We start from the raw sequence: 144,179 nt of genomic DNA, 5'->3' as shown, positions 1-144,179 counted from the left end.
CGGTGGGGCGGAGTTAGGAAATTTTCATGAGAGGCATTGGGGATGGAGGGAATAAATATGGATGATCATAGGGGGTCAACCCATTGAGGTGGGGAGTGGGGAAGGGGAAATTTACATGGAATATTAGGGATTTTTGGGCCAAAGGGGGGTTATGGCTAAAAGTGTAAAACGGGCTGTGTTGTGCCATCCTACGTGTGCTAGTGTCACCCTCTCTAGGGATAATTTAGGGGTTGGTTCGACAAGTCCCATTGCCTAAGCCCGTATGGACCTATGCCGTGCCATGTCGTGTTGTGGGCCTGGGTTGGGTGGGCGCCTAGGCCGTGTCAGGCTGGGCCACAGGCCGAGCCTTGGGCATGGGCCAAATCGGGATAGATTAATTTTTTTTTTATATATTTTTTATTTTTTTTTCTTTACCAAGTAAAACTAAAATATTTAACTTTCATTTGGGAACTATTTGAAAAAAAATAAGAAATCTAATAAAGAAATAAGAAAAAATATTTAACTAAATAAGAAGTCAAAGAAGAAAGACTCAAAGTGAATAACAAATTGAAAGAAAAATAGGAATTTTATTTCATTTAAATTTGAATGATACAAAGCATACAATGGTTGGAAGAATGAAATACGAAAATTGGAAAATGGAACAAATTAATAAAATATAAAAAATACAATATAACTACAAATTGAAAATAAAAATTTACGTTATTAAAAAACCAAATAAATTATATAAAATTAAAAAAATACAATAATTTAAAAATGTTATACAACTATTGAGTATACGAAAAATATTGACTTCATCATTTTTTTCTGTTGTTCTTGACCTTGATCATCTGCTTCAGATGAAATATCAGGTGTAGTGTCATGCCCTCCTTTGTCTTGTAATCTATCTTCAGCATCCAACCAATCATTAAAACAAATGCACATCTCTAAACTTTCATCATTCATACAGCTTTTCTTGTCGTCCAACACCTACACTAAAACAAGACTCTAGTGGAACTGTAGACACCGGAGGGGTTACTAGATCACATGCCATGGCGGTGAGAACTTGATAATTTTTTGCATGTTCAATCTACCATGCTAAAATATCAAAATTATTTGTTCCCTCTAAGGTGAAGGAAGAACCACCTAAAGTAGAAAAATTTGCTTGCAAATAAAAATTAAGTTCAATAAATGTACTTGTTGTTGAGGTAGTGGATTTCTGCCTCTTACTTATTAAATTAAATTTTTTTCTATTCAACTACTAAACTCAAGTTCAGAAGTGGAAGATGCAATTGTACAAGTTGTAAAATTTTTATTATTCCCTGTTACTTCAGATTCATATAAACTATATATTTCAAATAATAAACTATTAATTTCTTTTTTTTCATTCTCAATTTCAATATTCATATTTTCACAATATTTTTCAAGTAAAATATATAAAGAATCTTTCCTAATCCTAGGATCTAATGTTGTAGCTAAGCAATAAAGAGGAGAAATATTCTCCCCATATTTTTTATATTTATTTTCTATTATTTCAATAATACTATTAAATTATGGATTATTTCTATATTTTGCAAAACAATCACTAATTATCATTAATTGATAAGTTAAATTACAACTAGTTGGATAATAAATGCTCGATAATTCATTAGTTGCATCCTAAAAATTTTTTAAAAAATCCCTAATACAAGTTGTCATTTCCCATTCTTCCTCAAATATAATATTAGTAGGCATTTTTGCATTATAAAAATCACTAAGAATTTGTTTATGAGAAATACAACTTTCTAACATAGTATAGGTAGAATTTCATCTATATTTAATATCTAATATAAAATATTTATATTTTAAACCATAATTTTGACATAAATATTTAAATTCTTGTTTCTCTTGCTCTAGAACTTTTAATATATATAATACAATTTCTAATTTTAGAAATACGAGTAAATATAATATTTAAAGCATCCTAAATACATAAATGTAAGATATGCATAATTTACCATTTAAGCATGGTTTTAACTGAGATTTTAAATATTTATTGTTGATATTACTAGCATTATCAAAACTAGTAGAAAATAATTTATTATCAATTTCATAAGCATGTAAAGTATTTAAAATACTTGTAACAATAGTTGGGCGAGTATGTGGCCATTCAAGACTAGTAAAACTTAAAATTCTGTCATTTAAAAACAAATTTCATCAATAAAATGATTGGTAACACAAATATAACTTATGTTAAATTAAAAGTCCAAATATCAAAAGTAATTGCAACTTTAGAATTAAGGTTTGATAACATATAAATTAATTTTTTTTTATATGAATAAAAAATTTTTAAAGCATCTAATCTAATAGTATTCTTAGAAACTTTTTTAAATTGTGGATTTATAGAATTATGTAACCATTTTTTAAATTTAGTATCTTCAGCTAACAAAAATGGTTGTTCAACATGTACAATGTATTTGCTAATTCTTGCCTCATTTTTTCTTGAGAATATTTAAAAGTACCAAAACCCTCCTGCCCAATTTGTGTTTGTGTTGTTTCTCTCCCTTCTTCTTCTTCTTCTTCTTCTTCTTCTTCTTCTCATGGATGAGCAAATGTCTTCCCAAATGGCCAGTACCACCATTGCTACAATAGCTAAAGTCTTTCCTACATTTTTGACAAATATCTCTTTTTCCCTTCTCTTGAACCTCCTATACTTGAAATATTTTTTCAAACTAGGGTAATCAACTTAGTGGCCTTCTTTTTTCCCCCTAGTATCAGTACTAAGAGTGGAAGTTCCGTCAATATCAATAGCATCCATATCGGTGCTAATACTACCATGTTGCGACTGAATATTATCAACATTGAACATGTTGGGGAATTGGTTTCGGGAGGAGTTGACCATTTTTTTAATTCTAAAAAAATAAAAATCAATTTAATTGCACTTACTCAGATTGTCAGTTTGGAATCCCACTTGATTTCAACGGTTGAAGACTTTCAACTCCAAGAGTCCAAGCCTTCCAAATTGCTAATTTGAGATAATTGAGTTGTTGAGCAAGCGTTCTTGTTGAAACTCTAATAAAGTTGAGAATTGGAGAATCAGATAATGTTTGAGAGATGAGAGATTGAGACTTGAGAGAGTATGAAAACTAGATAAGAGGTTAAGAGAATTGTTGAATTGTTGTGATGAGAATGGTGGAGGAAATAACTATTTATAAGAATTGAAAATAATTTAATTGCCCAAAATACCCTATAAACTAGTTGTTTTTAATTGTTGGGAGAGGTATTTTGGTTATTGTAAAGTTATTTATCACTTTATCTAAAATGCCCCCCCCCCCAAAACCAAAATTCATAAATACCCCCTATATAGCTGTTTATAGTTGTTGGGGGTATTTTTATAAATGAAAACCCCTCAAAAAGCTGAAACTAGCCGTTGAGGACTCCCCCCCCCCCCCCCCCCCCCCAATGGCTAATTCATCAGGAGCTGAGTGTGGCCGTGGCACAACAAGTTGTATCGTGCTATACCGACACGTGGAACTGAAACCCCAGGCCCAGCATGGGCCGAACCATCGTATCGGGCCTGACACAGCCCACGTACCATCGTGCGATGCCGAGCTGCAGGAGCACAACCCATTTACACCTCTAGTCATGGATCCCATGGGTCCCCTTGGCTCCATCCCTTGTCAATTCCCCCATCTGACTCTCCTTCCAAGCATTGCTCCGTGTGCCTGTGTCAACAAACTCCCCCCAAAGCAAGCAATCAACACGTTCTTGAGATATTAATGTTGTGCCTGTGTAAAAAAAATTCCTCCCAAAGCAAGCAATCAACATCTTCATGAGGAATGATGTAGCATTGGTATGAGCTGCTGCATGGCATACAAGGTAGAAGGAGCGATGATTATATTGGTGATTCACGGGCAAGATCATGACAATAACAATACCATGTTGCTTGCATGTGAGGTGGGGACTCTGTGCCATAATTGGCATGTGATGCACTCCTTACCTACATGACATGGGTCAATTTTTCTGTTCTCTCTTTGTCCAAAACTGGCCCACTGGGCCAATGACCCTATAGCTATAGCTGAGATGGTCACTTGGCTTTGGGCCTTTGGCTAGAACTGTCAAACTGTCAATGGGTTGGGTCTATGCAACAGAACCAAACCAATCAAATTGGTTATAATGGTTCGATCTGGTTTTCACTATTCCCAACGGATTATATAATTAATAACATATAAAGGCCTTCTGGTTTTTTTTTTTTTTTGTAATTTTTGTTGTATTTTATGTGAAAAAGGTGAATTTCATGCATCGTACGTATACAATTGTTGTTAAGTTGTTCCATTCTACAGTAGAACATTGTATAATTGTATCATCCTCAACAAATTAATGGTCCGTTGACATTTTAAGCTCCATTGGGATGAGTAAGGTGGTATATGCTTAGAAGTTAGAATAGATAAGCTTCAGAAATCACAAGGGATTTGGGCCCCATTAATTTGTTTGGCACATTATCAAGTACCATTTGGTGGTACATATGCTGTCAAAATGTTGTCTGGCACTACTCTCAGTGCCTCTTTTGATCGATCAGATTCCATCTTTCAATTACATCACAAGGTTCTAATGTCAGTAAGCTAAATAGGTTCAACTTTAACTTCATTACACAGCAGAAAGTCAGGAACATTCAATCTACTAACATAAGCTTCTCTGTGCATGAATGCCTTCAGAAAGCCACTTGGGAGGATTTATTATGAACTTTGCATCAGCATGACAGGTACTTATCTATCTCAGTGGTATTAATGAAATGACAACATTGAGAAACATGAATGAACTAGTCATCTAGAATGTGCCATTAATTGGTAATAATGGTAAAATATCGAGCTGACAAACACGAGAATGCGGGTTTGAATTTCAGAGCAGATATTTTGTGCAACAAAAAGTATCAAAGTTGAAGATGTTATTGAGTCTACCCCTCCCAAAACCTATATATCCTTCGGACCAACATTAGGTAATGGACTTTTGTTTTTATGCCCGAATTCTATCATTGAGTTGAAAATCTATATATATTAATATACAGCAGTCTGTCTATGAATTTTTTCTTTTTTTCGAATTTTTTATTTTCTTATTCCATGTTACTTTTTAAACAATCAATAAAATGCCCTCCTTTCCCATACAAAATGACCTAAAATCTCTCTCTCGTTCTTAACTAAAATAATCTCATTTTCTCCTAAATTATCTCTAATTTATATTTATCTCCTAAACTAACAGGGACCTGTGCGATGTACAGGATTTGTTAAGTTAAAGATAAATAATAAAATCATATAAGAGTATACAATTGTTTTATATAATAATTAATAATCATTTATATTTTATATGCTACTTTTAATATTTTTTTTACAATACAAAAATAACAATAATTAATTTTAGACAGGGTTGTTTATCAAACTTAGGGATAGTAATTTTTCTCATTTCTCCAATCCCCATGGGAATTCTCCCCGAATGGGGTGGGGATGGGAATGATTTTCCCCCCACGGGAACGGATATAGGGAAATTTCCATCCCCGTTGGCGGGGACGGGAAGAGCACTCCCTACCCCACAGGGACCCGATCCCCATCCCATGGGTTTCCCGCTAATATATGTATATATACGTATACGTTTATCTATGTATATATGTATACATATGTCTATATGTTAATATTTTTAAAAATATGGTTGAATATGTTTGAATCTTTTCTAATAGGATTGTAAATTTTAATTATTTTATTTTTATTTTTTGAATAAAATAAAAAACAAAAATATAATGGTTGACATTATAAAGAAACATGGGGAGTGGGGATCCCCGTGGAGACGGGGATGCGGAGAGGCTCCTCGTCCCCACACTGCCCCGTTTCCATTCCTAATGAAACTAACCAACACAATTTCTAGTATTTCCAATTGGCTTTCGTTACAATTTCCTAACCCGAATGGGTTAGATTAGCTTCGCTTCAGCCATTTGTAAATTGACTAAAATCGAATGACCCGATCATAAATATATATTAATATTTTATATTTTAAGTATATTTTTTTAATACATGAAAGTGGGAAATTTTCAATATTTCCTAAGCTAAAATATTTTATATCATAAATTTATTTTTTAATAATGCCATTGTAATTTTTTAAATTTAAATTTAATTTTTTAAGTTTAAATCTTTTAAATTGACCAACCAAACCGATATAACCCTTGTAACCAACTCCCCAACCTGACCAAGTCAATTTGGTTGGTCAAACAACTTACAAATAAATTAATCCAACCCGTTAACAATAGTTTAATCTCCAATAATTATTAAAAATTTATAGCAAAAATACACAATAAATTAAAGGGTAAATTTCTTATACTACGCTTATGGTTTAACTAATTGACTAAGTGTACTCTTACTGTTTGGAAATTGACTAACGCTACCCCTACTATTTTTGAAAATTGACTAACTCTACCCCTGTCGTTAGCATCCGTTAATGTTCCGTTAAAATACACACGGGACACCACGTAACGTATAATTTTTTTTAAACCCAATACTGCCATCATCCCTCTTCAACCTTCTCTTCTTTGACAACCACACCACCGATAGCAACATCGACATCACCGTCAATTCAACACTGAAAAAGAAAACTAAAAACAGAGTAAGGTTGTCTGGTGTGTTAATCACCTGCGTCGAGGCCTCTCTCCCGCAACCGACACATAAACTGATGTTTAAACCCTTCAGACAGCCTTGTTTCAAGAACTCAACAGACGAGTTCCACTTCCTTATGGATCATTTCTCATAACCTAGATGTCTTCGTCCGACAAACCACACTCCAGTAGGCCTTGTAACATGTCTTTGGTCTCGGTGTCCAACTGAAAACTGCTCTTCTCATTCTCATGTACATGCTCCTCATCTTCTTTGTTTATCCCAAACATTACTTCTAAGCCAAAAATTAAAGGCTGTCATCTGGAAAGAGAAGTTTTGAAAGAAGTTCAAAATTCTGGCGAAGCCCTTTTGACAACTATCCCTCGAAAACCTGAAACGAGGCCGAAGGAGCCAAGTGGATGCTATGGAAGATGTCATTCTCAACTTGTTGGAATGGACATTTGAGGTGGTGGTTGAGGAAGAGTAATTCTAAGGGATTTACAGAAGCCATGGTTCTTAGGTGGGCATGTATTCTCTGAAGTCCCTTAAGGCTGAAGCCATGGTTCTCTCGCTTGTATGCCATGGCTCTATATTGTTCATCAATTTCTTCTCTCATTTCTAGAGACAAGGCCTGATTCTTAGCCTGGTCGCCTAGGGTCATCTTAGGCTTGACATTTGGCATTGATAACACATTTATATGGAATAGGCATGGCTTTGATGGGATCAAACTGAAATTATAGAATAGAACCAAGTTAAAAGCCAAAAGGATCCAACGGCAAAAAAACAGAGATGGCTTGTTTTAATATACATACATAAATACATACATACATACATACATACACACACACACACACACACACACACACACACACACACACACACACACACACACACACACACACACATATATATATTAGCTGTAATTCTAGTTTATCCTCTAGCGCACTTTTAATTTATATCGACTTAAAGAAAGTTTGAATTAAAAAATTCAAGAATTACTTAAATATTCTAATGAAATTATATAATAATTTTAGTATATTTAATAAAAACATAAAAATAATTATAATAGATTTAATAATATTCATATTATTAATAATTTTATATGTCACAAAATTCATCACGAAATTCTATTCAAATAATAAAAAATTGACACTAAAAAATAAAATATTATTTAAGTATTTCAATTAATAAATATCTTAAATAACAAAATATTAAAAATTGATAAATAATTAGATAACAAAATATTTAATATTATGTAATAAATTTAAAAAAATTCTTAAAAGTAGAAAAGCAATTATAACATAATACTCAAATTAAAAATAGTTTAAATAATTAATATTTTAAATTTAAATAATGATATTATTTAAATAAATAAATAATATTGAAAATAACAAATTTCACTTATATCAATTAATAATTCTATAAAATAACTTTCAAAAAATAATAATTTTAAAATCTTAACCTATATTTATTATATATTTATATATACTAAAATTAATATTTATTGTATTTTTAGTAATTATTTATTATTTTTTTGTGATAAATATATCAATAATTATATACAAATCTACTTTTGTTTTGTTGTTAAGAAAATTTTCAATAATTATTGGAGATTAAACTACCATTATTTAACTTTTTAAATTTAATTTATTGTACTTTTTGCACTTATTGTATTTTTGTTATAATTTATTGATTAATATTTATTAGATTAAACTATCATTTGAGATTACACTATTTATTGACTAATTTATTATATACTTTAGTATTTACTGTATTTTTGTAATTATTGTATTTTTATTAGTTATTTATTGTATTTACATTATCAATATATTTTCAATAATTGTGTATTTTCACTATAAATTTTCAATAATTATTGGATATTAAACTATTGTTATTTATTAGAGGCTAGACTATTAATTTAGTTGGAATTAGGAGTTTTCATGGGTTGGTTTGGTTCGTTTATAGGTTGTTTGGCCAACCAAATCAACCTAGTCAGGTTGGGGAGTTGGTCATCAAAAACTGATTGACATTAGTGAAAACCAGCCAATTTGGGTTGTACCGATTTGGGTTGTAGTGGCATTATTAAAAAAATAAATTCATGAAAAGTTATATCACAAAATATATATATAATTTAGTCGATTTTATCAGTTTGATGACAACCATAGATGAAACTTATTATTGTTATTATGTATTGTAAAATCATATTAAAAGTAATATATAAAATATAAATAATTATTAATTATTTAAAATTTTAAAAATATAAAACAAATGTATACTCTTATTTGTTTCTATTGTTTGCTTTCGCTTAACAAATCCAATGCATCACACGGGTCCCCACTATTAGTGAATTATGGTTCATCTGTGGAAATATGCACAAAATCACCTAACTATATTAAATCCTAAAAAAATCTATGGTGCATTTCACAGAAATTGCTATAACATAAATGTGAACAAATCAAGGATAAAAAAATGACATGTTACAATGACATCTTTAATGTGGTTAAAGTCTTTAATCATAAGTATACCTTCTGAAATGTAATTGTATAACTTGTAAAACGTGAACCAATAAAAAAGGAAATAGATCATAACATGTTGGTTAAAATTTTGATGTAATGTGTTGTTAAAATTTTGAATTGTACTGTGGTTGGACTCTTAAATCCTGTGTATTTTTCTTTTTGTTTTCTTGGTTTCTGGCATAACTCCACAATTGACTATAAGCCATCCCTTTTTATTATGGATGTCGTAGTCTTTCTTGGTGTTTATGATGGGCCAAGATCTTTCAGAAATGTCATGTAGGTAGTTAGTGAACTTGGAATGGATATATTTATGTATACACAAGGATTCAAACTTACAAGTACATTTATTAGCTCTTTTGAGAACCAATTCCTCTAACTTGTGCAAGAGAATGCTAGACTATCAAATAGACTTAACTAAGCTTGGATACAATACGGCCGCAAATGGATCACATTGAATTCAACTCTGATTTGTTTATGTAAAATTCAAATATTCTTTTAACCATAATCAGATTGAACCAATCTGAAAATGTGATTAGTTTATTAATTGGATCAAATTTGGATCAAAAGTTGGCTTTCCTACTATGTCTAAGTGTAGTATGAATAACAAAGAAATGATACAAGTAATTTGTAGATGAAAGAAACTAACTTGAGGTTTTTCTTTCTCCTTTTTACTTAGGCTAATTTGCTTAGTCTAAAAAGGTTTATAAGTTCTTTTTATTTAGGCTAATTCACTTAAACTTATTGTCAAAAATACTTTTAGATAGGAAAACAAAGTTACTTTTTTGGGCGGGTTTTATTGATCCCCCACCTCATAAAATTTTATTGGTTTGTAAAGTTGGGGATAATGACAAGTGGGGGAAACCAAAAACCAATAAAAATTTATGAGGTGGGGAAAATCATTAACTTCTTGGCTTTTTCCACTTTTCTACTGATGTTCAATGGTATCCATACAAATTAACTTATCTATAGTGAACCAAAAACTCTCTTAAGATTTTGAAATAGGTGATCATTTCTAGCCCAACCCACAATATATATTATATATATTATATTATATTATATTATATAGTAGTGGGGACCCATGCAATGCACATGGTTTGTTAAGCAAAAGCCAAACAATAGAAACACATAAGAGTATACAATTGTTTTATATTTTAAACTTTTTAAATAATTAATAATTATTTATTTTTTTGTACACTACTTTTAATAATTTTTTATAAGACAAAAATAACAAAACTTTATTTCAACTAGGGTTATTCATTAAATTGATGAAACCAACCAACTTGAGTTTTCTAGTATTTCTACTCGATTTTGAATCAGTTTTGCTCTGTCCATTTGTAAACTGACCAAAATCGAATGACACGATCATATACATACATACATACATACATACATACATACATACATACATACATACATACATACATACATACATACATACATACATACATACATACATACATATATATATACATATATAATTTTTTAATACAGGAGTCTACGAAAAATCCCATATTTCTTAGTCTAAAATATTTTATGTCATAAATTTAATATTTAAATTTATTTTTTAATAATGCCACTATAATTTTTCTTAATTTAAATTTAATTTTTTAAGCTTAAAACTTTTGAACCGATCAACCAAACCGAAAATTGATTCAAATCGGTTTCCACTAATGGTCATTGATTTTTGAGTGACCAACTCCCCAACCTGACCCGGTTGGCTTGGTTGGTAAAGCAACCTACAACCGAACCGAACCAACCTATGAACACTCCTAATTTCAACTAAATTAATAGTTTAATCTCTAATAAATAACAATAGTTTAATTTCCAATAATTATTGAAAATTTATAGTGAAAATACACAATTATTGAAAAAATGTTGATAATGAAAATACAATAAATAACTAATAAAAATACAATAAATACTAAAAATATATTAAACTAGTCAATAAATAGTGTAATATCAAATAATAGTTTAATCTCTAAAAAATATTAATCAATAAACAATAATAGAAATATAATAAATATAACATGTACAATAAACTAAATTTAAAAAGTTAAATAATAGTAGTTTAATCTCCAATAATTATTGAAAATTTTCTGTTAAATAACAAAACAAAAATAGATTTAAAAATAATTATTGAAAATATGTTTATCACAAAAACAATAAATAATTACCAAAAGTATAGTAAATATTAATTTTAGTATATATAAAAATATAATAAACATAGATTAAGATTTTAAAATCATTATTAATAAATATTAATTTTTGAAAGTTATTTAACTATCCATGAAATTATAATTTATACTATTATTACATCATTTTGTTATTAATTATGGAAAATATTAAATTGTTATGAATTTGAGTACTATGCTATAATTATTTTTCCACTTTTAAAAATTTTTTAAATTTATTACATAATTTTGTTATTTTAACTATTTCATATCTAGTTATGTTAAACATTTCCTTATTTAAAATATTTCTTTATTTAAATATTTAAATAATATATAAAATCTATAAAATTTTTCATTATTTAAAGAATATTAAAATTTTTTGGATATAAATATGTAGCTATTTTTAATACTTTGTTACTTAAGATATTTAGTTATTATTAAGTAATATTTTATTTTATAACATTTAAATTGAATAATCCAAAAAATCCTAATTATATTGTAAGTACATAATTTTGTGATGAATTTTGTAAAATATAAAATTATTAATAATATAAATATTATTAAATCTATTATAATTATTTCTTGTGTTTTAATAAATGGTTTAAAGTTATTATATAATTCTGTTAAAATGTTTAAATAATTCTTAAATTTTTTTTAATCCAAAATTTCTTTAGGTAGAAATAGATAAAAGTGGGGAGAGGATAAATAAGAATTAGAGATGACAGTGGAAAATGATAGTGTCGACCCTAATGTTCATTTAAATAAATTTTATCAAAAGAAATAAAAACAAAATAACCATTTTTGCCCCAAGTAAGACACAGGCAACCACTCTATTAGTTATATTTGGTCAATTTTGTTTTATGTACAAAAAAGTTTTGGAATAAAAAAATCATGGCCCTAATGGAAAAAAAACACTCTTTGATGAAAGGTTGATTAAGTAAATAAGTTGTAAAATATATGAGATATTTTATTAAAATGAAAACTATAAGGTAGGTTTAAGTAAATATGTAAAACTCTAAAATGTGTTCTACTAAATAACCCTAATAGAAACACATAAGAGTATACAACTATTTTATATTTTCAATTTTTTAAATAATTAATAACTATTCATATTTTATATACCACTTTTAATAAACTTTTTATAATACGAAAATAACAATAATTAATTTTAGTTAGGTTTATTCATTAAATTGATGAAACCGACCAACCCGATCAACTTGACCTGACCATATTGGATCAGTTTCACTTTGGCCATTTGTAAATTGATCAAAATTAGATGACTTGACCATTAATATATATTAACATTTTATATTTTAAATATAATTTTTAATATGGAAAAGTGGGAAATTTCCCATATTTCTTAGTCTAAAATATTTTATATCATAAATTTTATTTTTTAACAATTGCACTGTAATTTTTAAAATTTAAATTTAGTTTTCAAGTTTAAATCTTTTGAACCAACTAACCAAACAAAAAATCGATCCAAACTGATACAACTTGAGTGGGTCGGTTTTCACAAATGGTCAATCAGTTTTGACTGACCAAGTCAATTTCGTTGGCAAAACAACCTATAACAATATTTTAATCTCCAATAATTGTTGAAAATTTATAACAAAAATACACAATTATTGAAAAATATATTGATAATGAAAAAATACAATAAGTACTAAAAATATATTAAATTATACAATAAATAGTATAATCTCTAATAAATATTAATCAAAAAGTTATATAAAATATAAAATAAGTACAATAAGTATAATAAATAAAATTTAAAATTTTCAATAATAGTAGTTTAATCTCTAATAATTATTGAATTTTTTTTGATAAATAACAAAACAAAAATAAATTTATACATAATTAATGAAAATTAATTTATCACAAAAACAATAAAATATTACTGAAGTACAAAAAATATTAGTATTAGAATATATAATTATATAATAAATATATATTAAAAATTTAAAATTATTATTAATAAATATTAATTTTTGTGAAAGTTATTTTCTCGAATTATTAATTTATATAAGTGAAATTATTACTTACAATATTATGTAAAAATATTAAATTATTATTAATTTCAATATTAGGTTATAATTATTTTTCTACTTTTCATATTTTTTAAATTTATTACATAACCTCTTTATTTTAACAAATTTAAAATCTAGTTATGTTAAATATTTTGTTATTTAAAATATTTAGTTACTTAACTACTAAAATAATATGTACAATATTTAAATTTTAAAATATTAATTATTTATTTAATTTAATAATCCATAAAATTATAATTTATACTATTATTGCCTAATTTTATTATTAATTTTGTAAAGTATTGAATTATTAATAATTTTAATATTATGCTATAATTAGTTTTGTACTTTTAAGAAATTTTTTAAATTTATTATATATTTTCGTTATTTTAACTATTTAAAATCTAGTTATGTTAAATATTTAGTTATTTAAATATTTAAATAATATTTAAAATATTTAATTTTTTTTGTTATTGATTGAACTTAATAATCCACTAAATTATAATTTATACTATTAATACATAATTTCATTGTTAAGTTTGTAAGATATTAAATTATTATTAATTTCAATAATATGTTATACTTATTTTTCCACTTTTATGACATTTTTTAATTTATTACATATTTTCCTTATTTTAACTATTTAAAATCTAGTTATGTTAAATATTTATTTAAATATTTAAATAATATGTAAAATATTTAATTTTTTTGTTATTTGAATTTTATTTATTTAAAGCTATTACATATTACTAAATGTTTTGTTATATAGTTATTTATATATTTGTAATATTTGTTATTTAAGATATTTATTTATTGAATTATTTAGATAATATTTTATTTTTTAATGTTAAGATTTTATTATTTGAATGACATTTAAATTGATAATCTGGAAAAACAGATTTTAAATTGTTAGTACATAATTTCGTGATATATTTTCTAAAAATATAAAATTATTTTTTTATGTTTTTAATAAATATTTTAAAGTTATTATATAATGTTGTTAGAATATTTAAATAATTCTTAAATTTTTTAATCCAAACTTTCTTTAGATAGATATAGATAAAAAGTTGGGGAGAGGATAAATAGGAATTAGAGATCATTTAGGTTAGGAGAGAAACTATCTATTTAATTAGAGATAATTTCTTAGATAATTAGGAATTAGAGATAATTTAGAAGATAAATAAGAATTTTTGACCGCTTTATATATATATATATATATAATACACAAATATGTTTTATTTTTTTCACATTAAATATTTTAATTTATATTATATATGGGACTTTTGGCTTTGGTAGCCCACAAACTTTACTAAAAACCCACATTTGACCCTAAAGAATTAAAATGGCCAATTTGGACCTTAGACTAAGTTGGAAAAGCCAGCATTAGGCAAACACACATGATGTTCATTGACAAATCTGTTAAAAAATGAATAAAATAATAATAAATAATTCTGAAATTATATTGTTCAAGTAAAAAAATCCGGAAAGTTACAAGTGAAACCTACTTGAAATTTCCATTTTATTCATATGTGATCAAGAAGAAAAAAAAATTGTTTAATAATTAATTAATAAAAATAACAATTATAGGTGGGTTTGACTTAAGAAAAATAAATAAAAATTACAAGGGGGTCCCACGTACAATTTCTACTTGTTGAATCTCGCATGTGACTAAAAAAAAAAGGTGGATGAAGAATCTTGAACTTTTGCTTCTTCCTTTTGGTGTTGTAGAAGCCAGAACAAGACCATTTGTAATTTTTTCAAGATTCATGAGCAAGCCCCACTGGTTTGAACATATTTAATGATTATTTTCAAGATTCATGAACAAGACCACCTATAAATTTTTTTAATTTTTTATTAAGTGAACATTATCTATAATTATTCTTTTTTATTAATTAATTATTAAATAAAAATTGATTTTTATTATTTTATTCATTATTTAATGGATATGTCAATGACATCTATAATGTTGCATTTTCCCTTTTAATTTTTTCAGTCAAAAGTGGCTTTTTGGCAAAGTTTGAGGGTTGTTAAAGCCATATATGAAAAAAGTATCTTATTCTCAAAAGTTAACTATTCTTATATAAATGAAAGCAAAGTTTTCATTCTAAGAATTAGAAATGTAGGACAACACTCACCATTTTTAGTGTTGAATGAATAAGCATTGTTACACATTGGAAAATTATTAGAATGAAGGCCTACATAAGGATAAACAACTTATTTATAGTAGATCAAACACTTTCTTTAAGTTTTGGAAAAGCTTATCATTTTCAATAAAGCGCGTAATAAGTAAATTATAGAGTATTTGCATTTAATTAAGTAATCAATCACCTGCTAGGTAAATTTATCTAAATGGTATACATAAAAAAAAGAGAGGTAATTATATCCAACTCATTAATGAATAACGAAAAGAAAATCGATTCAATTATAATAATGTATATAAAAAAAAACTTAAAACTAATTATAACATTGAATCATCTCCACTCTATTGTTACCAAACTTATAAAATAAAAATCATAAAAGCATTACTTTGTAAATTGTTCAATGAAATATTTAATTGAAGGGAAAATTCCAGATTAGTACCCTGTACTTTGGGCCTAGTGCCACTTTGGTCCCTGAAGTTTAAAATGCAACAATTCAATACTCGAACTTTCAAAACATAACAATCCAATACCTGTTTCTAACTAGTTAACTAGTCGTTAAGTGGCATTTGAAAAAGACACACATTCACTTCGAGTGTCATCTAATTTTCTTTATCAAATATCCAAACATTGACAAAAAATTAACAATATTAAATCTTTGCCTCCTCTATTCAAGAAATTTATGGTCACCAGAATGCCCACTCAAATGTGACTCCAACTTTCTTCAATGGAAAAGGCAAAGATTTGGGACTGTTAATTTTTTGTCAACATTTAGATGGTTGATAAAGAAAATTAAATAACACTTAAAGGGCATTTGTGCCTTTCTCAAATGCCACTTAATAGCTAGTTAACTACAGGTACTGGATTGTTACATTTTAAAAGTTTGGGTACTAAATTGTCCCATTTTAAAGTTTAGGGACCAAAGTGACACTAAGCCCAAAGTACAGGTACTAATCAGGAATTTTCCCTTAATTAAATTATAACTTAATATATAATAAATTTTACAAACAATAATTTTTAAGTCATTTTTCCTTACTAATACTAGAATTAAAAGACATTTATGAGTTTTTTTGTAGTAGTAATAGTGTATCTTGCCGTCATTTCTCATATGTTAATCAAGTAAAATTGAAATTTAGTATTGAATAAAGAGAATTTAATGCTACTTTTATTATACCTAACTTACGTGTTTGCCAATGATGATTGTGAATTCTCTATTTATATAATAGATAAAATAATTATATAAATAAATCTATTCCCATGATATTAAACTTATTAGAACTATCTTTTTATTAAAATTTTAATAACATATAAGTTAATAATACTTACTATTGATCTTATAAAAAAAATTTAAATGATAAAAAAGTGTAAATCACATAAAAAATTACTCTAATAACATTTATGATAAATATAAATGTTTAGAAGAGTATTATTTTTATAATATATTTTATTCAAAAAATAACAAATTATAATATGCTTATGAACACATTTTTCTTTGTGTATTATACAATTTTATCAAATGGGACAATCTTATATAGTAACATTTCTATACAATTATCTATGCTACGTATAATCTTTGTATTCTTAGTATATCTTTAGTGGCAAATAAATGTATATCAATTTGAGTTATGGTATATTTGGAAAAAACATAATAAATTATTAATATATTAAAAATGATATTAAATTTTGTAAAAAAATTATCTTGAATATTACAATTAGATGAAATATTATTATGTTAATGCAATAAAATGTTCAAAAAATTGATACATAACATTTAAATTATAAATCACAATATTTCTTATAAAAGGTCTTAGAACAATATCTCAATGGGCTATAAAACAAAATTAATTATACCAAAAGAATACATGTATTATTCTTTAATACTTCAAATAAAGCATCTAAACACTTTAAAATTTTAAAAATATCAAAGTTAGAGTAATAAATTTTAAAAGATAATATTAATTATAAATATGAAATGTTAACACTAGATAATAATTACAAACGATCAATAATACTCAATATTAATTATCTTTTTAATTATGAAGATTTAAAGTGCATTCCACTTCTTATACCACAACAATCATAAATTTTATAAAATTATACGATACATTCTCTTTAAGGTAATTTAAACAAATTTTAATAGTGGTGAAAGTAATATAGATGCATGTGTATAATAAAAAATATCATCTATCACTATAAAATCACATTGTTTTAAGTGAAAGTGATTAGCGAAATATGTTTCAATTTCCTTTGGAGTTTTTGATAAATAAATATTTTTGAAACTAACTCATTGCACTTAAATCTGAGAATGTTTAAAATATTATCTACTAAGAATTGTTATGTTATAAGAAATTCATAATCTCTTAATTTTAATTATACATTAAGGTTCATTTATCAAGTCATTCCAAAAAGATCTTTTAATAGTTTAGATGGTCAAAAGACATATTGAGCTTTTAGGGTCTTATATTTTTAAACAAAAACCATTTGTTAAGTGAATCGGTTTAATAGTATTTTAGGCAATACATTTAGAGACTATTTACCTTGCAAAAAAGAGACTAGAAACTTCTTTTATAACATCTCAAAAAAAACTAAAAAACTTCATTTGTATGTATAGAGATTATATTGTAAAAAATAATAAAAATATAAAAAAAAGTAAAGATCTAATAAAAAATTATTAAATAAATCAGTAATAATATGATAGAAAAAATAAACAAAGAGCTAATGTAATATGATATATTGTATACTATATTTTATATTATTTAATTATATTATATATGTAATATTATATAATATATAATAAAATATTGTATATATTGTATTATGTTCTACTATAATATATATACTAGTGGAGGAGCCCCTGTGTTGTAGGGGCTTGGAGAAGTTAAATTATTGTGTAGAAAAAAAGAAGTTGAGAAGTTATTTTTTCAGTGAAACTATCTTAGAAAAAAAGTTACTTTGTCAATGAAACTACTAAAAAAATAACATAGTAAGAACTAATTCTTAAATGGATTGATCTGATCCACATGAAATCATGATAAATGGTAAGATTCATGAACCAAATCATAAGATTCAAACAAAAAAAAATAAAACTTGCAAAAAAAAATATTCAGATGTAAGATTTAAATCAAAACTCTTGGGATTCATGATTCAAATTGCAATTCATGTAGTAAATTATAAAGCTCACTTTTCAAGAAAATGTTCCAAGGTAAAGAACAAGATAAATAGATAGACTCAAACAATTTTAGTGCCAATTAAAAAATAAACTCCGTAGAAACTTTTTTTATCTAATATCTATGAAGAATGAAAATACTAAAAAATGATCAAGTAATAAAAAATAAAAATAGAAAGAGATAAGGTTTGTATAATCCAAAAGCATTTGAATGCCTAGCACCATTAGAATCTTTTTTTTTTATGAATAAAGATAGTTTTATTACTTCAAAAAAAAAAGATCTCATTCAACACCATCAGAACCTTCAAGTACATCCTTATGCAAAGGGTACACAGGAAGCCTGTGGAAGCAACCATACATTATCATTAGGCATTTGATCAAAATTAAACATATAATTTGTTAGCCGATTGTTCTTCAGGTCAACTTATCTGTTAAAAAGCAAATTAAACAGATGTTAGAAAATGAATAAGAAGGCCTAGAGTGACCAATATATCATAATTAAATTAGCACAAAGCATGCTCTTATTGAAGTAGTTAGAATATATGCACAAGATAACCTAGTTATTGAGCCAAAAGGACAGGACAAAAATACAAAGTGCTGTCATAGGACATTTCATGATACCCAAATTGTATACTAAATCTCACATTTCTTGTCAAACTTTACTTCATAATACAGCATAACAGCATTTTTCCAATTTGTTATTATTATTTAGGGCTTATTCCTTTCCCTAACAATAGAGAAAGGATCCATCTAGGTGGCGGGTCAGTAGTTCAATTGTATGATTCAAATTGGTCAATCCATGACATCATAAATTGAATGCAAATATTATAAATAGATTAAACTACAAAAAATTATGGAAAGATACAAAAAAAAAGTAGAAGAAATTGGGCAACCTCTAATATTATATAGTCACTATATAAACAAAAAATAAGTGTGATAAATGAGAAATAATGATTACAAATAAAAAACAAAAAAGATAATAAATCTCCAATCCATGACCTGTTGACTGGGTCAAACAATTCAGTAGTTCAACCAGCTGGGTCACCATGTCATTAACCATCAATGGTATTTTGCAACTCAGTGGTTCAATGGGACAGAAAAACTACTTAATATAAATTACTTTTACCAATTTCAGAACATATAAGAGACAAAATTGCATTTTATCATTTAGGGCATTTTAGTAAAAAAAATTATTTATGCCTAAATTTTCTCTTCAATTAACAAAACCCCAGTGTTTTCATGATCAAAGGAAGCATAAAATAATAGGTAAACCTAAAAGGAAGTCTTACTGTCTTGGTATTTCATTGAAATCCCAAAAGAGGTAGAAATAATTTATATTAAGTAGAAGTAGAACTAATGTTAGCAGGATCTAAAGAAGCAAAAGATTCCAAATTAGCAACAGAGGTGGGACTTCTCTATAGAAGCTTCCTGTAAGGGTGCAACTAATTTGCCACTTACACATCATAGGAAATATTTAACCAAGTCTCAAAGAAAAGACAACAGGAAGGAATAGGAATAGATAACTCACTTAAAAGCTCCATAACCAACAGCTTCCACAGTTTATTCGAGATCCTTATCACTCTACTCTACATCTTTATCTGGTCAAAGATACAAAATTCAGCAGTGTAAATAGTTAGATATGGTTACAATAAGCAATTCATATCATTCATCATTTTGAGTACAGAAACAACCTATCCTGGTAAATGAGTTAGGAATATGCAAGAGATAAAAGCAATAGAAAGCAAAAAATTATAAGAGTAGACCGGTCCTTATTAGAAAGCAAAATGTTAGTAAACAACTCTAAGAATAAAGAGATTTAAAAAGAAAAAAAACAAAAATTATTAACAAACTAAATAACAGTTAAAGTCAAAAATTACATAACCTAATCAAATAAACATACCAAAATCCAAGAGCAATTAAATTATAAAAACTCTAGGAAAGAAGACGTGAAGTCCTTGCTAGTACCCTTCACCAAATATTGGGGAAAAAATAGTTATCATAGTACTAAACGCATCCTAAGTAGCTAAGTGTACTACCACCAAAAATCCATAAACAATTCGAGTCCTTACATGCATTCATAAAAAAAAAAAAAATCAGATTCCTTACACGTTGAGCACCACCCGACAAAATGAACTTGCATCTATATTTTTTACACCTCCCACCAACAATCTATAACAATGAAAGTAAAAGATCTAAATAAAGCCTGCAAAGTTGAAATATTGCAGCATAAAAAAATTATCCAATTTATGTTGAAACAAACCCAATGAAAATGAATGCATTTATTCGATAGAAGCCCCTATAATTGATGATTGATTAAAATGAAATAAAAGAAATAGACTTCATGACCATCTGATTTACAAACCAACCTGGACAAATTCCAAAGGGAGAAATCCATCTCAGTTTTGATCAATGTGGCAATGAAAAATTACAAGAAAATATTAGTTCATCCAATAATATTTAAAAATTAAGAAATCACAATTTGCAAATGAGGATTCATTAAAAATCAAGAGAATTAACACAAGATTAAAGGAACCATGCTAAAACATTGATTTCATCACTATCTAATAATGTGGGATTTAACATCGAAGGTGTGTAGACAATTGCCTACCTTTCCTAGAAGGAGCTCAGCAAAATCGCAACCAGCTGACTAGATGTCAATGGATGTTGTGTATCTAGTTGCACTAAATATATGTTTAGGAACCCTGTAGTAGCAAGAGCAAAATACCTTTTTTCAACCTAGTAAAGAATAAAAAGAAGATGGGGTAGAGCCATGTTTCACCCATGGGGAAGAAGAAAGAAAAAATAAATAAACACAAACCTGAACTGAGATCCATCCACTAAATACGGAGTTCTGTTGACAACTTCTGAGTCGAAGGTATTACCCCAATAACCCCTCCTTATTGGAATCACAAACAGTTTTTCCAGAATAATGTGCCACGAATAGCAGTTTTTGTCACTGAGGAAGGTCGTTACTGTCACTGAGGCAACAGGGACCCACTTCTGATCTAAGCTTCTGATCTTTCCTTCCTTAACCAGTCGCCCTAGCTTAGTCACGACGGCCACCACCACGGCCTCTCCGCGGCTGCGATTGCCTCTACCTCCACAGCCAAAGCCCCAACCAAAACCTCCTATTTTAAGGTTCAACTATTTTTTAGCTACAAAGGAAAAGATGAAGAAGATGGGCCGAGCTAGATATGGATTGTTGGAACCACGAACATGGCAACTGCAACTATCACTGACCAACCAAGTAGGGAGAGATACAGAGAGAGAGAACTAAGAGAGAGGAATCAAAGAGTGAGTGGCTTACTCAACAAGAGAGAAAAGGGAGGGGCAGGGGAGAGGTAGGAAGGGGAGCATGGGAAACATCAAGAAGAAGAAATTGGAGAAAAAATGGGAGAAGTGAAATTCGGATACGTGTCTCATGCGATGGATACATGCATGAGCTCCTTGCACGTGGAACGGTTAATCTACTCGCACGAATAGATTCCATTTAGCGCAAGGAGAAAAGATACGTTCCGTAATAAGTATATATAGATAATTATTTATAACATATATATTTTATTATATATTCTATTACATTTATACACATATTATATTTACTATATTTATATATTTATTTATTTGTATATATATATAGAGATATATAATTATATATAGAAATTATATTGTAAAAAATAAATAATATAAAAACATAAAAGGTAATAAAAAATAATAAAAGAATAAAAATTAGGGAGAATGACGGTTCAACCCAACATTAGAATTCTTAGATCCAAAGTACAGTTGGGGTAGGTGCTAGCTCAGAATTGATGCCAATTCACAAGTGGGCATTGGTGTATAGCGTGGGGGTATTTGACATTTAAATTTTTATAGGTCTATAGTGGAATCCATAATTCTGTAGTGAGTTGCAACGTACTTTTTCGTAAAAATTATTAAAAATTGGTAAAATGATATTGTAGGTACATGGTGGTCACTTAGACCATCAGAGCAAGATGCTAAACCAGTCTAATATGAATGCCTGCGATGAATCCACAACCCAATGAGCTTTAGACCCACGCATACTTGCGATGAATGTAAAGATGTTGCAGAACCATGATGGGCACAAACTCATCGCAGACTTGAAGCAAATAAAAGAAACACTTGCGTCATCAAATAATGCACGTGATGTGACACCCCAAACATAGCCTAACCACCTCACTCACAGATATATGATAAAAAATAAACAAATGGCTAATGCAATATGATATATTATATATTGTATTGTATATTATTTAATTATAATATATATATGTATGTATGTATTGTATATGTGAAATTATATATGAATTATATTGCCAAAGAGAGTAATAAAATAAAAAGTAAAAATGTAACAAAAATAAAATAAAATAATAAAAGGTATTAAAATTTGGTAATTTGAGATATGGTAGAAATAATGTAAAATAAATAAATGGTTAATCTAATGAACATAAAAGTAGTAAAAAGAACTTCATAAAAAACATAATATTAAAATAAATAAATGACAAAATTAAATATAGAAAATGGGAGGAATATATTTTATATATAATTACATATGTACATATACAAAATATACTATCCTTTGGCATGGTGAACTCACAAAATATATTTTATTTATGCAAAAAAATTATAATAGTTTCTTTATTGTTGATATATTTTGATTGAATTAAATTTATTTGTGTAAATTCTAGTAGTTTTTTTTTGTTGTTGATAAAGTCTGATTTGTTTAAATAATTATTATTTGTGCAAATCGTATTACTCTCTCTCTCTCTATAATTGTAATAGTGCTATTGTGTGCTTTTTTGTTTTTTCAAGATTTAAAACTATGGTATAAACAAATTATGTTTCATTAATAGTTGATGTCATTTTAGATTGTGTTGTGGTTCACTACCATGCAACATGATATCAGCTTTGTCATATATTTTAATTACAAATATTGGCAGTAGAGGCTAAAAATTTGTTATTGTGACTATTAAAAATCAATTTTTTACAAATTAAACATCCATGCCCAAACAACGAATTTCACTTAGTGGACATTGGTATACTATGGAGCTACTTCTAGGTTGAGATGAGCAGATATACGAAATTTTTCGAATGAGAGTATGTGCATTTAAGCATTTGTACGGTCCTTTTCTATTAATAGATTAGGTATAGGATAGTTGTAACATTATTGTTGAAAAGAAGATAGTAATGTTTCTTTCATATATTTGTCAAAGTCAATGGTTTTACATAATAAAACGTTGTTTTCAGCATTCCAAGGATACCATGCATTGTGTATTCCATGAGGTATTGGATGCCATGATGGCTTTTGCAACTAAAATTTTTGTACCAACCTAGAATCCAAGTCCAAGTGATATCAGTCATAATCAGAGGATTCGAAAGATATTTTAAGTACAATTTTTTAACAATGATTATGTATTTTAAGCATGATTCAATTCATTTTTTAATAATATCGTAATTATGTACTAACGGGGTGGCCCCTGCGTTGCAGGAGCTAAGGAGTGTAGAAAAAAAAGTTCTTAAAATGTGTGAGATTTTTATACCCCCTGGAGTTTATCGTGATAAATACTCCTTATAGTAGTTAACTCTGACATTGGTAAGGGGTGTCATGACAATTTATAAACACAAGCGGTGTATTGATACAAAAGTATTTGTTACATTTGCACCCTGTTTACCCATTATCTAGCCATTTCACCAGCTAGCCTATTTGCTGATCTACAAGTCCAAATGAATTTTGCATTTACTTTAGCTACCAGCTTCCTAAGCTCCTTCAACTGATACCAATATTGTTATGGGACTTGCTTGTTTTGATGCAACCATTGCATAACCACCCTTGAATCCTTCTCCACTATCATTGTGACATCTCTCGAATTTGGAGACCTTGCCATTATTAGACCATGTAGTACTTCTGGCAGTTCTGCCCTTATGAGTTTCCCATCCATATATGATCCAAATATATTGCCATGATAATCCTAGTATAATCTCTGATAGACCCACCTATACCATATTCCCCTGGATTCTCCAAACTGTATCCATCTAACTTAAATGAAACATTAGAAAATTACACTTGAAGAAATAAAGGGATAGAACCATGTTCACTAAGTGAGAGAAAGGGAGAAGAAATATTTTTGATTGGTGAAGGATAATGAAACATTAGAAAATTAAAAAAAATAATAACAAAGGCAGGGACCTGGTCCTGTCTTAGAATTTTTTTAAAGCTGCAACAGTACATAAATTGGTTGGTTAGGTGTGTCAGACTGGTGCTATTAAATTACAACTATGAGGATAATCAAGGCACTGGCAAGAGAAGTAGAGGCTTCTTTCAGATGGATTAGCAGATCAGCAAATGGATCACTTGCTAAACAAGGGGTTTGTAGGGGCCATTTGGGTTAGTTTGTAAAATTAAGATGTAAGGGGCTCTGGCTCGTTGGGAGTTGAAAACCTTTACCTTTAAATACAATTTTATTAAATTTCATTTGGTAATATATAACTCAACAATCATGTCATAAGTGGGCATAACATAAAACACACAAAGTAGGCAATATGTTACATGCCATCGAAAACATCAAAAGAAACTTCTATGACAAACCATAAGTATATTGATCTATCTTCAACAAATAAATTCAATAAGACCAAGGAAGCAGAAGCATGTACACTCATTTTGTTGAAGAAAACAAAGAGAGTAGGTTCAAAGATAGAACTAACAAGAAGGATGAAAAAAATCAAATTAGAAGTTTGCTAGTAATCGGTAATTCGGTATCAGTGTTTAAAAATAACAGGGTGCAAGAAAAGCACAGGAGCTGTAAGTGCCCAAGGGGCAAGGTGAGGCACACTACACCCCTTACCAAAGTAAGACACAAATCTCTACAAATTTCAGAAAATAAAAACAAATACATAAAAAAATGTAAATCTTAAAATATTGTAGAGCAAGAGCTAAACACCTGAGTTGCATCAATACTGTCATGGTGAAATTGGCATATCTTTCCAAGAGTTGAGACATCATTATCGTAGGCCATTACATTATCCATATGAAGTGCATTAGGATGCCTTATCACAAAATTTAACCTTGAAAGAGCCTCTGCAAGAAGCAGAAAATAAAATAGATCAAAACATAACAAAAAAAAATCCACAATTCCTTGAAAATACACAAGCAGCATACCTCTAACAATAAATGTAAACACAGAGCCACCAAATTCGGCACAAACACCTACTCTATAAATGACACACTAACAGAAAAAGGATCTTCATTCCTATCATAATTAGCTGCCCATGCCGAAGCTAGTATTCCATTTCAGAAGTCTATAACAATGCAAGGAATTAGAATCCCAAACAACTAAGCTAAAAGTCTGAATAATAGTAACAAAGGTAACCTAATTTTGTAGATTCTATAAATGTTCAACATGGACCCCATCTCTTAAAATAAAGCCTTCTCTTTTATTTTGAAAATGCCAATAAGAAGTAGAAAATCAAACTAAAGCCTCAAACTAGTCATTAGCCAAGATTTTCTTTCTGAATCAAGGACCAAATGTTACACTCTTAGCTTGCTGGAAATAGCAAAAACTGTATCTTCTTTGATTGGTAAGCAGATATGCACTATAATTTCATAACATACCATGAAAAGATAACATTCATCCTAAGTCCAATCTGCATGGTAGTTAATTACTTTTTATTAAATGGATAACCGAAACTTCACAAAATATATACAAATGGTTCCAAATCATCTGCATCTTAGATATCTAGGTATAAAATAATCAATAAGAAAAATTCATTCAGTAATTTACAAGATGAAATAACACATTTGTTTCTACAACAGTTAACTTCATCACAGGATATGACTTTCACAGAATAACATTAAAGAAAATTAAAGGTTAAAATTAAGAGTCCTCACTGCAATAAGGCCTCCACTGCCTGGAAAGCTCTCGATCAGTGGAAGTGCCTCACTAGATGGAAGCAAGCCTTGCTTTTCAACCCACAAGCGAGTAGCATCAACAAGATTACTATTACTCCCTCTTTGGCCCTCCTTTGATACAATATCTTCTTTGTTACCAACAACTATATATGGGACAGGAAGACCACCAAGGCCACCAGATCCAAGAGGAATCGAGAACGTTCCAATGGCTGCAACCTCAACTGCCCACTTCTGCAAGCTTGTTTTTGTCCTTTTATGGTAGAGATTATGAACAAAAATAACACCTAAAATGAATCACAACCAAAAGAAAATAGCAATTTAATAATTTTTACTACATTGAACAATGCAGAGGTCCAAATTGCATCATGCACTAAAAAAATGGCAGATCGCTTATGTTAGAACTTGAAAACCTGTTAATTAAATAAAGGCATGCTCATATTAGAAGTTGATAACAGGAAAAATACATCCTATTGCATGTGTTAAAGTGATACATGTGGGGAGTTCTAGATCCATCACATTCGAACAACCCAAACAATTAATAGAATACCATGCTCATTCTTTGAGAATGGTAGCAGGAATCAATATTTACAGGAAATATAAGCCCATCCAAAATGGCATCTCCATGAACAGACCTACAAAATAACAAATAAATAATTAAAAGAAAATGATATAAATAACTAGTTAAGAAACTTTGGAGCACTTGTACAAATTGAGGTTGCATTAAAGCAATACCAGAGTTTAAGAAGAGAGACATAGATGGAAGTTGGTCGGAGCTCTTAACTCCATGTGGGAGTTACAACCCAAACAAATAACAAAATACCATGCTCATTCTTTGAGAATGGTAGCAGGAATCAACATTTACAAGAAAGATAAGCCCATCCAAAATGGCATCTCCATGAAAAGTCCTACAAAATAACAAATAAATAATTAAGAGAAAATGATATAAATAATTAGTTAAGAAACTTTGGAGCACTTGTTCAAATTGAGATTGCATTAAAGCATTAGTAGAGTTTAAGAAGAGAGACATAAACGGGAGTTGGTTAGTGCTCTCAACTCCATGTGGGAATTGGGGGACATCTTGAGGGAAGTTGAGGTCCACAACCTGAAGCAACAAGGAGTCTGTGTCGACATGGGATTGATGGATAAGGGAAGAAATTTTCAGGGTGGTGAAGATAGTAAGGGAGATGTGGTAGAGGAGGAGGCAAGAAAATGCCCTAAAGCTCTCGACGAAAAATAAAGTGAGAAACGGAGCCACCAAGGCTGACGAAAAATAAAATGCCCAATCGGTCACCCTTTTGGTAGTGAACGTGTGTGAGTTACAGCTTTGAGTGGAGGAGTTGCCATGGTGTCGGATCTCTGATCAGATGGACCTGGTTTCTGGTATCCTCTCGTCCTCTCAAAATACAGGAAATCGTCAAACCTCCAAGATCCCAACGAGGCAACGAAAGCCTTTTAGCCAAATCAAACCGTAGAAGAATCCCAGCAACACCGAGAGTGAGAAAGAGAGAAAGAGACGAGACGAGAAGAAGAGAGACAAGAGAGAAGAGAGTGAGAGAGAGAGAGAGAAAGGGAGGCAAGTAGTGGGAAGATAGAGTATCGAAGAGGGGAGGAGAGGAAAGAGAAAGAATTATGGACACATGCTCTGTCATGCAATGAATTAATTTTTTCATTCGGACACGTAACTTTCATGTAATGATCGCTTAGACAGGATTGGATTGCTCTCTCTTAACACGATTGGGTTGTTCTCATGTAGGACTCTAAATCTACTCGCACGAGTACCCATAACAGTAAGATTCCAAATAGCAAAAGGGGAAAGCACTCATTTCGCTTTAATATATATATAGAGAGAGAGAGATAGATAGATAGATAAATAGTACACTCATACACGGTTGTCCCACTAGATGAGTTAATGCCATATAGAGCTCGAGATGTGAAGCAATGTTACAAGAATGTTCTAACTATTTGCGACTTTAATATGATATTTACACCTGTCATGATTGGGTGAAAGGGGGTTGCGTATGATGCAAGAATTTTGAGGACCGTTGTAATTAAGCCAGATCATCACTTTTCGTTCCAATCTCTCAGTAACCATTTAATTCAAGTCTTTAAAAACAATAAAACTAATAAATCATTTACACATATTAAACTTTAAATATCAAATTTCTATTGTAAATAGACAAGAAATAGGAAAAAGAGGTTTAACCAAGCTCATACAAAATTACGGAATATAATTAAGCATTCAAAGCCTTAAAGCACGATTTCAAATTTTAAAGCTAAAGGTGTCGTTTTCCTTTCCAATTTAACGAGATGTGGTTATTTCATATTTTGCCCTCTACAACTATTTAAGGAATGAGAGTATCAGGGATAGATTGTTCACAAAATATGAAGGCAATAGTATAGGAGGGAACGAAGATGAAGAATCAACTAGTGAAAAAGTTAACGACGACATTGACATTGAGATTAAATCAGTTAAGGATTGTAAATTTTTGCTTTTTTAATTATGTGAGCATATTAATGATCAGATGATACATTAGATAATATGGTGCACTAATATTATATGACATTCTGCCATCATTGTGGATATTGATATTGAACATTGATAAAACTATGATGTAGTTATTCTTTTTAATAAACCATCATTTCTTTTGTATTGATTATCCTGAATTGATTAATATTTATGTTATAATATTTGACATATTGTGCATCATTCTATTCTTTATGGAGATAGGATTACGTTTTGTTTTAGTTTTTATTTGATGTTAAAAGTTATTTGTTCTATTATATTATTATTTATTCATTACAATGGTACTCATTCTATTATGTATAACCAAAGTGTAGTAGAATTCTTCTTGGTCAAGCGTATAGAAGAGGTAACAACACATGGTAGGCATAGCCTCTTTATGAGGAAACACCAATATGATTATATGATGCGCAGTAATAGATATGAATGACTTTGATTGAAATAGTCGATGATGCATTTAAAACAGATATTGAATAAGTTCATAGAATGTCTTAACAATGGAGGCTTACCTTGCAATAACATTTTTTTATTAGAAATTGTATCACATTTATAAATATTATATATCTTATAAACTACATTTTTTTTAAAACAAGAGCATTCGCATGTTTATGCATTCCACGAATTAATGTTAATTATACTTACTTAAAATAGTTTAGTAAGTAGTTCTTAGATAAACTCTTTACACATAACAAATTGCAATTAATTATGACTCTTTTTCCTAATTTTTATATATGAATTTTTAAAACAACCAATACTAAATTAATTATTAATGAAATAGTCAATTTGTTACAATTATTTGAAAAATGGTAACATTATAATAATATTGTCGTAATAATTAATATTATAATATAACAATTTAATATTACACTATTAATAATATAATACTCTAAGGTAAATTAATTAATTATAACATTTCTTATCATCTTATAACTAACAATTATTTGTATTAATTACTATTGAGAATTGTTATATTAGTACGAGCACAACTACGGATAAAGAGGAATAAGGAAGACTCCGTTGGGGAATGGGACTCTATCCCAAATACCTCGGCAGCTAACCTCATCCCGACAACCCTAGAAGCCCAATCTGACTAGGACACGGATCTTCGACTATAAAAGGTACTGCATGCTCGAGGTAAGTGATCCCTAACTTCTAACACCCATACTACTAATTAGCTCAGACCAACATCCCTATAGCTCGGCACGGCCATCCATCACATCCTACTGACTTGAGCATCGAAGTATCTACACGGGGATAACTCCTCGGGCCTCTGACTCCTTTCTTGATCACAAATCTTGAAACGTGGCCAAATCCTTATAGCTCGGCCCCGCCCTGTTAGCAAGGACTATCTGGTTGATGTCCTCAATTCGTGCACAACCTCGGATTGAGCAGCATCAGATTGGCGTTGTCTATGGGAAACGCACAAAAACCCTTTCTCGAAAATCTTTCATTCCTCATCGCGCAATCAAGAAAGCGACCAAGATGCCTAAGAACTAGCCCAAACGATCAACAGGTTGATCCCCATCTCGGGAATCTCGGCATCGCAGCCCTCCGCATCAAGAATCTTCAAGATGGTGCACACACTAAGATGTGCGGCACCGCCCAGCCGGGCCGTCCCCCCCCCCCCCCCCACGCCCTGACGCATACGAAGGACAATCCTCATCCCAAGGACCCCAAAATGCGCCGGCCAGAAAGGAGGGGAGAGCGGTTCAAGCGTGAGAAGCAAGACACGGTAAGGTGGTTTGCCTCCATGACCCGCTCCCGCGAGCCCGACAACCACACACACAGCCGCACTACATAGCCGCCTTACACCGCCATGCTACACAGTCGCGCTACACAACTGCACTACACAATCGCGCTACACAACCGCACTACACCACCGCGCTATACCGCTACGCTACACAGTTGCACTACATAGTCGTGCTACACAACCGCACTACACCGCCACGCTACACAGCCGCACTACACCGTCGCGCTACACGGCCGACTGACCGACGCATGCACGAAACATTGCACTAAATCGGCTAAATCAATTGACCTACCAACGGGCACGGCACGAAACTCGACAGTGTATCACCGACTAAGAAAACTAACTCATCTGACCTATAACGGCCCGAGCCCTTAACACATTGCTAGTAGCTAGCTCGGCAGCGTATAGCCAAACATTTGACTCGGCTGATCAACGGCTAGAGCCCAAATCGGAGAAGATCACTCCTACCTTCAAGGCCAGAGGGTAGTCATCGTACTCCGTACTTTGGTGACAAAACGTCGCAAAGCCAGCTAAACAACGGCTGACCCACGAAGGGCCCCAAAGGCTCCCAAGACTAGAAACTAAGTGTCCCAAAGATGAGACCTCAGAATATACTCCGGCCCCACTAGCCAGAGACTGAAGATCTCGGTCAACCCCAGACCTCAGCCAAGGTAAGGTCGAGGAACCAACTCGTATGTATGCACACAAGTTCAGATCAAAACAATTTCATTAAGTTAAGCCATCAGTACAGCAGGTAAAAGCTCGGCATACCGAGCTATCAAAGAAAAAAAAGACAAATGAAAACAAAATTCTAAGAGCAACCCGCAGCTGTTCAATTCTCAGTAAGGTAATCGACAACAATGCCGACCAAGGGAAGCCACACTACACTTCGGTCGAGCAATCAATCAAAGAATAGAGAGCATCCTCGGTGCAACATCAGGGGAGCTCGTCCCAATGGCTCAACACCTTCCTCGACACAGCACTATCGAGCCTTGGAGAGACCCAGACTTCGAAGCTCAGAACCTTCCTCGGTTGGGCATCGAAGAGGTGCAGACTCTGAAGCTTGGCACCTTCCTCGGCACTATGCTACTAAGCATCGGAGAGACCCAGACTTCGAAGCTCGGCACCTGCGCAGTGCTACCGAGCCTCATAGAGGCACAAACCCCGAAGCTCAACACCTTCCTTGGCACTGTGCTACCGAGCATCGGAGAGACCCAAACTTCGAAGCTTGGCACCTTCCTCGGTGCAGCGCTACCGAGCCTCGAAGAGACCCAGACTTTGAAGCTTGGTACCTTCCTCAGCGAAGCATCGAAGAGGTGCAGACTCTGAAGCTCGACACCTTCCTCGGCATTGCGCTACCGAGCCTCGGAGAGGCACAGACTCCGAAGCTCAGCACCTTCCTCGGTGCAGCGCTACCGAGCCTCGAAGAGACCCAAACTTTGAAGCCCGGAACCTTCCTCGGCACGACGCTACTTGGCTTCGGAAAGGCGCTGACTTCGAAGCTCAGCACCTTCCTCGGCACTGCACTATCGAGCCTTAGAGAGACCCAGACTTCAAAGCTCAGAACCTTCCTCGGCACGATGCTACCTGGCTTCGAAGAGGCACAGACTTCAAAGCTCGACACCTTCCTCGACACTGCCCTATCGAGCCTCAAAGAGACCCAGACTTCGAAACTCGGCACCTTCCTCGGTGGGGCACCGAAGAGGCGTAGACTCCGAAGCTCGACACCTTCCTCGGCGCAGTGCTACCAATTCTCGGAGAGGTGCAGACTCCGAAGCTTAGCACCTTCCTCAACGCAATGCTACAAAGCCTCGGAGAGACCTAGACTTCGAAACTCAACACCTTCCTCGGTGCAGCGCTACCGAGCCTCAGAGAGTCGCAGACTCCGAAGCTCGGCACCTTCCTCAGCACTATGCTACCGAGCCTCAGAGAGACCCAGACTTCGAAGCTCGACACCTTCCTCGGCACAGTGCTACCGAGCCTCGGAGAGGCACAAACTTCGAAGCTCAGCACCTTCCTCGGCACTACACTACCGAGCCTCAGAGAGACCCAGACTTCGAAGCTCAGAACCTTCCTCAACGCGACACTACCTGGCTTCGGAGAGGTGTAAACTCCGAAGCTCAGCACCTTCCTCGGCACTACGCTACCGAGCATTGGAGAGACCTAGACTTTGAAACTCAACACCTTCCTCGACGAGGCACCAAAGAGGTGTATACTCTGAAGCTCGAAACCTTCCTCGACGCAACGCTACCGAGCCTCGGTGAGGCGCAGTCTCCAAAGCTTAGCACCTTCCTCGACGCAGCGCTACAGAGCCTCGAAGAGACCCCTTCCTCGGCACAGTGCCACCGAGCCTCAGAGAGGCGCAGACTCCGAAGCTCAGCACATTCCTCGGCACTTTACTACCGAGCATTGGAGAGACCCAGACTTTGAAGCTTGCCACCTTCCTCGGCACGATGCTACCTGGATTCAAAGAAGCATAGATTTCGAAGCTTGGCACCCTCCTCAGCACTACGCTACCGAGCCTCAGAGAGACCAAGACTTTGAAGCTCAATACCTTACTCGGCGGAGCATCGGAGAGGCGCAGACTCCGAAGCTCAGCACTTGCGAGGCCCTCAGCTTCAAAGATCGACAAGCCACAACCGAACATCACAACAAGGTCGGCACCTGTAGGCCCTCGAACATCACAATAGCTCGACACCTGGGGGCCCTCAGCTCCGGAGCTCGGCAAGTCATAGCCGAGCATCGCAATGGCCTCAATTCCATAGCTCGGCACCCCCAAGGGCCCCGTCTCCGTAGCTTGACACCCCGTGGCCAAGCATCACAACCTTAATTCCAAAGCTCGACCTTCGACCGACAGCAAAAAGCCTTTCCTCGGCATATGGCCAAGCTAAGCCCCAACTTCGGAAGCTCGACACACCATGGCTGAGCATCACCACAACACAAAAGCTCGACTTCTACTTGGAATCAAAGTTGTTCCTCGGCTCCACCAGGAGGACAGACCTGGAAGCTCAGTTCGACACCTCGGCACTCTACCGAGCTATGCAACCGCACAACACTTCGGACCAGGCACTCCCCCTCCTCAGCTTCAGAACTAGGGGAGTGGTGTTCGGATTCCGAAGTTAGAGCTCTTAGAGTTTTGTAGCCAACGATGGGAAGATTCCTCTGCCACGTTCCATATTGCCCAGTTCCCAAGATTGCGATAGGCGCCGAGGAACACCAAAGAAGCCAGACGCCTATCCAGACATCAACTTGAAGTTCTCTAGCCGAAGAACGAATTGGACTACTTCATTCCTCAACTTTAGAACTGGGGGAGTGGTGTTCGGGTCATGGCTGAGCTGGCCCTACAAGACACGTGGCCGCCCAGTTATCACCCGGCCACGTCGGCATAGTGGCCCCCCATCTTCTCCTTTCAGCCATGTCAACTACACGTCATGTGGATGAGCACAACTACAGATAGAGAGGAATAAGGAAGACTTCGCTGGGGAATGGGACTATCCCAAATGCCTTGATGGATAACCTCACCCCGACAACCCCGGAAGCCCAATCCGACCAGGACACAGATCTTCAGCTATAAAAAGGTACTCCATGCTCGAGGTAAGGGATCCCCAACTTCTAACACCCATACTACTAATTAGCTCGGACCAACATCCCTATAGCTCGGCCTGGCCATCCATCACATCCTACTGAGGATAATTCCTTGGGCCTTTGACTCCTTTCTTGATCACAGGTCTTGAAGCGCAAACTCGTCCTTGTAGCTCTACCCCTTCATGTTAACAAGGACTATCTAGTTGTTGTTCTCAGTTCGCGCACAACTTTAAATTGAGCAGCATCAATTGTTATCCAATGAAGAACAAAAGGTGGATGAAAGAAAAGTCACCGTTCATTTATGTGGGTCTACAGAAAAATCCATTTAATCCGAAACTGAATCCTAAGCTTAATTCTAGTTCCGGTGATGGTTTTTCCATTACACAAGTTCTGCAAACACCGTTGTATTTTCCAAGAACCAACTCTCCCTCTTACAACCATGAAACAAGGGAATCTTGATATTTTGGTGAGTGCAGGTCTATACAACCTCATATTTTGTTGATTGCAAGATATGTGGGATCGAAGGCACAGGATTAGGCTGAAGATCGGTAGGGTTAGGGCTTTAAAGGTGGGGCTGGTGGTATTGGTAATAAGGAGTGCTGCTGCAATCTCCTTGTTGCACCTCCAAAGTCAGGATCTCCTCTTTGCTCAAAGAGAGATTGGTGGAGATTGAGAGCTGTTCAAGGTTTTGGTTTGGTAGATCTGAGATGCAGAACAACTCTGGTTCGTCTTGACCTATTGCATTTCACTGTTTGTGGGAGAGGGAGAGAAAGACGACGAAAATATATTTGAGAGATACAACTGGAATATAATGTCGGTTCTATTCATGTCTGTTATTAATCCTTGCGCCCCTAATCTCTATACTTTTTCCAGTCACGATGTATGCTTGAAACGAGAGAGAAGGCGAGAGAGAGAGAGAGAGATTCCATGTTCTCGGTCATCAGGCTATAGAAAAGACTGGGAGACGATGAGAGGAGGAAGAAGATTGAAATAAAAACGGGATCTCTAGGCTATTCTTTTAATTGTGGGTATTTTAGTCCAAAAATAAACAAAACCTCTCCCCTCACTATTTTGGTTATTTTTTTGAAAATGTATCTAATTTTGTTAAATGACCAAACTTCATTATTTTTTATATAAAAAAGCCAATTATTAATTATTTAATTAATATTTTAAATTTATTATTCATATTTTATTTTATTAAGACCTATGACTTAATTAATAATTTTAATATTTAAATATTTCTTTGTCATCCTTGGACACAGGTCGAGTTTGGGGATTTTTCTCTTTACCCCAAATTGGGGGTGGGGCGGGGATGGAGTCGACATATAATCCCCGAACCCGCTCTAAACCCAGTGGTAAATTACACTATTACCCCTTATACATATAATAGCTTAATAGTTGCTTAGGTTTTGGACTTTTAATTTGTAAGTTTTGACTTTTGGTTTCCAGACTTGAGACTTGGACATTTCCCCCTACTCTAAACTCCAAAAGCCAAACCCCCCCAAAAAAAGCGGCCAAATCCCCTCTCAGCTTCCTTTCCCTTCATCCCTTTTTTCTTCCTCTTCGACCAGCATGCAAACACTAGTCGGCGATGGACCAGCTCCATCTTAATCTCAGTTGAAGAGTCGAGTCAATGAATGATTTACTAGTTTTATTATTTTTTCAGTACCATGATATGATGATACCACCGCAAACTTTGTCTCTGTACTGCTATGCACAGCAGACTTTGTTAATAACTAGGCCATAGTTTGGAGAAATAGCAGGTTTAGGAGTAAGAGATGTGGGTGGAGTGGGTGGTGGAAAGGGATTTACTGATTTTATTAACATGTCTAATGGGAACAACTGGTAGTTGTTGGCTGTTGCATTCTATCATTTCTTCTTAATTGTTTGATATCAGAATGGTTATTTCTTCTTAATTGTTTGAAACCATCAACAAATTTTAGTGCATCTTCAATTTCAAGTTTATTCTCAAAAGTCCTTAGGTTCCTCTCAGTCTATATTGTCCACATCATAGCATGAATCTAAATAATGGACTCATCTTTGCTTAACCCCTTAAGGGTTGTGGGGTGGGGATATATCGGGGATTCCTCGTCCCTAGGTTCAGTAGTTGTGGGGCAGGGATATGCCCGGGATTCTCCAGGCCCGACCGGGCCTGGGATGGGGGTTGAATTCTTGCCCCGATATCGGGGATGCAGCGGGAACGGGTTAGGGGATTTTATCCACGGGGATAGGGAAGGAGTGTCCCGCCCCGTTTCCATTCCTATCCTTACTTCCTTCTAAAATATTGCCCTCTCCTAAAGTATCTCTTAAACTATATCGTGCAGAACGAAAAATAAATAAAAATAAATATTTTCAAATTTTTTGGCCCAAACCTATCCCAAGAACAAAAATTCAAGCCCATCTTGTATAAAATTGTGGACTAGGTCAGTCCAAGTTGCACTCCTAATAGGAAAAAGCTTTTGTTGTTTAGAAAAAATAGCTTCAGCTTTCTGCGCGCATGGCTTGTTACCCCACTCGGTTAGTTCTTTACCTGTCCTTGACTAAGAATATTGGTTGCAACTACTCTTTTAAGTTTTACCGCACAGCCAAAGTTTTTCCTAGTGAATGTAAAGAGTTTTGTTTGCTAATAAACAAACAACTGCCACATCAATAAAAATGTATTATTTTTGCTAACATACCAGTTGTTTTATTGGATAAATTTATGATGCCAAAAAGGTATCATTTTAGAAAAGCATTGATCAATCCAGTGTTTTCAAAACCAATTCAGATTGGATGGTCGGACCGAAAAAATGAGAATCGGTCACCTGATCAGTTCTGTTTGACCCCAAAACCACTTTTTGGCCAAAAATTGTTTAGTTAGTGAACCATTGACCCGGACAATGGTTTATGGTCATTTTTTGTCTTTTTAATTTTTTATTTTTTTGTCAAAATGAGCCATCCACTCAGACGGACGGTCAGACCATTCGACCCGGAAATCAGACCCCAAAGTGATTCCCTATCCAGTCCGGTTTTAAAAACCTTGTATCAATCAAAACCCTCCGTGGATTTTTATTAATACCACCTGATTAGTTACCACTTTTATAATACCAATTGCTTGATTATAAGTTTTTCCAGTATCGTAGTCAAACACCTCCTAAGTGGGTCAGGTCTGGTTTACAGAAATGTTAAGTTTGGGTTAAGGATTAGGGTAACCTAGCCAATAGAAACTAACTTCCTATTAGTCCAAATTTAGAAAGGTTTAGGTTAGTAAGTTTCAGTCTTAATGGTTAATTATAGTTCCATTAACAATTGCACTTTTCTGGCCCAAACATATATGCTTAAAATGAATTCGGATTGCATCCTCAAAATCTTCCTCACACTGGCTCACAACCCTTACAGCCATCCATTGGAAACATCTCTGTATTTATATGTTTATTCATGGAAAGATATTTTCCATGCACGACTGCAAGGGTTGTGAGGACGGTGTGAGGATAAAATCCGAATTTGCCTAAAATGGGATAAATTCTCAAACTCAAGCCCAAACTCCAAGGAAAGCTCTAAGCTTGCACCAAAACCATGCAGCTAGCTTTCATGATTTCGGACAAGCTTAAAGCCTCAGATACAGTAGGGTTAGTTTCTCAGATTACTTGACCAACTCTTTGCTCCTAATTTCCTTTTATTTCCCTATCTTATGTGGTTGGAAACCATATATCCTAAGGTGCAGCTTGGGTGGGTTGGCTTGGATTGGTTAGGACCAACCCTAAAACTTAAGACCTGAGGTTTGGGCTGGTAACTGAGCCTAGGTCAAACACAAATTTACAAAATTGTGCCTAACCCAACACAACCCAGATTAGGTCCAAGCAGGCTTTGTCAGGCTTAGGTGAGTTGGTGATCAGGTTTGAATGTTTTCATAATGTGTTTCACATGTAGCATTTTTATTGGGCTTTTTGGTCCAATTTAGAAGTAACATAGATTAAAAAGTAGAAAAACCTATAGTGCATCAACTGCACCATGCAACAAAAAATATGAACCAATGATAAAACAATACAGTTACAGTTGACATCTTCTATGTTATTAAAGTTTTGATGATAAGTACATCTTGTAAAACGTAAAAGTATACTTTATAAATATTAACGAATAAAAAATAACTAAATCATATAACATCTTTATTGTAATTGGTTGAAATCTTTACTTGACATGCAACAAATATTCTTGAATACACCGTAATTGAACTCAAAAGGTGCACAAATTTCATTGATAAATTTATACATACATGTATACATGTGTTACATGGTTAGAAAAGAATACTTACATATAAATAACTCGCTGTTTAGGTTAATCATAATATGTGTATATATTATGTATATGATAATTGCATATACAGTGAAAGGCAGGCTCGGGTTGGGTTGGGCCAGACACGGACTACTTAAGGCCTCCATCTAAACCCAATTAAATTTAGTTTAGACCCAAGTTCAAAACATAGCCCAAAAATTCAAGCCCGACCCATGAAAAAGCTAAAGTTCAGGTTGGGCCTCCCCAAATCATAGCCTAAATCAACGTGACTAGTACGGAATTGACAAATTATGAATGGACAAAAGCTTGGGTATGAAACAGACTGTGTTTGAGAAGATCTGAGCAAATACAAGTTCAAATCTAGCTTATTGTGTCATCCATGAAAAAGCTCAAGTTCATGTTCAGTGTCATCCATGTCTAATCCGAATATTGATCAAATCTAGTTTATTGGATATGATTCTTAAACTGATTATCCAAACCTATTAAAGGTATGTTGGGCAAATAAGTGGTTTAAGAAATAAGTATTTATTTGAATAAGTAGTTATTATTGTTTGGGGGTCCTTTTCAAACAACTTAAACTTATTTTAAGTACTTATTTGAGTTAGTGTTTGATGAACCACTTAACCAATAAGTACTAATTTTTGCATATTAACCATTTCGATGAAATGACAATTCTAATGCTCACAACACATATGGTCTCACGTGACACTATTAAATAATTTATTTTATTTAAGAAAATACAATAAATGAGTTGAAAAAGTAATTTCTTGTAACAACAACAACAAATAATATAGAAGTACTTTCATAAAGTACTTTTATAAAATGCTGAAAAATAACCAGAAATTCATTCAGCTTATGCAACTTGGCAGAGGTGAAAGAAGGATAGACTTAGCTAGTAAAACCATTCTTGTTGATGTGATTGCAGCCATAGACAAGTTTGATTGTCTTGGGTGCTTTGTGCATCTCAGGGGCCTTCCTATGTTGGATGAATCACTAATTAGATATGTCAATACTTTTAACAATATAAATTCATACATTTTAAAACTGGCTAAAAAATAAAAACATTCTTTATCCAAGTGACGGCTAAGCAATTCAATCATTTGAATCAAATTGATAAACCTATGAAGTCATAATTAGGTAATAAAATTTTTAAAATAAAATAAATATAGAAAATTACAAAATGTAGAAAACTTAAACTTTATGATACTTTTATTAATCAAATTAAAAAATAAGCGTAATAAAATTATTTTTATTGATAATGAAACATACTTTAGAATTGACCAAAAGTGAAATTATTTTTACTATTTGGCAAAGATCAATAGTTCAACTTTTAAGTCAAATGTATTAACATTTAATGTCATAAATAAATAATAAAAATTAATGAAATATAAAAATACAAAAATGGAAAAAAATAAATAAATGTTGCAAAAAATCATTTAGGCACATGTATAATATTAATTAATTATCATATTAAACAAAAAGTAAGTGTGACATATTGGAATTATTTTACACAAAAATATAAAAAATATATAGAAAAAAAATTGAATACATATATAATTCTACATTTACACTACTATTAAAAATATATATAAGATTGTGGAACTTTCTTTTTACTAAAATACTCATTTTTTAATTTATCTCTATTTAATTGTGAGGTTTAAATTGTAAATTGAACTATTACTTTTCACCTCATTTAATTCTGTCTATTTAAATCTTACATTTTTTTATAAATGAACAGAAAAAAAAAACCAAAAAATAAAACATTATAAAAATAAGAATCTAATCAAGTAGGTAGACCTGTCAATGATACTTGAAACTTAACAAACTTGATCCAATTATCACATATTTAGATAAGGTGTTTATGTAATTAGATTTGGGTTTTACAACATGCATCCGATTAATAATAAAAAGCAAAAAATATATAAAAATAAAAAATAAAAATACATATTTATAGAAATTTTTGGATACATTATTACTATCATTATCATCATCTAGAATCATCACATGCAAAGCATATGCATGCTTACTAGTAGTCACAAATGCTTATTTAAGTGCTTATTAGAGAAAAAGACTATCAAACGCTCAATATAAAATAAAAAAATAAACACTTGAAAAAGTTGGGTACCAAATGCAAATAAGTGCTTATTCAAATAAACACTTATTTTTAACTTAGGCACTCACAAACATGACCTAACAATCAAATCAAAAAGAGATCACTCTGCTGCATAGAATTTCAAACAAAAGGGTTTTGGTATTGTAACTCTTTTATTTGGGGGTCACAAGCTTCACAACTCGCAAGATATAGTGACAGCAGATGTGAAATCCATGCAAGCTTATCTACCCATTTGTCACGGACTTTCCAAATAACTGGAGTGGACAAAAAACCAAGGCATTCCATAGTTTTCTGAGTTTTCAGAACACCAAGCCTTGGAAGCATTCCCTTGTGAATCCATAACTTGATCATGGTTTTGACGTTGTACTTGAATGGACAATTAATAAGCGTTGTCTTAATCTTGGATAAATGCAAATATATTGGGTCCAAAGCAATGTAAAACAAAGGGAGATTCAACAGAGGAGAGCAAGAGACAAGTAGCCAAGTTCATGTCTCAAGACTCTCGACAGGTTTAACAGCTCCCATTCACAGGCAAAAAGAAAACCCAAAAGCTTCCTTCATGTGGGAAGATTACAAATCGTACAGATAAGGCATCATGCTTTACAAGATCTACAAAATCATGATGCAGGCTTGACAGAATGAACTTGAGACACAAACACTTTCAGCTAATGGACCATCTCAGATGAAGCTGCATGCCAATTGAAATAGTTCTAACCATTTTGCCTGTAACTGCTATACCATTTTTTGCAAGGTGGGTTTGGAGCAAGAGGGCTTCTTCATTGTTAGGCACTTAGACAAGAACAAGTAGACTCATTAAGATTGCAACATACTAATTCAAGGGGAAGTGCCATGAACTACAACAAGATTATTCACAAAATGTCATCAACAAGCACCCCTCATTGGAGAAGAGATCAAAGAAATCAAAATTTGTTGAAAAATAAAATCTTAAAAAGGAGTACCTATTTCACTCCTTGCTTCAGTTGGGCTGTACAATGCAGATCTATTCCTGGGTTTGCTCTCCTCCAACTGCTTAACAACTTCATCCATGGTAGGTCTGACAGAGGCCACTGGAGCACAGCAACCCATTGCGAGTTTCAGTGATTGAATCAAGCCATCCTCCATCGGACTCCGTATTCCCTTCAATACCTCTACATCGAAAACCTCCATCGTCGTCTCCTCCAGCACTGCCACCTTCACTAGTGATGGTAAGTCCACAAATTCCCCGGTTCGGTTATCTTTACCAGGTTTCTTTCCTATCAAAATCTCCAACAGCAGTATACCAAATGCATATACATCTGTCCTTGAATTGCACTTCTGCATTCTCTGTAACTCTGGAGACTTGTACCCATCAATCTTTGCAGATGCCACTATTTCATCAGCAACAACATGCACCATCAATTTGTCTAGCCCAAACTCGGTTAGCCTGGCCACAAATAAATCATCCACTAGGACATTTTTGGCTCTCACATTCCCATGGATTATTGGTACTTCCATTCCTGTATGCAGATAAGCAAGTCCTCTAGCTATACCCAATGCAATTTTGTGCCTACGAGCCCAATTCAACATTGGCTTTCCAGCTCTGGTTTCTGATTTAGACCAACAAATAGATTAATTAAACAAAACATAGGAAATTTCAGTTACATTTCTGCAGTCCTAGAAGATTGGTTCTTGATTACATAAAATCTCATTGCCCATTAAGTGATCAGAAGAACTTCCATTCCCATGATCCCATCCATCAAATAACAAGGCCATTGAGATAAAACAATCAACAACATGTAAACAATGCAGAGGCGAGGAAAAGAACAAACACTTACCATGTAAAAGATCGTGGAGAGTCCTGTTGGGGAGATAGTCATATATGAGGAGCTTCTCCCCTCTCTGTCCCTGGTAGAAAGCTCGGAGTGCAACAAGATTTTCATGGCGGACTCGGCCAAGCTGCTTAATCATGGGCAAACATGAAGCTCTATCCTTGCAACTACCTTCTCTCAACAGTCTCAGAGAAATGGTTCCTCCATCAGCAAGTTTGGCCTTGTAAACGGTTCCATAGCTGGTTTTCTCCATTACCTGACCAGTAGCATTCAGTACATCCTCCAATGTCAAATGCTCACCACCCTGAAACAATAAAAGCTTACCTTCACAGCCACCACCACCTCCATTCTCCTCATCTTCTCCTTCCTCTATCTCATTTTCATCTCCTCCCCTGCTTTTCCTCCTCTTCCCTTGTACGTAACCAATTAGTACTGAGGCCAAAACCACAGCACCGGCCATCAATCCAATCACAATACCAGCAATGGTGCCGGAGCTCAGACCAGAGCTTCCCCTGCACTTCGCCAGGGGAGACCCACAAAGCCCAGGATTGTTTCCTTCAAAAACCCTGAAATCAAACTTCGACTGTCGGAAAACCGGCAGAGCCCCAGTAAAATTATTATGAGAAAGGTTCAGTTTTTTAAGTTTTAAACGAGAAAGACTCTCCGGAATTGAACCAGAGAAGTGATTACTCCCAAGATCAAGCTCTTTCAACCTATGAAATCCAGTTATAAACTCCGGAAATTCCCCTGAAAAGCTGTTGTTGCCCAAATCCAAAACCCGTATGTTCCTGCAAGTCGAGTTGGGTAGTACTGGTTGAGGAAGAGAACCCGAAAGATTATTACCATGCAACCGAAGCGAAACAAGTCTGTCACAGAGGTTCCAGATGGAAAGAGGGAGAGACCCATTTAAGAAATTGCCACTTAAATCAACATCGGAGAGTAAAGAGCTATAGCCAAGCTCAAGAGGGATGTTTCCTTGGAGCGAGTTGACACCAAGGTACAGACTCTGCAACGAGGAGAGCTCTCCGATTTCTCTTGGAATTTTACCGGAGAGACCAGCTCCTTGGAGCTGAAGAGAGACGAGCTGCAGAGTTGGGTCTCTGAATAGAGAAATGTTGTTCCGTTCAGGCGAAGAGACGTCATCGCATTTAAGAGGGGTACCATTAGAGAAGACCCATTTGAGCCCTCTCCACTGACAGACAGGAATACCAGTGCTCCACGAAGATAGCAACATATTCTCTGCACCTCCCCTTAACGAAGGTTTGATCTTCCTCAGAACAATTTCCACGTCCGAAGATGACCGAGAAAGTGTATTGAAGAAGCAGCAGAAGAAGAATATTATGCACAAAGAGTAAAGTTGCAGAGACGCCATGAATGTTCCAAAGAGAGTGAAAAGGGAGAAGGTTGGGGGAGGACGCCGGTGAACCGTGACTGGGGAAAACTGAGAACTTTGAAGACTGAACTCACTGAAGCAAGCTTCGTTTTTTTCTTTTAAAAATAAAAAAAGCAGGAACTGTGTTGACTGAGAAACTGAAAGTACTGTACAAAGAAAGTTATAAATCCAATCAGAATTAAACACGTTAGCGATCAAGATTGTTACTTAGATATCAATAGCTGACGTGTTTATTCCTCATTGGATTTCGCAGTCTGTCGTACACGTCCCGTTTGTTGCACATCAAAACTATTCAACGACTATGATTTTATTATATGAATAATAAGAATCCGGATCTGCCCCTCAGAGCGCTCCTGACACTCACCTTAAAAGCACGTATCCGCCGCACATCGGGATCGTCTATCGTACTTGAATGTTATTATTTATGTGAGATGTTCGGATGTTCCCAATACTCGGTAGAACGTGGCTGTGAGGTCGGTGTGAGGAGCATATCCAATTCGAATATAAAACGGTTGAATTTATATTATTTTAATAGAAATCTAGTGATCCACCAGGCTGATCATCAAAAATGAAAAAAAAAAACCCTAGAAAACAAACCGAATCAATAAACTTGAACCAAACATTCTGGTTGGACAAACCGGAGAGGTTTGATTTTGGTTTGCTATTTTTGAAAATCGAAAATATTGACGATTAATCAAAACTACCAGTATTTTTATTATATATTTTTATATTTGCTTATAATATATATTATAAATGAAAAAAAAACCGAATCGTTAAACCGAACCAATTAAAAACCAAATCAACCAACGATTTATTGATTGACTTCGATTTGATACTTTGATTTCGATTCACGATTTTTAAAAAATCGATGACACCGGTTCGGTTTGAAAAATACCGAACCGTGAGCTGTGAGCACCCTTACCAAGCCTACCATTTTCAAAAATCAAAATAAAGAAGAGATGAAAATCAACTGTGGTTCAAGCCTTCAAGGATCACCAAGATGTGTTATGGCCCCACCATTCGAACCGTGCACGTGTTTTTCAGAAACACACGAAGGATGCAATATGGTTCAACGTGGTGAGGATGAGAGACAGAGAAAGTCCAGATGGGGGCCCACAAGTTGGTGGGCCAGACCGTTGGTTATGTCTGAATTCTGAAAGCCATCCGACGGTCTGAATATGATGAAAGAAGAGAAGGTACACTGCTAGGGGCGGTGAGTTGGTGAATGGTGACTGTGTCTTGTCTCCCAAACGCTGCACAAATTCAGAAACGGACTCAGATGCCCATTGGGTCAACAGATGGGCCTTCTCATTTTGCAAGAAAACACTAAGCATAGTTTTGGTATCCCGAGGCTAGCCTGGACCGGTCTGCTGGCTGGTCCGGATCCTCCGGCCAGGCCGGTCTGTCTTGCTATTGGATTGGAGTGTTTGTTTAGGAGCATTCCTCTAGCAGATATATTTCATTTTTTGCATTGAAATAATACTCTGAAGAAGAATTATAATTATAGCAAGCAGCTCAACTGCATGAAACGTACCAAGTGTGGCCCACAAAATTTCGCATGTCTTTTCATGGGCTCCACCTTGTAGTAATTGTAAATTTGTAATATGGTTAAAACTCACCTGCCTATCAGACTATCAGTACTTGTTTATGGGCCTTTATGGCAACGTTGCAAGGCCTGGACCGGATTTAAACAGGAATCCTAATAGGATCACAGTTTTGCCAATGGGAAAATTGCGTATCTTGTACTAAGATTTAGTATCACTTTCACCTCTAAATTTTGAAACATACTAATTCAGTGTCTAAATTTTCAAAATGTACCAATTTAGGACATACTGTTAATCAGTCGTCGGTACATCATGTGTGAATGAAAACTTTTGAAAATGTTAAAATTACCTTTCAAAATAAAACATTATTCATTATCAATAAACATTGGAATGTGTTCTCCATGAAATTGACCTGTTTGAGTTGCATGTGACATGCAACACTTGAACTAGAGACAATCTTGACTCTGCAGCTGAAGAAGCCATTCTTTGCTATAGGACCAATCTTCTCATTGGTTTCACCAAGGGCATGGTCGCCAACAGCCTGTGGGCGAAGCCCGACTGTGCCAAGTGGCTTGACACCGAGCCTTATGGGTCTGTCTTGTACGTCTTCTTCGCAAACCATCTAACCACAAAACTTCATTTGATTTATAGATTAACCACTCTTCACGATAGGAGCCAAAAATCCATGTCTCTTTAATTTATATCTTTTATATATATAAGATTCTTTATTGAAATTTTTCAAATTACACAAAACAAATATAAGGAATCTTGTATATTTTATCTGTAATCCAGTTTTTCGGGTTGACGATTCAATGGTTCGACCATTCGGTTCGAATAGATGATCCGTTCTAACAACAAAAATTACAAGCAAAAAATTATGGAATCATTCTGGCCACCGATTTTTGGATCGATGGTTTGACCATCTGGTTTGAACGGATGGCCCGTTCTGACAACAAAAATTACAGGCAAAAAATTGAGTGTGTAAGGTCTATTAAGCAGTATCATACATATCATGTCATTCGAGCGTGTGACATATGACCCGAAAACGGAACCATTCTGGTCATCGGTTTTTGGGTCGACGATTCGACCGTGGTTCAAACAGGCGACCAGTTCTGACAACAAAAATTAAAAAAAAATGACCAAAAAACATTAAACATGTCAACGACAGTTGGACTGTCCGGTTTGAACAAACAGCCTATTCTAACAACAAAAATTACAACCAAAAAATTACAAAACCGTTCTAGCCACTGATTTTCAGGTCAACAATTAACCATCCAATTCGAACAGATGGCCCATTCTGATAACAAAAATTACAAGCAAAACATTGAGTGTGTGAGAGGTCCATTAAGCAGTATTATACGTGTTATGTCATTCGAGCGTGTGACTCATACGACTTGAAAACGGAACCATTCGGCCACTAGTTTTTGGATCGACGGTTCAACTGCCTGGTTCGAATGGACGACCTGTTCTAACAACAAAAATTAAAAAACGGCAAAAAAAAACCATTGAACGGGTCGACGATTCGACTGCTCGGGTCAATGGGTCGTTGACTGATTCAATGGTTTTTGGCCAGGGACTGGGATTGGGATAAAACGGAACTAGTTGCCTGGACGGTTCCTAATTAAAAAAATAAAAAATGGTGATTCGACCATCCGGTTCAAATAGACGGCCCGTTTTGACAACAAAAATTATAGGCAAAAAATTGAGGGTGTGAGGTCCGTTAAGCAATATCATGCGTGTTATGTCATTCGAGCATGTGACTCATACGACCCAAAAATAGAACCGTTCCAGCCATCAGTTTTTGGGTTGATGGTTTGAATGAACGGCTCGTTTTGACAACAAAAATTAAAAAACAGCCAAAAACCATTGAACGGGTCAACGAGTCAACAATTTGACCACCCAGGTCAATGGGTCATTGACCAATTCAACAATTTTTTGCTAGGGACCGGGATTGGGATAAAACGGAACCAGTTGCCTAAACAGTACCCGAGCCGAAATGTTTGTCCATCCGAGTCAACGGCAGTTTGAAAGCCATGGTTTTTCATGCTTTTGGATTTTCACTATTCAAAGGTTTCTTCTACTATGGGTTTTATTTGAGCGTGTACAGTATGTTCATTTTTCTCTATTTTTTGCTTTTGTTTTTTTTGTGTTGTCTTCTTCTTCAAGATCCTCCAAAACAGTCTAGGGTTTACCACCATTTTATTTCTTCCCTTTTGTTTTTTCTTTGGGTTTTCTTGTGCAATTTTTTTTTATTTTCTTACAAGACGATCTGCTTTGTCTCTTTCTTTGGTTGCATGTATGTTTAACTCCATCTTAAAGTGGAACTTTGGACTCGATTTTCTAATTTTTTTCCTTGGTTTTTCGAGTTTGGTGGATTTACCGCCAATTTTTTTCTATGTTTAAGGTCACTTTGGATTTATCTTTCAAGGTTTTGGAATCCCTTGCAATGTTTACCCTTCCCATGACTATGACTACAAAGTTATTTCGTCTAATTATTGACATCTAGAAAAAATGACCCAAAAATGGAACTGTTTTGGCCATTGATTTCCAGGTTAATGGTTCGACCATTCGGTTCGAATGGATGCCTCGTTCTAACAACAAAAGTTAAAAAATAAAAAATAATTAAAAATAGAAATGGCCAAAACCTGTTGAATGGGTCAATGGGTCGACGATTCGATGGCCCAGGTCAACGGGTCATTGACTGATTCAACGATTTTTGGCCAGGGATCAGGTCTGGGGTAAAATGGAACCGTTTGCCTAGACGGTTCCCGAGCCGAATAGTCCTACCGTCTGGGTCAACTAGGAGTTCTCAATGTGAAGCAAAGGACAACTATGAAGTAGAAATCAAAACTATCATTGTATGATCGTGTTCTTTTATATGAGATGCTTTACTGAAGCAATATTTAAAAAACGAGCACATGATGATCTCTTTTAAGTCTTTATATAAGTTTCAAGAGTTGAATACTTATAATTGCAAGTTTCTTATTAAGAAACCATTGTTTGTTTTAATGTAACAAATAGCAATGTTACAATTCTCGCAGGGGCCCCTCCGCTAGTATATATATTAATGCAAAAGGAGCGGTCTTCCCTTTTTGCCAAATGGCAGTAATACTATTATCTATTACTGCCATTACCGATTATAATATTGTTATCTATTTATTTTAACCCGATTTTAATAATTACTGATTATTACAGTAATTTAATAAATATATACTTAGTGATTATAATTAATAATTGTTGTTATTATAAATATTGTTAATAAATAGATATTTACTTTAAATTAAAATTATAAATACTATTAATAAATTTAGTAAATCGATTTTAATAGTTATTTATTATTATAATAATTTAATAAATATGTAATTAGTGATTATAATTAATAATTACTGTTATTATAAATATTGTTAATAAATAGATATTTACTTTATTTTTACTTTAAATTAAAATTATAAATACTGTTAATAAATTTAGTAATTATTGTTATATTAAAAATAAGTAAAATGTTATTAAAAGTATTGTTATTGATTATTTAATAAAATATTATAATTACTGACTATTATTGATAAATACTATTAATTTAATTTAATTATGGTGTTATTAATTTAATGAATATTGTTAATAAATCCTATTTATAAATTTAATAATTACTGTTATATTATAAATAACTAAATATTATTATTAAAACTATCATTACTGATTATTTAATAAAATATTATAATTACTTACTATGATTGATAAATGTTGTTAACAATTAAATATTTAATAAATAATGTTAACAAAAATCAGCAAAAATAATGTTTGTCTTTTTGCTTATTAAATTTCTTTGGTTTAAATTTTTGGGCTTTGTGCTTTAAAGATTGTAACATAATGTTAGTTAAAAATGCTATTTGCATTTAGCTTAATGAATTGCTTCAAGGTTCTAAATATCGACACAGGCCGATACACCTTGTGTTGGTGCTTTTTTATGTTTTACTTCATATTGGGCCCTACTTGATTTCTTGGGCCAAAAAAAATATATTCCAACAAATGCCCCCCAAGTTGGTGGTTGTTATTGTAATTGATAATGCAACCACTGACTTGTAAAGTTTATACTCTTGCGGGCTAGGAGTAGAGAATTTTCTCTTTTCTTGTGCCATCAGTAATTCATACTCTAGGTCAAGAGTAGGATTTTTTTTTTGTCGTTCACAGTTTTTACCCGTGCAAGGCAGGAGTAATACAAATAATTTATTTTGTGATTACACCTTTTTAGGTTGCCTACATACCCTTAAAGGGATCAAGTCATAACATAGTTCACAAAGTGATTTGTATTTGTGATTTAGGGCTTTGCAAACAGTTTAGGCTCTTATCTAAGAGTGCGTAGTGGATAGTTTAGGCTTGTATCCGGAAGCACATTTTGAGTTGATTATTAGGTTAAACAGTTTATACTCATATTCGGGAGTTTTGCAACAAATTTTGAGTGGTTTTAAAATGACAATTAGTTTATACCCATATTCTTAGAGTTTTGCAGACAGTTTATGCTCATATTTAGGAGCACATTTGAGTTACTTTAAAAGTTGAATAGTTTATACTCATACTTAGGAGTCTTGCAAATGGTGTATGCTCGTATTCGGGAGCAAACTTTGAGTTACTTTGAAAGTTGAATAGTTTATACTCATACTTGGGAGTCTTGTAAATAGTTTATACTCATATCCATGAGCAAACTTTGAGTTATTTTGAAAGTTGAATAGTTTATAATCATACTCAAGAGTCTTGTAAACAACTTTATTCTCGTATTCGGGAGAAAACTGTGAATTATTTTGGAAGTTAAATAGTTTATACTCATACTCAGGAGTCTTGTAGACAGTTTATGCTCGTATTTGGAAGCAAACTTTGAGTTATTTTGGAAGTTGAATAGTTTATACTAATGCTCTTAGAGTTTTGTAGACAGTTTATGCTCATATTCAGAAGCACATTTTGAGTTATTTTGGAGTCTTGTAGACAATTTATGTTTGTATCCAGGAGCACATTTTGAGTTATTTTGGAGTCTTGTAGACAATTTATGCTTGTATCCAGAAGCACATTTTGAGTTACTTTAGAAGTTGAATAGTTTATATTTATACTCAGGAATCTTGTAGATAGTTTATATTCGTATTTGAGAGCATAAATAGTTTAGGCTCATATCCAGGAGTGAATTAAGTGTTTTTTTTAAAAGATAGTTTAAGTCCGTATCTGAGAGCATAGATAGTTTAGGCTCATATCTATGAGCGAATTAAGTGATTTTTTTAATAGATAGTTTAAGCTCGTATCTGGGAGCATAGATAGTTTAGTCTCATATCTAGGAGTGTATTGAGTGAGTTTTTTCTAATAGATAGTTTAGGCCCATATCTGGGAGCAAACTTTGACTCATTTTCTTTTCGTGTAACATGTGATTGTATGCACAACTACACATCCTTTAGAAAAGAATTCCTTTTGTATGTACTCTTGTAGAGTAATTAGAAGCCGAGGGACTTGTTTCAAAACTTCATTAGTTAACACTAACAATGGTTGGGTAGCAGTGTTCTTGCTTTGTCTTTTCTTACTTTCGAGGGGATTTTGTGACCAAACCTTCATTTTAATTTTCTTTGATTGTCCACAAAGTAGAGTGGATTGATGTGTCGCATGACTCTCCTTACATGTAATGATAGCCTAGTCATCTTTTGAGGGTGACACAGTGGACTAGAGTGAAGGAATTTCCTTGGGACTTAAGGCCTATGCTTATGCTCGGTTTAGTACTGCCCCTAGTGTATGGCAACAAGTAGAAGGGTCATTGGGGATTTGTGTTTTATTTAGTGATGCCCCCGATATAAGTTCATAGACGACAGAACAATGAGGGCATTGGAGAACTTCATGTTCAAAGGATCCAAATGTAGCGGTTGTCATGTTGGTGGTCGCTATGTCCTCACTTGGATCTAGTTCGATCACTCCTAACTCAGCCGATTGCATTATCTTGTCTTTGAAGATAAAACATTTCTCAACTAGGTGGCTAATTACCCGATGGTAACAACAATACTTTGGATGATCAATTTTCCCTTCCTCTTCTGGGTCTGGGCGTTTACTATCAGGAAGCTCTATAAGCTTTTCAGTTAGAAGGTCATCCAACATTTCTGGGACATCAGAGTTAGGGAATGGATACACCTTCGCTTCCAATTCCTTAAGAGTGAGTTTTGGATTTTCTTTTGTTGAATATTTGATTTTATTTATTTCTTGCTTTTTTTCTTCCCGATAACCTTGAGAGGGGCTATTGAGGTTGCTAGAATTTGCATCAACCTAGACAATTTCATCTCATTTTCACCATATTTCTTTTCTTTCGAAGGTATCCAAGCTAAGTTCCATGTTATGGGCATGGGTGGCCAATTCCTCAAATGTTCATGGTTTTATTCCCTTGAGGATGTAATGCAAACTCCAATGCATTTCTTGAATACAAGTATCAATAGCTGAAGCTTCTGAGAGCTTGTCTCGACAATTAAGGCAGAGGTTTCTCCACTTGTCGATATAGCCAATGACTGGTTCATATTTCTTTTGTTTTGTGGTGGTGAGTTCATACATGCTTACAATATGTCGAGTACTATAGAAGCGATCCAATAACTCTCTTTCTAATTGATCCCAATTATCGATTGATCTAGAAAAGAGGTCAATGTACCAGTCAAAAGCATTTCCTCATAGAGGTCGTACGAATTGCTTTACCATCAAATCACCAGAAGTCTTGACATTGTTGCACGTCTCCATGAACTGCGCAATATGTTGCCTTGGGTTACCTTTCCCATCAAATAGTTGAAACTTTGGGGGTTGGTACCTTAACGGCATAGGCATATGATCAATGCACTCAGTGTATGGCTTGGTATACATCGATGATGACTATGGAACCCCCATACTGAGCACGTATTGTGTCAACTATCATGTTTTTGGAGTTGTTGTTTTGAGAGGGAGGCGACCAAAGCATGTTGGGCATCCTATATGTTAGTACATTCTACCAACTCCTCTTAGGGAGGGTCTACTTGCGGGGTGAACCCTGGAGGGTGTAAAGGCCCCTAGATGGATGTCGTTGTTTGCATTTATTCCATTCAGTTCATTAGAGAAGCAATTTGAAGGTCCTTCTCTTCCATCGTCTTTATTAACTTAGCGATGATTGCAACCATCTTAGCAAATTGTTCTTCAACTGTAGTAGCTTCCGCCATCATAATGAGTGCTACCAAAGTGTAGGAGTGTGTCTTATGTAATCGGACCCTCCAGTTTTAGGGGAATTGGGATGAGAGTCAGACCTTGAGCCGGTACTAGATTTCGTGTTCGATACGGGTATTTGTTCACTTGGATGCTCAAGTGGAGTTATTGAGACAAACTCTTTCGTCGGGGCTACCCACTTCGTATTAGCGTCCTTTGCCATAGGCAACCTTGAAGGTCCCTTTTTGGCATTTAGGACTTTTGAAGGGACCCCTTGAGTTTCATAGAAGGCGAGAGGTGAAACTAGTTGTGAATCCCTATACCTCATCATGAGGCAGATGGTTGGCCTCTCGTAGTTGGAGGCTAAAAATGCACTTGATTCGGACAAGCTTGAGCTATATGTGGCACTTTTCTTGTTCCCGATGATACTTAAATGGTTTTCTTTAGAGCCATGTGTCCAAACCGTTTGTCAAAAACAAACTTGATGTGTTGACTTGTGAGATGAGAGGAAAGAGAGGTCCCACTGAGCATGCCAGAAATTTGTCTACACAAATTTGGTGCTAAATTTGGAGCACAAAAAAAAATGCGAACAAATCCAAAGAAATTTAATTAACTTTTTTTTTACAAAAATGTAAGTGGGATACAAACTCTTTTTTTTTTTTTGCAAAGAAAAACCTTTGATTCTCTTGTCACAAACACAACCCAAACTTGTATTTATAACTTTTTACGGACACAATCCGAAAAACTTAACAACTTGTGATTGTAGAAAGGACTTGCAATGATCAATTGTATGTGAACAAAACTTTTGTTCACAATCAATTATTTATTTGAGCATGAACCGCAACACCAACCTTTAGCTATGGGAGATCCTTCGGTTGTGGTGATTAGATGAAAGCTTTCTTGTATCAACAACTTGATGACTTGAATTCTTGAGTTGAAAGTTGCAGCAACTTAACTATAGGCGTCTTTCAAGATGAAAGCTGCAACTTGGAATGAGAATAGCTCATCCAATGAAGCCCTCTTCTTCTTCTTCTTCTTGAAAGAAATGTTTCTAATGAGGCTTGAAGGAGAAGCCAAATGGGGAAGCCAAATGGAAGCTCCAAGGGGGGAGAGCTCCAAGGAAGAGAGCCGAAGGAGGGACTTCTCCTTCTACTCTTTAATCTATAGTGTTAAGTGAATCCGTCCAATAAATTCAAATTAATTTGAATTTCCTTACTTGCCATTTATTTGGACATAATTTAATGTTGATTGACATGGGACCCCATAATTTGAGGTTGATTGACATGGGACCCACCAATCTTGATGATTCGGTGATCAATTTGTGATCCCCATTTATTAGGGGAATGGATTGGATTTGCCTTCCAATTACTTAGAGCCAAGTGCCATTTGGCAAAGGGGTAGGGCCCATGCAGCTTTCAATCCATTGACCAGCCACGATCTCTTTCTTTGTTAGATCAATTAAGCCTTTCAATTGCCTTTTAAATGGATCCAATAAATCCAACTTAAAATTTTGCCAATTTGTCATCCGGTGACAGATTTCAATTTGTGATTTCTTTTTCAATTTGATATCTTGTATAGGACTGGTGCACTTGGAAATCAAGTGATTAAATAATCACTTCCATTAATTAGCCTTTCTATTAGACCCTGCCAGTATCTCCTTAGGCTAATAGGCCAACACATTGGGTCTCACCCAAAGGGCATTTATGTCTTTTCACATATGCCACTTAACGATTGGTTAATGTTAGGTAATAAGTTGACACATTTTGGAAGTTTAGGTACTAGGTTGGCATATTTTGAAGTTTAAGGATCAAAGTGAGACTAGGCCCAAAGTATAGGGTACTAATCTATAATTTTCCCTATAATTAATCCATCCCATTTAAATTGTGAAACCTGTTTTTCAATTTTTTTAATTTTAAAATTGAATAAATAACTTGTCAATCAGCTTTAAGACTTTTATCTACTCTCATTAATTCATCATTAAATATCTCTCTCTCTCTCTCTCTCTCTTCTTTCTTATTATCTCTTCACATTAATTGTACCATAACTTTCTCCTTCAATAATTCATGCCACTAATTCTCTCTCATCTCCAATATTCCATTAAAAATAGCTTAAAAACTTCATCAACTTTCTTTATATCCATATCCATTTCAATATAACTATAATTATATATATATATATATATATATATATATTAAATTATAATTTTTAATAAAAAATAATTATATTGAAATGGAGATATTCAATGATACATTGATGGTTCAATGTATCAATACACCTTTGTATATCGGCAGAGGTGTATTGGTACTTTGATACATGCGGAAACATAGTTTTTTATGTTCTTTTTCCAAAAATTGGTTTTTGGGGAGTTAAACACATGTATTTTTCATTAAAACATAGTGGCGTCCCGAAATACCTGTAAATAGGCATATCGTGACCCAAAAGATATGATACAATACGCCCGATACGAGGTATATTGTATCGAAATTTTGAACCTTGGATATATTACTAGGCTAAATAATCTACTTTCATTTAAAAGATAATTAATTCTTAAGTTAATTAATCAAATAATTTGCATTTTAGGATAAACATTATTTACTATACTCAATAGATAAAACCAATGTTTTAAAAACCGACTTGGAGATTGAATAGTTTTTGCCTCTAGGTCATGGGTCAATGGTTCGACCGTCTAGGTTGGATAAGTCAAACGATGACACATCATCCACCTATATATGTATAATATGATATAATACAAACTACATTTTGTATATATATTATGTTAGGTATAATTTGGAATTTTTTACTTTAGTTTTTAAAATTTTATAAACAAAAAAGCTAAATTTTGAAATTTGAGGTCACAAAATGAGTTTTTCTTTTGTATAAAGGGGTTGCAAAGATCACAAAGTGAAGTCCTCTAGAAGTTTTCAACACATGGTATATTTTAACTTGTGCCCCACTAACTAGGTCAAAAAGGTCAATGGTTCAACCGCCTAAATTGAATGGATTGTAACCAAATAGTAGGTTTTAGGAAACTCAGAATTAGAAATAGCATCACGTGATGGTTCAAATGGTTTAACCGTTTGAGTGGACGATGAGTTGAAAACATTGAACAAAACATCATAAAAATTATAATCCATTTATATTACATTTAAAAATAATAAAAATTAATTAACCATATTAAAAAATAAGTTATTAAATTAATTAAATAAAATAATAATAATTTTATTAATATAATAGAATTAAATAAATTATTAAAAAGTAATGAAATAAATTAAAAACTAATATCCATTTAAATTTAATATAAAACTAATACAAAATTATCTAACAATTATTAGTTTTATAATTAGTTTTACTAACCAACTTAAATTTCATCAAAAATAAAAAAATATATATATAATTAATTAAATTTAATAAGGATTAATAAAAATTTATTAACCTTAAATGTAGTTTAATTAATTTAACAGTCCTATGAACCTCCCTAGTGTTTTGACCTTAAGAAAAACACTCCATATTGTTTTGAAAAAAAAAGGTGCAACTACCTTTCTTCAGTTAGCATTCAAAACAGAAATTGTTAATGTAATGCATTAATTTTTTAAATATCAAATTTACCCTTAACCAACTTCATTTATATGTAAATTTACTCAAATACCTTGAAAAAAATATTTGCTTCCTTTTACTTCACTTCAGCCTTTTTAACTTTCTTGGTCCAAGAAGAGTAGAGAGATATACTCCTTGAAAGTTGTTACGAAAAATAAATTAGTGAGTTGAAGCTTTAAACTGTGCATATAACGCCTTAACTATGATAAGGGTATTTTTGTAACTTCAATATCTTTGTTACTAAAAAGCTAATGGAAATGAGATATTTGCATTTTTTTCAAAGCTATGGGGGTCAAAACACAAGGATGGTTTAAATGTTTAATTATAGAATTGCTATAATATGAGGTTTTTTATAATTTTACCTAAAAATAACTATAGACCAATAAAATTTAAAAAATAATAAAAATAGCATTAAGATACAAAAAAATAATACAAATTTCTAGAGCATAGGAAACTAGCCACTCTCACTAAATTGCAATTTGAATTGTGATTAAATAAATTACACATACCCCCCCCCCACAAAAAAAAAAAAAATAAATAATGCTTGAATTTGACTTAAATGAACACTATTTAATTGAAAATGTCATAAACTCCTTCCTCGATTTTTCTTTATAAAATCCTGCATCGCACAGGCTCAACTAGTATTGTTACTATTGTATTATGGTGCAACTCACTATCAGTACTTGTTATGGCAATGTTGCATTACTTGGATCGGACTTAAATTGAAATGCTCATTAAGTCACACTTTTATCAGTTAATCAGATCATTAATCCATTTAAACTATGAAAACTGTCATTTAATCAAGGATCCAAAAAGGTCACTGTGTTGGTGAGCCACTGGTTCAACCATTGATAAGTCTGGTCCAAGTCTTACCACACTGGTTTAGACTATTTTTACGTAAAGCCATCAAATGGGGTGAAAACAAAATCCTTTCTCCTCTTGTTTCTTCGCTTTACTTCATTCCATCCCTTTTGTTTCTACCTCATTTTTTTATGCCTCCTTCCATGTGATGTATCTTCTCTAGCAATGTTTAAATGTTTCTACCTCATTCTTGTACAATTTTGCATCTATTTATTTGTATTTATGATTTACATTCTTATCCAATATAAAATTTGTACTTTTTATCTCATTTTGCATCTATTTATTTGTAATTATAATTTACATTCCCCTACCTCAATTCTTTCTTATATAAAGTGGAGATTGCATCTTCTTACCTCCCATCTCTGTCCCAAACAAATAACCCTCTTCCTTCCTCCATTCTCCTTCCATATGAGGTGAAGTAAAAATAGGCCAGAATTTACACTCAGCATATTTGCACTCCCATGCATTTACACCAGTGCAAAAATTTGCACTACAAACTAATTAGCTGAACCTTAATCATAAAAGGAGAGGTAATATTGTCAATATATAATAGTAAGAAATGTCTCGATGATATTTAGTTTTTTACCTCATTTTTTTCTAGGCTTCTCATTTAGATGATCTCCAAGAAAAAAAAAAAAGACAAAGGGGATGAATGAAATGGGATGCCTCCACTCTAGGGACAAATTAGGCCCCGTTTGACTCACGGGAATAGGGGTCTGGAATCAGAATCAGAATAAGCTATTCCGGTTCCAATTGTTTGGTTGGACCATTCTGATTCCTGACTACGAACCAAATAGACCCTTAATTTAATAACAAAGTGTAATCATGATATTCCAAGGACAATGATAATAGCTAGGCCCTTTGGGTGAGAGGACACTAGTCACGTATAATATACAAGATAGGGATGGCAATTTTCCCTATAAAACCGGGGCCCTGCCCTGAACGGGGCGGGTTTTCCCCGACCCTAAACAAGGGCGGGGTGGGGACGGGGAAAATATTTTTTCCCCGAACTGGGTACGGGGCAGGGGCGGGTTTTGTATATAATTCCCCGAATCCGAAGGTAAATTAGTAAAATATATTTAGGTTTAATATTGATATTTAAAATATCTCTAAGTTTTCCCTAAATTTTTAAAATCCTAGGATCCCATAATTTTATTTTTGAATTATCCCTAAAGTATTATAATTCAATTCTAAAATGCCCCCAAATTCTTATATCCTATGTATAAATTGTCCATAAAATAGATATTTTTTAAGTAATTGCCTTGGAGCGGGGAAAATTCGGGGATTCCCCGTCCCCGATGGGGAATGGATGCCCTGCCCCGAACTCGCCCCGCCACCAGGGACAGGGCAGGTATGGGGCAAGGTATCGTGACTTCAGGGTGGAGACGAGAAGGGGGTGCCCCGCCCCAAACCTGCCTCGTTGCCATTCCTAATACAAGAACAATGGATCTTCAAACATTATAACGATGGGTTTGCTATATCTCATTGGACGAGTTTCATAATCAAATAGCCCTTCTTTCATTTTGAAAAGGCCAACATTTTAAAAGGCAGGAGAAATTATTTTAGCACAATTTCCTACATGGAGTGGAAGTTTGAAAGACAAGAGAAATAAGGTAAATGTGTGAAAAATGTCTAAAAGAAACTTAAGTTTGAAAAAAAAATGAGAGGTGCAATTTGGGCGGACTTGGATTGGGATTTTGTTAAAATTTGAATTAGGTTTGGCCAGCCAATGATATATAACATAGTTTTCAAAATTGGACCAGATCGGACAATCAGACCGCAAAACCAGGAATTGGTCACCTGATCGGTTCCATTTTACCCCAAAACTGTTATTTCATAAAAAACCATTGATTTGGTCAGCAAACCGCTGACCCAGGCAGTCGAACCGTCTAACGGTTTTGGCTGTTTATTATTATTTTTAATATTTTTGTCAAAATGGCCCATCCGTTCAGTTTGAACGGTCGGACGACTTGGGAGTCGGACCCTAATTGATTCGGTTTTAAAAACATTGATATATAATAAAATCTTAAAAATCAAGTAATTGATCAGCTTACACCCCTAGAGAAAATGAAATTTTTGAAGGAAAATAAAATTAATTAATTCAAGGCACGCAAAGGGTGCCTTGTAAGAGTAAAGAGGAGAAATGTTAGAAAACAGATTCTACATAAAGAATTGCAGAATAAGAAAAACAACTAATGGTAGGGATGAATCATAAGTTATTTCCTGTCCTACATGATTACATTAATTGAAACCCTTGTGAAGATGGGTCAACACTCCTCCCATATGCCTAGGATATATTTTGAAGTTTTATTCCATAAATCTTTAGTGTATAAAACATAGTTGTCCATATCAGCTTATTCTCTCTCTTCTCCTCCTATTGCTTTCCAACCCATTAAGATTTGTTGGTTTTTTTAGTAGAATAATTAAAAAAGGGTATGATATCAGAAAGACACTATATCCAAAAAAAACTTGTAGCCAATCAACTCGTGTCATAAAAGTGGTAACCAATCAGGTGGAGCCAAATGTAATCACACCCCTATAGAGCATGAGCATCTTTTAACACTACTCCATGCATCACACAGTCCACTCTTCACACAACAACCTCCCACTCTTCAGAAATGTGGCATTGTAAAATTTCAATAGATAGAATCTTAGAAGAGGTTAAACTCTTACTCTTAAAAAAAGTCTATTCATTTATAAAAAAGTGATAACTCCACTCTCTTAAAATCACACACATAGCATTTTAATCTCTAAAAAGTGGTCACTTTAAATGTTATGGTAGTAATTGAATTTTATTCAAACACAACCATTTCAAAGTGACGATTAATGCAAATGGATCGAAAGTAACAATTTCAAAAGTAACTTAAAAATATTTAATATATTAAATGGATAAAAATAAAACTAAATGAAATTCATAAAAATAACTAAACAATTAAGACAAATATTAGTGTGACTTTCATTCTTTAAGATGAAATAGTTTATTAAATTAATAGTAAATACCAATTAAACTAAATAGTAAATAGATTTAGCTTTTAAAAATAAATTGATCAAATAAATAGTAAATATCAATTAAAGTGGGTTATTGTTTACAAATAAGACCTCATTTAATCTCTTAATTCATATTAAAAACAACATAAATTAATAGTGGTTTTCAAACAAAGTAGGTCAGAATAGATTGTCAACTACAAAGATGCAACAATTTTTCTAATTTAATTTTTATAGTTAAGGCTCAATTTGGAAGGAGTATGAATACAAATATATAGAGTGCAAAAAGTTGTATTTTGTATATATTTGCAAAGTGCATATTTGTATTTTTACTCTTTCCAAACCGAGCTTGGAAGCAGTACAAATGCAAATATGTACAGCATAAATACATACAAAATAATACAAAATATAAGGTTTTGCACTCTACATATTTGCATTTGCACTCCTTCCAAACTCAACCTAAATTTCAAATTAAATGATAATGTATTTATCCCTTAGTAGTATGTGATCATTCTCTAGATAAAACATGGTAAGTGTCTTAAATCAAATAAAGAGTCTAACCTAAATGTCTAATATAAATAATTTAAAATTTTGAAACAATTCAGATTAATGGTCCCATACTTAATAGGGGGGTCATTCTTCATATAGATAAAAAGAGGCATTATTGGGTTCAATCTTCCATTCTTCTTTGCCGTAAAACCAATTAACACACACCTACTACCAATGGCAGAGTTAACTCGACTCCCCCAAATTTTTAGAAAATCCCCTTAATATTTGTTTGTGGATTGCCACAGTAGAAGGTGGGTCTCGTACTCCCATGTTTAAAACTGTATTCACTCTCCTCTCCTACTGCTGTGTTTGGTTTCAACTTTTATTCTGTTTATTGCTTTCTCCTCCTCTCCTATTGCTTTCTATCAAATTAATATATGATTCTGACTCCGCCCATCCCGGGGAAAAGGACGAGGCATTTGACATTTTTACCATACCCGAACAATGCATTAACTAGTAACCACCCAACCACAACCTACGTTATAGTCATTATTTTATAGTACGTAACTGACATTGTTAAGAATTGTTCAGACTGTTTGACCCGTGATCCAGTTGATCTTTTCATATTAAACAATCTAGGTGATCATCTTTAGCCCGGTCCGGCTTATGCCAGTATCAGGATTCAGTCCCATAATTTTGTGGGTCAGAACTTGGTCCAACACTTCAGGTCCGGTTCAGGCTTGACTCGTCTCATCCTTAGATATTGCATTATTGCATACGCATAAAAACTGTCATATACGATTTTTTTTATATTTTAAAAATTACGGCATTTATCATATAAGCTTCAAAAAAACATATATCAAATAAAAATGTATATTAAATATAAGGCCAATTTCCTTAAATTATCCCTACTGTTTGCCAAATTGATATATCGTCTTAAACTATCCTTAAGAGTAAATTACTTTTTTACCCTTCTATTAAAATGGACGAGGCATCGATTAAACGTTGGTCGCCCGTTTAGAAACCTTTCTTGAAAAACCATGACGATGTTTTCTTCGAAGAAACGATCAATCTGACCTCAATGGCATGCGTAACCGACACCAGTGTTTAGGTACCTAAAAACCCAGAAATACCTACCGGCACTGTAATCAGTCACCAAAAACCTACCAGCGGGGGGAGAGAGAGAGATTGGGTTGTGCGGGGTGCGTTGCACTTTGTTCATCAACAATGGCGACTTGCGTGGAATGGATAGCTTGATCTTGATTGTTATATACACAGTAGCTGGTTGAATAAATGATCTTTGACCTGTTACGGACGGCGAGGGCCCTCACTATGTGGTGCGGAAATTGGGTTTGAAGCCCAAAAACGTATGATTTATTGTTTGAGAACATTGGATGGGTGAAGCTGGAAACTGAAGATAACCCTTTTAAAACCCCCAACTCGGCGACTCCAGTCAGGGTGAGGCGGGATCTGCTGGAAGAGTTTGAGGAGGCGGCAGATGGTGGAGGAATTCAGAGCTTGGCTTTGGGTGCGTTGGAGTGAGAGAGGTCGGTGGAGGGTTCCACTGGACGGTGACGAAACAGGGGAGAGAGAATGAAAGGGATGAAGGAGCGAGGGAGAGAGAGAGAAGACGGAGGTGGAGATGGTGAAGATGGTGGTGTTCCCCTACCCCCAGACGTGGAGTACTACGAGAACGCTGCCGGAACTTCTCAGAATGTGTTTCGCATTAGAGTTTGTCAACCAAATTCCGACATTACAACCCCAACCATATATTGGATCGAGGGAAAGAGAGGGAGAGGAAACAGAAACGGGGATAAGGACTGCTGCCAAGTTTAAGGCGGTGATAGAAATAGGGGAAGTAAAGAAACAAAGGGGAAGAGAGAGAGAGAGGGGTTATCCTTCCGACCCACCAGCCATTGTTGTGGAAGGTGCAACTTCGTCAAAAACAAAAAAATCAAACTGAACGTCAGGAGTTCCTTGGAATAACGCTCGGAAGAATGTTTCAGCCAACGAAGAGGTGGAATTCCTGTTGGAAAATGGGGTCACTTTAACTTTGGAGGAGAAGCTCTAAGGCGTGTCTGAAGATATTATCTTTAGAATGTTATTTGCCCCCACTCAGTTTTACTGAATTTGCTATTGGGTTACAGGCAAATTCATTCCCAGGATACAACAGAGCCTTGGGTGAGAATCTGCAACCAACAAAGTTGAAGAATCTCCGGAGAAACCTTCTGTGAGACTGTAGCAGACCGGACTGAGAGAGAGAGAGAGAGAAATGGATTTCGAAAATGTGTGTTTTTGAAGTCCGATTCATGCTCCTTAAATAGTTTATGAAGAGGTATGAAGAAAATGTAGGTGTTGGTTCAGAGAAGGCACATTGAACAGTTACAATTTCAAACATTGTAACTGTTTAAAAAATAGTTAACAGTTAATGACTGTTAACTTTGAATTGTGCCTCTTGATCACACCCGATCGAATCATGAACATTGATCTCATCAACGATGATCAACGGTCAGCATCGCACCAAAACCAAAGCCGCCCTTCACGAGCCACGCGGGTGTACACGAAGTGCGCCTCTATAGCGCCTAATTGCGCCGCACACGCATGCGCATGCGTTGCGCGGTATTAAACTCCCATACTCTCCTCTATTATTTCTAAGGAGTGTAAATCAACTCCTATTAAAATACTAAAAATAAAGCTTATAATTTTCTAATGTGGGACAAGTTCAAAACTGAATTTTGTAAGAGAAAAGTTAATTTTTCAATCAAGTGTGCAGGTGCAATTTCTCATGTAATTAATCAATCAAACCCATTGGATTTAATCTCTTATGAGATTAAAATCCAACAATCCCCCACATTGATTGATCAATTACATAGTTCTCTCTCAATCCAAACTACTATGACAGTTATGCATACAAAATGTGTTTATCAACTTAAACCTTTTGTTAGTATAGATATCTCAGATCCTTGTCAAAGTTATTGGTGATAAGACCTTAAACCAATTACTCTCAAAATAGACCGGAGACACCTATAACACAAAAATGTTCAGTCTCTGCAAGAGTTTCAAGTTTTGTTCAACACTGTTATGGTCATGTGCTTCTTTCCTGGTTTCATGAACAATCCCGAGAGCAAACCCAAACTCTCATGAGAAGTAGCACCACTTTTATGATCACATAGGTGAAGTTCCACTATGTGTTTCGTTATTTGACACATTTCAGAACTTCATTAAGATCTTAACCCAACTTCTCATCATAACAGACATCATTGTTTATGTTATGATGGGAAATTTCTCAATGTCAGTGCTAACAGTCACATTGTTGTAACTTGTCATTACCCATTAAACTCAATACTAATGGTTTTTCAGTTCAGATTGGGTTACTATTACAGGTGGCTAAGTAAAGGGTTTTAATCTCATCTCTTTTGTCATTGTTACCAATTCTCTGGCCAAGCCCTTGGTAAGAGGATCAACCAAGTTTTTACTTGATCTCACATAGATTATAGTGACGACTCTATCTTGAATCAGTTTCCTAACAAATTCATGTCTCAGACTTATATGTCTGGACTTACCATTTTAGGCTCTTGACAGAATTGCCTCACTATCACAGTAAATAGAAATTGGAGGCATAGGACTATGCCAAAGTTTTATATCTAACAATAAATTCCTAATCCATTCAGCCTCTTTTCCAGCAGCCGCTAAGGCTATGAATTCGGATTCCATGGTCGAGTGAGATATACAAGTTTGTCTCTTGAATGCCCAAGAGATCGCACCCCCACCAATGACGAAAATCCATCCAGAGGTGGACTTGTTATCTTCATTACCGATAATCCAACTTGCATCAGTGTACTCTTCTAGTACAGTTGGATAATCATAGTAAAACAAGCCAAGTTCCAATGTTCTCTTGAGATACCCAAGAATTCTCCCAATTGCCTTCCAGTGCTCTACATCGGGATTACTTGTAAACCGACTGAGTTTACTTACTATAAATGCAATATCAGGTCTGGTACAAAGCATAGCATACATCAAGCTTCCTACTGCACTAGCATACTCAAGTTGTGCAATTGTTCTACTAGTATTTTCTACTAGCTTTATACTAGAATCATATGGCGTGCTATATTCTTTGAACCCTAAATGTTTACATTTCTCAAGTACTTTCTCAATATAATGTGATTGGCTTAATGCATAGCCCCTACTATGCTTTTTAACTTTTATTCCCAAGATGATATCTACTTCTCCTAAATTTTTCATCTTGAAGACAGAGGATAAGTAGTTTTTAGTTTCATTTATGCCAATATATTTGTACCCACAATAAGCATATCATCAACATAAAGACATACAATTACTCCATAATTTTTAGTGAATTTTGAATAGATGCATCTATCAGCACTAATATGTTTAAAACAAAAAACTAGAATGCAAGAATCAAATTTCTCATGCCACTACTTAGATGCTTGTTTTAATCCATATAGTGATTTAACCAGTTTACAGACTTTCTTCTCATTTCCAAGAAGAACAAATCCTTCTAGTTGTTCCATATAAACCTCTTCATTTAAATCATCATTTAAGAAAACAGTTTTAACATCCATTTGGTGAATAGATAAGTGATAAATGGATGCTAATGCTATGAGTGTTCTAATAAAAGTTGTTCTAGCCACTGGTGCATAGGTGTCAAAGTAATCAATCCTTTCCTTTTGACTAAATCCTTTGCTACCAATCTAACCTTAAAAGTTTGTACAGTTCCATCAGTGTTGTATTTTCTTCTAAACACCCATTTACATTTTATTGATTTTTATCCTGGAGGCAGATCTACTAGTACTTATGTATTATTTGACATTATTAAATCAATTTCATCATTTATAGCTTCCTTCCAAAATGCGACATCTCTAGAGGTCATGGTCTCACTGTAGGTTTTTGGATCATTTTCAATAGTTAGGACAATATATATCTTATTTAAAATCTTCTCTCTATCAGCCTCAACCAAAAATACAATTGATTAAGTAGAGATAAAATCTGAACCTAAGTGTTTCTCTATTCTTTGTCTTTGACTTCTTCTAGGTCCTATTGTAGGTGTTACAGTTGTGTTATTTCTTCTTTTAGTCTCATTATTATCAATAGGTATTCAAATATGAGTTTCTCTTTCAGGTTCTCTGTCATTTTCTGTAGATTTAGAGCACAGTTTATTTTCAAAAAATTCAACATCTCTAGTTTCAATTATTATGTTGGACTCTAAGTCTATAAGCCTATAGGCCTTGCTATGTTCTGCATATCCAACAAACATACTTCTCTTAGCTCTGAGTCCTAACTTGGTTCTTTTAAGATCTGAAACTCTATAATATGCTAAGCACCCCCACACTTTTAGATATGCTAAATTAGGTTTTTTTCCTGTCCATAATTTATATGGGCATTTGTTATTAACTCTAAAAACAATTCTGTTATGTAAATAACAGGCTGTTCGGAATGTTTCCCCCCATAGGTTTAAGGGTGCATTAGCTTTTAACAACACGTAGTTTATCATTTCTGTAAGTGTTCTATTTTTCCTTTTGATCAGGCCATTCTTGAGGGGTATGGGGAGCAAAACACCGATGTATTATTCTAAATTCTTCACAGAAAGAATTAAGCTCATTTTTAAAGTATTCAGCACCCCTATCACTTCTAAGGATTTTAATTTGTTTTTCTAGTTGATTTTCAACTTCAGTCTTATACAGTTTAAACATGTCAAAGGCTTTATCCTTAGTTCTCATAAAGTCGACATAGGTGTACTTAAAAAACTCATCTATAAATGTTATAAAGTATCTCTTACCTCCTCTAGTTAATACACCATTGAGTTCATAGATGTTAGAATGAATTAATTTTAGAAGTTGAGAATTTCTCTCAACACTAGGGAAAGGTTTCTTAGCCATTTTAGATTTTATACATATCTCACATTTTCAGTTGATTCATTACTATAAGCAATTATACCAAGTTTTCCTCATATTCTTTATAGATTTAAAATTCAAGTGTGCTAATCTATCATGCTATAAAGAAAAAGAATCAACAATATAAGCAAAAACTTTTTCTCCATTAATATTTAATTTAAACATACCATTACAACCATATCCTTTTCCAACAAACATTCCATTATTGGATAGGATTAATTTGTCGGATTCAAAGACAACTTTGAATCCCCTCTTACAGACAATATTTATTGAGACCAAGTTCTTTCTAATGTCAGGAACATGGAGAACATTCAGGAGAGTTAGTGTCTTTCCAGAGGTGAAGTTCAACTCTACGTTGCCTCTTCCAGCAACTTTGGCAAATGTTTGGTTTCCCATCTATACCTCCTGGCCATCAGTCACTTCTTCATATGTCTTGAACAAGGACTTGTCCTTGCAAACATGGACTGTGGCGCCTGAATCAAACCTTCATCCAGAAGACAATTCTGCCATGTTGACTTCAGTAATCATGGCGACTAGATTGTCTTCTACCATGTTTGCAGACTTGGTTCCGCCTTTCCGATGTCGGTAGACTCGGGCATAATGCCCCTTTTTTCCACAAACATAGCAGGACCCTTTCTTATTGTTGCTCTTCTTGAAGTTTTCATCATTCTTCTTTACTTGTAATGCAGGGTTAGTCTTCTTTGATCTATTTTCCACAAAATTGACCTTAGAGTTCAGCATACCAGCCATGGTCTTATCCCTACTGTCTCTAATCCGAGACTCTTCTTCAATACGAAGGTGTTGCTGAATTTGCTCCAAGGTAAGTTCTTCAGCCTTGTGTAGAAGCTTCTTCCTGTAATCCTTCCAAGAGGGGTGGAAGTTTGGCAATGATTGCTTCCACTTGGAAAGATTCAAGAAGGATGATGTCAATGGATCAAATTTTGTTGACTATCACCTGTAGTTCATGAACTTGCTCCAGTATGGATTTATTGTCATTCATGGTGAAGTCAAAGTATTCTGCAATAAGATAGTTATTCGTATCTGCTTCTTGCACCTTATATTTGAATCCTAGGGCTTTCCAGATTTCTTTTGGAGATGTAAATTCCTTGTAGAAGTTGTAGAGCCAGTCTGATAAGGCATTCAGTATGTGTCCTCGACACAGAAGTGAGTAAGCTTCTCGTTTTGCTCTTTCCTTCTTTATTTTTTTTGAGTCTTTGTCAGTGAGTTCAGGAAGTGATTGCAGATTTGGGTTCAGCAGATAGTATAGTTTTAGTGTGGTCAGAAAAAAGATCATCTTGTTTTGCCATCGGCTGAAATTTGCTCCATCTAACTAGTCTAGTCGAACAAGATCTTGGTTCATCATCTTGATTGAAGTCATGCTTGCTTCCACCTCCATTGCAAAATAACGTTCTAAAATTGTTGGAAAATGGGGTCATTGTAACTTTGGAGGAGAAGCTTTGAGGCGCGTCTGAAGACACTGTCTTTAGAACGTTATTTGCCCCCACTCAGTTTCACTAAGTTTGCTGTTGAGTTACAAGCAAATTCATTCCCAGGATACAACAGAGCCTTGGGCGAGAATCTACAACCACCAAAGTTGAAGAATCTCTGGAGAAACCTTCTGTGAGACTGTAGCAGACCGAACTGAGAGAGAGAGAGAAAGTGGATTTTGAAAATGTGTGTTTTTGAAGTCTGATTCATGTTCCTTTAATAGTTTATGAAGAGGTATGAAGAAAAAGTAGGTGATGGTTTAGAGAAGGCACCTTGAACAGTCACACTTTCAAACATTGTGACTGTTTAAAAAATAGTTAACAGTTAATAACTGTTAACTTTGAATTGTGCCTCTTGATCACACCTGATCGAATCGTGACTGTTGATCTCATCAACGGTGATCAACAGTCAACATCGCACCAAAACCAAAGCCGCCCTTCGCAAGCCACGCGGGTGCGCACGAAGTGTGAGCAAAGTGCGCCTCTAAAGCACCACACATGCATGCGCACGCGTTGCGTGGTATCAAACCCCATACTCTCCTCTACTATTTCTAAGGAGTGTAAATCAGCTCCTATTAAAATACTAAAAACAAAGCTTATAATTTTCCAATGTGGGACAAGTTCAAAACTGGGTTTTGTAAGAGAAAAATTAATTTTTCAATCAAGTGTGCAGGTGCAATTTCTCATGTAATTGACCAATCAAACCCGTTGGATTTAATCTCTTATGAGATTAAAATCCAACAATTCCAAGGAGATTTGGCGATGGCGGTGAGGTTTAAGATCAGGTGGTGGAAGACTAAGCAGCATAAGATGAACATCAATGGGCGGGTCCAAGTCAACCAAGATGGGAAGAAAACATACAACAAAAACATAAAACTCTTCGGCGCATCAGAGCTGGTTTGCTATCATACTTCGCCGTGGATGTCGGCTCTCTCTTTTTTCTTTTTAATTTTGTGTTAGCAACTAGTAGTAAGAGTTGATGGGTGTTCTCCTTCCCCCACACCATAGGGTCGAAACTCATTGCTGCTTCCAAGTGTTTACAAAATGGATAACCTTTGATGATGTTGGCGCTGACAAATAACGGCTCAGATACATGTGAGAGGCCATTGGTGACTGAGACCTAAAGCAATAAACAGTCCAATGCTGACCGAGCCCTAAATGAAATGAACTAAAATGAAATGAAAAGGGCATTTTAGGAATTATAGACAAAATTATTAGTCATGTAGTGTCACATGTAAAGGGTTTATGATGGTCGACTAATGGCAAGGGAGGTGTGTGACAATTGTTAGAAAACTTAAGGGTAGTTTAAGACAATATGTAAACAGTAAGGATACATTTAGTCAATTTTACAAACAGTAGGGATAGTTTAAAGAAATTGCCCTAATTATAATGCATTTAAGATGATAGACCCAAAACTTGGTCTAACCTGGTGTATAGACCCAGGCCTGGGCTTATTTTGGGGTCAAGCTTGGGGTTGGGCCAGGCTGACTCCACCTGGGCTATAATACTTATAGTAGGCCATAGCTGCTTAGCTCAATCCATGATCACCCTCAAAAGGGTTGTCAACAAACTCAATAGTATGAAATCTAGTCCAACATTTGGTTTGATAATGATCCATTTACATAATGATATTGGATTTGGATTTTATTATTTTAATGTGATTAATAATTGGATAAGATCCAAATTGAACCCTATTTGATCCAATTAAAATTCAATTTCAATTATTTTATAATATATATTTGTGTGTCTTGATTTAGTGTATAAAATTTATATAATTATACAAAAATTAAAATATATATTGAATTTATGTTAAAAAGTAATTATTTTTTATTTCTTAGATTTATTTTTATTTTTTAAATAAATGAAGTAGAGTTGGTTAAATCCAAATCCGACCCAATTATAACCCTATTAAAACAATCCAATTCTTTCTTCTTCTTCTTCTTCTTTGTTTCATAGGGCTACGCACCTACATAACATGATATAGGCCTACACAATAGGGTAGTAGGGATGCAAATGGATTGAATCAAATTTTGATAGGGGTATATCCAAATTTGATGTGATAATGTAAATCTTATATCTGATCCAATCCAATGATCCGATGGATCTAACAAAGATCAATTCAAATTTGAATTTGCTAAGGATGTTAGATATTTGAGTTTGATTTGATTCGATTTGATTTAATTATCCATAGGTTAAAATTTAACAAATTATTAATAAAAAAAGAAACAAAATGGTCTATACAAAGAAAAACAAAAAATACAAGCATTTTTAACCGTTTTTATCATATACATACATACATACATACATACATATATATATATATATATATATATATATATATATATATATATATATATATATATATATATAAACAAATCTTTTAAAAAACAACATAAATAATACAAAAAAAATCAAATTACAAAAGTTCAATATAAATTGTATTGGATTCTTTCATATCAAATGGGAGTAATTCAAATTCGATCCGATTTTTAAATTGATGTTATCTTTTTTATATGAATTGATCCGAAAATTTGACAAGAGATATCGAAATGTGGAAAATGGGATCATATTTGAATTTGAGTTGGACCATGATCTAGTTGATTTGCACCTTATGGGTAGCCCATCCCCCAAATCCATAACCCTTAGAGGTGTAATGTGGGTCATGCCATGCCAACACTGTAGCAGGTCGTGCCTACCTAGCTCATAACCCCTAAAGGGAGCCTGACATGGCCTATGGCATGAGCTTGGGCGGGCCTGTGCCGGGTTGGATTGGGTTGTGGGTGGCACAATTTTTTATTGAAAAAAAGAAAATGTTAAAATAATAATAAAATTAAAAATAAAAGTTTATATATATTAATATATTATTATTATATATAATTATTATATGTATGTATACATAATACATGTGTCTGTTTATGGGGGGGGGTGCTGGGCCGCTATGCACAACCCACTTTATCGTCCTGAGCCATGATCAGCCCGTCGGCCTAAAAACCCAAACCCATCATGGCCTAGGTATATGGCCGACTGCTATAGTGATTGGACCACTTTACAAACTCCAATAACCCTCCCATCCCTGATGGCAATGGGATTCGATCCCATGTCTTCGCTACAATTAGCTAGAGCCCAGCGATCCTACCAACTGGTGACTGGGAACGGATACTTTTGGCACGTATTAACAGATAATATGTGAAAAATGAAACGAATCAATATTAGACTTGTTCATGGGTCAGGCCGAGTTTTGTATATGTATCAATAGAATACATTCAGCCTGAGCTCAAGTCTGGTCAGAAATTTGAAAACAGATTTTTTTTTATTTAATAAAAATGTTTTATTTATATTAAAAACCTTCGAAATTCAAAAATAATAAACATCTCATTATTACTTGAAAAAAGGAGAAGAACAAGGAAAAATGTTGTATATATATTTTTATTATTTAATATATAGTATCAAGTCGGACTTGGGCTCGAGCTAATTTTTTTGAGAAAATTTGAACCTGAACCAAAAAAATATTGAGCCCGGTACTTTAGGCCCGAGCCCAAATCCACGGACTTAAAATTATGACCAAGTCCGGCCAGGCCGGAACAGCCCATCGGGCTATCCGGCTAGCCGACCAGGTCTAATCAGTACGGATACCAAAATGAAACGGGCACCAAATCCGATTTCTCATCCTACATGCTACGTTCCTACATCCTATTAGTTGAGATAAGTCTCTCAGTTGGACGGTTGTGATCGCTCCAACGACATCGAAGGTGACTTGGGCAGGAAGCCGAATTTCCGTCTCTCTCTCTCTAGGGACTAGAATAGTAGTAGTAGGATTCCTTTCTCTTGTTTCACGGTCAAATAATTCTTAGCTCGCATCACTCTCGTTTCTGCCTTTCTGGCTTTCTCCTTTCTTTTTTGTGTTGGTGCTGGAGGATTTAATATTGTTGGTTCGAATTACTTCAAGTTCGTTTGATTTCTAGGGTTCTTTCGCTACAACTGCTGCTGTAATGGATCTTAATCTAGATGCTCCTCATTCGATGGGAACCACCATTATAGGAGTCACCTATGACGGAGGTGTCGTCCTCGGCGCTGATTCCAGAACCAGCACTGGTATCTTTATCTCTCTCTCTCTCTCTTTCTTTCTCTCTCTCTGCATATTCAGCCATTTACTTCTTTATTGTTCCTTAAATTTCCGACTTGGGGGTATTTTTAAGTGTTTTTTTAGTATTTTTTTGGCTGTGAAAACTCGTTTGTCAATTTCAAACATTGCTGCTTGTATTGATTTGCTTATTCTTGTACTAGATTGTTGTTGTTCCTTGTTTCATTCTTTATGCTGCGTGAGAATTTTCATTACATTACTGCTAAGGAATTTTAGAAAGGGGGGGGGAGCAGTCTTTTGAATCAAATATGATTATCTTGTTTTGGAATGATTTCAATGTTGTTGTTGCATTGTTAGGGATGTATGTTGCTAACCGGGCATCGGACAAAATCACGCAGCTGACGGATAATGTCTACTTGTGCCGCTCTGGATCAGTAAGTATCTTTCTGACACCCCACATTGGTTAATGCTCCTAGTAATTTATGTTGATGATCGACAGAAGTTTATTACTTTTCCCTGTTCTGATCATAATACTTTTTTGATCAGTAGTTCTAATCATGATACTTGGTGGTCGAAAATTCTTAACACTATGGGGTTTCAGCGCCCTTAAGTTGATCATATACATTGGCTTACGAGTGTTGAGACATTTCATAGCTTCTGCTTCCTAAGGCCCTTGGAAATTTACTTCTACTATTAAAAGTTGCATTATTTTCTTTATTAATTTTCCATATCTGTCTTATGTACTTGACCAATACACCAAAAGACTCAAATGTTGTTGGAATGCGTCAAGGTCAAGCGTAGCTGTTTAATCTTTGGGACCATAACAGTTTGCTTACCACACTTGATGGATATTAGTACAGTTTTAGTGCCCTCACATTGAAAATACATCTTTGAATGGTTGTTCTGTCTTGAACACCATTCTTGGGATTTATTGGCATTCAGTTTAGTGTCTCTAGAATCTAGATTGAAGGTGTCATCTTCTTGTTCATCTTTATCTGAAAAGATGTCCTAGCTGCTGTATAATATAAATGCTTGATGTTCTGTCTTGATCACCATTCTTGGGATTTATTGGCGTTCAGTTTAGTGTCTCTAGAATCTAGATTGAAGGTGTATTGTCATCTTCTTGTTCATCTTTATCTGAAAAGATGTCCTAGCTGCTGTATAATATAAATGCTTGATGTAAATATGAACAAGAAGTGCTTTATGATTATTGATAAAAAAAAAAGAAGTGCTTTATGAGATTTAGTATGATGACTATAAAAAACCTAAATAGTTAAGCCAGGAAGCAAAATTGTTGAAAGTGGAATTATTTAGTTTTTTCCCCACTTGAATGTTTTTATCACATCCGCTCCAACTCAACAAAACCTTTTACCCAGATATCCACCATTTGGGGTTGGCTACATGAATCCTATTTCACCATTTCACTCCATAAAGGGCCATATCACTCCCTAGCATCACCTTGAAACAACAGAGAATGGAAAAGAACAGAGAATAAGCAGGATGAGGGATTATTGTGCTAGAAACATGGTTACATTATTATTGGGATTTAACGTTGTTGGGTCTGGACTCTGGACCAAAATAGCAAGGTTCTACCAAAGATTTTGTAAAAAGCTTTTTTTTTTTCTTTTTTTTTTTCTGTTCTTAACCCATTTTGAAACCAGAACTTTATTTAAAACTATGATTCTGAAAGCTTAATTGCTCATCGAGCAACTTTTCCATCTGACTGCTTTATGCTGGATATAATTATATTGGAACTTGCTTGCTTTTCTTATCTTTTGAAATTATTTGTTCACAAAGTGGTAGATAAGGTCTACTGACAAGAATATTCACACCTAGGATTATCCTCAATTAATTGAGAGAAGTCTGCTGCACAAATTGTGGGAACAAAAGTTTCATTTATACATAAAAGTATAACAAGTAAATGGACCTATTTGCCTCTCTTCTGTATGCCAAATGTCCTCTGTTAACCCATCCAGTCCTCCCCTAACTCTCGCTACCATGTCACAGCAAACAGGAGGGCATGTCAATGAATTGGATACAGTCCACTGCATTAAATGAGTGCCCAAATGAATAACTTCTCTCATCCTTTCTTTCAACTGCAACCACATCTTCTTGAATACCTTGTAGCCTAATCATACATGTAGAAGTTTTCTCATATTCTTAGATTTGGACCAAAAAATTCTGGAGAAATTTCTGTAAAAATTTTCTTTTGAGGAATTTGAAACCTAGGTTGAAATTGGAATTACCTTACTTCAAAGCATTGGAAGAATGCTGTTTTCCCTTTTACTTGTTTATTCTCTAAGCATGCATGTTGCATTTAGGAAAGAGATATTGTTATTGTCCCTGTGGTCTTCTAGTTCTTGCTTATTATATAATCCTATTTTATGCATCACATATCCCATATGTTGGAGTCAATGAGTTATAACATTCATTGACAACTCAAGAAATCATGCACTTGCTCTTACCAATTTGTACTGGTTTGTTTTCATTTATCATTTGCAGGCTGCAGATTCTCAAATTGTTTCTGATTATGTGCGCTACTTTCTTCAGCAACACACGTGGGTGGTTTTTTTTTTCTGTTTCTTGTCACATTTTTTAATGTTACTAAATCTGGCTTGGATATCATTTATGATACTTGGATACCTATATAGAGGTGCCATATCATGTAGGATATTTCAATTTTTAGTATAAATTCTATATCTGACACTATGTCTAGCTGTGTCCTCATTGTATCTGGGTAAATAATATCAAACTGTAAAAGGGTAGACTAGATCAATTTGTATATGGGGTTCTGCCCCTGAGAGCCATATCTTCTTTATTTATGCTTATTTGGGTGGGCAGATCTCTTAGGTCAAGTCCAGATCTCCCTTTGGCCGCTTTTCTTTTCTTTTCTTTTTTTTTTTTTTTTGAGAAAGGTAAAGTTTAGTATTCTGTAGTCTGTACTAATATCAAAATAAGGTTCTTTGTACAATGAGTGGCTGTACATAACAACCATTAGGAACCTCCAAAAAAGTCCACTCTCAAAAAAGAAGAAGAAAAGTTTTTATTTCTGAATACATTATGGACAGACAACCAGCTCTTCAAAAAACCTACTGGTGCATTGATTACTACTGCTTCTGAAGTCATATTCTGTTCAAAAATTCTGCAATTTCTTTCCAGCCAGACGGCCCACAAAACTGCAGCTGGAATTGAAGACCAGCATATCTTCCCCTTTTTAGACATACCGTGAATTGGCCAACCTTTGGCCGCTTTTCTTGTATCATCTTCTTTTATCCTCTTGTAATCCTAATATTTTTCTGGTTAAAAGCATACGGTGAAGCCTATCCAGTTGGGCATGGTTTTGTCTTATTGCACTAGTAGTATGAATGTCTATTCACATTCACACTGTTTCAGTTTGTGTGTGTGATTTCCTCTCATTGTCTTGGTTGGTCCATTGGGGGGATTGGAAGGTTGATTTTTTTTATTACTTTATCTTTATGGATAACAATCAAATTTTACTAAAGAAGGGGAAGAATGATTTACAAAAATATACAGAGAGAGGACTATATGCCTCATCATCATCATCATCTCTAAGCCTTGTTCCAACTATATGGGGTCGGTTACATGAATCCTGTTTCGCCATTCTGTTTTGTTCACTACCATATACAAAAGAGAAATGTTTCACCATTGCCAAGACTGATATCTCAAGGGCCTCCTTATTTACAAAAACAAAAATGAAATGAAAAAAAGACAAAAGGAAAAAGGAAAGGCATTGAATTGCATTCATTGAATTTTCCTTTGAGAAACTTTGGAAGATTGAAGTTGTTATAAACATGGTTTTCAAGGCGCCTAGGCGAGGCTAGGTGACCATGGGGTGCCCAAGTGCCTAGGCCTCGCCTAGGTGATGAAATAAAAAATAGGAAGCCTACATCTTTCTACCCCTCATAAGCTAGTTTTTTTGGTTTTATAAATTAACCTACAAATAGGGTTTGTGTTTTGGATTGGCAAAGTGCAGAGGTCTGATAGCGTTCGACGGTGGTGGTGTTGCCTTCACTCTTTGTATTTCTACAGTTCTATTGTTAGGGTTAGGTGTATGTGATTTTGATGTTCTTGCTGTTTATTAGTGAAGAAACCATGGGCTGGATGTGCGTTTGGCGTTTACGGGGAGAGCTGTTTTAACAAGCTTGTAGCTCTGAAAATCCCTGCAGGTTCTCTGCAGGCTTCCCTGCTCATCCTTGCCTCAGACCAATATGGCCTCATAGTACGGTTTTGTGCTTTTGGGTTGGGCCTGGTTGTGGGTTGGAGTCTTTGGTCTTGAAGCTTTTTCTTCTTTGCCAAATTCTTCCACCTCACTCATCCAATCCGTCATCACCCACAAATCTGCCTCCAAATGCCATTACATGTATCTTGAAGCTTTGCTGATACATTAGCCAAACAAGGGGTTGATGGGGAGCAATTTTTCTGTGCATCAGTGTAATGTATTGGAATGTGTAAAGGGTTAGTAGTTCTCCAGCGCACATTATGGGATGCTAGACATGTTGCAATGAGCATTCTTTTATTTAAATAAATAAAATTCTGCAGTAACAATAAAAAAAAGAGTTCTCTTCGGAAGAGGAAGATTAGGGTAGATATGATCACCTGTAAGTTATAAAAAAAAGAAGAATCAATATCATCAGTAGTGAAGTCTCCCAACTTCTCTCTAATGCAGTCCCAAACTCCCAATGAGCAATTCTAATAGTAATCCAATTTATTGCTAAAACCAAATTCTCTGTGCAACACTAGTAACTAAAACCTATTTTTTGCATTCTTGTTGCAGAACTCCCATCTTATATCCACCAAGCCATGGTTCCCAAGAAAAAAACTTTGTGAACTTTAGCTTGATTTCCTTAGAAGGACCAAAACCTTGATGAGGTGCTGTAGAAAAGCTCCATCCATTGTACATCTGAGTTCTGCCAATGGAATTTTTGGAATTCCGTGGCCTTTTGTTTTTATAGAATAAAGTTGCATTGATTTGGTTGAAAATAAGGAAGACATGGGAAGATAGGTAAAGTTTCATATATAATAGTTAAATATAAATATAAAATATAACATAAAATAACATAATATGCACATGTATAATATATATTATATATGTTACTTTATGTTATATTTATATTTTACTTTATCTCTTCTCAAAAAAATATATATGAAACTTATAATACATGTTATATATAATATTTTATGTTATATAATGTATAAAATAAATTTTGTACACATATTATGTGACATATAATATAATATGATACTTACTAACTCCTGTCTCATTTGTTTCTTGTATTTGGGATTGGTTTCTTTCTTATTTGAGTGCAGTTGGAATATCCTTCTAATATATCTAGCTTATTCACTCTTACAAACTGGCCAAAGAAGAGTGGAGGAATTATGTGGAGAAGCACCAGAGCACCAATCATTTGGATGGTATAGGAAGGAAGGAACACAAGAATCTTCAAGGAAAAAGAAAGGGGTAAAGAGGCAATAATCGAGTGCATTATTGCTACAGTGGCTCATTGGCTGAAAACATTATCATTTTCAATAAATGATATTATTAGAAATTGGAGAGAAGTGGCAAGCACATCATCTAAAAAACTGCAGTCTACAGGAGCTGGGCGCCACCTGAGATAGGCTTCCTAAAAACTAAACTTTGATGGAAGTAGTTGGGGAAATCCAAGGAATTCAGGAGTGGGGGGAGTCTTCAGACATGAGGAAGGTCATGTTGTTGCACTTGCACTATTCTCGGAACTGATTGGGGTAGGGGACTCTTTAAGAGCTGAATTGTGGTGGTAATGGAAGGTGCTCAAAAAGCGAAAAAGATGAATGTGAAAATGTTGATTATTGAAGGAGACAAAAAAATGAGAAAGTAGAGATAAGACTCATCTTTGAAAGGGTGTTTGTAGTACCAATGTTTTAAAACGCGGGGGCATGACGTCAGGCATTCCACTGCCTGGAGGTGTGAGGTGTAGTTCAGAACATAAGAGGTGTAAGCCTCTTGAGCACAAGGAGGCATATGAGGTGTGCACCTCTAGCATGCCTTATGCACATGAGGTGTGTGGGCCTCTAGCATAAGCCTCAGGGTATTTTGGGGGTGCCTCACCTGAGGCGTGCCTCACCTGAGGCATGCCTCCAGGCATATGCCTCTCACGTCTTTTAAAACATGTACATAAGTGTACTTCACAACTTGTACTTAGTAAATTGCTGGTTATTGACCAAAAAAAAGTTATAGGCCTGGCCCAGGCTATAGCCCTTATGCAGTTGTTAAGCCTGGCCTATGATCATCCCTAGAAGTGGTGCTTTTTTGTAATTCTTTTGTAGGGTTAGCTCTTTCTTTTTCTTGATGTATATGTATCAATCTTTGCATTCTTGAACTCATTCTTTTATCTAAATACAGTTTTTTGTTATGCACAGAAATAAAGAAAAAAGAATAAAGATAGGGAGGGGAAAATGTGGAGTAAAATGGAAAAAAAAATGATGAGAAATGTGTTCAAATGTGATTTTTGGTTAAATGGCAAAAACTCAAACAAGTAAACGTTTTTAAAAGCTTCAGTTTCAGGCTTCTTTTGGTGTTTATGTTCTTTTTTCTTATATATATATTATGAAAACACCAAAAACTTAAGCTTCGAGTTTGGGTAGAACCTAGTCTTGAGTCTAAATTGAAACCTTGCTCTAAGCTCCTCAGCATGGAGAGCACATTGTGAAGTAGATACAAGTGCATGACATAATTCACAAGTAGGCATTATTTATTCTGTACATTTGTTCCTTTCCACTCAACAACCTAAGTGGATAGCATGATCTCCCATAGATTCTTGCCTCACTTATGAAAGGTCTAGATTGCATATTTCAGTTACGTTGACAGATCAGGGACTAGGAAAAGGCTGGAATGTAATTTTAACTTTTGGGACATCAGTCAGAGATCCCATTCCTAATCTTTTCATTAAATGACCCTGAGCTAACCAAGACACTACCTTTTGTTGCAGGATACAGCTGGGACAGCCTGCAACTGTCAAAGTTGCTGCAAACCTAATCAGGCTTTTGTCGTATAATAATAAGGTTTGATCTGTCATTTTTATTTGTATCTTATAAATTTGGTGTAAATACCACATATTAGAAAATGGCACTAATGCAGGAGAGGTTAATGAGCACCCATAATGAGCTGAGCTGATCAAGACAGCCAGGTCTATAGAGTGCATGCAAAAGCCATAAAATCTTAATCAAATGATGAAATGATAATTCGAAACATAAATAAGAAACCACAATAAGAAACAAAATGGGAACCAGATTTATGTGGTTCAGCTTAAGGCCTGCATCTATGTTTCATAGAAGAGAGAGCAGAGTATAAATCCACTATTAAAATTTGAAGCATATAACAGATTTAGGGAAATAACCAATAATTCCTGTACACCCCAGCCAGTACTTCTCTCACCATAACAAAATATCAACAATGGCTTAAATAAGCCTGTACCAGATGGCTTATCAAACAAACCATATATCAGTTGGCTTATTGAACAAGCTACATGTACCAGTTGGCTTGTTGGACAGGCCACATACAAATAGCCAGAATTACAAATAGGCCCTCATCATTACCTGAAATTAAATAAGTCTTAAATGCAGTATTTGTGGGAGGTTGTGCATGAAAATTTGGAACAGCTGAATTTATACATCTCAAGCCAGTTGATAGCAAAAGGAGTTGCAAGTATGTGGTCTGACTATACCAAGTTGGTGGCAATATATAATTTGCAGTTCTTATCATTTCATTGAAGTTCTCTCCTTTACCTATCTATTTTTCTATACATTTTATATGCTCCTATCCTGCTAATTATTTTTTTGTTTACTCATAAAGAAAAAATACAAGGGAGCTTCACACATGCAGTCATTTTCCATTTATTTTCTGAATGTTATACTGATGGTTATGCATACTTTGTGTTATGCACTTAATATTTGCCTTATTGCTGTATACTGAACTTGGCAGAACATGCTACAAACTGGCCTGATTGTTGGTGGATGGGACAAATATGAAGGAGGCAAAATATATGGAGTGCCTCTTGGTGGGACAATTCTGGAGCAACCTTTTGCAATTGGAGGTCTGTCATTGGGACCTCTTATTTACAGATTCTTTGTAGATTGATAAACTCTTTCTGCTATTTTTTTTTCCTTTTTTCCTTCTAAAGCTAAGGAATTGGGAGTATATGTCGTTTGCTTTAATTAGTTTCACAATTTATTATAGATTTATAGATTCTGCTAATGGAGACGTCTTCTGCTCTCCCTGCACTACTATTTATCTTCTGAAGTTCTATTTTGCCCTTGTTGTGTGGGCCTATCTTGTGTTGAAGCCTCTTGCAAGAAATGGAGATTTTTGTTGGATTTCTTTTTTTGTGAAGAAAATTGCAAAAATGAGAACATTGAACAAAACATATATTTTTTTAGATGAGTTTGATTTTTTTTTGACTTTAGATTTACTAGACAAATCTACATGATTAGAGCTGACATCCAAATTTAGAGTTTTCTTAAGATAGAACTTGTTATCCTAAAAATAGCCTTGTTATTTTTATTAAGTTTGACATCTTTCGATTTGGCATAGTAGAGATCACTATTTTCTGATTCGGTCAAGCTTCTTGTGAAAGAAAGAGGAGGAAGATGAAGATTTCAGCAGTAGAGAGGGAAGGAGAAGAAAAGAGTAGGAGGTCAACTAGGATTATGAGAAACTTAACCCTAGCCACCAGCCCCTCATTATATTTATATTTAACTTAAAGATGAGATATTACAAAGATGCCCTTAGTAGGGCGGCTACTAAAACTGAATAGTCACAACTTTAAAAAATAAAACTAATGGGCCTAAGGCCCAACAACTTCCTAATTAAATAAAAGCAAACTAAAGACAAACCGGGCCACTCAACACTCCCCCTCAAGTTGGGAGTAAATGTCACACATTCCCAACTTGCTTAGATCATGCTCCAGCTTGTTTTTTGCAACACCCTTTGTGAGAACATCAGCGAGCTGCAGATCAGAAGTAATGTATGGAAGACAAACTTCTCCAAAAGTTACCATTTCTCTGATAAAATGTCTATCCACTTCAATGTGCTTAGTACGGTCATGCTGGACTGGGTTATGGGCAATGTTAATTGCTGCCTGGTTATCACAGTATAGCATCATGGGTTCTTTTGCTTGTACACCAATTTCTTCTAATAGAGAATGGATCCAGAGAAGTTTTGAAACTCCATGCGCCATGGCCCTGTATTCGGCTTCAGCACTTGATCTTGCCACCACTGTTTGTTTCTTACTCTTCCATGAGACTAGGTTACCCCCAACTAGGGTGCACACTCTTGAAGTTGATCTCTTGTCATCAAGGCATCTTGCCCAATTGGCATTTGTATAAGCCTCTTAGTTTCAACTGTCCTTGATCAGTAAACAATATGCCTCTGCCTGGGTGTCCCTTCAGATAAGCAAGGATCCTGTCAACTGCCTCCCAATGCTGGACTCGTGGGGCATGCATGTATTGACTTACTATACTCACTGCATAGGAGATGTCTGGTCTTGTCATACACAAGTATAGTAGCCGACCCACAAGTCTCTAATATCTCCCAATGTCCTTTATTGGTTCACCTTCTGTTGCACTGATTTTATGGTTCTGATCAATAGGGGTGCTAATTGCCTTTGTTCCAAGCTTCCCTGTCTCTTGAAGAAAGTCCAAGACATATTTCCTTTGAGAGATAAAAATTCCATGTTTCGATCTTGCAACTTTAATGCCTAAGAAGTATCTCAGTTCTCTAAGATCCTTAATTTCAAATTCCTTATGTAGATTCCTCTTTAGATTATCAATCTCACTCAGATCATTCCCAGTGACAACAATATCATTCACATAAACAATTAGGACTGACACCAAAGATCCCCTGTGCTTCACAAACAAAGTGTGATCGGATTGAGTTTGAGTGTAGCCAAAATCAATCAAGGCCTTTCTGAATCTGTCAAACCATGCTCTGGGAGATTGTTTCAAGCCATATAGTGACTTCTTAAGCCTACATACCTTTCCTTTTTCAGTTGCATTGTAAAAACCAGCACGAAGATCCATATACACTTCTTCTTGCAGATCCCCATTTAGGAAAGCATTCTTCACATCCAGTTGAAGCAAGGGCCAAGAGTATGAGGTAGCAAGGGAAAGGAGTATTCGAACGGAGGTCATCTTTGCAACTGGCGCAAAGGTCTCTAAATAATCAATGCCATAGGTCTGTGTGTACCCTTTTGCGACAAGTCTTGCCTTGTACCTCTCTATACTTCCATCTGCCTTATATTTTATTGTGTAAACCCATCTGCATCCAACTGTCTCCTTGCCTTCTGGTAGGTCCACAATGTCCCATGTCTGATTCTTAATCAAAGCTTCCATCTCTTCCTGCATAGCTGTCTTTCACTCAGGTTTGGAGAGAGCCTCACTAACACCCTTGGGTATAGACACTGAATCAAGAGAAGAGAGAAAAGCACGGTAGGAAGGAGAAAGTCCACTGTAGGATAAGTACTGTGAAATACAATGAGTAGTACACTTTTTCTTCCATTTTCTAAGAGCAATAGGGAGATCAAGGTTATCTGTAACAGAGTTAGTAGGATCAATGGGAACTGAAATAGTGGCGGGATCAAGAGGAATACCTGAATCCATATCAGCCGAATCTGGAGTCTCCAAGGGATCGACAGGAAGTGGTGTGAGTTCTGATGTAGTGGAATCAACCGCCTTGTGAAGTCTCTGTCGTGAGTAATGTTGATAAACAGAACGCAAAGGAGGTGGCAAGGTAGGTGCCACCGGGTGGTGGTTAAGCATAGGAGGTGACACAGGGGCTGGAACTGGGAGAGGGATAGATTGCTGACTTACTTCCCCAAAACACTCCCCTTGAGAAGGATTTTGTGAGAAGAAGTATGTGGATTCAAAAAAGGTGACATCCATGGTAACATATCGGTTCCCAGAGATTGGATCATAGCAGCAGTACCCTTTCTGATTCTCTGCATATCCAAGGAAGATACACTTCTTTGCCTTGGGGTCAAGCTTCGAGCGGTGAGGACCAAGGATGTGTGCAAAGTAGACACACTCAAACACCCTGAGAGGAATATGAAACATCTCCCCATGAGGAAAAAGAAAGCTGAATGGAGTGCTGATTCCAAGTATACGAGAAGGCACCCTGTTAATCAGATATACTGCTGTGAGAACTGCATCACCCCAAAACCGAATCGGAACTGTAGATGTGATCATCATGCTTCTTGTAGTCTCAACAATGTGTCTGTTCTTCCTTTCTGCAACACCATTCTGTTGTGGACTGTAGGAGCAACTGCTCTGATGGACAACACCATATTCTAACAAATACGAGGCAAGATGTCTTTCAAAATATTCCTTGGCATTGTCAGATCTGAACACCTTTATTCTTGTTCCAAACTGTGTTAGTACCATCTGATGAAATTGCCTCACCAAAGATGGTACTTCATCGCGGGATTTCATTAGGTAAATCCAAGAGTATCGAGAGAAATCATCCACAAATAGGAGAAAATAGCGATAACCTTCCATAGAAGGAACAGGGTAAGGGCCCCACACATCCGAATGAATAACATCAAAAGAAGAAGAACATCTTTTATTACTAGGTTCAAAAGAATGTCTACAATGCTTTCCAAGTTGACAACCTTCACACTCCAGACTTGACAGACTAACAAATTCAAAAAGTTTTGGAAACAAAGAATTCAAAGAAGAAAAAAATAAATGACCCAAACGATTATGCCAAAGCATAATCTGACTCACAGATCCCAACTCACTATCCCTGCTAACATGATGACTTTGGTGAGGGGGAAGAACATCCAGGAGGTAGATTCCATTCACTTCACGACCACTCCCAATCGTCCTCTTTGAATCCAGATCCTGCAAAATACAATGTCCAGGAGAAAAAATTACTGAGCAGTTCAAATTCTTAGTCAAACTACTAACAGATAACAAATTAGTGCTCAATCTGGGAACATGAAGGACAGAGGGTAAACAAATAGAATCATTAATCTTGACAGATCCCTTCCTAGCAATAGGAACATGGGATCCATCAGCTGTGGAGACCCTATCTCTGCCAGAACAGAGCTGGTAAGAGGAAAAAATAGTGGAGCTATGAGTCATGTGCTCTGAGGCTCCAAAATCTATAATCCAAGGAGGTCCTTCCTTACCTGAAGTGGAAACATAATTTGCAGTGACATGTGAACTACCTGCGTGAGCAAAGGAGGTAGAGTGAGCTCCACTAGTGCCACCTCTACCTTGTTGTCTGCTTGTGGCTGAACTGGAACTAGCTGTATTCCGCTGGTTCAGAAGTAGCCCATACCTCTCAAGTTCGGCCCTTACTGCAGCAGCTGCAACAGACTCCAAAGCAGCTGTAGTAGGAGGGGCCGGAGTGTCACCAGTAACTGCCATGTGCGCATTTCCCTTCTTATTTTTCAATCTAGTCGGCATGAGATGTGGGTGAAGCTTCCAGCAAGTATCTCTTGTATGTTTAGGCTTCTTACAGTAGTCACAAACCAAGTCTCTTTTGTCTTCCTTTTTGATTTCACCACCACTTTGTTTAGGTTTCACAACACTTACCGTGGCAGACTAATCAGAAGTTTGGGTTTTCATCATCACATTCCTCCTGCACTCCTCCCCTGAAACAAAAGCATATGCTTGGGAGAGTGACACTATCCCTGGAAAGAAGATGCTGTCGTGCAATATCATACTCAGGGTTAAGGCCAGCAAGGAGTTCAAACACCTTATACTTCTCTAAATGTCTCTGATAGGTAGCTGCATCCTTGGTGGTTTCCCAAGCAAAGGTCTCCAAATGGTCAATCTCTTGCCACAGGGTCTTAAGGGCTGAAAAATAGGTTGCAATAGATTTATCTCCCTGCCTTGTAGCAATAATCTGATTTCTCAGTTGATAAGCCCTAGCAACATTCTCCCTTTGTGAATAGGTTTATGCAACCCCATCCCATATCTCCTTACCAGTATTTGCCCATAAGAAATTTTTACTTATATGTGGCAACATGGAATTACACAACCAAGTCAGCACCATATAATTTTCCTGCACCCACCGGGAGTTGCTAGTTTCGGGTTTCACCTCTTCACCAGTGATATACCCTAATTTCTCACGAGCCCCAATGGCCATCTTTGCAGATTGTGACCATTCCAAGTAGTTTGCACCATCCAGCCTAACTGTAGTATTGGTTCCAGCCCCGAAGGGGTCTCCAGCACCCCCTCCCACTGGTCCCATTTCACTCCCGGGCTTATTTTCAACTCTGTAGCCCTCCATGCTTCTCAAAAAAGGTAAAGAAAATAACTAAAAATTGCAGCAAGATCAAACAAGACACCTTTTGGAACCAACAACACTTTCTTGGTGTCCTGGGCTTTCTTCCCACAAAAGATTCATTTTTTGTGGGATTCGAGAAGAGAGAGAAAAGACAACCGCCCTCTCTAGAAGCCTCCAAACCACGCGGGACTTGAATCGCCCCTTACAAAAAACTCCAAGGAACCCTAAAAAATTAGGGTGCCTCTTCCTAGGTCAAAATTGAAGAGTCTAGCAAAAGCAAGACTTCCCCTTTCTCCAGTTTTTCCTGATTCTGATGAGAAACCCTAGACCAGCAACAGGGCACATAGATCCATCAAGAAAATCCAAAAACTGGGCTTACCTGAGAGCTTCGATCAGCATCTTAAATCACCATGCAATCGGCCGATCTAGGGCTGCATGAGAGAACAACTTTAAGAACCTTCAACCTGCTCTGATACCAAGTAGAGATCACTATTTGCTGAGTCGGTCAAGCTTCTTGTGAAAGAAAGAGGAGGAAGATGAAGATTTCAGCAGTAAAGAGGGAAGGAGAAGAAAAGAGTAGGTCAACTAGGATTATGAGAAACTTAACCCTAGCCGCCAGCCCTCATTATATTTATATTTAACTTGAAGATGAGATATTACAAAGATGCCCTTAGTAGGGCGGCTACTAAAACTGAATAGTTACAACTTTAAAAAATAAAAACTAATGGGCCTAAGGCCCAACAACTTCCTAATTAAATAAAAGCAAACTAAAGACAAACCGGGCCACTCAACAGGCATTGTGGACTTCCAAAATCTTTTTTTGGTTGAACCGCCCGAGTATCACTCTTGTTAAAATTGGTTAGCACTACACCCATGTTATCTTCTCTTGGGATGATGGAGTATCTGTTTCAAAGTCTTCTTTTTTCTGTTGTATTAATTTACTAATATATAAAAGAAGGGCTATACAATTTCTTTGCATTTTTATTGACACCATTTTGGGGTTTGAAAGGATAAATGGTCTTATTAGAATAGCAGTTAGAAGAAGATTCAAAAAGCACAATAGTTAAATGGTTTGCCAATAGCCTTCTACGAAGATTGTTGGGGTATTTTAAGAGATGAACTTATGGAGCTTTTTGATGATTTTTTATAGAGGCAAAATAAACTCAGGTGCAAATGCCACTTTTATTGCACTAATTCCAAAAAAGGATGCTTTGCACCCAAAGGATTTTTGACCGAAAAGCTTGGTGGGCAGCAGCATGCCTAAAGTCATAGCTAAGGTTTTGGCCTTGTGAAAAAAATAATCTCTCCCAATCAATCATCAAAAAAAAAAAAAACACTCCCAATCAAGGAGTTTTGTGTTTGGAAGGAAAACCATTGACCAGATCCTCATTGCAAATGAATGTGTAGACTCTAGGAAAAGAAGAGGAGAGAAAGGGGTGATTTGTAAAATTGATCTAGAAAAGGCCTATGATTTGGTGGACTAGAATTTATTTTGGAAGTCTTAAGGTGAAGAGGTTTTGGTGACAGGTAGTGTAAATGGATCAAAGGTTGCATTTCAACTTGCCGGTATTCCATCTTGGTCAATGGGATCCTATTTCTCCCTTTATTTTCATGCTAGTAGTAGATGTTTTAGTGGCATATCCATGGGGCTGGTTTGAGCAATCTATTAAGAGTTTGGAAAGTGGGAAGAGAAGGGGAGTGGTTGCCCATTTGCAGTTTGCGGATGATTTGAAGGAGAGAGATGACTAACCTCAAAAATAATTTTGAAAGTTGTGTTTTAGGAATCAACAGGTCCTGTTGCAAGGGGTAAGTCAGACCTTGAGAGTTTTTGGTAACTAGTCCTACAAAGATTTGTAAAAAAGCTAGTAGGGTGGAAAAGGAAATAGTCCTCTAGGAGGAAGGATTATGTTGATCAAATCTACGCTAGCTAATTTGCCAATTTATTACTTTTCTATCTTTAGTATTCCTATGGGGGTTACTAGGAAATTAGAAAAAATCATGAGAGATTTCCTTTGGGAGCTAGGGTTGTTCATAAGAATGCCCAACCCGAACAAACCAACTAACCCGAACCGACCCAACCCGAGTCGGCCGGCTTTTCATCCGTACCGGTCAGTTTCGGGTTGGGCACATACATAAACCGATACATCGGGTCGATTTCGGTTTTCTTGCGTGAAAAACCGAAACCAACCCGACCCAAACCGAACTAGTATTCTACTAGTTTGGTAGTTCCTACTTCCTAGTTTGAGTAGTTTCCTAATTCCTACTAGTCTTCTATTTCTAGACTTCTACTAGAAATAGAACTCTAGAAGGCCCATTAGGCAATTACAATTAGAATTCAATTAGGCCACCTTTTTGAATGGTTGCAAGCAACTTTGGATTAGTGATTAATGAACAACTTTTGTGATTAACTTTTCATTTAAATTTTATCATAGGAGATGGCTGAAATGATGTTCAATTTATGATTGTTTTTATTTCTTACTTGACACTTGTTTTTACATGAAGAATTTATTGATTTTATTCTTTACCTGAATTAAATTTAGATTTATCTTGGACTCTTGAATATCAAATTATCAACTAATTCAGATTTTATTCGGCTTTGTACAGGAGCAAAACCGAAACCGACCCAAACCGACTCAAACCAAATAGGTCGGTTTGGCCTATCAGTGGGTCGGTTTCGGTTCCCACCTTAGGTAACCCGACCAGGTTGGATTGGTTGGGAAAATCCCACTAAACCGACCCAACCCGACCCGTGAACACCCCTATTGGGAGCTAGGAGAGACAAAGAATGATCACTTGGTGAATTGGGAAGTGGCTTCTACTATATCTCTCTAGGACTAGGAGGAAGGATTACATTGATCAAATCTATGCTAGCTAATTTTCCAATCTATTACTTGTCTACCTTTAGTATTCCAACAGGGGTTGCTAGGAAATTAGAAAAAAAAAAGATCACATGGTGAATTGGGAGGTGGTCTATTTATCAAAAAAAAAAAAAAATTGGGAGGTGGTCTCTAGAAGGAATTATATCTTTCCAGGAGGAAGGATTATGTTGATTGTTAGAGTTAGCCGAATAAGGGTAGATTAGTCAACTCACCTTGGTTAAGTTATGAGCTTATGTGGCAGTCTTATTAGAGGTTCTCTGTCCCATACTTAAGTAGAGGCAGTTTAGTCCTTGTACATTTAATTAGAAGCCTAATCACTATTAAGAGGTCGATTGATAGGGTTTAGCTATCAGGTTCGACAGTTCTTTCATCTTCTTCTTCTTCTTCTCCTTCTCTTTCTTCTTCTCCTTACTGGTTCGGACTACTGTAGCTACAGTAGAAACATGGTATCAGAGCGTGACAACTTCAGTTTGTGACCTGTTTCAGTTCGTGACAACTTCAGTTCGTGCTTCAGTTCTCTCCTTTTCTTCTCTGGGCTGTCAATGGAGAAAAGTGGTTCATCCCAAGCCTGAAACATCACAGCTCTTCTTTTTTCTGGTGCACAGAACCTCCTTTCCTAAGAAAACAACTTCAGCAGTGAATGGTTGGCTGAAGCTCTCAAACGAAGGTTGGTTATCTCTCCTTTGTGTGCTGTTGGTATTTCTGGGTTGAAAATCTTCAAGAACTTGAGAGGACTGATCAGAACCTAGAGAACTAGGTTGGTTGTTGCTTTGGTTCTTGGAAAAATTCCAAGAACAGGCTGTGTTTACAGTGACCAAATGGCGTAAGGGCTGCTACTGTAGGTGGCCGAATGGTGCAAGGTGTAATGCAATGGTACTAGTTGAGTTTTTGTTGGTCTTGTGGTGCCCTCTTAAAAGTGTTAAAGCAGGTCTGTATTGTGTGTGACAGCTATGGCTGTGTGGTGGTGCTTGTGATGCACAAACTCTGTTGAGTAGTTGTAAGAGAGCTTGCATGTGGTTAGTAAGTGCTGAATTAATGTCGGTGTAGTTGTGTTTTTTTTTTTTGTGAAATCAGTAGTGGTGTGGATAAGAACAAAGGCGTGTGTATCTATCATTGTGTTTAGGGACTGCTGTAGGTTCTGGAACATCAAACTCTTGACAGCAGCACTTAGTTGGTGATTGGGAATTCAGATTAGAGGCAGCATTGAAAGAGTATCATGGCAGCAATGGGAGATGGCTGTAGTGATCAGAAACCTAGTGTGGTGGTTTCCTCTGACTATCTAGGTGTACAGATGACCTCAATTAAACTGAATGGTGAGAACTATGTTCCATGGGCCAAGTCGGTGGAAGTTTTTCTCAAGGCAAAGAGAAAAGTGAAGCATGTGAAAGAAGATAAACCACCGGCTGACTCTCTAGGGTTTGATGATTGGGAACAGGAGGATGCTTAAATCATGACATGGCTATGGAACAGTATGGAACCCAAAATAAGTGCCAACTTCATGTTCTTAGATACAGCTAAGGACATATGGGAACATGCCAAGAAGCTGTATTCTGGGCAAGATAATACTACAAGGGTATATCAGCTCTATCAGGAGTACTTTGGTCTGCAACAAGGAAATAAAACCCTAGAAGAGTACTATGCCAGTATGAAGAACCTCAGAAATGAAATCAATGTCTATCATCCTCTCACTCCAGATGTTAAGGTTCAGCAACAACAGAGGGAACAACTAAATGTCACAAGGTTCTTAGTGGGGTTGAAATCAGAGTACGAACCAGTTAGGGCCCAAATATTGGGGGGCTCTACCCTTCCTACACTTGAGGAAGTGTTTGCTCGGCTTCGCAGGATTTCTTTGGGACAGACAGAGAATCCCACACAGTCTGATAGATCAGTTTTTGTGACAGCTAGAGGAGGTGGACGTGGTACGAAAGGGGGAGGACATGCCTCCCGAGGAGGTCGTGGTGGTTCCATATTTGGCCGTGGTGGTGGTGGTTCCATATTTGGAGTTGTTTGCAGACTTTCCTGTGGATGACATGCTAAGAAATTGGAAAGAGATTGCTTCCACTGCTAGAGGCAAGAGGACTCTTTGTCAGTAGTCTTGGTCCCCTCCCCCCTCAGGATTTGTTAAGCTGAATTTTGATGGCAACAGTGTAAGGAATCCAGGGCCTTCTAGGATTGGATGAGTTTTCAAGAATGAGGAAGGGATTGTTATTGCTTTATTCTCTGGCCCTATTGGAGAACTTAGGGCTGAGATCCTTGCAGCGCTTAAAGGAATTCGAAGAGCAAAGGAATTAAATATTGGGGGGCTCTACCCTTCCTACACTTGAGGAAGTGTTTGCTCGGCTTCGCAGGATTTCTTTGGGACAGACAGAGAATCCCACACAGTCTGATAGATCAGTTTTTGTGACAGCTAGAGGAGGTGGACGTGGTACGAAAGGGGGAGGACATGCCTCCCGAGGAGGTCGTGGTGGTTCCATATTTGGCCGTGGTGGTGGTGGTTCCATATTTGGAGTTGTTTGCAGACTTTCCTGTGGATGACATGCTAAGAAATTGGAAAGAGATTGCTTCCACTGCTAGAGGCAAGAGGACTCTTTGTCAGTAGTCTTGGTCCCCTCCCCCCTCAGGATTTGTTAAGCTGAATTTTGATGGCAACAGTGTAAGGAATCCAGGGCCTTCTAGGATTGGATGAGTTTTCAAGAATGAGGAAGGGATTGTTATTGCTTTATTCTCTGGCCCTATTGGAGAACTTAGGGCTGAGATCCTTGCAGCGCTTAAAGGAATTCGAAGAGCAAAGGAATTAAATATCAGCAGTTTGATCCTGGAAGGTGATTCGCTGGCTGAAGAGGACAGTGGTTTGTGGAACTTTAACAATGAAAAGAAACAATTCTTATGGCTGTGTAGGGACATTGAGATTCAGTACAGCTGGGTGAAAAGGAGTGCCAACTCATTTGCGGATGGGTTGGCCAAGCAAGGAGTGAATAGGGAGTCTGTATTTTGGGCTAGTTTTTAATTTTCTCTCTTTGTATTCTGTTATTGGGGAGCTAAGATGTTTTATCTCCCCTCTTGTATCCATATTCCCTCTTTTCTTTTAATTTAATGAAGGTGATGTTATTGATAAAAAAAAAATTAATGAATGAAAGTTGCTGTTTCCAATAACAAAAGTTATCAAACTTTCCAGGTTTCTAAAGTCTTTGCTAGATTAAGAGGATTATTTGGGATTGAGCCTAACAAGAAGGTGAAGAAAGCCAAAGAAGTCAGGAAGAGATTTAAAGAGATGGTGACATTTGTTGTAGGAGCTGATTAATCTGTTTGGTTTCGAGTGGTGCATTGGTGTCTTCCAGTGGTCATTTGTGATGAGTTCATGTATTGGTTGGGGTTGGTGGGGTTGAAGGTTGCGCTAGTTTGGTGGTTGGTCATCTGTGATTTTGGTACGTTTTTTTTTTTTTTTGGGGGGGGGGGTGGTTCTCATTGTGGATTGTATTTGTTTTTGTGGTTTTGGTGGTGCTGTGAAGGGGTGGTATTGGTGTTGTTTGGGTAATTAGTTTTTCTATTCTTCTCTCAGGTGATTTCTTGTCACTGTTGTAATCTCTCTTTTCTTTTAATAAACATTTTTATTTTAGAACAAAAGAAATTGCTATGGTCCTAAAGACTAGTTTGTGTTTAACAGGATCTGGTTCCAGTTACTTGTATGGGTTCTTTGATCAAGCTTGGAGGGAAGGAATGTCTAAAGATGAAGCTGAGGTATGTAGATATATAGTCTTTGATGTTTGAAAAAAGTTTCCATTGTTATTCCTTTCATTTATTTATGTCTTGTTTTATGGATTAGTTGGTAGTATTATTTGATGCCTTTATTGACTTCGTATACTTTTTAGTACTAGTTAATCCAACTAGAAAAATACTACTTTCCTTTTTAAATGACAAGTTCAAAGGAAAACAACATATATTTAGCCCTTTTTTGAGAGAGAGTAACTGAAAATGACAAGTTCATCTGCATTAACAAAATGAAAACAACATATATTTAGCCCTTGTATGTTTAGATGCTGAATATTGGGACATAAACTCCCAATATGATCATTGATCTAGTTATAATTGAGAGTTGTTCCACATACCACATAAAAGATAAACGATAGAAGGATAGGTGAAAACAGGAATAAAGCTACAACTTGATGGCTGCTCTATTGGTAACCCAAGTCCTTCAGGTGCAAGTGGTGTTTTTGGAGATACCTCAGGAGACATTCCTTTGAGACACTCAGGACCAATTAGGGCAAGAAATGCATTAAGATGTGAGATCTTATCACTGCTTCTAAGTTTAAAATTGGATCTCTTTGGGCAGGAATTCTTTGCTAGTTGAAAGGTAGTTGCAAAGTAATGATTTGGTGGTTCTCAACCAACTCAGATTTCCCATGGCTCCATGGGTATCATATTAAAGAGGCAGTGGCCTTGGCTTATAGGCTGAACAACTCATTCAGATGGATGGATGCCTAGATGAACAGATAAGTAAATTGTTACAAATTGTATTATAAAAAAAATCTGTACATCCAATAGCTGTTTTGTTTAAAAGCTGGAAGGAAGTGGCAGGTTCAGCACCTTTTAAGTCTGTCACAAACCCCAATTGGTCTCCACCAGTTAATGGTTTTATCAAACTGAACTTTGATGGTAGCAGCACAGGGAGCCCGGGTCCTTCAGGCAATCAGGCCTTGGAGGTGTTTTCAGAAATGAGGAGGGGAAAATAATTGCTCTTTTTTCAGGTCCAATTGGTGTAGGTGACTCTGTAAGCGCTGAGATTATGGCTTTAATGGAAGGGGTGCAGAGGGCTAAGGAAGAAGCTGGTTTGTGGGAGACTCCAAGCTGGTGGTGGAGTGGTTGCAAAAGGAAGAAGCTGGTTTGTGGATTTATAACAATGAAATGAAGAGATTCAAATGGCTGACACAAGATATGGAAGTAAGACTGCAATGGATTAAAACAACTACTAATTCCTTTACTGATGTACTGGACAAATAAGTGGTGTGTAGAGATCAAGTAATATTGGGCTCAACTGTAACTTATTTGAGAGTTTAAAAGGGGATAACTAAGAGAGCTTATCTCTCCCATTTTCTATGCCTCATTGCACTTATTTAATAAAATTTCATAGTAATTGATAAAAAAAGATCTGTACATCCAGAAAATTAATCAGAATTGGCAAGAAGTTGGTATTGAGAATTGGCATTCAACTTCAAAAACTATATATAAAAGCATTGATATAAACATATTATATGGGATACATGCAATTTGGATCTGCTGTCCACAACACATTGCTGGCCACATCCACCCAGCCACACATTGGGAACATCTCTTGTACTTTATATCACCGATATTTCCAATGTGTGGCTAGGTGAATGTGGCCATCAATGTGTTGTGGTTAGCAGATCCAGACTCAACCCATATCCATGTTTGGGATTTTAGGAAATGGTCACTTGTATTCCCATTTTCTATCTGTATCCATATCTGGGCATCATGATCATAATCAAAGAATTCTATAGCTAAACCTGGTTCCCATTTAAAAGTAATCGGAAAGAAGATTATACAAACATAATTTAAAGTAAAAGAGAGAAGAATTGGTGTCTGCAGGTCAAGTGTTGACCTGCAATCACTTGATTTGGTGTCTGCAGGTTAAGTGTCTGCAGAATTGGTGTCTGCAGGTAAAGTCACTTGAAAAGGAAGAAGAAAACAAAAAGTACTATTATAGGCAGTGATTACATGGTCTTGGGCTAGTAAAGTCACTTGAATATGAAGGACTACAGATTGAATGAGACTGGTTGTAATTGCTTGGGTGAAGAACATGGAAGTGTGGGACCTTGGATGTATTGGAAAATGCTGAGGGAAGTCTTCAAAATTCAAATTATCTTCAGAAAGTAAAGCTCAATTCAGATTGACCCTAAGGTGAGTTGATCTGTAATGCAATTATTTTTGCACAATGTTTATATTGTTACTGATATGTATATATATATATATAGAGAGAGAGAGAGAGAGAGAGAGAGAGAGAGAGAGAAGAATTGGTGTCTGCAGGTCAACACTTGATGGCATGATTAGTGGTGATTAATAAAGGGAGGAGGGTTGGAATAAGAGAGTTCAAAAGGAGAGTTGATGGTTGGTGAGAAATGACATGGCAACTTTTGATTAACCATACCTGCTCCACTTTTTGACCTGGCTAGCCTTGAGAAATGGCTTGTCATTGATTTGGTTCCTCACCGCATGACTAATTTCAGCATGCTGCATCTTAAAAAGGCCCACTGTTAAGGTAGTTTCATCATCATCCAAGCCTTATTCCAACTATATGGGGTTGGCTACATGAATTTTCCATTCTGTTCTGTTTAAAGCCATGCCAATTGTTAGATTATGAGTGCTTAAATCTTTTCCTACTACTACTTCGACCCATGTCCTTTTTGGTCTATTCCTAGCCCTTCTAGCCCGTTCAACTTGAAACAGATCACTTATGGTTAAAGGTAGTCTACCTAGAAAAAAATAAATTATATTTTCTAGGAATTTTACATACTGTGCTAACAATTTGATTAGCTGTATTTGGTTTGATCATGTTTTCTAAGTTGCTTTTGAGCACAAAATGGTGTTCACATGCTTGATATTTTATTTGAGCACCAATTCTAAAAGTTTTTTGGTTTTCTATTTTGTAGAAATTAGTGGTGAAAGCCGTCTCTCTTGCCATTGCTCGAGATGGTGCAAGTGGAGGTGTTGTGCGAACTGTCATTGTGAGTTTCATGTTATCTTTTCACTGCATATTGGCAACATAAGCCCCACGAGAAGTTTTTCAGAATAAATACAAATCCAACTTAAAATGGCAGAACCATCCATTCAATTATTTATCCCACTTATGCATAAATTCTTGGGTATTTCATTATAATGAGGGCGCTTCTAACTTGCATTGTTGGAGGTAATTCTTTCCCCTTCAAAACATGGAGGGTTTTTCTCTGTGCTCCCCAAAACACAGCGGGCACACAAAAACTAAATACCCATTAATTTTCCACCATTTGTGTATGCAGAGCCTAGTTATCCTGATTTTGTTACCTGTTGCTTATGTCCCATGTGCGCGCTGGTGTTTCTGCAGATAAACTCGGAGGGAGTGACAAGGAACTTCTACCCAGGGGACACCCTTCCACTATGGCACGAGGAGTTGGAACCCCAGAACTCGTTGCTCGACACTCTCTCGTTAAATAGTCCGGAGCCAATGAGCACTTGAAAGAGTGAGAATCAATCTTGCTTTGCCTTGTGAAATGTCCACCAGAAGTGGTGGTTGATTTTAACTCTCTCACAGTTAAAACTCTGCACTCGTTCACAGGATCCAGCTTCCATGCCTAGAAATTTACCTTTTCTTTGTACGAATTAAAGACGTGTAATGGATGGTCTTTATAGTCGCATCATGAAAGATGAACATTATCACTGGTATAAACACACTTTTCTTAACGTGTTCGTGTTGTTTGTATTTTGAGTACGAGTTCTAGGGCTGTCAATGGGTTGGCTCTTGGTACAACCAGTCTTGAACCAATTATTATTTGTAACAAAATCAAACCCCGAACCGTCCTTGTTAATAGTCAGGTCAATCGGTCCAGATCTGATGGACGTTATTGCACTGAAAAGTGAATGCTATATTTGTTTATTTAAATAATAGTTTAAAATTTAAATTTGATAATATGACCTTAATAAAATAATAGGAAAATACTAAATTATTTATATGTTAATAAATTAAACATTTTTAATTAATATTATCTTATTTATTATTTATCAGATTTATCATTTTAAATATAAAATATGATAAAAATTATAAGAAAATTAAGAAAATATTGTGAAGTGTGGTAAGTCATAATTTTCACATAAAATAATTGGTTCTGGGTATGAATTGGTTGGGGGCAGGCAAGAACTGGAAGAGACCCAATTATTAATTGGGACAAAATCAAGGAACCAAAAACCTGTTATAATTTGGTTTGGTCAGTTTGGGTATCTGTTTGGCAGATCCAACCCATTGACAGTCCCTCTATTGCACCCGGGGGAGGGGGCACGTCCCCAGTAATTATCCTAGACGAGTGTAGTTCGAAGGCTTGTTTTGATTGTTTGTATGCCAAGAAATTTTCTCTAGTTGCCATCAAGTTGCAAAGAGTATTGATAAAGCAATTTTAGGATACATATTGCAATATGTGTTGGATATGCACGGAAAGATTCAAAATATTGGTATTGCAAAGTCTGTCATTAAGGTTAGAAATGGATACATCATACATATTATAATCTGCTCGTATGGATGGATATGGTGAAAAGATATGGATTTGCATTCAAGTATTAAAAAATACTCACTAATCCAACATATACATTGATAACACTAAAGTTGAGTAGATTATAAGTAACAACAATGAATCAAGGTTCAAAATATCGATACGCCTGAAATGTCGATAAAGGCGAATTGGACGAATCGATACTGTTTTTTTATTATTTTTTTTCTGAAACCAGTTCAGGGGGGCTGGTTTAGGGCTCTTCCACCCCCTGAACCAGTCAAACCCCGGATACACCCACTATAGGGGCATATTGGAGGGGTCCCAGAACGATATGTATCGGTCAATACATGTTGATATTTTGAACCTTGCAATTAATAATATATAAAGACATAAGAAATACATATTTCAATAATTAATATAAAGTTGCATTATATAAACATACTGACATGCTTGTGGATAAAAAAATACTTATATACTGGAACATAAAGATATCATACAATAATTTTACTAATAATGTGTCAATCAAGAGTCCAAGGCAATATATTACATTGTTACAAATTACATGAAAAAATCCATTAGGCTATGTTTGGTTTGAAGGAAAATGAAGGGAAAGGTATAAAAACTTATACAAGGCTTGTAAAGGTTTTCTTACTTTTCCTTTCTTTTTTCCCTCAAACCAAATACAGCCTTAATATATTATCATTACTTAAGTAAAAAATATTAATTAATAAATATAAAAATGTATGATTAATCTAAAAATATATTACATTCATGAGAATGTAGAAGATACTAATATCAAGGTCTAAGATAAACAACATATGCAACTATTATATTTTAAATCAGCTATTCTATATTTTTTGGAAGAATTAAGTATGATCATTCAAAAATGAAAAGCATGAAGGAATAAAGACAAGATACCTATTTACACCAAGGGCCTGTACATTGAGAATAAATACAATTTTATTTGCACTAGTACAAATGCATGGAAGTGTAAATGAAAAGAAAGCAAATTTTGGTTTAATATTTGATGGTGCGCAATCCGGCCAGTCCTATCTGTCAACGACCTTGCCTCTGACTGGAGCAACAGGGGGCCTGAAACGGAGAAGAAAGTGGGGAATCTCCGGGGAGGAACCCGATGAGATTGCTCCGAAGCTCAAGTTAGTACTCTCTCAAAGGCAAGATAAAACCAGATGGCGCAAAGTTCACATACCTTGTTCTTGGGGGGTAGAGAGCCTTTTATAACCACTTCGCGCACTCACTCCTAAGCTTCTGTCAGGTCGGGTATGATTACTTCTGTGCTTCTGCCAGTTCGGGTGTCATCACCTCTGCTGGGGCAGAATCGCCATTGTTCTCTTTGTCGGAGCCGTCTCTGTAACTGGAGATGGCGGTGGCAGGTGGCGGTGGCAGGTGGCTGTTGAAGTGCGGCTGTCAAGCGTCAGATCCCAAGTCAGTCAGGTGCGCCGCCCCTAGATATGGACCCCATCGGTGTTAGGTACGGTGCGGTTTGTTTAGTTCGACGTCTTGGAGGCGAAGTGCTGGAGTGGTGTGCGAGGTTAAGTCTCGAGTTCGGATAGAGGTGTGGCCTGAACTGCCATGGGGCAGGCCAGTTCGGGTTGTTGCCCTTTGTGTTCGTAAGGCTTGAGGCCTAAGGGAGAGCTTGGGCTCCTTACGGGGAGTTCGGGCTCCTTGCAGAGAGTTTGGACCACTAGTTCCTCCTTTCGGAGCTTGCGCCTTGGCGTGCTGTTTGTGCCGAGCTGTTGCCTTTGCCACGTGTTGAGTGGTTACGAGGTCGGGCCAAATCTTCCTTCATCAATTGCCCCCCACTCCTCGCGCTAAGGGTCTTGCCCTGGCGCGGGGAGTTTGCGAGGTGGCGGGTGGATTTGTCCCGTACTTCGAATTGGTTGACTGATAGAGCGAGGTGCACGTTGTCAGGATTTTTTCAGGTTTCTCGAGCGCCAAAAAGACGGGAAACGCGCCAATCTGCCTATAAATGTTGGCAGACGTGACAACGCGCATTTTTTCAAAATTCAAAATAGCGCGCCGCTGGGAGGCGTGACAACGGGCATCTTTTCAAATTTGAAAAAACGCGCCGCAACCGCCTTTAATGCGAGGTGACGTGTGCTGACGCTCTTTCAGTTTCAAAAGACGTGCGGCCAGTCACGTCTCGGCCTCGGGAGACGTGCGGCCAGTCACGTCTCGGTCTCAGGAAATGTGCGGTCAGCGTGACTGCGGGCTGTCGGATATGCTTTGATCAGAATCATTGATTTTTGGTTACTGTGGGTATAAATAGTGGGGGACCCCAGGCGCTTTGTCACTTCTGCGTTTTGCTTCTTGAGCTCGCATCCAAGTTTCAGCTCGCGTCCAAGCCTTTAGCTCGCATTCAAGCTTTTAGCTCGCGTTCAAGTTCCCGTAGTCCGTTCAAGCCTTTTTCCGGGTGAGTACTTTCCTGGAATCCATCTTCTCCTCCCGATGTCTAGCTCGGATAGCTCAGACAGTTCTTCAAGGGGGTCAGATGCAGGTTCTATGAACCGAGCTGCATCCCCCGATAGTCCTATCGAACCGGAGGTAGAGCTTGAGGAAGAGTTCGAATCCGTAGGTCGAGTCGCCTCGGGTAGTTTGGCGTCCTCCTCTCATCGAGGTCGGACATTAGACAAGTTTGGACCCTCGAACATGATGCCTAAGGGGCTTCACTCTCTTATTACCCAGTTCAACTTGCCTAGGGAGTACACCTACTTCATACCCTTGGGCAGTTTCCCTTGGGAACACGTCCTGATGAGATCGTGATATTCCGGGAGCAGCTCGTTGCGGGGTTGCGCCTGCCCTTCCACCACCTCATTGTCGAGGTTATGAACCACTTCGGCGTTACTGTCGGCCAGCTTCACCTGAACTCCATTCGTAACTTGGTGGGGACAATCTCCCTATTTTGCGAACAGGGCTTGCCTTTAGACCTGGAGATCTTCTCTTCCATTTTAATGCTTAAGAAGCAAGTGGGTCCCCTTCCCGGGCGTAGGCGGGCGTATTACCTGTCTCCTCGCCCGGGTTTTAAGCTTTTACATGAACTTCTCAACAAGGTCCTGGCGTGGAAGCGGGACTACTTCGGGGTGCAAAGTGCATTGGGGTGGCCGTTCCAAACCGAGTGGGGGATGACTGCCCCTGACGCCGGTGTTACGCTTGATAAGGAGACGGTGAAGGGCCTCTGGCAATGGGCACGACTTGGGTTAAAATGCCATTATTATCTGTCGGAGGCCAAACTCATTGAGGCCGGTCTGAGTTCAGGTAGGTTCTTTACTCAGAGGTTTGTCTTTTGTTTTGTTCTGTTCTTTTCGTTTTTTTTTTCTGATGTCGAGCTCTTTTTGCAGGTGTGATGGACTTAGAGAGGACTCGTGGTGGGCACCTATTTCACGACGTGAAGAGGAGGAAGCGAGTCGCCAAACGAACTCGTGCCGCGCTGCCCCGAGATGCGGAGTCCGAGGTACTAGACTACCCGTCGGTGGATCTACCCAGGGAGCCTGAGATGGCCCCTCTAGTACATGAAGCAGCAGGGGCCCCTTATGCCGAGGCTACTTACATGGGGGCTCCCACTTACTCCGAGTCTGCTTATACGCGAGCTGGGCCCTCAGGCTCGGGAGCTCAAGGCAAGTTCAGGAGCGTGTTGTCGCCGAACCACACTCTTCAGAAGAGTAGGGAGGCCATCTATCTCGAGGAGGTCGTAGCATGGACCGAGCTTCCTTTGAACCAGGTAGCTTGTCGTGCTGCCACTCATGCCATGGTGGTAAGTCAGACTTCTTGTCGGGCTCTTTGCTTTTATCCTTCTTGCCGTCGTTCTTTTGATCATTTGTTTTTTCCTTTTGGTAGGTGAATTCTTCTATCCATGCCTTGGCGGCCCAAGTGGAAAGGAGCTCGAGACAGGCGCGAGCTGTTGAAGGGGATTTCCGTGCTGCCGAGGCAATTTCTCGAGCTGCTGACGCGGCTGCTCGCGCAGCATAGGCCAGGCAGGCGAGGTCTCAGAGAGATGCCGAGGCCATGGGAGTTGTGGTGAAGCATATGGCGGACCTGAGACTGGATTTGCAACATCAGGTTGAATACCTTCAAGAGGACATTAGGGAGTGGACACAAATATTTTCTCAAGGCATCGAGGATGCCAAGAAGAAGGCCGTCGATGAATACATCGCCTCGTCGCGCTTTGATGAATTGACGGTGGACTCGTACAGGAGGGGCTTTAAACTAAGCCGGTGGATGATCCGGAATACGTACCCTGAGCTCGATATTAGTGCGATATCCACTTCGTGCATTACTCAGGAGATGGCCGACGCCGCTGATGGTGAGCCGGATTCTAAGGGCGAGGCAGGACCTTCGGGTATCGTTGAAGTGCCTTCTGATGGTGAAGAAGTACCTCCGGGCCTGTGAGCTCGACATGTATTTTTTTTTTTATTTTGGAAATGTACACTCCCTTATTTTGAAATGGAATGACTCTTTTGGTTAAGTGTTGGTTGTTCTTTCTCCCGAACTGACCGTATTTGCCGAACTGACCATATGCCCGATCTGTTTTTTGCCCGGGTTACTATACTTGCGTGGCCAGTTTTGGTGTTAATACTTAGCCTCTGAGATGTCGATGCCCCTATTAGTTCGTTGTCAACACTTCGCCTGAGCCTTTGGTTGGCACTTTTTTCCTTTGCTTGCCTATGCCGAGGTTTCTTCGTTAGCTCGGCATCCTAGCCCTTAGGCTCTGGTAGCGACTTTGTCCACTTCGCTTGGTGGTTTATATGTAGTATCACCTTAAGTTGATGACGTTCCACGCTTGGGGTACTTGTTTGCCCTCTAAGGTTTCGAGCTCGTATGCCCCCCCGAGTGCTCTCTTTACTCTGTAGGGCCCTTCCCAATTTGGTCCAAGTTTGCCCACGCCGGGTTCGGGTGCAATGATCTTACGGAGAACCAGGTCGCCGACATGGAAGTTTTGCTTCTTTACTCTGACGTTGTAGTACCGAGCTACCTTTTGCTGGTAAGCTACGGTCCGGATGTACGCGAGGTCTCTTACCTCGTCCAGTAGGTCGAGGTTGGTACGTAACTCATCTCCGTTTGTTTGATCGTAGTATGCTTCTAGTCGCATTGTAGGTATTTCAATCTCCGTCGAGATTACCGCTTCAGTGCCGTAGGTGAGGTTAAAGGGGGTCTCTCCTGTGGCAGTTTTTTTCCGTAGTTCGGTGAGCCCACAGAACACTTGGTAGCTCGTCCGCCCATAACCCTTTAGCTCGGTCTAGTCGTGCTTTCAGTCCGCGGAGGATGGCTCTGTTCATTACTTCTGTTTGACCAATGCTTGCGGGTGTGCGACCGATGTGAAGTTCTGACGAATTCCCATATCTTGGCACCATTCCTGGAACTTGATATCCTCGAACTGCTTGTCATTGTCGGAGATCAGTACCCGAGGTAACCCGAAGCGACATACTATGTTCTTCCAAAAGAAGTTCTGTATGTTTCGGGCTGTAACTGTTGCCAAATGTTCAGCTTCTATCCACTTTGTGAAGTAATCTACCGCCACCACTAGGAACTTCCTCCCGCCTGTTGCTGGCGGGAATGGCCCCAGGAGGTCGATGCCCCATTGCGCAAAGGGTCATGGACTGGTGAGGTACTTGAGATCGGCGGCATGCTGATGGTGGATATTTGCATGCTTCTAACACTTGTCGCATTTTCTGACGAGCTCAACGACCTCTGCCTTCATTGTTGGCCAGTAGTACCCTTGTCGAAGTGCCTTTTGAGCGAGGGCCCTGCCTCTCAAGTGTCCACCGCACAGACCTTCATGAGTGTCGCAGAGTACGAGCTCGGCTTCGGTAGGTCGCAAGCAATGCAGGTAGGGCAGCGTGTAGGACCGTCGGTACAGCCGTTCGTCTATTATGACGTATTTGGCTGCCTGGTGCTGCACCCTCTTGGCTGCATTGCGGTCCACAGGGAGTGTTCCATCTAGCAAGAAGCTCGCGAGTGGGTCGATCCAACTCGGCTCTGCTTCAAGGACGGGAGCGACCTCCTCTGCCCCACCAAGAATGCTAGGCCGAGGTAAGTCCTCTATGTACACGGTTCTCATGGTGTTGTGACTCGTGCTGGCTAACCGGGACAGGGCATCGGCTTCAGTGTTCTCTAACCTCGGTATTTTCCTGATGAAGTGTGACTGGAAGTTGAGCAGGGCCTCCTTTACTTTTGCCAAGTGGGCGATCATAGTTAGCTCGCGTGCTTCGTATTCGCCCGTAACCTAGTTGACCACAAGCTGGGAATCGCTGCAGATAACTATGCGTTTTGCTCTTACTTTTTGCGCTAGGTTCAGTCCGGCTATCAGTGCCTCATACTCCGCCTCATTGTTGGATGCCGCAAACTCAAAGCATAGTGCGTATTCCAATTCCGTGCCACTTGGGCCGCGTAGCACTATTCCGGCCCCGCTGCCCTCCTGGTTCGAGGAGCCATCTACGTGAAGGATCCAGGGCTCCTCATCCCAGTTCACGTTTGTCCTAACCAGGAGAGATGCCACATTGGCTGCTACTTCACGGGGTTCAGACTCTATTGGCTTGGGAGCTCCGTGCTCACCCGAACTGGGGATCTCGGGCTCAACCGGCCTAGGGACTTCGAGGCTGAACGTGCACTCGGCGATAAAATCTGCTAAGGCTTGTGCCTTAATAGCAGTTCGTGGCTTATACTGGAGGTCGTACTCGCTGAGCTCGATGGCCCATTTCGTCAGCCGACCGAAAACCTCGAGCTTGAGTAAGACTTGCCTCAGAGGTTTGTCAGTCAAGACGATGACAGTGTGAGCCTGGAAATATGGGCAGAATTTCCGAGCTACATTTACTAGTGCGTATGCTAGCTTTTCTATCTGCGGGTACCTCGTCTCTGCTCCCTGCAAAATTTTACTAACATAATAGATGGGTCATTGGACCCGATCTACTTCTTTTATCAGTACCGAACTGACCACCTTGTCACTTGCCGAGAGGTACAGTTCCAAGACCTCGCCCTCCTTGGGCCGGGTTAAGATCGACACACTAGCGAGGTAGTTTTTTAGCTCATCGAACGCGAGCTAGCAGTCTCGGGTCCATTCGAACCCTTTGCCTTTGATTGCTTTAAAGAAAGGCAGGCAGCGGTCTGCCGATTTGGACATGAAGCGGCTCAGAGTGGCTATGTGGCCATTTAGCCTCTGAACCTCTTTTACTTTTCGGGGTGGTTTCATATCTAGGATGGCCTTTATCTTGTCCGGGTTGGCCTCAATACCGCGCCGGTTGACGATGAACCCTAGGAACTTACCCAAGGTGACACCGAAGACACACTTGTTTGGGTTCAGTTTCATGCTAAATTGACGCAGGATTTGGAAGACAGAATCTAAGTCTTGTATTAATTCTTGTGAAAACTGCGTCTTGACGACCATGTCGTCTACATAACATTCTATTTTCGTGCCAATTAAGGGCCGAAACAGCTTGTTCACAAGTCTTTGGAAGGTCGCCCCAGCATTCTTCAATCCGAAGGGCATGACCTTGTAGCAGTACAGGCCGAACTCGGTTATGAAGCTGGTTTTTTCCTCATCGGACTGGTCCATCCTGATTTGGTTGTAGCCCGAGTAGGCGTCCAAGAAGCTTAGCAACTCATGTCCCGAGGTCACGTACACTAGGCGGTCAATTCTGGGGAGGGGGAAGCAGTCTTTTGGGCAAGCTCGGTTCAGGTCGGTGTAGTTGACGCACATGCACCACTTGCCGTTTGCCTTTTTCACCAGCACTGGGTTGGCTACCCAGCTCGGGTAATGAACTTCCCTTATGAAGTCTACTGCGAGGAGCTTTTCGACCTCTTCGTCGACCGCCCTCCAGCGCTCTGGGGCTAAGTTGCGTTTCTTCTGTCTAATGGGTCTGATTACAGGGTCAGTATTAAGTTTGTGAGTTATAAGGCTGGGGTCAATACCGGGCATATCGGCCGCGGACCATGCAAAAATATCTAAATTTTGAAGTAAAAAACTCACAAGTTCGGTTCGTAGAGGTTCCTTGATGGAAGCACCGATCTGTAGTGTTCGAGCTGGGTCCGTAGCCGAGGTTGGGATTGCGACCGTTTCCTCTGGGGGCGAAGCTCGCTCCTCGCCCTACTCCGTAGGCTGCTCCAGTTCGAGGTCGTCGTTCGCCTTGTTTTTTCCCTTCAGGGCGGCAACATAACACTTGCGGGACTCAAGCTAGTCGCCCCGTGCCACCCCCACACCGAAGTCTGTAGGGAACTTCATTGCCAAATAGTAGGTGGAGACCACTGCCTGTAGGATATGCGTAATTGGCCGCTCTATTATGGCATTGTATGGGAGGGGGTCGCGACCACCAGGAAGTCGTCGTTGAGTCTGACCGCACAAGGCCATGTGCCGACTTCCACGGGTACTGTTATTTTCCCGAGGGGCCTGACTTCCTCTCCGCTGAAGCCCACCAGAGGAGTGTTCGCGGGCTTCAGTTCGCTTCTCTGCAACTGTAGCTGGTCAAATGCCGATTTGAAGAGGATGTCTGTCGAGTTGCCCGAATCCACGAGTATGCGCCTGACCTCGAAGTCGCTGATCCTTAGTTTTATGACAAGCGCGTCATCGTGGGGGTAGTGGACCCCTCGTGCATCGTCTTCTGTGAAGAAGATCGGTTCTTCCGTCTTCGGCCTCTTTGGAGGGTTCTGTTCTTCTCGGGTTGCTTTGCGAACTGACGTCCGAGCCGCTGCCGAAGTACAACCTGCTACCATCGAACCTCCCACTATCACATGGATGGTTCCCCGAACTGGCCTCTCTTCCGGAGGCTGTCGTGGCAACGGTTCGGCTGGCCTGCTGCTGGATTTGGGGGCATCCCTTCCGTGCTCCCCTTGCCGACCTACCTTATTGTTATTATTATTATTATTATGCTGTACAAAATTTCTCAAGTATCCGCGACGGATGAGTCCCTCTATCTCGTCCCGGAGATTATTACACTGTTCGGTACTATGACCGTGATCTCTATGGAAACTACAGTACAAGTTTTTATTTCTCTCGTTTGGGTTCCCCTTTAGGCGAGGTGGCCATTTTACGTATGGGGCGTCTTTGATCGTCATCAAGATCTTGGTCCACATCATGTTTAACGGTGTATAGTCCGTCCGAACTGCTAAGGGAGCTTGGAACGGTTGACACGGCTTCGGCTCCCGGGCCGGGTTTTTCTGTCGACTGGGTTGGAGGGCTCGCCTTCCCTCTTTCTTTTCTCGATCCCGCTTTCGGTCCTTTGGTTGATCTCTTCCTCTGTTCTCATGAACTTATCCGCGAGATTAAGGAATTCGGCTATGGTCGCGGGCTGGTTAGCTACCATATGCCATTTGAACTCCTTGTGTGTTACTCCTCTCTTGGCCACCGTGAGCTGCACCGTGGGGTCTAATCGCGGTATCTGCAAGCACGCGTCATTGAACCGCTTGATGTATCCCCGGATGGACTCTCCTTCCCTCTGGACTACTCCAAAGATGCTTTTCTCGGTTATGGGGCATCACTTGCTGGTGACAAAATGTGCGGTAAAGACCTGCACGAACTGGATCCAGCTTCTTATCGACCCGGGGGCCAGGTTCCTGTACCAAGTGCGGGCCACCCCCCTGAAGGTGGTGGTGAAGGCCACGCACATGCACGATTCACTGGCCCTTGCTAGGTGCATTTGGGACTAGAAAGCATCGGCATGGTCGTTGGGGTCGAAGGACCCGTCATACTTGTCCAAAGGTGGGAGCTTGAAGTCTCTGGGCATGGGGATTGCCAGGAGTTCCGATGCGAGGGGGGAAGGAACTGAGAGAATCGGGGAGGCTTTTACCTCGTCCGAGCTTGTCTCTTCTTTACCTCTGAGCTCGGGCAGGACACGGGTGGCAGTTCGGCAACTTCACCGGCGCCTTCGTTGTTGAGTGGGCCTAGTGCTGGCGCTGCTGGCCTCTGTGTTGCCGAGCTCGATGGGCCCGAGCTATTGGTAGCCTGCCGCTAGGACGCTGAATCGATTCTTTGTCAGCGGGAGCTCAGACTTGGAGTGCCGAGATACTGACTTAGCGGGCGAGGTTCCCGACCCGCCGGCGAGCTGCGAGGCGGGGGTGATTTTTCTTTCCCCTCGGCCCGGGGATGAGGCCTGGCTCTTGTGGGGGTTCTGAGGTTGGGAGGCCTCTCCTCGGTGACGGCGTCCACCCTGAGGGGAGGGCTTAACTGGCTTTGGAGCAGGGTGCCGAGGTGGAAGCAGTGGTTGGTTCAGTACTTGGTGCGGTTTGTGCATTGGTGCTGATAGTGATACTGAGAGATGTGGTGGAAGCAGTGGTTGGTTCAGTACTTGGAGCAGGCTGCTGATAGTGATACTGAGAGATGTGGTGCAGTACTTGGTGCTGCTGGATCTGATGTTGCTGGAATTGTTGCATTTGTACTTGCATTGCCCGCATGCATTGCATCAGGTCGTCTAATTGGTTCTGGCTGGTCGCCAGAGGGACATCAGTTGGTTCAGTAAAGGTTGTTTCGACAGGGAGAGGAAATGGGACGTTCATGGCAGAAAGGTTTACGGGCGTCACTATTTATGGCACATTCAAGCTGGGGATCCCATCCACTGGAAGGGGGATGGTGAACTGTCCGATGCACACCACGGGGACTTGAAATTGTTCCCCAATGGTGTTCATCTTCGTGCCACGTCCGGCATTGCTGAAAGAAGCCATGAGTGTTGGGGTTTTTGGAAAAAGGAGGTTATGAGAGTTTTAGAGGGAGGCTTTTAGAAGCGTTCCCACAGACGGCGCCAATTAATGGTGCGCAATCCAGCCGATCCTAGCTGCCAACGACCTTGCCTCTGACCGGAGCAACAGGGGGCCTGAAACGGAGAAGAAAGTGGGGATTCTCGGGGGAGGAACCCGGTGATATTGCTCCAAAGCTCAACTTAGTACTCTCTCAAAGGCAAGATAAAACCAGATGGCGCAAAGTTCACATACCTTGTTCTTAGGGGGTAGAGAGCCTTTTATAACCACTTCACGCACTCACTCCTAAGCTTCTATCAGGTCGGGTATGATTACTTCTATGCTTCTGCCAGTTCGGGTGTCATCACCTCTGCTGGGGCATAACCGTCACTGTTCTCTTTGTTGGAGCCGTCTCTGTAACTGGAGATGGCGGTGGCAGGTGGCAGTGGCAGGTGGCTGTTGAAGTGCGGCTGTCAAGTGTCAGATCCCAAGTCAGTCAGGTGTGCCGCCCCTGGATACGGACCCCATTGGTGTCAGGTACGGTGCGGTTTGTTTAGTTCAACGTCCTGGAGGCGAAGTGTTGGAGTGGTGTGCGAGGTTAAGTCTCGAGTTCGGATAGAGGTGTGACCCGAACTGCCATGGGGCAGGCCAGTTCGGGTTGTTGCCCTTTGTGTTCGTAAGGCTCGGGGCCTAAGGGAGAGCTCGGGCTCCTTACGGGGAGTTCGGACCGCTGGTTCCTCATTTCGGAGCTCGCGCCTTGGCGTGCTGTTTGTGCCGAGCTGTTGCCTTTGCCACGTGTTGAGTGGTTACGAGGTCGGGCCAAATCTTCCTTCATCAATATTGTTTTGGTTTATCTGTATTCTGCTTTAGGTCTTATTTTACTTCTTTTGTACTGCAAACAAACAAAATAAGATAATATTTGAAACAAAAATAAATCAGAATTTGCACCCAAATCATTTGCACTTCCATAAATTTGCATCACTACAAATAAGTTTGCATTATAACCAAACACACCCATAAAAAAGGTGAATTTGCATCCCTTGAAAAGACTGTGCACACAACCAAGATATCAACCTTGATTTTAATTCACTAATTAACATGTCCATTGTCTCTCCTTTATTCAGAAAAAATCTTGGAATTCATTAACTTGACCCCATATAGTTAAGATAGGGTTTGGATGATGATGACACGTGTAGACATTAAAATTTTCATGGAATCCTAAATGGGCCTTATTCCCATAAACTCAAATTTGTTTGTGGGCCTTAGTATGAGTCCTTCTATTTGGACCATACTCCATACTCTCTCAAATATGTGCATGGGCCTAACATTTGGGCTTTGCTGTTGTAAATTCATTAGCATAAAGAAATGGTCCATGTGGGATCCACTATGAAGTCAAGTTTAAATTCAAATGTAAATTACAAATCTTATTGGTTTATCCAACTAGAACCATTTCAAGCCCTAAAAATGGAAATCTAGTCAATAATTGATTAAAAATCATTATCTATATAAATGGTAAATTACCAACTCTCTTATTTATGAAAGGAAACTAGAGCTAATCAAATATCTAGTTAATCAAAGCACAACTTCCCATATATGGAAATTAGTCAATGATTAAAGAGGGAATAATTGATGATAAATTATTCTCTCCAAGAATGGCAATAATCACAACCTTTCACTCTCTAAAAAGGGTAAGAAGAGCTAACCAAATCCTTAATCAAGGGGGCTAAGAGATGAGTCAAGAGATTTATAAATAAGGGTTCCCATCAAGAGGGAAGTGACTTTTGGAGGGAGAAACTAAGTGAGAAAGCTCCTGGAAGAGGAAATGCATCCACAACTTTCTAAAGAACAAAGCTACAACACTCTCGGAGTTCTTGTAGAATCATTCTTTTGATCAAGCTTTTAAAGCCCAATTGGAGGAAGCAATTTTTGTCATTTTCTAAAGTATGGGAGCATGTTATCTGACTCTCGACTTCAACTCAACCCAAATCCTTAAGTTGCAAGAAGTACATTACCAAAAGAGAATCAATGGTTCTATCTCTTTTGTAAGAAAGTATCAAATGCAAAGAGTTTGTGTCCCATTTATTTCAAATATAAAAAAACAATTTATTTGAATTTATCTTCATTTTTCTTGTATTTGGATTTATACACGAAATTTGTATCGATAAATTTAATGTTGCTATCAACGGCATAAGTGCAACACGATTCACATCAATACTTCTGTTTTGCAAATTGTCCATAGTCAAATATCTATTGAGTAGGGATGACAATTCCTACCCTACCCGACTGGTACCCATTCTGGGGAGGATTTTTTTTGCTTGAAAAATGGATTTTAGGGCAGGAATGGGTTTTGGCTTTTGGGGTTATACAACCAGTATAGGTATGGGTAGGGTATGGTATTAAGCTAACCCAATCCCCCCCAACCCACAAGTTGTTAGTAGGCTTATGAACTTATGTATTAGCTATTGAATTTAATAATATTTTTTGATACAACAGGAAACAATTAAAAAAGACAAGTAGTGTTACACATTCTCTCTGATATTCTTGAATTCTCTCTCTATGATATGGCATCTCCATGTAGTGTTACACATCCCACTCATTACTTCAGTCGTGATCTTCGAGTTTCCTTTGATAATTACTTGTGGATAACCTAACTCTACTAGTTTATGGGCATCTAGATTTTCCCTAATTTCAGCTACCATAATATTTTGAACTTTATGTGAAGGATAATTCGTTTTTTATATGTTTTAATCAAATAATTGAAACTTTTGATATTTGATCATGTTATTTTACTTGTTTATTACTTATATATATATATAATAGAAAATAAAAGGAAATTAGATGCAAGTTGTGGACCCAACCCACCAACATGACCCGTCCCACCCTCAAATGCATGGAGAGTAGGATTGGGGAGGGTTTTTCATTTTCATGTGCAAGGAGGGTTTGAATTTTGAATATTCAATCCACTAATGGTCAAGGCTTTAAAAGGTTAAAGGTGTAGTTAAGGTGTAATGACCCAAAAATGTGAGGCATAAACCTTAAGGTGCTGTGATGCATAAGACTGAAGCTTAAGTACAAAATTAATTAACGTTTATGAATTGAATAAAATAATATATAATATACTAACTTACTAAGTTAGAATGATAGAACTTGTAAAAATATCCGTGAAATAAAATTTTATGAAGAATAAGTTTCATCGTTTAAGTATTAAATAAAACAATAACTAATCAACTAACAATTATAAACATTTTACATTCCATGTTTCAAAAAGTTGTCAAATAATTCAAATGAACAATTTAGAAGAAAGGAAACATATGAAGAATCATCAATGGGTCATTAATGGGTTGGTGGGTTAGATGGGTTGGGTTAAGCTCAACCCAATCCCAATCGACCCATTTAAACAAAATTAAATGGGTAGGATTCAACCCAAATTCACCTTAACCCAACCCATTAGTCTTTTATTCATTAAATTAGATGTATAAAATTGTAGAAAAATATAACACAAATTACAAAAAAATATAAAAATGATAAAAACAATGAAAAATGCAGAAAAGAAACATAAATTACAGTAAAATATAAAATCATAGATAAGTAATAATAATAATTGCAAAAAATATAGAAAAACATAGAAAATGAAGAAAAATAACAGAAATTACAGAAAATATAGAAGCACATTGAAAAAAAAAACAGAAACTACAGAAAAACAATAAAGTTATAAAAAATACAAAAATACTGAAAATAGCATAAATTACAGAAGATATAAAAATATGGAAATTAATAAAAATCGCAGAGATCAAACAAACTCAGTTATGATAATTACCCATTCCAGAGCAGAAAAACGAAAACGCGCCGGAAGGACACTCGTGTCATATGATAGTTGCCCAGTTGGTGCTTACCTTCGAATCCACCAAAATCTCCAAAAACAAAACTCATTGCTCGTTCTGTGAGCCCATTCTAAGTGTACACGGATATCATAGCAGTCCAAAAAACAATATTTTGACATTCATGGGAACAACGCATCAGCAATTTGAATGACTCCGTAACCTGCAATCAAAGCATTTCAATTTCATGTTGAAATATCTTTTACATGCATATTATCAAACAGTTTATGAGCATCACCTTGTTCACCACATTTTAGATGCATATCAATCAATGAAATCCTGTCGACATACAAATCATATTCCAATCGAATTCTTAAACTCTTTATAATTTCCAGTTAGAAGTCATGGTAACTCTGCAGACGACTTAAGAACAAAGGAGAAGGTGAAGTAATCGGGTCTTGTGAGTTCATTATAAAGTAATTTTTGAGAGTTCTTCCATGGTACCCAAATCTAAGGTGGGTACTCTTTCATGGGTTCTATGAAACTCAATTTCCACGACGTTGATGTTGGGAGTTACCTGGTAAGGTGGCGAGAGTGAACCAGAAAGGAACTGGTACATAGGAAATCAACTAAAGAAGCTAAGCGAAAAACTGTGAACTCTATAATAAATTACAAAAACTAATAAAAACAAAAGAAGGCAGAATTCTGTAAATATCATATTCAACCTCAGATTTTGGTACCTCTTTGCTTGGTTTGACTTTGATGCAATCAACCATAAGAAGAGAGAAAATCAAATCTGCGCCCCACATGCATATCTCAGAGTGCATTGGAAACATCTTCCAAAATTGTCAGGAAAACTCCGAAATATTAATAGTAAATGGGTTATTCGTTGGATAACCGTGACACAATCTGCAATTGACCCGGGACTATATGAACACAACCCATGAACCCAATTAATGGGTGAGTTAGCGGGTTGGGCTGAAAAATTGCCACACCTACCCATTCCCAAGTGTATCCTGATTTACACTATTATTAACTTTGCATGTATATTATGTTTTAAAACCTTTTGTTCCTAAGGTATTTATCGATAAATTTAATTTTGCTTTTAATGCTTTATTAGTTTTATCAATTAAAATAATGTAACCTCTTCCTAAATATATTTAATCAATTCATCTAGGATATATGTAAATATTGATTATTGTTAACCTAAAATTTAATCTCTTCAACCGCTGTCCTAACTCCTAATATTGATTATTGCACCATACTACATATCTTTAATTAAGTCAGATGTCTCTCTCACAAATACTAATCAATATCATTGGCGAAACAATATGATATGGATTGACAAGAGAGAAGCTGCACAATCATTCCAACATTCCACCCTTGCTATATAACGCATTGAAAAATCTGATACAACGCATCATATATCAATCACATCATATCCATATTTTAAAGGGTTTTTAGCCGATAAGGGCAGTTTTTCGGCCTTAATAATAATAATAAAAAACATACTTTATATAATAACTAAGATCGGACATCTTGTTTTTTTTTTAAAAAAATATATCAAAGGGCAGCTTTATACGAAAGAGGAGCATCATATAAGATACAATTCGTATCTCTTTTTTAGGGACAAAATTGCCCCTTTAGTACTTGCAACAAAATCTGCCCATTTCGGCTCTCTTCTCTCTTGCCTACAATCGCATCTCTCGTTTTTTGCTCGTTCAAGTGAATGAGTCTATCTTTACGTCGGCATCTTTTGATTCTCTATTCACTCGTTCGAGTGAAGGAGTCTGTCTCTCTTCACCTTTGTCTCTCTCGTTCCGCTCGCCTCCGTCTTTTGCTTGATTTGTGGCATTTTTAAATTTTAGTTTATAGTGTTTTATTGGCATTCTTCAGAGCTTATATCTCTATTTGTCTCACAGCTAGGGCTAATCATTAGATGGCTATTTTTCATTTCATTTTGCTTCTTTTATACATTTTCATTATATGGCTTTTTTAAATTTTACTTTGCTTTAACAATGTTTAACTTGAATTTTCCTTCAATGCCATATACAATTGATGAAATGCTTGTTGAAACTAGACACTTTTTCTATTAATTTAATTTGGTTAGATGATACCAGACGACTTAGTAAAGCTAATGACTTACAAATTAAAAATTGAAGGAAAAAAAAAATAGACCATGGAATCTGCTCTGTCCCTTGAATAAGTTTAGGACCCAATTTCTATAGTTCTAGAGTTTTCTACAACAGAAAGAGAGAAAATATAGAATAATAATGGAGCTGATACACGAGGCCCTTATAGGAAACATCCAACATTTCACAAGTTCAATTTATCATAGAAATCATTTGCAAAGACTGAAATCTAAAGATAAGATGGGTTCGAGATCAGTAAATGGGTTGGTTGACACATTAGCTAAGCAAGGTGTCAACAGAAATCAACTGTTTTGGGCAAGCAAGTTTATGACTTGAACATCGAAATTCTTCTCTAGTTTGCAATCAATCACTCTTATGACTATAAGTTCAATAAATTCATATCCAGATGTTGTTTTTTCCTTTAAGAATCTTTATGTTGTTAGTGGATTGTTAAAGTTTTTTATTATTTTTGGTTTGTCTTGTAGTTGAAATTAAACAAGTCATATCTAGATGAAGGTTATGCATTGGATCAAACCATTTTAAGAATTCAAACACTTGAAGTTGATGATTTCCAAAGGAATTGGCAACAGGTAGCATCGTCTTCAGTTACTAGTAGTGCATCCTATATATTGGTTCCCGCCACAAGATATGCAGGACAAATTGAATATTCATGGTTGCAGCTTGGGCAATCTAGGACTTTCAGGAGTAGGAGTTCTCAAAATCTCAATTGGGAACCTTTCTCAGTTTCTAGAAACTGGGAAAAGTTATCAAATCCATATGTGGCCAAAGTAGATTAATCTTTTATCAATTTAGCCACCGGTGCCCAAGTGTACACCACTTGAGTTAGTAACCCAAGTACAAGTTAGAACCTTTTTTGGGTTCTAACAACCAATAAAAGTTACCGAACCCATATGTGGCCATATTAGTCTAAAATTTAATCAATATAGCCACCGGTGTCCTAATATACATCTTTCACGTTGTAACAAAAGTATAAATAGAGAATGGTCACTTGGCCCTTACATCTTGTGATTTAGATTTGAGAACCTTTCTTGGTTTTCGAAAACCAAGAAAAGTTATCGAACCCATATGTTTCATTGTTGCCAAATTAAACTATAATCAATTTGGTCATCGACACCTTACCTGGGTTAGTAACCCAAGCATAAAGAGAGAAACTGTCACTTGCCTCTACATCCTATGATTTAGGTTAAAGAACCTTTCTCAGTTTTTGAAAACCAAGAAAAGCTACCACACCCTTATGTGGCCAAATTAGTCTATAAACTATAATTTATCTGGCACCGGTGTCCAAATATACATCTTTCGAGTTAGTAACCAAAGTATAAATAGAGAATGGTTACTTTCCCCTACATCTTGTGATTTAGGGTTGAGAATCTTTCTCGATTTTTGGAAACTAGTAAAAGTTACCAAATCCATATGTGGCCAAATTAGACTAATCTCTCATCAATCTGGCCACCAATGTCTAAGTGTACATCACCCAAGTTAGTAACCTATGTACAAGGAGAAAAATTGTCATTTGGCCCCTACATCTTGAGATTTAGGGTTTAGAACTTGATGATGTGCAATATTGCCACTCCCTCGTGTCTTGTGACTTGGCTCAAACAAGGTTCCAATCTGGCAGTGCCGAGTTGATGTTTGTGTGTCAGAGCTGGAGCGAGCTACAAAGGGAGAAGGGTGAGAGTGCCCAGGTAGTTTTACCCGGGGAGAACACTCCGATGCTTAAGTCAGTATTAAATCTCTTGAGAACGTGTGAGGGAACTAGAGTATATCAGTGTGCATACCTTTTTGGGTGGATTCAGAGTCCTTTTATAGTTTACCTGGGGTTCAGGTGCCTTGGGCAATGTCTATCAGCCTTTGTCGGAACTGTTTCCACAATATAAGGCATGTTAATGTGTCAGTTACTAGATTCACACAGTGGTTATAGGTCGCTTGCTGGACTTGTGGCGCGCTGTTCGGCGAGCTGCTCCACGGTCGCGATAACGGTGCCCACGAGGGCGGGGCACGTGAAATGGTTTGGGCGAGCTCGCTTTATTGGTTGCTCAAGCTCGCCCCACCTTGGCCATCTTCCTGTGTGAGGTGCCTTGGGTTGACCCATCGAGCTGGCCTATTGACTTGGTGCCGCGCTATCGATAATGTCCACGTGTCGCTATTTGTATGGGAGGACCAAAATGCCCCTCATCAATTGCCCCCACTCTCGAGCCGATGTCCAGTTGGCGAAAAGAGTAGGATCTTCTGGAGCGTTTTGGTCTGGTCACTTTGTTGGCAGTTCAGTTCTCCCAGTTTGGGCTCGCAGTCTGACCCGCTTCTTCTGGGTTTTGAAAAAGAGATAGGGAATCATGTGCGTGCTTGGGGGAATCTTTGGCGGATGTTTCAAATTTGAGCGCGCATCCAAATTCAAACTTGAGCACACGCACATTCGAAATTCAAATTTGCGTGCCCAAGTGTTGAGCCCACGCACTACTTTCTTGCTGTCGCCGGGCTATCCCGCACTCGCGCCATCGGATCTCGCATTTGCTAGTTGTAGCTTTCATCCATGCCATTGGTCTCGTGTCTCGCAAGCTATAAGTATGAGGTCCCCACTCACTCACTTTTGTTTTCTAGATTTTTCTGGAGAAGGGTGGTCTGCAAGTTGGTGTCTAGAGCTGATCTGCCGAGGCGAGCTCCGTTCTCTTGTTGGCGAGCTCTATTTTCCCTTCGTCCCAAGTTCTATTGCTATCGTCTTTGGTTTCTCTTTGTCTTTTTGGTGAGTATTTTCTAATTTTTTTGCATTGTCTCATTGTTCTCCTGATGATAGGCTGTTTGGCGATAGGTTGGATAGTGAGTCAAGCTCCTCCAGGGAGGGTTCGTATGGGGTTTACTTCAATGGTGCTTTGGTGGGCAGGAGTGAGGAGGTTGAAACTGTAATAAACATGTTTGAGCTGACCCAACTGTCTGGGGAGGAAATAGTCGACATATGCTAAAGATACGGGATTCCCAATGAATACCATTAGATCGTGCCTACTGTCGATCACTACCCTTGGGACCACGACCGAGAGGGGCTGTGTGTCTATGAGGAATCACTGGCAGTTGGTCTCCGCTTCCCTCTCCATCCATTTATCACTACTATTTTGAGGCACTACTAGGTGTCTCTAGGTCAGCTCACCCCAAATGGGGTCCGAACTTTGGTTGGGCTGAATAGTTTATGCCACCACTGGGGCTTCCCCTTGAGTCTTGAGGCCTTCTCTTCTTTAGTTCAAATGAAAAGAATCTTTGGCTCGTTTTGTTTTTACCTTCCCTTCCGTAGCGGGAGGAAGATATTCGACTTCCCCAACAAGGTTAGGGGGTGGAAGAAGAGATTCTTCTTTCTTGAAAAGGATGGAGGTTGGGATGTCGATACTACCTAGTATAGTACTTGCCAAAAGGTTGCTGAGAGCAGGGATGCCGAGCTACAGGCTACAGTTCAGCAGCTCACCCAGGAACGGGTTAGGATTGAGGAGTTTCTGGCCAAGCCGATGCTTGTTCAGGCAGGACTGAGCTGTATAGGTGGGTCAGTTGTTAGGTTGCACATTGCACATTTTTTTTAGGTCGTACATCTGCTTATTTCCTTTTCTTATTAGCTTGGCTGATAATTCTGTTCTTATCCGCAGGTTTGGCGAGCTTGTCTTCAATGATGTCAGCCAATGAGGAGATAATGTCTTCTCGAAAGAAGCGCTGAGTTGAGCATCAATCTTCTAGGGGAAGGGCTTCTTCCTTTGGCACCCCTCCCGTTGTTGATCTGGGGGGGGGGGAGAGGATTTGATGTGTATTGAGCAACACCCGCCTAAGCCTCAGGTCGCCTAGGAGGAACGAGAGGTTGGCCCATACGTGTCCAACATCCCCCCCCCCTTTATCCCCAACGTACCTGATGTGTTGGTAATTGATCGGCCTAATAATGCACACGTGGCTCTTTGGTTGGCCAGATGAATACTTCTTCTTAAGGATATGCGGCAGTTCGACGAACTGGGTCTTATCGAGATTGGAACTCGACTGACCCAATGTATCATCTTGTTTGTTTTTCTTTTTAAATTCCTTGATCCCTTTCTTCAAGACATCTCATTCCAATTTCAATTTCTGTAGGCGAAGACCTATAGCCAGGTCCTGCTGGATCATGCTCACTCAGGGTAGAAGGAAAGGGCCAACATGCAAGAAAACATCGGCCTACTCAACGCTGAAGTGCAGAAACTCCGAATTGATTCAGAGGGGGGAGCGCTAGGAGCACCAACGCCTTTATCATGCAAACCAGAGTCTGCAACGTGAGCTGACCCAGTCTCAATGCGAGCTGAGTGAGGTGCGTCGCGAGTTGGAGAGGCGGTTGAAGTGTGCTTAGGACTTGCACCAAGCTAGGGAGGAGGTTGTCGCTTCTTATCTGAAGTCTCCTGCATAGGAGAAGTAGAGGGCAGTGGGTGGTATCCCTTCAATGAAGAAGGGTTTCAAGCTATGCCTTCGTTATCTAAAGTCCCTATATTCCGACGATGTCAGCTCGGTCACTATGCGTAGGGTCCCAAGCGAGCTCGCCACGCATGTGGGTGAAGAGCCCTTGATCCTAGAAGAGGAGGAGGATGACGGTGAAGAGGGGATCCCGAAGGGAGGTGACGAGGAGGTCCAGAATGATGGCGGTGACGAGTAGCTCGGTCTGCAGCTCAACTAGTGGTCTGGTGGTGATGATAGTTTCTCTGTTGCTCTAGGGGCTTGAATGCTCCTGTAATCATTTCGGGGCTTGTGTGCCATGTCATTTCCAAACTTATGAACACTTTTCTCTTTTCTGTTTTTTTTTTTGCGGCCATTTGGCTTGCTCTCTTGTATGTTCATTTGGCCTTTCTGTTACTAGTGGAAGCTACTATTTTCTATTTTCTATATTGTCTTTTATTTACCTGGTTGCCTTCATGTTGACTAACTCGGTTCAGTCGTAGGATGTATTCCTTACTTTGTCAATTGACTTTCTATAATTTCTGGCCGAGTTGTTAGTTGACTTCTGGCGAGCTCACAGATATAGCTTGAAACACTTCATTTTCAAACTTAGTACCTATGCAGGTTGTCCACATTCCAAGCTCAGGGCACTGGCTTCCCCTCGAGTGTTTCGAGCTCATACACGTTCCCACTTATGATCCTAGAAACCCTATAGGGGCCTTTAACCCTCCCAAGTACCAGGTCGCCGATCCTGAAGTGGCGTTTCTTAACTCAGACATTGTAGTACTGAGCTACGTTTTGTTGGTATGCTATGGTCCAAATGTAGGCCAGGTCCTTGACTTCTTCCACTAGGTCGAGGTTGGCTCACAAGTCTTCTTCATCTGGTTCTTCAGCGAATGTTTCAGATCGCAACGTTGGGATTTCCATTTCAGTTGATATCACTGCTTCGGTCCCGATGGTTAGGTTAAAAGGTGTCTCACTTGTTGATGTCTTGATAGTGGTTCTGTAAGCCCACAACACACTAGGTAACTCGCCCATCCACAAACCCTTAGCTCAAGAGAGCCGAGCTTTGAGGGCGCGTAGGATGGCCCTGTTAGTAACTTCAGCTTGCCCGTTATCTTGGGGGTGCACTACTGAAGTGAAATTCTATCTTATTCCCATATGTGTGCACCAATTCTAGAATTTAATATCCTTAAACAGCTTCCCGTTATTTGAAATCAATATTCTAGGTAGACTGAACCTGCTGACAATGCTTCACCAAAAGAATATTTGGACGTTGTGAGCTGTTATGGTGACCAGAGGCTCGACTTGTACCCACTTGGTGAAATAATCTACTGCCACTACTAGGAATATTTTTGGTCCTTTGGCTGGTGGAAAGGGGCCCAGCAAGTCTATGTCCTAATGCGTTAATGACCACGAGCTGGTTAAGTATCCAAGATCAACAGCGGGTTGATGCAGGATGTTGGCGTGTTGTTAGAATTTGTCGCATCATTGGACCAGCTTGGTTGCATCTGCTTTCGTGGTGGGCCAGTAGTACCACTGCCGCAAAGCCTTTTGAGAGAGGACCCTGCCCCCCGTGTCCTCCACAGAGGCCTTCATGAATCTCATGTAGGACTTGGTTTGCTTTTGCTCACCGTAGGCATCGTAGGTAGGGCAGCGTGAAGGATCTCCTATAGAGCAGCTCACCCACTATCACGTAATGAGTTAACTGTCGTTTTATTCACCGAGCCGCGTTCCTTTTTGTCGATAATGTTCCATGTTTTAGATAGTTAAAAATTGGATCTATCCAGCTCGACTCTACATCAATTATATGGGCGACCTCTTCTGCCTTTTTTCTATTGGTGGACGAGGTAGCTCTTCTATGTAGACTATTCATTTTGTCAAGTCAATCATGCTTGCAAGTCTGGAAAGGGCATTAACCTCTGTATTTTCCAATCTCAAAATTTGTTGAAGATACCAATAGTTGAAATTAAGTAGGAGTTCTCTCACTTTGGCCAAGTAGGCTGCCATAGAGGGTTTTCGTGCCTCATATTCCCCATTTACTTGATTTACGACGAGCTGGGAGTTGTTGTAGACTACCAGGTGCTTAGCTCCTACTTCCTTTGCTAGTGCTAAGCCAGTCAACAAGCCTCATATTCAGCCTCATTATTTGAAGCTCGGAATTGTAACCGAAGTACGTACTCCAGCTTTACATTGCTAGGTCCATAGAATATTAAACTAGCTCCGCTCCTGCTCTGGTTAGACGATCCATCCACATGAAGTATCCAGGGCTCCTTGTCTCAGCCTACTATCTCGTAAGCTAGAGGTGGTGCCGCATTGGATGAAGCTTCTGTTTCTAGCCCTGTCATTTCGGAGGGTAGCAAGTTGAAGGTACACTCGGTAATGAAGTCTGCCAGGTCCTATGCTTTTATCGCTGGCCATGGCTTGTACTGGATATCGTATTTGCTGAGCTCTACTGCCCATTTTGTCAGTCTCCCCAAGACCTCAGGTTTCTGAAGGACTTGCTTCAAGGGTCGATCGGTCAAAACTATAATGGTGTGGGCCTGAAAATATGGTCTTAGCTTTCAGGCGGCTAGCACCAGTGCAAAGGCGAGCTTCTCTATGTCGGGGTATCTCGTTTCCACAACGAGGACTTTGCTTACGTAGTACACTGGCCACTGTATTTTGTCAACTTCTCTTATCAGCACACGTGGAGAGGTAGAGTTTGAGCTCGTCCCTAGTCTCAGGTCTGGTCAACAAGGGAGGCGAACTAAGGTACCCACTTCAGCTCATTGAAGGCGAACTGACACTCCTTAGTCCACTTAAAGGCCTGGTTTTTATTTATAGCCTTGATGTAGGGAAGACACTTTACAGCTGATTTGGACATAAATCGGTTCAAGGCTACTACCCGTCTGGTCAGTCTTTGGGTGTCCTTAACCGAGCTAGGTGGTTTCATATCTAAGATAGCCTAGATTTTCTTAGGGTTTGCCCCACGTTGACTGACAATGTAACCCAGGTACTTACCCGAAGTCACACTGAAAGAACACTTATTTGGGTTTAATTTCAGATTATGTTTTCTCTAGACATTAAAGACAGGATTTAAATCGACAATCAAATCTTTTAAAAGAAGAGTTTTCACAACCATGTCATCAACATAACATTCTACTTTGTCTCCAATTAAATTAGAGAAAACAGAATTTACAAGGCGTTGGAAGGTCGCTCCAACATTTTTCAAACCAAAGGGCATGACCTTGTAGTTGTACAAGCCCACTTTAGTCACAAAGGCAGTCTTTTCCTTGTCTTCTGGATTCACCAGGATCTAGTTACAGCCCAAATAGGTGTCCACGAAGTTGAGCATCTCGAACCCTAAGGTCGCATCCACCAGGTGATCTATGCTGGGTAGGGCAAAGTTGTCTTTTGGGTAAGCTCGGTTCAGGTCCGTATAGTTTATGCACATACGCCACTTGCCATTTGCCTTCTTTACCAGAACTGGATTTGCTATCCAACTTGGGTATTGGACTTCCTTCACGAAGTCCGTGGTTATAAGCTTTCCCACCTCATTGTCTACTATTTGCCACCTTTCCGGGGTGAGGTTTCTCTTCCTTTACCGGACGGGTCTAATTGTAGGGTCAACGTTGAGTTTATTAGTTGTTAGTCCAGGGTCTATGTCGGGCATTTCTGTAACCGACCAAGCAAAAACATCTAAATTATTTAACAGAAAGCTTACCAACTCGGAGCGCATAGGTTCTATCAAGCGAGCTCCAATTTGTAGTGTTTTTCCAAGTTCTACTTCAGAGGCGGAGACCATAATGGTCCTTCTATTGGGCAAACTCGCTCTTCAACATTTTCCGGTGGTGGATCCAGGTCTATGTCGGTGGCTATCTTGCCCTTTGCCTTCAAAGATGCTATGTAGCACTTTCTGAATTCTAGCTAATCTCCTTGCAATACCCCTATTCCAATATCTGTTGGGAACTTTAATGCCAGGTGATATGTCGAAACAACAATTCGCAAGGTGTGCAAGATAGGTTTCCCCAATATCGCATTATAGGGGGACAAGGTGGCAACTACCAGGAAGTCGTGTTCGAATCATACTGTATGAGGAGGGAAGCCTGCCTCAACCGGCACTCTTACCTTAACCATGGGGTGGACCACCTCTCGTTGAAGCCTACTAGCGGGATGTTGGCTGGTTGTAAGTCTACCTTGCCGAGCTCCATTTGCTTGAAGGCCTCCATAAACAGAATATCTGTTGAGCTGCCGGAGTCAACCAAAATTCTCTTCACCCTGAAGTCATTAATCAATAGTTTAATTACCAGGGCGTCGTCGTGTGGGTACTGGATCCCATGCATATCATCATCAGTGAAGTAGATCACTTCTTCTTTTTGGGGGCGCTTGGACGGGTTGCTGTGTTCCTGCTCTGGCTCCCTTACTAAATTCTTACCTACTGATGTGGTGCATCCAACAACGATTGAACCTCCTGTTATCAAGTTGATGGTCCCTCGGACCCTTTCTTGTTGTTGCTGGTTACGGGGAGCTGACTCCTACTCCTTGCTGGCCTAGGGCGCTTCCCTGCTGGTTCCTTCCTCAGGTCACCGTTCATCTTTAATGAAGTGCCTCAAGTAGCCTCTGTTGATGAGATCTTCAATCTCATTTTTCAAGTTCCAACAATTCTTTGTGTCGTGCCCCACGTCTTTGTGGAAATGGTAGTATTTGTTTGGGTTTTGAGTGGTTGGGTCTCCCCTCATCTTGGGTGGCCATTTCACATAGTCATTAGACTTGATTTGCATCAGGATTTCTTTTCTTTTAGCGTTCAAAGGAGTGAAGGGCCTGGTATATGCAGGTGGCGTTGCCGACCTCTTGTTGATACCTTTGGCGAGCGACTTGCTTCTTCTGTGGGGCGAGCTGCTCCGCCTGCCTTTTGGTGACTTACACCTTTCAGGAGACTTACTTCTTCGCTTCGTCTTGTTGGCACTTGCTTTTTCCTAAGCCCGTTTCCTTTTCTTGAGCAGGTCAGACTTCGATCCCACTGCTTCTTCAACTTTGATGAATTGATGGGCTAAGTTGAGAAATGCTTCCATGGTAATCGGAGGGTGTAATTCGATTTCTCATTTCAGCTCAGGGTGTTGTACTCCGTTCTTTGTTGCGATCAGTTGTACAAAAGGATCTAGGTCCGGTATTTGCAAGCACTCCATCTTGAATCTCCTGATGTTTTCCCTAAGAGTTTCATTTGGCTTCTGGATTACATTTAGCTAACATGTTTCCGACTTTGAATGTCTCTTGCTCGTGACGAACTGGTCCCAATTTTTAATAGAACTGGAGGTTAGTCTGGAGTACCAGAGCCATGCTTCTTCCTTCAATGTTGTAGGGAAAGATATACACATACTAGCATTGTTTGCTCCGTGAAGAAGCATGAGGACTTGAAAGTCGTTGGTGTGCTCCACTGGGTCCATCTTGCCTTTGTAAGATTCCAAGGTCAGGGCTAGGAAGTTCTTCGGTCTTGGTGCCTTATGACTCTCAGGGGCCAGTGGGGTTTCTCAAGTCAAGCAGGGTGATTCAGAGAGGGAAACCATCCTGCTAGTGGCAACACTGTTTTCTCCATGCTGAGCTTCATTGCTTGCTCGGGCGAGCTAAATCTTTTTCCCGGTGCTGTGCGTGCGTTTTTTGTGCTTCTTTTGGGTACCTTTGGTCGAGATGGTGGCATTGGTCCCAACAGGAATCTCAACTTGGCTTTTTGCTGGGACTTGATCATTTCAAGTTGCACCATCGACGCGGTCCTGGTTGCCACCTCTGTCGGGAACTTGAACCTGGTTGCGAACTCGAGGGCAAGCTGGGTCTTTACGGTTAATTTGGTTTAGGTCATTGCTCTGGGGAGACACCTGTTGGCTGTTCCGCGGTACTTCCTAGCTAATTCGAGGTAATTGTTAACTATTGGACGGTATCTACTGACTATTCAGCGGTGCCTGCTGGCTGTTCCACGGTACTTCCTAGCTATTTTGAGGTAATTGTTAACCGTTGGGTGACACTTGCTGGCTGTTGGGCGGTATCTACTGACCATTCAGCGGTGCCTGTTGGTTGTTCCGTGGAACCTGCTGGAGGGGTTCTTACGGAAATCGCTGCTACTGATGTCGTTGTTGATGCTGTTGTTGCTGTTGTCCGGCCATGAAGGCAAATCTATTTTCCCAAGACTTGAGTTGTTCGGTCATGCTCTGTACACATCATCCTAGGTCATTGAACTGCTACACGTCGACCACCGCAGGGGCTGTTGCGGGGTTGACCTCAGGAGGAGGTACATTCATATTGTCTTGTATTTCAGTAAGATGTAAGGAGACGTCAATCTGGCCTATGGTGACAGTGGAGATCTGGCCATTGATGTTGTTGTTAGCAGAAGGGTTACTTAAGGATTCCATTGATGGGTTTTCGAAAGAGAACAAAAGATGGGAACTTTAGCTTTTTGCTACGTTTCCCACAGATGACGCCAATTGATGATGCGCAATCTTGTCGCTCCCTCGTGTCTTGTGACTTGGCTCGAACAAAGTTCCGATCTAGCAATGCTGAGCTGATGTTTGTGTGTCCGAGCTGAAGCGATCTGTAAAGAGAGAAGGGTGAGAGTGCCCAGGTAGTTTTACCGGGGGAGAACACTCCGATGCTTAAGTCAGTATTGGAACGTGTGAGAGAGCTAAAGTATAATAGTGCACATACCTTTTTGGGCAACGTCTCTCAGCCTTTGTCGGAGTTGTTTCCGCAATATAAGGCGTGTTAATGTGTTAGTTACTAGATTTTTGCGGTGGTTACAGGTTGCTCGCTGGACTAGTGGTGCACGGTTCGACAAGCTGCTCCACGGTCGCGATAACAATGCCCTTGAGGGCGGGGTGAATGAAATGGTTTTGGCGAGCTCGCTTTATCTATTTCTCAAGCTCACCTCAGCTCGACCATCTTCCTGTGTGAGGTGCCTCGGGTTGACCCATCGTGCTGGCTTGCTGACTTGGCGCTACACTATCAATAACGTCCACATGTTGCTATTTGTAAGGGAGGACCAAAATTCCCTTCATCAGAACCTATCTTGGTTTTTGAAAACCAAGAAAAATTATCGAACCCATATGTGGCCAAATTAGTTTAAAATTCAATCAATCTAGCCATCGGTGTCCTAATATACATCTTTTACATTGTACAAAAGTGTAAAAAGAGAATGGTCAACTTAGCCTCTACATCTTGTGATTTAGATTTGAGAACCTTTCTTGGTTTTTGAAAACCAAGGAAAGTTACTGAACCCATATGTTGCATTGTTGCTAAATTAGACTATAAAATATAAAAAATTTGGTCACTGATGTGCAAATATATATCACCTGGGTTAGTAACCCAATCACAAAGAGAGAAATTGTCACTTGGCCCCTATATCTTGTGATTTAGGTTAGAGAACCTTTCTTAGTTTTTGAAAACCAAGAAAAGTTACCAAACCCATATGTGGCCAAATTAGTCTATAAACTGTAATTAATCTGGTCACCGGTGTTCAAATATACATCTTTCGTGTTAGTAATCAAAGTATAAAAGAGAATGGCCAAATTAGTCTATAAAAGTTACCAAACCCATATGTGGCCAAATTAGACTAATCTTTCATCAATCTAGCCACTTGTGTCCAAGTGTACATCACCCGGGTTAATAACTCAAGCACAAAGAAAGAAACTATCACTTGGCCCTTACATCTTGGGATTTAGGGTTCAAAACTTTTCTCGGTTTCTAAAATTCAAGAAAAGTTATCAAATCCATATGCAGCCAAATTAGGAAAAGAATTGTCACCTTGACCATTAGTGTCAAAGCACATCATATGAGTTATTAACCTAAATACAAAGAGAGAAATTGCCACTTGGCACTCCCATCTTATGGTTTAGGGCTAAGAACTTTTCTCGGTTTCTGAAAACCACGAAAATTTACTAAATTCATATGGGGCCAAATTAGTCTAATTTGCATAAAAAATGTTTCTAGTCCAATTAAAAAGCAACACTTGATATTGAATCCTTTTTCCCCTTTACTCAATGTGTAAAACTTTTCTTAACTATTAAAAACTAAGAAAAGTTTTTCAACATATTACAAGATACCAAATATTAATCCTTAGACAAGGCACTATTAGAGACTTTATATGGGTACTCAAACATATTTCTTAAGTATTTAAGGATTAATTTTTTTTTCTTGGTTTTAAAAACCAAGAAATGTTTTGTAACACAATACATGGGCATCCAACATTCATCTTGGGCCAAGGTTCCTACAAAGGCCCTTATGTGTGTTAAAAAGTTTTAAAACCAAATAACAGGCTACACATCTTTGGAAGGACTACAACTTTCCGCACTTTAGCTTTTGGGAAATCCACCATCTCCATCTCAGTGAGTTTATTGTAAAATGATTTGACCATAAAATTTTCTGCTTCATCCAAATTCCAAATTCACATTTCCGTACTCATAAAACAAAGTGTAATGGCAGGGATTTGCTGCATCAACTCCATCCATTCTCAACATTCCAACCATTTAGGTTGTTTTTAAAAATTGGGCACCAAATTGGTGTACCTCCTTACCAAGAACTAGCCTCAACTACAAAGTAATCTTTATTTTGTGCAATCACAAGAAGGTTGGAAAAGCTCTCTTTAAGTGGTTGATATCCAAACCAAGTGTTAGACCAGAATTTAATCCTCATATCATTTCCTACTATATACTTAATCCCAATTGTGAACTCCATAAAAGACTATTGGATGCCTCTTCAAATGGTACACCCATAAGACATGTTTATCTCTATTGGCTCCCACATATTTTGCTAAAATAAACATTCTCCATAAAGTCATGGATTGTTCATTCCATCTCCAAATCCACTTACCAAGATAAGCCACATTAAATTATCTATACTCCGTCCATCAATACCCCATGCTTTCCTTGCTCTACAAACCTTGCTCTGTTTGATACATGAAATCTAAATTCATTCTTCCACCTTGGCACTTCTATCACTTTAGTAAATGGAAAATTATAAAGAAAAAGTCTATGTACCATGGGTTTGGATAGACCTTGTTGATGTTGCTTGTTGATTGGTATTTTTGGTTAAGCTTCATAGATTAATTAAGGTGTGTTTGGTACTTGATACTTGAAAACATGTTATTTATTATGCTCTCTTTTTTGTTTGTATATGAAGTGGTGAAAGAATCACTTGTCTTAACTTAAAAATTAGACATTGTGATGTGGACATTTTTAGTATATAATTTTGGTATAGTTAGTAGGTTTTATAAGGGCCATGTGACCATTTTCTGTTTATACTTTCGCTACAATGCGAAAGATGTATATTAGGACATTGATGGCTTAATAGATTAAATTTTAGACTAATTTGGCCACATATGGGTTTAGGAGCTTTTTTTTGGTTTTCAAAAACAGAGAAATGTTCTAAACCCTAGATCTCAAGATGTAGGTGCTAATTGACAGTTTCTTTGTGCTTGGGTTACTAACCCGGGTGTTGTACATTTGGACACCGGTGATCAGATTGATTAAAAATTTGTCTAATTTGGCCATATATGGGTTTGGTAATTTTTCATGGTTTCTAAAAATCAAGAAAGGTTCTTAGCCCCAAATCATAAGATGTAAGGGTAAGTGACCATTCTCTGTTTATACTTTGGTTAGTAACTTGAAAGATGTATATTTTAGACACTGATGGTCAGATTAATTGTAGTTTATAGACTAATTTGGCCACATAAGGGTTTGATAACTTTTATTGGTTTTCAAAAACTAAAAAATGCTCTTTAACTTAAATCACAGGATGTGGGGCAAGTGACAATTTCTCTCTTTGTGCTTGGGTTATTAACCTGGGTGATGTGTTAGTGACCAAATTGATTACAATTTATAGTCTAATTTGGCAACAATGCAACATATGGGTTCGGAAACTTTCCTTGGTTTCCAAAAACCAAGAAAGGTTCTCAAATCTAAATGACAAGATTTAAAGACCAAGTGAAAGATGTATGTTAAGATGTAACATACTTTCGCTACAACGTGAAAGATGTATGTTAAGACACCAATGGTCAAATATATTTAATTTTAAATTAATTTGGCCCCATGTATTAGTTCGGTAACTTTTCTTGTTTTTCAGAAACCAAGAAAGGTTCTAAACCCTAAATCCCAAGATGTAGGGGCCAAGTGATAATTTCTCTCTGTGGTTGGGTTACTAAACAGTGTAAGTATACTTGGACACCGGTGGCCAGATTGATGAAAGATTAGTCTAATTTGGCCACATATGGGTTTGGTAACTTTTCCTAGTTTCCAAAATTGAGATAGGAACTCTGCACTAAATTACAAGATGTAAGGGTAAGTGACCATTCTCTATTTATACTTTGGTTACTAACCTGAAAGATGTATATTTGGACATCGGTGGCAAAATTAATTACAGTTTATAAACTAATTTGGCCACACAAGGGTTTGGTAAATTTTCTTGATTTTCAGAAATTAAGAAAGGTTCTCTAACCTAAATCACAGGATATAGGGGCAAGTGACAATTTCTCTCTTTGTGCTTGGGTTAGTAACTCGGGTGATGTATATCTAAATATCGATGACCAGATTGATTACAATTTATAGTCTAATTTGACAACAATGGTGTTAACTTTTCTTGGTTTGAAAAAACCAAGAAAGGTTCTCAAACAACAGATATTCCCTATAAGTTTATTTGGGGGACAGAGCAGATTCCATGGTGTAATTTTCTTTCCTTCAGTTTTTTACTTCTGAGTCATTAGCTTTCTTGGGTTGTCTGGTATCACCTAACCAGATTAAATTAATAGAAAAAGTGCCTAGCTTCAACAAGCATTTCATCGAATTGTATATGGCATAGAGGGGAAATTCAAGTTAAACAATGTTGAAGCAAAGTAAAATGCAAAATAGCTGTTTAATAAAAATGTGTAAAAGAATAGAAATTACCTCATGGGTGAAAGGGGAAATTGACACATTCACAACAAGTGTCTTAATATCTGACCTTATTAATAAATTTTTTATTCTACACATGGTTCAAAAATATAATTTTGGAAAGACCTTTAGTGCGGAATTCTACCTTAACACCCTCCTTCCCTAGACTTTTCAACCTCTCCCTAGACAAGCACTCAAGTATCTCCTCTTGCATTCTTCACATCCCTGTTATCAACAACCTAAATTTATAATTGAGAAGACCCTTAAGGGACAATTGCACATGCAGAATTTTGGAGTTAGACAAAGGGCTCCACCTAAATATAGTAATATTATCACTCTATTTGAAAACATGATGCATCAACCCCAGCCTCCTAACCTACCACTCCAAGAGAGCATTACACTTCTCGAAAGGGGCTAATATTGTGGTGGATTTTAACATTAAGCCTTTTATCACACCATTTACAATTCTCCTCCAATCCCTTAGTGGTTGTTCAGTAACAACTACTAACTTCCTCTCCCAATCAACATTGGCAACGTTGATGGTTATCCTATCACCACTTTTAATGTATCCTAATTTCAATAGCGCTCCCATCAAAAAATTCTTTTCACCATCTTAAATTTATGCATCGCCATCATTTTGGGCTGCCTAAACTATGAGCAATAACCAATCCTCTCCCCCTCCAAAGCAATTTATTCATTATTCCTCCCAATAGTTTTATCAAAACACCTAGAAAGTTGTGAATGATTTCAAAGAAATAAGTGAAAGGATTTGGTGTTCTTGAAGAACTAAAAAAAACAAACTATATGATTAGCCCTACTTGTAAGAAAAACAGAGACATCTTACCAGAGAATACAAGATCTGAAGAATGGAACGGGAGAGATAGAGGTGAGCAGAACAAGAGAGACAACAGTGAAAGAGACTCCTTCACTCGAACAAGTGAGCAAAGAACCGAAAGATGCAAAGGTGTAGGGAGATTCCTTCCCTTCCAAAAGATGTAGATGTGAAAATAGACTCCTTCACTCGAACGAGCAGAGAACAAGAGATGCAGGGAGACTTTAAGCGATTAAAGAGAAGAAGAGAAGAGAATCAAGAGAGAAGAAAACGATCGCAAGCAAGAGAGAAGAAGATGATTGTAGGCGAGAGAGAAGGGAGCTGAAATGGGCTGATTTTGTTTTTGTTTTTTGTTATTATGGCCGAAAAAATTCTCTTATCATCTAGAAAACCTATTTTAATCCTTCTTATAATAACAAAATGACTTCTGACCAGTATGTTCATGTTTACATTCTATTATCTTTGTCATAGCTTGTTAAACATTTCCATTGAGAAAATAGATGGATTAATAATATAGCTTTCATGATCTTTGATCTGTCTTTGTCAGAGAATAATATATGCCTTGGATACGTATGAATATTCAAAAAACTAAGATCTTTCTTTGTCAATGACCATTTATAAAATCCTTTTACCACTTTATTCACAAGGGACCAAGGTTTAAAGTATCAGAAACATAAAGTGTTTTGGAAAGACAATTTTAATAAGATATGCAGTTGGATACACATGAGTATTCAAAAGAAAAACTAAAATATGCATGAAAACACTATAGATTATAGATACTTCAATATATTATAAAAATACATCAATACTAACATAAAGTGTTTTGGAAAGACAATTTTAATAAGATATGCAGTTGGATACACATGAGTATTCAAAAGAAAAACTAAAATATGCATGAAAACACTATAGATTATAGATACTTCAATATATTATAAAAATACATCAATACTAAATATAAGCCTTCCATAAGTTTTATACACATAAAAATCACATATTTTAGTAGGTTTTATGAAGAAAAATATATAAAAATATAAGAACATATTCAAATTTCTCCAAGTATTTAACTATCATGTCTACACTTAACATTTCACATTTTATTTCATATTTCTTACTTCCTAAGAGACTACAATGAAAGAATTTAATTATCTCCTTAAAATAGAAATCATTCAAAAGAATGTAAGTGATAATTCTTTTGGTATTTAAATAGTTATTTTCTATTTATTTTTATTTTAGAAAGTAAATAAAAATTCAATTTTTTTTTTTACATAAAATTGTATAGGTTTATGGATATATCAATTTCTGCTTCTTAATTAAAAAAATCATAATTGTATCATAATATCATATAGAATATATCAATTTCTTTTTTATGTAATTTTATCTAGTTTTCAAATTTCATTAAAAACCTATATTTAATTGTCCTATTCAACCATAAAATATACATTGGCACAACTTCTAAGTGAACATATAATTAATAATTATTTTATTGAAATAATTACTTTCTATTTTTTAATTCCAAAAATTACAAAAATGGATAAATAAATATTGAAGAAGAAACTCCAATTACTCTATGAATATGATAAATCATCCACATATCTACAACATACCCAATCCTTAACAATCACAAGAAAATATAAATAATTATTTTTTATTATTTAATTCCAAAATTACAAAAAAGTAAAAAGAAAATAATGAAGAAGAAATTTCATTTGTTACATGGATATGATAAATCATCCATTGATCTACAACATACTCAATCTTTACGGGTAGATAACAAAAAAATATAAATAATTATTCTTTATATTTTAATTCTAATAATTACAGAAGATCAAAATAAAATATTGAAAAATAAATCTCAAATTTTCTAAGGATATGATAAATCATCCATAAATCTACAACATTCTTAATTTTTATGAAAAAATAAACAAATATTTCTTTTTTGGTTATTTTATATTTTCTCCAAATTTCTTAAAAAATCCATAAATCTACTCATAACACCAAAAAAAGCTATGATTTTCAACACAAGAAATGTAATTCAAGATAGGTTAACCATTCTCAAGCATTCAAACAACAAAAAAAAAAAGAAAAGAAAAGAAGCAATATATATTATAAGAAAAATTGAAAAGAATACCTATTTTGACAGTACTTTCTTAATCTTAAAAAATCTTCACAAACCTTGATGATTGAGACGTTTTTTTTTTTTTTTTGTAAATCTCCCAATTTGGGACTGGGTTTGTTGTTTTATAGGATTTTGGAAGTAAAAAGTGCAAACTTTCTTCAAGGGTTAGAAGTCTTCTTTCCCCCTCTCGTTTCCGTCCTTTAAGAATTCAGTGTATCCATCAATACGGTAGTGTATCAGTCGATACAGCACCGATAAACTTTCAACTGATATATTACTGATACAGGACGATACAGTGAAAAAATTAAGAAACACCCCATCTCTGACTGTTCTCATATGAATTAATTATTCAAAAATACGATATGATACAACAAAAAGATTGTAAACCTTGTTCTGTTGTGGTTCAGATTGTAAATCTCCGGAAATTATTTGCTCCCTTATCTAGAGATGAATAACCTGTTTTTATAAAGCACATTAGCACAATTCAAATATGGAATTTGATCAACAAAAAGAATCTTTGTAACAGATAACATGTCGCAGTATATTAACGCACTTCCCAACAGTTTACCAAAAATACAAATGTTGTCAAGGTAAAAAGGGCAGCCATCAACGTGTCTTAGTTTTTTTCCTAGGCCCAGATAATTGAATCGCCTGATCCACCATCCATGTAAGAGAAACAGTCGAACCATGCGGCATATATTGCCTGGAGAACCACAGATAAAATATAGTCTCCGTCTCCAAGAGAGCAAGTTCCCTCCAGTAATCCCTTGTACATCACCTGGTTATAGAAACTGACTATGTTGCACAACCAAACCAATCAATGCATTAATGGAGTGGAATGCCCCCGCCAGCATATTCAATCTCCTGAAAACACAGAAACACTTGGATGTTGGATGTTAAGTGGCTTCACAAGTGTTTACAAGTTTGCCAACTTTGCAACAAAAGCCAATATTACAAGGGTTGCTTCTTCCCGAGAAAACAAGACGGCTACTTGGACAGGTTTGCAAATCCAACTGGAGTTATATTCAAACCATGTCTGAAATTTGTCCACAAAAGTCAAGGTGAATTGACAACTTAATTACAATTTAAGTGGTTACACTTTTCCATCCCGAGTGTACCCAATAGAGTCAACATGAGAACATTTGTCAGGAGTCCAATCATTTTATGCATAAACATTGCACTTTGGCACATCAACACAAGTATAATCCAATCTGGTCGCCTTCATGTATGTAAGTTGTTTCTCATCTATCTAACCAGAAATTTAATCAGTTTTAAACAAATATGTTTCCTTTAAGCCTTTAACAGACAAGTCAAAAACCATAACTATTCAGACTTCCTTTTTATTCTCTGATCAGTAACTGATAGATGCTCCCATTAAGTACTGATGCTTTTCATTAACGGTCCAACAGAAAAATAGTTTCTTTGAAATAAAATAAAGGGTCAATTACAAATTACCCCCTGTAATTTGGGGGTAGTGACATTGTCCCCCCAAACTTTCATTTGTGACAAAGACCGATCCTAAACTTTCAGATTCTAGCACTTTAGCGCTGCCGTTAGCCAAGGTTCTAAATATCGACATGGGCTGATATGCCAGTAGGGTGTATTGGCCTGTATCGGTAATTTTTTTTAAGTTTTATTTATTTTTTTCGAAACTGGTTCAGAGGGATTGATTTAAGGCCCGGCTACCCTCTGAACCGGTGGCTGACCCGATACAACCCCTGGAGGGGCGTATCGGTAAGCCATTGGCACGATACGTATCGGCCAATACGGGCCGATACTTACCGATACTTTGAACCTTGCCGTTAGCATTCCATAAGTTTAACTTCAGAAAAGATTCTCATGTGCATGTTTAAACATTTCAAAAACCCAAACTACCCTTATATCATTTTATGAAACCATCTCACCGAAAATTGATAAAATAAACAAAAAACGAAAATAAAGAAATAATAAGAAATTGCAGAAAATACAGGAAATACAACAAAAAATGAAGGCCAAGATAAAAATACAACAAAATACAGAAAAATATAAAACTGCAGAAAATACAACAAAAAATAGGAAAACGGGAAAAAGGAAATACAGAAAACACAAAAAATTGCAAAAAAAAAAAAAAAACAACTTAAAAAATTAAAAACAAGAGATACCATGCTTTAACATGCCTATTTTTTGTTATTTTTGTACTTCTCTCAGACTGTCAAACTTTAAATGGGAATTTTAGTAATTTTACCTTAACAGTCAAGCCCATAAATAAGGCAGGTGCAATGTGCTGGAATTTGAAAGTTCAGGGGTATACTACCCCCAAAGTACAGGGTGGCAGTCTATAATTTACCCTAAAATATAGGGTAAAGCAGGATTTTAAAAACAACAACTTTTTTTTTTCAAGTTTTAAACATTAAAAAATGAAAATCCAAAATCAAAATTAATAAAGATACTTGGAGCTTACTGCATTTTCCTGCTAAACCTTCCAAACTTGTCATCTAATGCCTTTCTCAAAATGCCCATTGAAATACATCATTTTCTTCAAATAAAATGAAGACCAAAATGCATTTTATCAAAGAGACATCAGGGATAGAGATCCCTAGTAAACTTACCATATTGAAATTTTTATGGTAAGAAATAAGAAAGAAAAAATCAGACATCCCAAATCAAATTATGATTTTTTGTCAGCTTGTTTTTTTTTCCACATTGTTCTCACCCAAATTTTGTACCCACTGTCAACTATTTATCCTTAAACCCCATTAGATGCCACACTATGACTTGACCCTTGTTATACATGTTGGATTTTGCTCACTTTGTGTTAATTAGACACTTGCTCGAGCAAAAGGATCACACTTCTGTCAACTATTTACTCCAGTACAATGTACCTAAGCAGCAATTTGCTCCCTACTTGTTCTCTTCTTATCTTTTTTATTTCCACCCCACCCCCTTAAATCTCAGAAGTGTGACCCTTCAATTTTAAGTGGAAGTTTACACAATGGGCTCAGAAATGACTGCAGTGGGATTATAAACCTAATTGGCCTTCGGCTTATTCAGTTATGAGTATTGTTCAAAACAGCTACCTAAGCTGCACATTTGTTTCCAGAAACAAAGAGCAAGCTATATACTTTAGAAAAGGGTAAAGATAAAGGACACTGAATCTAAATTCATCCAATTTGGAAAGTATACTGCACCTGAGCAGGGGGTAAGGACGATACCCAATCTGATGCATGTGTTGGAAGAAGACCCAATGTGTTGAGCTGTCATAAGAAAATAAACACAAATGAATAACCAGGAATACCTGATTACTTAATGGTTGGTAGTTCAAGAAAAGGTGTCATTGCATCAATATGATATCAAACAAGTGCCTCTTACCTTCCAGACACCCAATGCTAGACCTACCAGGTTCAAGGCAATAAAAAGTAACTTAGGTGCAAGAATATCTACTTTTGAATCCTTGTAAGGCTCAAAAACTGCACAAGTGGCATTGGACATGATTAAATCAGAATTGGATATTACTTAGTCTAAGCAATCTCTGAAGTAAAAGAAAATGCAAATGCTAGATATTTTAATACAAGAAACAGAAAGAAAAAGCAGCATAAAATCCCTTATGTCTTCTCTTTCTTATTTTTAGCTTCTTTTCTTTATTTTGTCTTTTAAGTGTCTGTGGGTAGGAGAGAGGGGTTTGCAGCAGGCTGCACCTGGGAGCAATGTAATTGTGCTTGCATCATCCTATCAAATTTAAAAGCATATTTTAGTTAAATGAGTGAAGAGCGCAGACACACACACACACACAAACAATTCTACACATGAACCACAGTGACAATGACACTCTATTTTCTGAAATTTGGCCATGCCAAATACAATGCCTTATTTCATCTCAAAGACATGCCACTCTTCTATACAACTAAAATGATTATAGTGGTATATGGAATGCCTGCCATTTTTGGAATTGCCTTGCTGTTTTTGCCTCAATCAGCAATGCAACACCAAAAACATTAGAAACCTGTTTGGTAAAGACAATTCCACATGGTGCTTAAGGTGTTTACATCAGTTTAGTTAGCAGTCCATATAAGCTGATCACAAAGGTGCTGTGAAAGGGGTTAAGGAATGCAATCCATGAGGTGGGGGTGGGGAGACTCAGATGACGTTTATAGAGGGAAAGCAAATTCTGGATGGTGTGCTAGTGGCTAGTGAAGTTATTGATTCAAGAATCAGAATGGGAGGGCAGGGCTGGTATGCAAAATAGACATTGAGAAGGCTTAAGATCATGTGAAGTGAGGTTTTATGGAGGAGGTTCAAAGGCTTATGGATTTCGGGAAGAGATGGAGAAGCTGGATGTATGCATGTGTATCCTCGGTTTCCTTCTCGGTCCTCTTAAATGGGGTTTCCTCAGAATTTTTCAAAGCACTAAGGGGTCTAAGACAAGGTGACCCAATTTCTCCTCTTCTTTTTGTCTTAATGATGGAAGTGTTGAATTTGCTTCTGTCGAGAGGAGTTCAGTTGGGTTTATTTGAAGGCTTCTCAGTTGGTAGACGGCCCTTGCATCTCTTGCAGATGATACACTTGTTTTTCTTGGTGCTCCAGTGGAACAAGTTCTTAATTTGAGGGCTGTATTAGTTAATTTTGAGCTGTTAACTGGTTCAAAGGTGAATTTGTCTAAGAGTATTCTAATTGGAGTGGGGGAGGTGAGTAGGGAGGTGTTAACAGATTGTGCAAATGCCTTTGAATGCAAGATTGGTGAGCTCCCTTTTTATTACTTGGGTTTGCTGGTGGGGGCAAAAAAGATTGGATGGGTGGAAAGCAAGATATTTGTCTTTGGGAGGGAGAATTATTCTCATTAGAAGTGTATTGTCAAATCTTCCAACATACTATTTGTCTCTTCTATAGAAGGACTTTCTTTGGGAAGGAGTGGAAGGAGGGGGTGACAAGAAACTCCACTTGGTGAAATGGGAATAGAGTATGCAGACCAAAATAGGGAGGGGGTTTGGGGATTAGAAGAGTGAGATTTTTTAATAAAGCTCTTCTTGGGAAATGGTTGTGGAGGTTTGGGTTGGAGAGGGAGAGTCAATCATTATGGATGAGAGTGGTGGTGGGGAAATATGGACTGGTTAGGTTTGGTTGGGAATCAAGGGAGGTCAGGGCTTCCAATGGAGTTTGTGTGTGGAAAGGTATTATGAAATTTAACCAGGAGTTTAAAAACTTCAGTTGTTTCTTGTTTGGAGATGAGGAGAGGATAAGGTTTTGGGAAGATGATTGGAGTGGGGTGGATAAGCTGATGGAGGTGTGTCCAAGGCTGTACAGACTCTCTGAGCATGAGGTCTCCATCAACCAATGTTTTAAGTGTCATGGGGATCAGAAGGCATTAAGGTTACAGACCATTCGAGAAATGAGCTGTGGTGGAATGAGTGATCTAATGAAAAATATACAGTCAAATCTTGGTATCAAGGTGTATCGGTACTTAAAATGGCACGCTTTTATATTTTTTTAGTTTTTTTTTTCAAAATTTCGTTTTTGGGCCTATTTTTAACTATATTTTGCATTAAACAGAGGCCAGTTTCTGAAACACCTGTAAATAGGTGTATCGTGAAGTGCCCGATATGATACGCCCAATATGGGGCGTATCGTATTGAAATTTTGAACCTTGCTTGGTATTCAGCATTGTTCAAGATTTTTTTTTTTTTTTTGATAAATAGCATTGTGCAAAAATTATCTCAAGATTGATCCAAGTGTGGGCATTTAGGGCAACCCAGTGCTCCTGAGCTTTAGCTTGGCTTATTTCTATGGATACTGTACTCACTGATGATCACCTTAAGAACAGAGGTTTCTGTCTTGTTAGCATGTGCTACTTATGCAGAGAGCAAGAGGAATCTGTGTGCCACCTGTTTATCCATTGCAAGGTGACTATTTTCATGTAGAAGCTATTTTCTGCATTGTTTAGGGTGAGATATCCCCAACCTGGTTCCCCTGCTCAGATCTTTTCTTCATGGCCAAAGTTCAAAGGTTGTAAGAAGGCCAAGCTTCTATGGTCCTGCATTCCTTTTGCAGTTTGCTGGTGCATATGGAAGGAAAGGAATAGGAGTTGTTTTGAAGACAAATGCTGGAGTTTGAAAAAATTAGTGGTGGCTATTAGCAAAGTCTCTTCTGACTTGGTGCTGGTTCACCCTGAATTTGCTCAGATAAAAAAGGAAGATTTAGGGGAAGGACAAGCCTGTGACTTTGGTAGTTATTTCAGTTGATGTTATGTATTTTGAACAATTAGTCTATTTTTCTATTGAGTGTATGGGTAGGTGTTGCCTTGACACCCCATCTAGCTGTACCTGTTTTTGCTTTCATTAATAATTTTTTTCCCTTTTACTTTTCAAACAAAAAGCCATGCTAAACACCACCTACATTTCTCCTGCTTTCAGCTAAGTCTAGAATATATGCATCATTTATTTTTTAACAATATATACATATTTCATCTCATGTTATTCTTAAACACTTTAGATGGCACAACTACATGTTCCAAGTAGTATGCCATAACAGATGGAAAAACTTATCTCATAATATATGAAAATTAGCTGTGCAAATGTTGGTGTTTCAGATTGGTTGAGTTCAAGTGGGAATTCCATATTGTGATTTTTATTGATAGTCAACAGATGTGCCTGGAACAATGTCAAATGGGGAATACAAAGTGCAACATAATGTCATAAGGTCAACTGTTTTTTGTTTCAAATTACTTGGTGTAATGGTAAAATCCCAGGCTGGCATGCGTGAGAACACAGGTAATGGGTTTGAATCTGATAGCTGCTACTTTGTGCAAAAAATGGCAAGACTGTACCCAGTCTACCCTCCCAAGACACCAGATAGCTAGGACTGACATTAGGTAATGGCATTTTTATAATCAGATATGGATATGGGAAATGGGGATACAACTCTCCATTTCCTAAAATTCTGCATATAGATACAGGTATCTATCCCATTTAATATGCTTGTATCATGCATTTATATCTGGTTTTTGAAGCTAAATGACATTAGTAAAGACTTATGTCCTGCCAAATTTAATTAAGTTTTTAACATGTGCAGATTTTTGAAGTTTAAGCATACCATTTTACATATTTTCAAAAGTGTAGATATAATAAAATACATCTAGAAGTACCTATGCAGTATCTCTATCATATTTGATAAGTATCGTATTCGACATCGGTGCACTAGGCATGTACAGGTATCTGGATATCATAGACTTAAATATGAGTAACTCCTAACTCTCAACTTGGATGTGGGATATTTTCCATAGCATAAAGGCAAAAATGGAAATAAGAATTACCAAATAGCTCCTCTAAATTCTATGATCTGGCATAATTAGATCTATATTCATTTATGTTTTAAACATTCCAAGTTACTTATAATAACAAAAAAGTAAGTAACCACCAACTAAAAATTAGTTATTTTCCTCCAAATGTTAAATGCTTAGATCTTCTTCTTCCAGGAGGGAGAAGAGGGACTTGGACCGTCTAATTTTGTCTAAAATGATAGTTGCATCCACTAGCTTCCAGCAGATAGGTTTCATTTAATTGATGAGGAAAACATCATTAAAAGAAAGTAAATATGACAAGGTCTTAGTCACAACTCACATAGTCAGAGATCAATCACAAAAGGAGAATATGAGTAAGAGAAAGAAGGAAGACTGAATCCTACAGACAACAAAAAACCTATAAAAGCCTCAAACTATCAAGGAAAAGAATGCTCGCAGTAATTGCTTATGCCCATATTTTTTATAAACTGATCAGGTCATTGATCTTCTGTGGAAAGAGAACCAACCTTAAATCAGTAGGCAAGGTCAGGGCCTCCCAAATAAAATAAGAGAAACTCCAAAGGCCTCTATTTAGCAAACTCAAATACAAGATCACATTATTAAGGCACTTCTCATTTCTTGATTTGTAACACTGCAGGTGTTCGTAATGGTCTGGGCTTGTCCCTTGTGTTCTTGAACAATTTGTATAGGAACAATCACTCTAGAATGGGACAAATACCTAGTGGGAAAACTATTTTGGGTGCTTGGATGTAACTCCTCCAATCCCTGGAATCTCATAAAAGAATAAGGATGTCCTACGGTTGGAAAAGCTATTGGAACAACTTGGTTGTGGGTGACAAGATGCAAGGAATTCAGGGAAGTCTCCATCTCTAACTATTTTCATTTTAACATTATATAGACAATATAGATGGTTTCTGCCTTCAGAGATCCTACTGTATAGATATTGGTTGTACATGGGTTGATTGGTAAACCTGTTTGAATGAATAAATTTACTTTGCCTTATCATAAAAAAAAAGGCTCTCTTGAGTTGAACAGAGAATAAAGAAACAATCATAACAGTGTGGGAAAACATTAACCAATTGAATAAAGCGAGATTTAGAATTTAAATTAAGAAACATTAACCAACTGTAAAAATGTTCTGCCAGGAAGTATAAACCTGCCATTAAAAACAAAGGCATCATTGATCACATTCCAGTATCAGTAAAATGCCAAATTATATTTTAACCAGGTGAGATTCCTCTTTTTTTTCCTGATAAGTACAAGTACTGTGTGCTTAGTCAGCACACTTCAAGAACATCGGATCAGTGTCTGCTACAACAATTTCAGGTAGAAAGTTGTCTCTGTACCTTAATCCTTGATGTATCTGCATAAGATAGTAAATTGCAGTATCCAGATGCTACACTTCATGCCCAACAAGCAACAAAGCATCAAGAAATAGCAATTGGTAGGAAAATACACTTCATACAGAAATTTCCTAGACACTAAATATTGAAAGCAGAAAAACCAATAGTTGCATCGATTAAAAAAATTACAATGCTAATTAATCACAATATTTTTAAACAAACAGAACTTATCAGAATGTATAATATTACAGAAATTGCAAAAAACTCTTCATGGTCATTTTTGTAAAACAATAAATAACCTAAAGCAAAGTAACACTAGTCTTGTAGCATACTCTTTCCAACCCCTTGGAGGGCGTTTATGGGTTGCCAAAGAGCTGAAAATGTGATGCCAATGCTAAACAGATGAACTGCACTTCCAGCCATCCACATCATGAAGCCCATCATTAGCAGATTCTTTAAAGGCGATTGGGCCACTTCCCAAGCTTTCTGTTCATGAAAAAGAAGTGCAAAATGAGAATATGTTAAACAGATTTTTGTAGATAGCAAAAAATGTCACAAAAGAGCATTATGAGATCATAATTCGTCTAAAGTGGAAAACTGAACAGCATGCTCTAGATAAACAGAATCAAACTAAACAAATTGAAGGAAAGAATGCTCACTTATGAAAAAAAAAAAAATCTCCGAAGTAATGTCCGAAAAATTTCAGCCCATTAAATTGTAAAAACTTGCTTCCTAGCCCTAAATGCGACTATGAACCTTCTTCTCACTAGAAACCTATAGCAGTGACGATAGTGAGTTGCTTCATTCTCTAAAATAGAGTCAGAAAAAGAAAGAAATGAAAACTAAAATAACACTTCAGGAATTGACCACTTAAAATCGATAAGTGTGTCAAGTAGATTAGTTTTGAATCACAATTCCAAACACTAACCCAAAGAACCGACGATTGGAAATTTCAGAGAACTTCATGCCAGTGTTACACAAGATGAGAGCTATCATCAAAGGTAACCCTAATGGGGGACAAAGGCGCAAATACCTGCGCTTTCCAATTCGCTTCGGCGTCCTTCTTTTGGCGACTAACAGTCGAATCATCCTACAGGAAAGTCACCCAAAAAATCAATAGAATTTGAAGAAAAAATCCATGATTCTAGATCGAAACAAATGGCAATAAGAACCTAAAACAAAGCTCGCGGTGTCAATCTGTTATGGAATTTGAAAAAAAAAAACAAAAATATATATAAAAACCTGATCTGAAGAAGCTCGAGCATAACCAAGAGGATCCGGAATATCCCGAGAGGAAGGGGAGATTGAATTATCAGTAAAATCGATGGCCCATCTTCGTGCTACGACTCCCTTGCCCTTCTCCATTCTCTCTCTCTCTCTGCTGTTTCTTTGTCTGTTGATCTGTTTGTTTATTTGAGTCTCCTTACGGTTTAATAAAAGACAAAGCAATTAGGTCGTTCAGTTCCTCCACTGAAAGGCTGAAACTTCCCCCAACTTTTAGACATTAGCATATGGAGGAAAATTACAAAATTACTCCACTGATTATATATTATTATACCCAAAAAAAACTGTTACAAGCCTATGTGTGATGTTTGAGCACACATATGGATATTACTGATGATCCAAATGCCCTCGTAGACCGTACCTGTGCAATGGGAGTGTAGCTGCTGTCTTTTAACGAAACCACCATCCTTTCACATCATTTTTTATGAATTCTTTTAAATTTATTAGAATTTTTCAAAACGTCTAAAATTCACCATGCCATCCCCCAAGTTATTCACATCATGACTAAACTGCCCCTGAATTGTGAATCAGCCTGTTAAACATTTTTTTTTTAAACTGTAAGAGCTCAATCTTTCTTGCTCTTAACCCAGAGTGCATTTTCTGCTGTATCTTCTGGAACATGCGATATCAGTTGAGACATCATGGTTTCAAAACTTTCTTTCTCGACAATGGGGTAGAGATGCGACAGAGGCGTTTAGGCTATTCAAAGCAATGCCATTTGAAAGGGATGCTGTGTGCTGGAATGCGATGATTGTAGGGTTTATTAGGTGGGGTGAGATTGCTGCTGCAATAGAGTTGTTTGTTGTGTGCTGCATCGATGCCAAACATCATCTTTATTTCTCTAAGCCTTATTCAATTATGCTCAAACACCAAGAAGTAAGAACCTTTAATGGAGAGAGATATCAAGTTGAAATATGTTTACATTTATCGGAAACATCTATCTCTCTGTTCATAATCCAAATACATACATTTACTGTTCAAATCGACTCCCATCTCGTATCCCTAATCGTATGCCGTCTCAGCCACAGCTGATGATGCATGACCGTGTGGAACGCATTGTTCGGCCGCGGGAACGAATTCCAAACAAAATGCTGACTCGCCAGTCGCCACCATCGCTAGATTCTCGTATCTATCTCCCTTGCACGTGTTATCCAATTGCTTCTTCATCCCCTCAACCCCTCCTCCTGCCCCCACAAACACAGCGATCTCCGACCATCTCAGCACGTCCATGAACGGAAGACCCAGAATTGGACGCTCCGTAATCACCACCGGCACGCAACCGAACTGCAACGCGTCTCCGATTCCTGAAATATTTCCTCCGTAGAAAAACAAGCAGAACTTACAACACCGGATCAGACGGCTCGGATTTGACCAGGAACTGGGGATCGCCACGCAATTCGTTCGAGAACATCGATTCAAGCTTCCCATTTTGATCCCCGTTGCCGTTTAGGTTTAAGTAGCCCAGGTACTTGGCAGTTCCGTTGCCTGGCGGCGCGTGAAGTTGTTGGTCGTTAAGGTGAGCACAGCTGACATCTTTGTGAGGGATGAACCTACCTTCGGCTGTCGGAAAACACGAGATTTGAACCTACCTTCGACGATGTTCCTGTCGGAGTTCATGCCAATCCCGCTACAAGAGACGTAGAAGTGGTCAGCCCCGAGTGTACGGTTCCAAAAGGGGAAGTCCGTCCGCAGATTCCTAATCAACCGGACGATCCCTCTGTAGTTACGGGAGGAATCGTGGGGGAAAGGCAAGTAGAACAGATGGGCATCCTCGGCGTTGGTCGTTACGAAGGAGTTTTTCAGGAGAGAATCGTAGAAGAAGGGTAAAATAATAAATTAATGATATCCGTTAGTCAAGAAGCCATTATCTCACTGACATGGTGACTTTTGAACGTTTTTTTTTTTATCAATAAGTTTTGAACGTTTTGAAATGATGAATTTTGAACAATTTCCCCAATATAAAAAATTCTTAATGATGAAGTTTTTTGCATGGATGAGAAATGGAGGTTGCATTATCAAGGTTGTTCGTGGTGGTGTAATGGACGAAGAAGGTAATTGTGAAGGATCTAGATGCTAGTGGTGCTGCTTGTTGTCTAAGCATATAATGGAAGTTGTTTGGAGGGCCTGTGGCTTGGCACGACGGACAGTGGGCTGTGTCGGGTATGGTACAATTATATGGATCGTGACGGGCTTGTGGTTTTAGATTTATAAACCGGCACAGTATGACATGAATAAGCGGGTCGTGTTGCCTGTGGCCCGCGTTCTGGTACAGTCCAACACAATCTATATATATATATATATATATATATATATATATATATATATATATAATTTTATTATATTATTTTATTTTACTATTGTATATATAAACAATTGTATAAATTAGAATCTCCCTGTACTATAGGGTTAATGACACTTTCTTTTCCGACAAACACCCCCCTGAACTTTGGCCATTAGACAAAGACCCCCCTCCATTAATATTTAGTTAGTTAATTTAAAAAAAAATCCCATCTAACTATTTAAAATTTTTTAAATGCCTAAACTACCCTTTTCTAAGTTATTTTAGAAAAAGGTATTGTCAATAATCTTCCATTCTTAAACGAGGAATGGCAAGTGGAAAGAACTTGATAGAGCAATTGTACTCCTACACACATGAATTCCAAGAAAAGTAGATAAATTTGAATATGAATGCACTCTCCTTGAAATCGACTTAAAGCTCCTGCTGAAAGAAAAGAAAATCAGGTCTGTTAGTTCCTGGCTAACAACTTACCGCGAATGTGAATGAGTAGAATCTTAGGGTCCTAAGCTCGTGTCGTACTGAAACCTCAAAAACTCTAATTTGTTCATCAAAGACTCTTATTG

At 37.1% G+C, this 144,179-nt stretch overlaps 3 protein-coding genes and 2 long non-coding RNA genes across 7 annotated transcripts; 2 read left to right on the top strand and 3 right to left on the bottom strand.

The window, feature by feature from the left end:
• Positions 1–41,294: 41,294 nt before the first annotated feature.
• On the bottom strand, positions 41,295–44,055 carry LOC104602147 (putative kinase-like protein TMKL1). The gene is made up of 2 exons (XM_019198574.2): positions 42,585–44,055; positions 41,295–42,356 (listed from the first exon to the last, which is right to left on the bottom strand). The coding sequence occupies exons 1-2, from the start codon at positions 43,948–43,950 to the stop codon at positions 41,716–41,718; spliced, it is 2,007 nt and encodes a 668-aa protein (XP_019054119.1). The 5' UTR covers positions 43,951–44,055; the 3' UTR covers positions 41,295–41,715.
• A 27,752-nt stretch (positions 44,056–71,807) lies between these two features.
• LOC104602146 (proteasome subunit beta type-6-like) lies at positions 71,808–95,716 on the top strand. Of its 2 annotated transcripts, XM_088901435.1 has the most exons (9): positions 71,808–72,108; positions 72,455–72,531; positions 74,600–74,655; positions 79,084–79,156; positions 80,076–80,187; positions 91,929–92,002; positions 94,930–95,004; positions 95,361–95,496; positions 95,592–95,716. In XM_088901435.1, exons 1-8 carry the CDS (start codon positions 72,006–72,008, stop codon positions 95,490–95,492), a joined length of 702 nt encoding a protein of 233 aa, XP_088757561.1. In that variant the 5' UTR covers positions 71,808–72,005; the 3' UTR covers positions 95,493–95,496; positions 95,592–95,716. The 2 variants fall into 2 exon arrangements, with proteins under 2 accessions (XP_088757561.1, XP_010264033.1); XM_010265731.3 differs by having other exon boundaries at positions 95,361–95,716.
• On the top strand, positions 93,069–94,033 carry LOC148801242 (uncharacterized). The gene is made up of 2 exons (XR_016084151.1): positions 93,069–93,202; positions 93,940–94,033. It is a non-coding gene; the product is annotated as an uncharacterized LOC148801242 (long non-coding RNA).
• Positions 95,717–96,819: 1,103 nt separating the features above from the next.
• LOC104602145 (uncharacterized) lies at positions 96,820–112,011 on the bottom strand. Of its 2 annotated transcripts, none has more exons than XR_736029.3 (3): positions 111,752–112,011; positions 111,011–111,234; positions 96,820–108,085 (listed from the first exon to the last, which is right to left on the bottom strand). It is a non-coding gene; the product is annotated as an uncharacterized LOC104602145 (long non-coding RNA). The 2 variants fall into 2 exon arrangements; XR_016083384.1 differs by having other exon boundaries at positions 111,087–111,234.
• A 19,868-nt stretch (positions 112,012–131,879) lies between these two features.
• LOC104602144 (uncharacterized) lies at positions 131,880–141,657 on the bottom strand. Its single transcript, XM_010265730.3, has 6 exons — positions 141,276–141,657; positions 141,067–141,123; positions 140,366–140,519; positions 134,769–134,866; positions 134,588–134,653; positions 131,880–132,284 (listed from the first exon to the last, which is right to left on the bottom strand). The coding sequence occupies exons 1-6, from the start codon at positions 141,396–141,398 to the stop codon at positions 132,246–132,248; spliced, it is 537 nt and encodes a 178-aa protein (XP_010264032.1). The 5' UTR covers positions 141,399–141,657; the 3' UTR covers positions 131,880–132,245.
• Between the last annotated feature and the right edge of the window lie 2,522 nt (positions 141,658–144,179).

This window comes from Nelumbo nucifera, chromosome 3 (assembly GCF_055504915.1).
Source record: "Nelumbo nucifera cultivar China Antique chromosome 3, China Antique-T2T, whole genome shotgun sequence".
In the NCBI taxonomy this organism is placed as follows: domain Eukaryota; kingdom Viridiplantae; phylum Streptophyta; class Magnoliopsida; order Proteales; family Nelumbonaceae; genus Nelumbo; species Nelumbo nucifera.
The sequence above is the reverse complement of the archived record's forward strand: the minus strand, read 5'-3'. Positions and strand labels throughout refer to the sequence as shown.

Coding starts and splice junctions, on each gene's coding strand:
- LOC104602147 (XM_019198574.2), bottom strand. CDS start 43,950: ATGGCGTCTCTGCAACTTTACTCTTTGTGCATAATATTCTTCTTCTGC. Junction 42,357..42,584: donor TCTCCACGATCTTTTACATG/GTAAGTGTTTGT, acceptor GGTCTAAATCAG/AAACCAGAGCTGGAAAGCCA.
- LOC104602146 (XM_088901435.1), top strand. CDS start 72,006: ATGGATCTTAATCTAGATGCTCCTCATTCGATGGGAACCACCATTATA. Junction 72,109..72,454: donor TGATTCCAGAACCAGCACTG/GTATCTTTATCT, acceptor TTGCATTGTTAG/GGATGTATGTTGCTAACCGG. Junction 79,157..80,075: donor TTTTGTCGTATAATAATAAG/GTTTGATCTGTC, acceptor TGAACTTGGCAG/AACATGCTACAAACTGGCCT.
- LOC104602144 (XM_010265730.3), bottom strand. CDS start 141,398: ATGGAGAAGGGCAAGGGAGTCGTAGCACGAAGATGGGCCATCGATTTT. Junction 141,124..141,275: donor CTCGAGCTTCTTCAGATCAG/GTTTTTATATAT, acceptor ACTTTCCTGTAG/GATGATTCGACTGTTAGTCG. Junction 134,867..140,365: donor CCTCCAAGGGGTTGGAAAGA/GTATGCTACAAG, acceptor CCACTTGTGCAG/TTTTTGAGCCTTACAAGGAT.